At 44.9% G+C, this 144179-nt stretch overlaps 5 protein-coding genes and 1 non-coding gene across 8 annotated transcripts; 5 read left to right on the plus strand and 1 right to left on the minus strand.

Moving 5' to 3' along the window:
• Positions 1–38118: 38118 nt before the first annotated feature.
• LOC136494801 (MOB kinase activator-like 1A) lies at positions 38119–41630 on the plus strand. Of its 2 annotated transcripts, none has more exons than XM_066490983.1 (7): positions 38119–38266; positions 38377–38425; positions 39333–39441; positions 39683–39776; positions 39906–40039; positions 40159–40322; positions 41342–41630. In XM_066490983.1, exons 1-7 carry the CDS (start codon positions 38241–38243, stop codon positions 41414–41416), a joined length of 651 nt encoding a protein of 216 aa, XP_066347080.1. In that variant the 5' UTR covers positions 38119–38240; the 3' UTR covers positions 41417–41630. The 2 variants fall into 2 exon arrangements, with proteins under 2 accessions (XP_066347080.1, XP_066347082.1); XM_066490985.1 differs by having other exon boundaries at positions 39342–39441.
• Positions 41631–45647: 4017 nt separating this feature from the next.
• On the plus strand, positions 45648–50444 carry LOC136494816 (MOB kinase activator-like 1A). Its single transcript, XM_066490994.1, has 7 exons — positions 45648–45673; positions 45776–45827; positions 49181–49289; positions 49392–49485; positions 49609–49742; positions 49879–50042; positions 50370–50444. Exons 1-7 carry the CDS (start codon positions 45648–45650, stop codon positions 50442–50444), a joined length of 654 nt encoding a protein of 217 aa, XP_066347091.1.
• Positions 50445–56429: 5985 nt separating this feature from the next.
• LOC136542209 (uncharacterized) lies at positions 56430–58710 on the plus strand. Of its 2 annotated transcripts, none has more exons than XM_066534546.1 (2): positions 56430–56624; positions 57553–58710. In XM_066534546.1, the coding sequence occupies exon 2, from the start codon at positions 57620–57622 to the stop codon at positions 58535–58537; it is 918 nt and encodes a 305-aa protein (XP_066390643.1). In that variant the 5' UTR covers positions 56430–56624; positions 57553–57619; the 3' UTR covers positions 58538–58710. The 2 variants fall into 2 exon arrangements, with proteins under 2 accessions (XP_066390643.1, XP_066390639.1); XM_066534542.1 differs by having other exon boundaries at positions 56431–56624; positions 57573–58710.
• A 7115-nt stretch (positions 58711–65825) lies between these two features.
• Positions 65826–67683, plus strand: LOC136542200 (protein NODULATION SIGNALING PATHWAY 1-like). The gene has a single exon (XM_066534530.1). It carries the CDS (start codon positions 65826–65828, stop codon positions 67476–67478), a length of 1653 nt encoding a protein of 550 aa, XP_066390627.1. The 3' UTR covers positions 67479–67683.
• A 2501-nt stretch (positions 67684–70184) lies between these two features.
• On the minus strand, positions 70185–74188 carry LOC136494822 (transcription initiation factor TFIID subunit 9-like). Its single transcript, XM_066491002.1, has 2 exons — positions 73784–74188; positions 70185–70859 (listed from the first exon to the last, which is right to left on the minus strand). Exons 1-2 carry the CDS (start codon positions 74099–74101, stop codon positions 70500–70502), a joined length of 678 nt encoding a protein of 225 aa, XP_066347099.1. The 5' UTR covers positions 74102–74188; the 3' UTR covers positions 70185–70499.
• A 72-nt stretch (positions 74189–74260) lies between these two features.
• TRNAS-GCU (transfer RNA serine (anticodon GCU)) lies at positions 74261–74342 on the plus strand. The gene has a single exon. It is a non-coding gene; the product is annotated as a tRNA-Ser (tRNA).
• The last annotated feature ends 69837 nt before the right edge of the window (positions 74343–144179 follow it).

Raw genomic sequence — 144179 nt, forward strand, 5'->3', positions numbered from 1 at the left:
GCCAGAGCCATATGGCCCTCACAGCTATACTGTAAGTCCCGGATGATCGCTTACAGATAAGTCCTTAGGGAGAGGAATCTGAAGCATATAAACACTTCAGCCCCCTGTTTCCATGTTACTAAAAAGTCATGTTTTAATGTTTATTGCATATACCATTAGTCAAGTTATAAGATCATGGTTTTGATTAAGCACTAGCAAAAACTACCCAATGCAATATCCCAAAGGTTTTAAGGTGCAAGATATCAAATATCTAGGATATCCTTAATGGTAACAACAGAGACACATGCAATATGAATTTAGTGATTAAATATGAATAGGTAACAAGGATGGTCCCATGCTATATTTGCCTTAACTTGCTTTTCCCCCAAAGCAATACGCTGAAAAGCCTTTAGTATTCAATTTTCAATCTTCTGCTTCCAATTCTCAGCTTCTAGTCTTCAGAGAACAGCTTCTTAATCACCACGTAAACCTCACCGATTGACTGAACCATATTTCACCACACAAACATCTATACATGGCATACAAACAAGAATATTTGAGAACAGTACACCAACCAATAAAATAAGCAAAACGGCGTATCGCTACGAACACACAGACGCAAAAGACACGCTATATGCGATTCAACAAAAAAGCGACTATCGAAGGATTTTCGGTGCAACGAAAAATAAAACCTATCCATTTAACTTATTTTAACGGTAGAAACACAAGTAAATATTTTCATTAATCAGCTTGATTCATTGCTTAAAAAAGAGCGTAGTATAAAACCTATTTTGACTTTATATCCCAAAAACGGTGCAAGTGATAGTATTAATACAATTAACTTTTTAACTGCCAAAACATATTTGAGTAACATGAGAACCACTAACGCCACTGCGTAGAACACACTAAACAAAAGTAATGCGACAAGAATGGCTCGATGCTACAGTTATAAGAACGCAAGCGACACTAAGAAAGGAGCTACGGTTAAAAGAAAACCACTATCAAAAGATTTATATTATATCATAAAAGAAACAATTACGAGCTTGTTTTAGGTTAGCTAAGGAAACTATATGAGCAATATTGATTTAGATTAATCACAACATATTTAGTTTTAAAAGTCAAGTTAAAGCTAATCATGTATTATTTATAAATGTTATCACATAATTTATTAAACAAATTAAACTTTACCTTCGCAAAGGAATTAAGCATGTGATAGCATCTACTCGTACTTATCACATATGTATCTTGTTCAGCTAATCCAATTATATTCTAGAAACACTTTTAAGTTAACAATCAATCATACTAACTTTTAGGTATAAATTATCAAAGTTAAGCACCTATATTGCTTTTAATTCCAAACTAGTGTGCAAATATACTAATCAATTTAATATTTAGCTATATATGGAAAAACATGTGACATGAAAAACATTGCCCCTAACATATAGTTCACGTCAGCACGAACCAAACGTAACTTAAACGAGGCTAAACGGAATTAGAACTTAAATTGCTTTTAATTAAAAAGTTATTGAATAATCCTTAATCAAATTAATATTTAACTTATAAATTTCCAAGACGTGAGACATGTTAAACATCGCTGCTAACACATACCACACATTGCGATGACACTCGCGCAATCGAATCGAAATCGAAAACCTAAATCGACTTTAATTATTCAGCGATTAATTAATTATAGACACAATTAATATTTTAATAAAATAAATTCATAAACATGTGGTATGAAAACTAATAACTCTACTGCGTAGATCTCCACGATACGAAACTAACACAACTGAAACGAACTAAAACGGAGTTAAAATGAATAAACTACGATTATTTAACAACCGGTGGCAAACACGTAAATAACTCATCTTCTACCTTGGTTATCTTCTTCCTGTCTACGTAGGTGGCCATTCTTCCTGTATACGTACGTGGCCTTGGAAGCTTCTGCTCACATGGAGAGCTTGGGACGGCGGTGGTACGCGGCCGCGCGGTGGCCCAGGGAGACATGGGGCGGGGCAGGGCCCACTCGGCCGGTGGCCGTCGGCCATTGCTTCCTACGCACGGGAGCACGTGTCCAGAGGAGCTGGGGCCGGGGCGCGATCTGGCGGCGGCGCGCAGAGCCAGGGCACGGGGTGGGGCCCTATCGGGTGGCAGCGCACGGGGGCGGCTGCAGGCGCGGGATGGCCGGAGAACTCGAAGAAGAGGGCTGGCCATGGACGAGCTCGCTGGAAAATCGATTGGAAAAGGAAAACAAAGGGAAAACAGTCAAACGATGATGGATTCGCGAAAAAGATGGCAAGATGGTGTAGAGGACGACGAGATCTACCTTGTGGTGGTGGTGGTTGACGCCGGAACGCGACGGTTTGGCCGGAAAAGCTCGCCGAAGAGTTCGCCGGAAACCTAGCTGTGCCAAACTTCAGCGTCCGATCTGCGGGGCTACGAGTGGCGGCTCGAAAAACCGGCTGTACTTCTAGAATCCTCGCGTCGAGGGCTACGCCGACATATATATATACACAGGGTTTGTCAATTTTGGAAAGTCGAGATATTTTAGCAATTATTGATTTTCATAATTAAAATAATTATAGAAAATCAGAAATTACTATTTAGGCTCCGAAAAATATCTCTGAGCTCCGAAAAATTCCATAAAAATTCCTAGGGATAGATGGAAGGATAAGGAACACAACCAAAGTGGTCTTAGCTCCCGAAAAGACTTTTAGATTGATCGAGGAAAAAGACAAGGCTCCAAGAAATAGGAATTTAATCCCGAAAAATGTCGGAAAGATTCCCGGAAAGAGAGGCATCGTTCTAACGTGTCTTAAAATCTTTTCCAAGCCTTTAGATTTTGAAAACAAGCATCTTATCTAACTTTTGTTTTTGCAAGTTTTTAATTTCTTTTTAAACCACTACTTGAAAATAATATTTTGAAGATTGAGATTTGAATTTATTTTCCAAACCACTCATCACAAAAGTACTAATGCAACGGCATCCAAACCACTCATCACAAAAGTACCAATGCAACTGCTTGTATGTGCAAACATGTTGCTACCCTTATGTTGGATTTAATTTAAAGAAAGTTTTCTTTTACCTATGTTTTTATGATCACAAAACAATTAACAGAAATCATTTCTCCTTTTAGAAAGTAACTAATTTTAGGGTGTTACACTTGAAAATAATATTTTGAAGATTGAGATTTGAATTTATTTTCCAAACCACTCATCACAAAAGTACTAATACAACGGCATCCAAACCACTCATCACAAAAGTACCAATGCAACTGCATGTATGTGCAAACATGTTGCTACCCTTATGTTGGATTTAATTTAAAGAAAGTTTTCTTTTACCTATGTTTTTATGATCACAAAACAATTAACAGAAATCATTTCTCCCTTTAGAAAGTAACTAATTTTAGGGTGTTACAACAAGGTAGAGAAGATGATCCAAAGGCTCAATGTCAAGGGTGTGCCCATCTAAATTCAAGATTTCATCTTCACCAATCAAAGAAATAAGCAAAGAAAAAAAGGATGATATGGATGCAGCGAGTTGGGGCACTTTGTGGAAGTTTGTCCAAACATGACCACACCCAAGATAAAGAAGAAGGCATGCAAGGACAAAGCCCTCATATCAATAAGGTCATGGGATGATTCTTCAAGTGAAGAAGAAGACCATCAGAAGAGGCGAGGCCACAAGCACTCATCATCAAGCTCTTCTCGTGTGTGCCTTGTGGCATGAGGTAACGAAAGCTCATCCTCTAGTGAGAGTGATAGTGATGATGAAATGCCTTCTCTTAATGAACTTGTGCAAGAAAATCTTAAATATGCTAAGGCTTGCACTAGCCAATAAAAGAAGCAAAAAATATTGCAAGAAAAGCTAGATAGTTCACAAGAAGCATATAAAACCTTGCTTAAACAATATGAGACATTTGCTAATCTCAATATTGAACTATCTACTAAAATTGAGCAACTTGAGGCTAGTGCAACAACAAATGCATGCACAATCAATAATGAGCAACTTGTAAAGGAAAATGAAAAATTAAAAGAAAAGTTAGCTAGCTCACAAGATGCTTATAAAAGTTTGCTTGTTAAAATGGAAACCATGTGTAAACATTGTGATGAGCTAACTAATATAGTTGCAAATCTTGAAGCCATAGGTACAACCCCCACTGAGGCACCTAAAAAGAAAGGTTCAATTTTTGACATGCCTAAAAAGGATGCCTCTACTTCTTGTCATGATTTATGTTTAGACTTACCCTTGTGCAACCAAGTTTGTGTTGAGAAAGTTGTTGTAGAAATATGCACAAAAGAGGTCGCAATGGAGAATGAGCAACTCAAGAAAGAAGTGGCTCGCCTCACCAAGGACTTGACTCAAGTGAAAGGCAAGACGGAGCAAGCCCAACTTCATCAAGATAACACCGTCAAGAGAGTGAAGAAGCTTGATGAAGGATAAACTGTGGTTTGCTACGTATGCCACAAGGAAGGCCACAAGTCCTATGAGTGCAAGGTGAAGAATGGGGGAGGAGAAAAGAAGAAAGAGAAAAACAAAAAGCAAACAAGCAAGCTCACCAACACCTACACCAACAAGGTGGACAAAAAGGCCTCCACACCTTATCTCTTGAAGAAGAAGAAAAATGACAAGGTGGTGGCCATCAAGGTGAACAAGCAAGCCAATAATGGGGCCAAATGCATTTGGGTGCCAAAGGAGATCATTTCCAACATGAAAAGCATCAAGAAGGTTTGGATCCCGAAAGGGAACTGAGAAGTCTGATGGACTTCACGGAATTTAGAGACTTCGCAAAGTATTGATGCATTTCATGGGGTGCATCATTATGGACAAGGTAATTGCCAAGTGGGTTAGTGAATACTATGGACCCAAATTGCCCTTCCCATGTTAGGTAACTAGATTTAATTTCTTTCAATTTCAATTAGCATCTAGTTCCTTTTCATGCCTAGGTTTGCATTTGCATGTTTAATCTTTTGTCTTGCATACACTAGGTATATCTTATGGTAGGCTTGCTTGGTTTCACTCTTAACCCTTGGAGCAAACCTACATGGTTTAAATTGTTTAGGAGCACGACACATATCTTGTTTTACAATTGTTCATCTAATATGTGCCAAAGTCCAAATTGTAGATAATTTCTCCTGAATATCACCTTCAAAATGATTCTCACATCCAAAATAGTTATTATTTGCTTGTTTTGGTTGTGTTGTCATTAATCACCAAAAGGGGGAGATTGTAAGAAAAATGGACCCTAGGCCCATTTACTTTGGATTTTGGTGTTTGATGACCAACACAACCAAATCAGACTAATGAATTTACAAGTAATTATTTTATAGTTCAATAGGGTGCAAGACGTGACTTGGACGATGGCGACATGATGATCCCACGATCAACACCATAAGCAAGATCCTAGAAGCACAAGAGAAGACCCAAGACATCAAGTATAGTCCAAGCACGAAGATGGGAACCAAGCTGGACGCAAGATCCCAAAGAAACGAGCTCAGCAGAGGTGATCAGACGTGGCCCTATAAGGACCGAACATGTCTGATCAGTCGCTCGGCAACAACAGGCGTCAGCAGCTATGACCGGACGCTGACCGAAGTAGTGACTAGACGCACCGATGACACTATTCTTTGTCACGGCAATGCTTTTAGCATGACCGGACGCAACGGCACTAGACGACTGGATGCAGAAAGTACAACGTCCGATCGAGTCCAGAGAGGTTCCAAAGCAGCGCCAGCATGATCGGACACATCCAATCGAGTGAGACCAGACTCATCCTAGAGTCTGATCAACGCACGCACTCTAACGGTCGAGACGACCGGACACGTTCGGTCAGGACTACAGCAGCATTCGATCAGTAGCAGAAAGCTGAGTTTCATCCCCAATGGCTACTTTCTCCATGGGGCTTATAAATAGAACCCCCAACCAGCCATTTGAGATGTGGAGAGCTGAGGAAACATACCAAGGGTGTTGATACACCATTTTAGTGATCTCCACTTGCATAGTGCTTAGTGATTCATTAGGTGATTATCATAGGTGCTTTACGAAGTGCTTAGGTTGATTAGACCACCATTGATGCACTTGCTCTAGATTTAGGCCCAGTGTTTAGTGAGGTTTGCATACCTCTTATCACTCGGTGCTTGCGCGCACTATTGTTGTACATCGAAGGGGCTTATAGTCTTACAAGATCACACCAACCGCATTTGTGGTATGACCACCACCATGTACCGAAGGGAACAAGACCTATGACATTTTGGCTGGAAGCTTGATAGTGAAGACGGCTGGGAGCATCCGGGAGAGGCTTATCGGAAGGCATGTCGGAGACCCACTTGCAAGTGGGGAAGGACCGAGGCTATCCATGGAGTTACCCGACCAGGAGCTTAGCCCTTGTGAGGGATTCCTTGTGAGGGGCTCTAATGAGTTGTAGGGGGAAGCTTACGCGCTTCTCGATACCTCGGTAAAAAATACTAGAGTCATTGACGTGAGTTTGCATATCTCTATCTTACTCTTTAGCTTCCACATTTACATTGCAATCTTGCTGTGTGCTTTACTTTCCTAGCTTAGTGATAGGCTAGTTGATAGGTTTTGAACATAGGTTGCATAACTCCTTTTGTGGTAGAGATAACAACATACTAGCAAAACTGTAGTTGCACATTTAGATAGTTTATCATTTGCATAGGTTTTGCTAAGGGTAGAACAAGAGGCCATAGTTTAGAGTTAGAGTTTTAAGTTGACTAATTCACCCCGCCTCTTAGGCGTCATGGTCCCTTTCAAGGGGAGAAAGAACTAATTTGTTCAACCAAAATGAAAGAACAGACTTGTTCAAATGAAACAAAAGGGATGGAACTTGTTCGCTTATTACAAAAACGATTGCCCAACCTATTTAACTGACTAGCCCCTCCGAGGGAGAACTATGCCTTCTATCTTGTTCGCTAGGTCCTACGAAAGGGGAGCCACCACTATTTCCATCTTCTCCAACTCGTGGACTTCATAACCGGGCGCGTAGCCATGGCTCATTGCCTCCAGATCGATGCTGTCCCCATAATGAGAATGAGCAATCATGAAGGACTGATTAACCCTGGTGTGAAGGGCATTCCTCTTGAGCTGGCGTACCTGAGCTATGATCTCGAAGGCACGAGCCGCAAACGAGCTGGTCTCCTTCGACCGCACCACCTCAAGGTCATCGTAGACCACTTTAAGGGCGGTGCTTAGGATACCAAGCTCGTCAGTCTCCGCCTAAAGATTTCTCCTCACCTCAATGAGATCCATAGCCATCTCAGTAGAAACGCACTTGGCCTCTAGCTTCTGAGTCATCTCCCTTTTGAGCTTGGGCTGGATGGAGCCGACCTTCTGTTGCACGTTGTCATGCTCTTGGCAGGCTTGGTCATGCTCTCAAAAAGTCTGGTCGTGCTCCTCGCGAGCCACACCGCGTTCTGAGCAGAGCCTCTCCACGGTTTGGATCTACTCATCCCGCTCCTTGCGCTGCTAAGCGACCGCTGTGGCATCTAGGCTTGCCCTTTTCTCTAGGGCTGCGAGCTTCTCCTCGACCCCTAGCTTTAGATCCCTTTCTTTCTCAACCTCACCCAAAAGGTCGAGGATCCGCTGGTGGGTTTTGGCATCCTTCTGGAGCAACTCATCCCGCTCCTTCCTGACCCTGGCGGCTTCTTTGTCATCCTTCTGTGACCTCACTGATAGGGCCTCGAATGCCTTCTCGGCCTCATTAGCATCCCGATGGGCCTCGGCCACCCATGAACAAAGATTGGCCACCTCCTTGGTGAGAGGACTCAGCTCAACCACCCTCTGCTGGGTGGCAATGAGCTGAGATGTCACCTCCCCACGTAGTCGCGCCTCCTCGATGAGGTGGTACAAGGCTACCTTCTGTTCATGAAGGAACCAAGATTTCCCCTGACTACAAGCTATAAGGGACTGCATGGAGATGATGGTCAGGATACAAAAAGTATATAGAGTAAGAAAAGGCAAGAAGCAGGACCAAGCAATACCTGGACTGAGGGAACAACAATGTCGTGCAATGCACCCTTGGTGTGGTCCAGGGCCTCGAGCATGAACGTGATCCCTACGTCGAGGCTCTCCCGCTCCATGCTCTCTGTGGTGTCATCAAGGGTAAATGGAGCAGGGGCTTGCCTCGCGCGGGCGAGCCATTGCCCACTGACATTAGGGTCAGGGATTACTCCCCACCGGCCCCAAGCACCGTCGACCCCTCTCACCATGACGTCCCCACTAGGACACCCCTCTAGCGATGGAAGGGGTTAGTGGTGCGGACATGAACCTCTCTCCTAGCACCACAACTCCTAGGGAACCCTCAGTCGCACCCCCTCCGTCTGGCCCATGCTAAGCGCCATCGCTTAGGCTACCATTGGCACGGGTCGTGCCAATGCCTCAGGTGATGCTACGGTTGTGCCCGACTGTGACCCATCTGTCATGGCCACCACCACCTCCACCTATGTCGGTGGGGTCATGATCGACTGCGTCGCGCCCACCATGGTCGGTGCCACGAGCGCAGTCGGTAGCCCCGTTCGCCCTACCATCGGCAGTGGTATCATGGCCATCATCGGCTGCTCCGCAACCTTCTAAGGCACCCCTTGAACGCCCATGTCCGCCCATCCCACCGAGGGCATAGGCACCACCATTGGTGGCGCCTGACCTACCAGTGACGCGGTCACACTAGCGCCGCTCCTGCACGAAATGGGCGCGACACCAGCCGACAGCCGCCGCCCCGATTGGAGGGTGATGCTCTTCTTCGGTGCCAGCGCCAAAGGATTCCACTGCATGCCAATGCTACAAGGGATGAAAAACATAAGTCATGATGAAATCCAACTAAAATAAGAAAAAAATAGAGGAATTGATAACTCACCTCAGTGCCATCAGGCAACAGATGCATTTGGGGGATGAGCCCCCCAAAACTTGCTCCATCTTGTCGAAATAAGGCCATTTTGAGGCCCGCCCCCTACTCCTAGGCAGAGGGGCTTTCCCTGGGTAGCTCCTAGGGCACATTGGAGGAACGCCCCGCTCCCATTGGCTCTTAGGGAGCGACGGTGGAGCCGCCCGCCTCCGCTGGCACCTCGGGCACGACAGCAGAGCCGCCCACCTCTGTTGGCTCCTAGGGTAGGCTGACGGTACGTCCCGCCTCCATTGGTTCCTAGGGGCATCGTCGGAATGGCTCGCCTCCATGGAACGGAAAGGGTCCCGACGCCTGCAAGGACAAACCGATGCCTATCAGCGCATCCTCATTCTCTAGATTGTCCCACATGATATCGTCGGCTACCATTTCTTCTTCCTCCATCACCTTGTTGTCGTCACCATCATCATCGTCGTCATCATTGTTAGTGTCCTCCCCTCGTTCCCACGCCCATAGCTTCTGCTGCTTCTTCCTCTTCTTGGCCTCCTTCGCCTTTCTCAGCCGCTCGCCCTTGGCACGATTCGTCGCCCTCACGGCCAAATCCCTCAACAGCGATGTTGAGTGATCCATGAGGATGAGGTCCCTCAACTTGTCCCGCCCCTCTCAAAGTTAGTCTCACAGGGTTAGGAAATCAATTGAAGAGAAGGCAAGAGAAAGGGAAACTTACTAAGACAACGTAGCCTGGCTCCGGCTGCATCGGAGGATGCCTCGACGACGGGTAGACAAAGTCGAGGGTGGCACCCACATCATCCCGCAAAGGCTCCATCACCTCCTTGATGCATTGCATGATCTCAGAGTTGGGGAGCGTTCCCTCAGCGAGTGCCGTTCCGTTGAACGATGCCTCAGGCGCCATCAAATATAGCGAGAGCGCGCATGTCATCAATAGCGCCACCTTCCTCGCATGGTAAGCCGTGATGATGCCTGACCCTTTCAGGGCATTCTCCTTCAGGATGTCGATGGCGGCAATGTAGTCTTGGATCTTCTTCTTGTCCTTCTCTGGGATGCCCCACTTCCTCCACTGCTCTAGGACCTCTTCGATCAGGCGCCCGGTGAACTCTGGCAGAGGGGTGGCGGCGTCATTCTTGAGGTAGAACCACTACAAGTGCCACCCCTTGTTAGGTGTCGAGAGCCTCATGGACGGGTACTCACCGACCCGATTGTTCCGAAGTTGGATGCCGACGCACCCCATCAGCATATGCAGCTCCTGCCTGCCGCCCTTCTCCCTCTTCTTTTGGAGGTTAATGGCGAAGAAATACCTCCCCAAGTTGAAGTGGGGGCTGATCTCTAGGAATCCTTTGCACAGCGTGACGAACACCACCATGTGCTGGATCCCATTGGGATTGAGATGCAGTAGCTCAATCTTGTAGAAGTGCAGCAACCCTCGAAGGAATTTGTGGGCGAGGGTCACGAGCCCACGCTCATGGAAGTGGGTGAACAACACCACATAGCCGTCGGGCGGTGACGACAAATCCTTGCTATTGGGCAGCAACCACTCCTCGGCCAAGGTCCATGCGTGGAGAAGACCGTGATGGATGAGGCCCTCCATACACTAGAAGGTGATGTTGGAATAGCACCATGGATCCATTGGAGGTGGGGGCGGATGGATGCGAGCTCAACGGCGGCGGAGATGCGAAGGCAGGAAACCTAAGCATTGGTGGTGGCAGCGTGGCTGCGGAGGTAAGGATGTAGGCGTATGTATGAAACATGGATGGCAAACCCTTTGGTTTTATAGGGGCGACAGGTGCGAGGAAACCAACCGCTCGCCTAGATCTCTGTGCCTGCCACAACCTGTCAACACATCTCATCGCGGGGCGTGCGCACGCAACCTATGGCTATTCCCTCGAAAAATGTGCCAGACATTTCACCTCCCTGAACGGGCCACGACCTGTCGTAGGTAAGAGGGATACAGAGCTAAAAATGCTCCTACGGCCCATCTAGGCCTAGGAGTTCGAAGGTTGGCCCACCGATGGGTTCGACAACCGCTCTAGGCACCTTTAGAGTGAGGAGTGGAAGGGGATGGGCCCGCTAGCAGCCAGTACCCGGGTGCATGAGCACCGCGGGCATCTCGGCCCATGTTCAAGTCACAGCCGGATATGATTCATGGTTTTCCCTCAAAGAAAGGCAGGGAGCCCTCAGGACCAGTCAAATGGACCTAAGAACTATATTGATTAACCGCTGTGAATCTAGAGTCGGTCGCCAGCTGACCCAAGCCGAACCCCCGCAAATGGGAAGCCAGGGCCCCACTCGAACTAGCCTGTTAACAGCTCACTAAGCACCATGATTCGTCCATAAAGCAAAATCATGGCATGGCTCCGCCCATCCGTTTTTATCGGAAAAAGACGATTGAGGGAAGATGATCATAAAGACGAGCCGACCCTCGACTGGACCCCTACTACGGGCGGGGGCTCGAGAAAAGTTGGACTCGCAAGGAGACCAAACGCGTGGTCACAGAACGACAGACCCCCATAGGGGTCAGAATCAGGAAAGACCTTTTCTGACCCACCAAATCTTATGGCTATACCCTCGAGGGGTCCGATCACGACGAAAGGAAATCACCGTCCCTAGGACACGCCGTGGGTGACAAAAGAAGGCCAAGGCCCTCAGAGTCCCCCCATTCTAAAAAGCCTACGAAGTAGTATTCTACTCCTTCGCAGGCTTGGGGGCTACTATCGAGGACCAATACTAGGGTACTCGAAGAGGAGGAGCTAATGGTCATTAACATTGATTCATCCGAGTAGTCAAGAGCGTGACTACAACATGAACTAACCCCCAGGTGCATGGGCTCTGCCTCGCCCAACCTCTGGGGGCAGGCTCCGCCTCGCTTGACCTCTGGGTCGGGCCCCCCCGCCTTGCCCGACCTCTTGGGCGGGGGCTCCGCCTTGCCCGGCCTCTATGTCGTGGGCTCTGTCTCACCCGACCCCTCAGGCACGGCTCTTGATGGAAGCCCGTACAACCACCAACCACTATGGGCCAGAAAGTACAACCCAAGGTTAAACTCCTGGCATCGCGCAGGGAGCGGGCACATCTCAACATGACCCGTGCCCGCGACATGTCACTCCAGAAAACTCACATCACCAACATTGACAAACGCTGTACGGTCGCTGACCAGCGTGCTGGTTCGTCACGTCGCCCCTTGGGATGGAATGGGACATCATGACCCGCTGACAATGCCAGGGCGTGCCATCAGCGGTGAATAGGCGCCCGACGTGGAGCCCTCCCTATCACCATCTGCAGTGTCAGCGGGACCCGCACAAAGGAGAAGAAAGGCCTGACGGTCCTGGAAGCCTTCCTCTGCTTGGCTCTTCTCCCTCTTTCTCTCTGTGTAACGTGTTATTCTCCTTCATCTATAAAAGGGGAAGCAGGGTGCCCTATGAGAGAGGAGGGCGGTTCACCACTCTACACAGCTGCAGACATTAAAACACACGCCCTAACACGCCTTAGGAGCACACGCACATAAGAGACTTGGGACCTGTCCCTCTCTCGCTTGTTTATAACCCCTACTACAAACTTTCAGTGCTAGTAACACGAGCAGCAGCGATGAACTGGACGGAAGGGACTTTCTACCTGAACCAGTATAAACCTCGTGTCCTCTAAGCACACCATCCGAGCCAGATGCATAGTACTAGAAATTTACTAGTTGGTAACTCGAAACACCGACAGTAGTCAACCCACCTCTTGTAATGAATGCCCTCAAAGATATTCGGTTCCAGAATACCCGCAAAGCCAACTACCGAAAAATGCCAATCACGTTTTTGGATTGTTAGAATTTTAGGCGATTTTAGTAATAATTTAATTTAGAAAATAGCAATAATCAAAAGGTTTATGACATCATGTATGTGCTTGTGTGATATTATTGTGGCTAATATGTAGAACATACTAAGAAACGAGATTAAAGCCAAAAACTTTACAGAAAAGATTGGATTAACAGTAACATACCCAGCGGCAGAGCCGGATGTACTCGAAGACATAGTGCCTGTCGGTGTAGTCGTCCCGCTAGACGTAGTGCAGACGAGTAGCAGTGCCGATCACCGAAGATGGAGTTCCCCAGTAGCGAGTAGTCGTGCCACCAGCGACACTCTCGAAAAACGTGATTGTCGCCTTCCACCCGAGCAGGCGAACTCGTAGACGACATGCGTTTCGGAGGCCTACTCTCCTAGGACTCATGCACGAAAGCACTGGGACGAAGAAGCTTTGGGGCAGCTAAATATGTGGTTGTCTCGGAAGCGAAAAAGATGACCGACGGAGGAGCCGAGATTATAAACTCGTGGACAGGGAAGTGAACGGGCGTAGGAGGAGATCAGAAGACGGAGAAGACGTGCGAGCGCAGAAGGACGGAGACGGCAGTAACAGACGGAACTTCCGCCATGAAGCCACCACTAACACAAAAGGAAGTAACTCCCATAATTATATGATTTGATCGACAAAACCCGTCCCGTCCGTTCGCTCGCCACCTACCTCCCACGGCCCGGTGGCGGCGCGCGCGCGTTGGCACACCAATCATTCTTTTCTCAGCTTCTTAATATAGATAGAAAATGTCCAATCATATAAACTGAGTCAATGTCAAGTCAAAATCCTGTATGGTATTAAACCATTGATCGCGCATTAATTAATACGAATCATAGAATTTATTTAATTTATTAAATATTATATGGGTCAAGCCCATGATATATCCAACTTAGTCATCACTCCCTTATCCGATTTCGTTTGAATTATCGTTTCTATTTTCCGAGAAGATCATAAAAGATGTCTGAACAGAACGCAAGAAGAGAGTAGGAGTACGTAGGTGTGTTGTTTGACTTGCTAAATTAGCGGCCTGCTCTACGCACCCCATTTCACCCGCGGTACTCCCTCCGATCCCCAAGATAGTGTATTATTATAATTTCTAAATTTTATACTTGAAATAAAAAATAAGATATTTTATATGATGCTCATGTTTATACAGGACAAAATCTATTAAAAAAAGAAAATCATAGTTTAAAGAGAAACTTCTTAATTATGTTTGATTCATGAGTACATATGTTTTTTTAGTATTTCTTTAAATTGTCTTAAAATTTTTAGAATATATTGTATTATAGAGCATGCCACAATAACGGATCCAGCAGGACACGAGGTTAAGAAATACTATGGCAATTAATTTAGTTAACAAAAGAAAGAGTATGATCACAGGTATTGGTAACTTTTTATTTTTGCGTGGATAACAGCGACAGACAAATATACGGAAGTATCTATATAAGGACTACTCTCTCTGTTCTAAGTAAAGTTCAATTTGTCTTTGTTCTAAGTCAAGCTTTGCCAACTTTAACCAAATTTTCAAAAAGATATATTGACATATACAAGTTCAAATAAATGCATTATAAAAATATATTCATATGGAAAGTTTCATGAAACTAATTCAATGACCTAGTTGTCATTGTATTTTTATATAAGCTTGGTAAAAGTTTAAAGAAGCTTCATTTAGGATAAAACCAAAGTGAACTATGATTTGAACCGACGGGTTTATATTAGATATGAACATAATAGAGAGGGCAAAGATATGTAGTTTAAGTAGCAGTGGCCCAAATCCATCTATGAATCTCTAATACTTATATCTTTTAAAAGTATTAGCCAGTGCAAGAGTATATAGTCGTTAGACTAGTATTGTAGATGATTTTTTTAGCATTAGTATTGTAGATGATTGTGGATGTTTTGTAAGAAGACTCATGGGCGTTAATATACAGAGAGGTGAGGCACCAGAATAACTGTTTTCTTTAGAACCGATGTCTTAGTTATCTTGAAATGGACTAATTTCTCTGTTCGTGCTGTATCGGATCAGAGCTGAACCCGTATAGCTTCCAGTATAAAATTTCACGGTACAATGGCCAATGAGTGTTAGATTCTTTTCAGTTATTAATCGACAAACAGAGATCTCCGTGAGTTTGCTTTCAGATTAAATCATTGGGTCGTCGCTGCAGAGAAAGACGGACGATGATCGATATATCATCATTGTGGCGACAGCCTGGTGAAACCGGTTCCAATCATCAGAAAGCGCAAAATATATATAATTAATTAAAGATTATATATTAAACACACGGCTGCTGCTTCAGAAAGTATATTTGTTTATATATGACCCATCAATCAAGGAAAGCAATGGCCGTAGTGCCATGAGGAGACGTTGCCATCTACTCCGTTTCTGAATACTATTAGCTGATGGGTTCTGCTGCTGAAGTGGTTAGTACTGTAATGATAGATCATAATTTGACAAGACTGCGTCCATTTTGTATATTTTTCCTTTCTCTCTCTCTCTTTTTGAGTTTTGGGAAGACGTCTAAAGTTGTGCTGCAATGCAAGATGTTTAGGAGTCTTTCTTCGCCACGCCGCTGTTCCTTTGTCCACTCACAAGCTACAACGAAGCGACGAGCAGTTCCTGGTTGATGCAGCACCGCCAGAACCCCAATTCCCAACATGGAAAGAACGACACTGGTTCGATCTAAGCTGTCCGCGATACCAGTGCACCTCTCGACTGTGGTCTGCCTTTCGCCTTGGGCGACTTTTTTTTCGCAATAGGAGAATATAGCCCGTTTCTCATTAAGCAGGGAGAATTACACGACGTAGCTACGAGACAACCCTCGTAGCACATATTACAAACCACTAAACTAGTGGTGAGTGACCTGAAGTAGAAACTAAGAACAAGAAAAAAGGATATAAAAGATGACGACTGTCCACGGCACCTAAAACCTACGAACTGAGCCTGTAAGAAAAAATGATACAACATCGCAAAGGTCGCCTACACAGAAGACCGTCCAGCAGCAACGACGGCAAAGCATCCGCCAACGAACCAACCAGCGATAAAGCATCCGCCAACGAACCAACCAACGGCCAAGCATCCGCTAGGAAAGAAGCGAAGACACCCACTACGACAAAGCATCCGTAGCGGGGGAAGGCCCAGGTCACTCTCAGCAGCAAAGCATCTACCGGAGAGGAGGCCAATGACAACGGCGGCAAAGCATCCGCCAACAAACCACACGGCGGCAAATCATCCGCCAATGAACCAACCAGCGGCCAAGCATCCGCCAGGGGATAAGCAGTAGCGGCAAAGCATCCGCTACGGTATCCATGACAACAAACCGGGCAAGGTCAATAGCTGCAGGATAGACCAATGCGAGTGGAAATGAAGCACAACAGGCACACTGAGGGACTCCTCAAGGAACCGACGACAGGAACTAAGCCGATTCTTCAGCGACGCCTTCAGGAAGGGGAGGATGCCCATGGCAGTGACCTGGACGCCGTCGCCACTGGCCTTAGAGGCCTCTAAGGCAGGGCTTTCGCCCAGAATCCAGCGCTGGTGGCACAGGAGCATGGGGCTCAGATAACGACGCCTCTAGGGAGGTATGTGGCGCCGAAGACGTCACCATCGTCCGCTCGGCCACCACCGGACTGATCTTTCACCCAGAGCACCATGCATCTAGAGGCACCGCCTCCACGAGGGAGAGAAGCACCACATCATCATCCGCAAAGCAGTAGATCTAGGGCGGAGGAGGGCAGATCCGGCCATGGGAGGCCCGGATCCGCCCCGCCGACCAGTCGGTTCACTGGAGGAGGTAGGTGTCGGGGATAGGGGGCGGGCCGCACGGCAGCCAGCGGGTACGGCGCGGCATCTTGGCAACCACCCCCGTGCGCCACGAAGCCCGGGGGCAGCCACGCCGCAGCAAGGGGAGGAGGCCGCCACCAGCCGTGAGGGGCCAGATCCGGACCTAGGAAGGGCGGATCCAGCCCCGCCGGCCAGCCTACTCGGAGGAGGAAGCAGGTGGGGCGCTAGGAAGCAGTCCCACGTGTGCCCCTGCGCGCATGATGGCCGCCGGATCAGGAGGAGCAGCGCTGTAGGGTCGAGATGGCGGACAAGAGGGGGTGAATAGTCCTTCCTAAAATTAATCGCACCGGCTTACTGAAACAAGCGTGGAATTAAAATTATCGATCTAGCCAAGACTACACCTCTCTATCTAAGTTCATAAGCACCTTATAAAGATCCTAATTAGGCAACAAAGGTGTCGGGCTAGCTAGAGCTCACCTAACAAATTTTAGAACTAAGCTCACACAAACCTATGTCACTAGTACTTCGAGCAACGGGGGAGCTCCTACACATGCTAGTAAGCAAAAGCACAAAGCCACCTAAGCTCACTAGCAATGCTCAATAACAAGGCTACACAAGCTAAATTATAGAACACAAATTACTTAGCTACACAAACTAAGCAATGTGACTAACAAGGTTACTCAAACCAAATTAGTCATGCAAGGGAGCTATTTCTATGCTACACAAGCAAGAAGGTAACTAGCAAGCTACACAAGCTAACTAATTACAATAGCAACTACACAAGCACAATGTAAATGAAGTAAACATAAGCTTGTATAACGAGGATGCAAACCAATAGGAATACAAGGATGACATGGTGATTTTTATCCCGAGGTTCACGTGCTTGCCAACACGCTAGTCCCCGTTGAGACAAGCTCCAAGGTTGTCGCCGGTCCTCTTGCTAGTGGTGACCTGCAAGTCACACTCTCCCACGTGGAGTGCTTACCACAAGCTCTAGCACTTGACCAGGCCAGACCACTAGTCGTCCTTCGCATCTCACTCTACTAGAGTTGCTTTTCACGGCTCTCGCGGGGTGAGCACAATCCCCCTCACAATCACTTCTCCGAAGCACCGCACAATCTTCTTTGCGTGCTTCAACAGAGACCACCATCAAGCCGTCTAGGAGGTGGCAACCTCCAAGAGTAACAAGCACCACCGGCTTTCAACTCAATCACCTAGTGTCCTCGATGCAACCTCATGATGCAATCGCACTAGAATAGCTCACTCACTCAATCGGATGAACACTATCAAGCAAGAGTGAGTTAGAGGGATCCCAAGCACCACCACACAAGCCACCAAGTCTCTAGTGTGCTCAGCAACCGGCCAAAGGCCGACCACCACTTCTATTTATAGCCCCACGAGCTAAACTAGCCGTTACCCCTTCACTGGGGTTTCTGCGCATCGACCAGGTGCGCTGCTCGGCTTGACCTGATGCTGCCCCAAGCTACGTCCGATCGCTTCTAGTAACGGTCCAGAGAAGCTTTTACGCGACCGGATGCGTCCGCTCCTGCACGACCAGACGCAGACCAGCGTCCGATTAGCCCTGCGCCCGCGTGCTAATTCTAGCGCCGCCTACGTCACCATACGTCACTTGTGACCGGATGCAGGCCCTACATGTCCGGTCACTTTTACTATGCAGCATCTGGTCACTTGACCGAGACCGCGCCCAATTGCTGCCACTGACTGGACACACCGGTCCTGCCGAGGCCTGCGTCCGGTCACTCACAGTGACACCTTCTCGCCTCCGTTTCTTCACCGAGTTGATCCTCATCAACTCCAACTTTTTCTCCTTTGCAAATGTGCCAATATCACCAAGTGTACAACACCTTGTGCACGTGTGTTAGCTTTTCATAAACATTTTTAAGGAGTTAGCCACTCAACTTGCCATGCCACTCGATCCTAGCAATGATGCAAAGTTAGATCACTCGAGTGGCACTAGATGTCTGATATGCAAACAAGTTTGTCTCTCTTGATAGTACGACCATCTATCCTAAAACTGGTTATAAACTTCTCTACACACCTATGACCGGTGAAATAAAATACCCTAGGTTATACTTTTGCCTTGTGCATTCCATTCCAACTCCTTCGATGTTGATGCAACACATGAACCAACATGATCGACAATGATATGATCCACCCAATATCATCACGTGACCATATTGATTCATCGATCTTGATTTCACTTGCTCTTCACCGTTGCTTCGGTCCATCGGCGCCAAGTCATCACTCAACTTGCCCTTCACACTTGCAACCGATCCATCGAGCCAAGTCATGTCTTGATCTTCTCCACCTTGATCATATAACTCAATGTCATGTCTCATGTGCAATGAGCTCCTTTATCATCACATGTGTCAGCTTTGCAACATCTCCGAGCCATCTTCACCATCATGGCATATGTTGCTCACACATGTACTTGTGGACTAATCACCTGTGTATCTCACTCAAACACATATTAGTCCACCTAGGTTGTCACTCAATTACCAAAAATAAACAAGGACCTTTCAAGCGCCAAGGTGGGGAGGCCGCCAATCACCGTGTGAGGCCAGATCCATGACAAGGGGGGATCCGACCTTCCATGGCCGCCCTATTAGGATCGTTGTGAGTGTACCTCTGTGTGTAACCGTAGATCTAGGTAGACCTCTCCTTTAGGATTTCTCTACTCACCCTTGGACAGTAGCACCACAGCAGCGTAGGATGCCGGTACCATGGCGTTGTAGGCATCGTGGTGGTGATGCCGCGAAGTCCAGTGGCGACCATGGTGACCCTGTAGAGGTGACAACGGTGGTGGGGCATCCCGTCGCTGGCAGCACACTTTAGATCGGTTTAGGTTTACTATGGGTGGGATGGCGGCTGCTCCGTTGAACCTCGTCATGCGAGCCATGATCCCCACCTCTCTTTATATATGTGTTGTGCGACAGGGGCCCACCAACCATATTAGGGTTGAGCTCCCCCGATCAGGGAGCAGAGATAAGAGCCCAATAGGCCGTTGGGCCTATTAGTAGAGATCAACTAACATTCTCCCCCTTGATCTCACTACCATCTTTTAATTTCATTTACTTTTGTTCATTCCATTACAGATTAGCGCATAGAGTATGTCTCATCATCATGGTCTATTGCCGATAGACTTAACAGCTACAACACACTACTCTGTTCTGAAATAGATACTTATCTTTGGGTCTTCTTTTGTCCAGGAATTTTAGGCTTTCCCTTAAACCCATACTAGCTACATGTTCTCTGAACACCATGTTCTCTGAACATGTTGGGTGGTAAGCCTTTTGTAAGCGGATCCGCGAGCATCTTTTCTGTACTTATATGCTCAAGACTTATGACTTGATCCTAGACTTTATCTATCACAACATAATACTCTATGTCAATGTGTTTGGCAGCACCACTTGACTTATGTTGTGAGCATACTGTACTGCCAGATTATAATCACAGTATAACTTAAGTGGTCTATAGATGTCGTCAACCACCTTCAAACCGGGTATGAACTTTGTTGATGCAAAAGTGGATCTGCAAACACAAAGGGCTAATACCCGAATCGATATCCAAAGCGTGCCAGTCGATTTGACCTGTTAATCGACAAGGATGAAGATACGAGCACTTTGGTCCTGACAACAGCGATACGCCCGGAAGTCACGGCCAAGAGGTACTCACGCGGAACTCGAGAATCGCCGAAGGTCGCACTGAAGCGATGCAACTCGCTGAATCAATGAGAACTTGTAAAAAGGAAAAAATATGCAAATTGACGAAGTCGCCGAAAAGTAAGTAGATGCAAATAGGAGTAAAAAATTAGTTTTAATATTGATTGATTTATATTACATTGCCCCTCAATCTATATTTATACCCTGATCTAAAGAGACATAACCAAATACGACTAGGACACCAATTCCATATCTAAGGAAACACGTGACTCTTACATGAATCATACTCTAACAAATATAGAAAAGGAAATCAACTCCTATCTATTTCCCTGTCCGCCTCAATTACGATGGAATTCTCACCGACCTCCTTTCCATCGGCATACTTCCTGTTTCATCGACAGTAGTTTTCAAGCCTTCCTTCGTCGGCATCGACAATAACATCTCCAACCTTATCGGCAACGCCCGAGTCTAAATCAACCTTTCCATCGATCACCACCATTCATCGGCAACCATCTTTACAAGCTGATTTTCATCGACTGTCAGCGTATACAGTAACTTTCCTCCTACCGATTAGCCCACTCTGATTATTTTGACACGTGCAAAAAACGGTGTCAACACATGCCCCCCAATTTCGGAGTATAAAACCATTAATGCTCTGAAATTTACTCCAGATAACGTTTGCCTTCGCCCAATTACCGTAACTCATCCTCCAAGCCAAAACTTGATCTGTTATCAAATTTAATCAAATCTAGTCCTGATTCACGCACCTCAGTAAATATCGCACAATTTCCAACCACTCTTGCCCTGATTATGGTTAAGATACCGAAACAATAATCCATCGGCAAGATCCTAACATAATAATGCCGCCATTTTAGAATTAAAATATCCTATACCGAGATCTCTTCCAAGTCATGATTACTTGCCATCAAATCATCTGTACAATCCCTTGATTATCGTGCGAACAGTTACCATATCCATCTGAACCACCTCGACCCCCATGCGCGCGGTATAGAGATAAGTCCAGAATACCCCTACTCCAAGCGGCTTATAAATAGATTTCTCCAGAATGCTCGTCTTCTACCCTCAGATTCCAATCTTTGGCATTCTCTCTTTCCAGCGGCGACTCCGACGAACAACTGCGCGACCTCAACCAACAAGAACTTTTCTCCAGCGTCAACCTCGAGTCTCCAGCTCGTGCCCCCATTTACCTCAAGATAATGGCAATCAACTTCGATGTCCCTGCGGTTCATTCCACTTCCGTTACTTTTTACCTCGATTCCTCTGGTCTTTGCGAGTTCATACAGTTGGTAATTTTTTCTCTTTTTCTTTGTTCTTCAGATCCTCTAAACTTAGGAACTTCGCAATAAATTAGTTATTCCAACCGATCAGCCGCATTTCCAATGCCTAGGACCAATGGGCAACCTAGATCCAACTGATCTGATTAATGTAGAGGTTAACAGAATCCCTTTTAGAGCCCAAAATTTCTCTCTGAATTTATGGAAAGATACATTCCGATCTTGGCCCAAAACCACCAAAGGGTGGAAAGATTGGTACTTGAGGGTCAACAGGTCGATGTAAGTACACTAGGCAGAACGGAAGCTAGACCAATGCATTAGGCTATCCATTGTCGATATGCAAAAGAACGAGTCAATGATGATTGCAGCTGCTTACTTCTGGTCAGACACAACAAACACTTTTATGTTTGGACACGGCCCAGCTACTCCCACACTTGCCGATGTCTACATGCTCACTAGCTTGGACATTTCAACTGCCGATGAAGGCTCCATCTATGGCAGAAAATCTGAATATAGGGTGAATACCTGCAACATCGGCGGTTGGACGGGATATATTCAAGAACGCCAAAGGACCGGGACAGTTAACCAGACGGAACATGCCACATTCTTGAATATGTGGTTAGAAAAATTTATCTTCTGTGGTCGATCAGTAGGACCAACCAACGCCTTCCTCCCCGCGGCTGAACTCTTGGCCAATGGTGTAAGGTTCCCTCTTGGCCGATACCTTCTGAGCTCCACTTATCATCTTCTTCATCAAGTGTCTCAGAAACTTTTGCTTGGCGAACCCATCGGCAACTTAGGAGGCCCATGGTGGTTTATCAACATGTGGCTGAATGCCCATATGCATAAACGTTTGCAATGGGACTTCTTTGCCCAACAATTCCCACGAGAAATTGCTGAAGACCACGTGCTTGGGGATGAGGAATCGGCAACACGCTCACCCCTCAATTTTGGTGAAGCCATAATTGTCCTCCCTGGAATAGAGGCCAATGAAGACCAGATCGACAGATTCTTCCAAAGCTTCTACAATGGTCTTTCTCGTGATCATAGGGCCTGGGTACCTTATATTGACAAAGAAAACAGATTCCCCCTTCTTTTCAACTTTGCCGATGACACTCTGAATCAGGATAATGAACTCATGATGGCCATCATTACTCCCAGGGCAATCCCAGTAAACACATTCGGTAGCGGGAAAAACACCAATATCACGTATGAATTTTACAATCCATCGGCAGTATCCCATTAATTGGCTTTTGGGCAACTGCCAATTAAACTTTGTTTTGCCGATGTGATCAAACCTAGAGAAAAAATCACCTGCGGAACAGATTGGAGCAGGGTAGTGCGACTCTTCCCCGATGCCGATACTACAGATGTCGATCTATCCATCTGGACGCCAACATCTTTCATCCCCGAATCATATAAGCAATGGTGGCGAGAGTGGAGGGAACAACTATTTGCAACATCTGCTCACACATATCAGCACATGATCGACCCTGAATACGACATTCCCGATGACGCAGTAAGTTTCTTTTAACTCCCTTCTGCTTTTTCCTTTCATATATCGGTAACTAACTTTCTCGTGACAGGTTAACAATCCAGCACCATCTATGAGCAAAAGTGGGAAACCCTTTGATCTTCGGCCTGTTTCCCCAATATCACCGATCGGCTACAACGCCTCCACCTTAGCTGCTTTGACTCACCAGAAGACCCATGCCAAGACCATCACCTCCAAGTCCAAATTGACTACAGCTAGGGCCACTCCATTGGCTGCTGCTACAACCCTGATCAAGGCATTCAAGGTAACAACCCTGTTTATTTCTACTCATGCCGATCACAGACTGTATTAACATTAATCATCAGGGTGTAAGAGCCGCTGCTGGATCATCATCAGCAATTCCTCCGACATCAAGCACCACTACCTCTGACAAACCTTCAGAGGTATTCCTTCGATTTTACATTTTATCTGTTAAATATCATACCTTACACTTGTTTCGCAGCAACAAATGGGTACATCGGCAAGCGTATCAGATGTTCAAGCTCCACAACCAACAAGTGCCGATGCCCCCCAGCCAACCGTTGCTGAGGCCCAAACAAAGCGCAAAGCCTTAACATTTGCCGAGGCATAGCCAAAACGACAGAAGTCCATGCCGATCCCCACATCTGCCCCAACGTCTACAAGCCGGCAAGAATCAGTTGATGCAACTGAGCAAGCAGTTAATCCTCCTATACAGGACATACCATCGGTCATCATACCCCAAGGGCCAACCACCGATGAGGCCACAGAGGATATCCCATCGGCAAGCTCAGCTGATCCTCCACACGGCATACTCCAGGCTGCTTCCTCCAGCCAAGTACAGGAAATTGCCTTGAAACAGGTAAGCCGATTGACCTAGTCGATTTATAATATTCATACTTATCCTTAACTGACCTCTTTTTCTTTTTCTCAGGAACAAGACCCCCCAAACAACCTATTTTCCTTTGCCATTGACGTTTCTGATGATGATGGAGAGGAAGCAAGTTCTTCCCTTGCACTAGGAACAATATCGGCAGAAATTAAGTCCAAGTTGGAAGCTCTCTTGGACTTGTTACAGCAGGATACCGCCCAACTGGTAGATGACTCGGACCCCGCAAAGGCAATTTTCAAAACAATCCGTGGCCAGGTCCCTGCGATGTTGAAGAAGCACTCTTCCCAGCAGCCCATTTAGAAAGCCGCTAACTGCAATATCAACGGGCTGCTCAACGCATTGCCGATAGAGCAGCTCAGGCTCAACTCAAAGAAGAGATGCTACAACTAAAACAGATTGCCGATGAGAAGCACAAGGGCATCGGCAACTTGCAGACTTCGAGCGCTGAACTTAAGCAGAAAATCTTAGATTTATCGGCAAAGAGGATGGCTCTATTGGCTGAATTGAAAGAAGTCGAGGTAGCCTTAACTCATGCCCAACAAGAAGAAAGCCAGCTACCCGATGCCATCAAGGCCCTTCAGCAAGAAAGAGACATCCAGGCTCGCAAAGCCTTGGCCATGAAGAAAAAACTCAAGCCTGTGGAGGGTGCTGCCGATGAAGACATTAAAGAAATGAAGGAAGCCAACCAGATTCGCCTGCGTGCGATATTGGCTATCCAATCCTTGTTAAACTTGTAAATCTTGTCTATTGCATCAGCACTTTATGAGACATTGACATCCTTGTATAATTCTAGCCGATAGGACTGTTATCGGCACTTATACTTTTATGCATCCATCCAGATACTAGGGTAATATTTCTTTAAATATTTTCCATTTAATGCTCTGGGAAACACAACCCCTTCGAGGGTTTCTAGAATATATGCGTTACCAGGAACAGACTGATTTATCCGATATGGACCTTCCCAATTAGAAGATCATTTTCCAAACTTTGAACTTTTAGTCCCAATCGGTAAAATTAATTTCCAGACCAGATCTCCATCGGCAAACTCCTTTATCTTCACCTTCTTGTCATACCATCTGGCTACTCTTTTCTTATTTTCTTCGATGCTAACTAAAGCCCTTAACCGATGACCCACCACATCTTCCAACTCATCCTTCATAAGAGTATCATAATCATCGGCTGTCAGCTGATTTTGAGAACGTATTCGCCTAGAGCCAGTTTTAATTTCCCAAGGCAATACTGCATCGTGTCCATATACTAACTGATAAGACGTTACTTTGGTTGCACCATGACATGACATCCGATATAACCACAAGGCTTCATTTAATACTATATGCCACCTCTTAGGATTTTCTTTAATTTTGCGCTTAATGAGTTTGATGATCCCTTTGTTAGAAGCCTCAGCCTGACCATTAGCTTGAGCATAATATGGAGAAGAATTTAAAACTTTAATTCCCATACCTACAGTAAACTCATCAAATTCTCCCGATGTAAACATAGTACCCTGATCGGTAGTGATAGTTTGAGGAATACCAAATCGGTAAACAATATGCTCTTTCACAAAATCGATCATATTAGCCGATGTCACCTTTTTTAAATGAATTGCCTCAACCCATTTTGTGAAATAATCGGTAGCAACCAGAATAAATTTATGTCATTTGCTCGATGGCGGATAAATCTGACCGATGAGATTGATAGCCCATCCCCGGAACGGCGAAGGTTTAATTATAGGGTTCATAGCCGATGCAGGCGCTCTTTGAATATTACCAAACTTTTGACACCCCTGACATCCTTTAAAATATTTAAAACAATCTTTAAAAATAGTCGGCCAATAGTATCCATTCCTTCTAATCATCCACTTCATCTTGAAAGCCGATTGATGCGCTCCACACACTCCTTCATGAATTTCACCCATCAAGCTTTTTGATTCATCACTGCTAACACATCTGAGTAAAACTCCATCTATAGTTCGATAATATAATTCATTATCGAGGAGCACATACTTGGTAGCTTGGAACCTTATACGTCTTTCAACCTTTTTATATGGATCCTTTAAATAATCGACAATCTCCTTTCTCTAGTCATCGGTATCGATTGCCGATGTTAGCACTTCCTGAATAGGCTGATACCCTGAAGCATGCTGAGCTAGTCGATTAGCCTCTTCATTATGCAGTCGAGAAATATGTTCAAGACAAAAATCTCTAAACCCTTTCAATAATTGCATACATCTTTCATAATACGAAATTAAAACTTCACTTCGGCATTCATAAATCCCAGCCAATTAATTTATAACTAGCATAGAATCACCAAAGATTTCAACAGCATCGGCACGTATCTCCTTCAGTAATTCTAACCCTTTTATCAAGGTTTGGTATTCAGCCTGATTGTTTGTCGATGTAGCAACAATCGGCAATGAAAACTCATACTTCCTTCCTTGAGGTGAAATCAACACAATGCCGATACCTGCTCCTTCACCACATGTGGACCCATTGAAGAAAAGTGTCCAAGGAGCAACCTCCAGAGAGTCCACTGTATTACAATGCTGAGTGACAAAATCAGCCATAACCTGCCCCTTAACTGCCTTAGTCAATTCGTAACGTAGTTCAAATTTTGATAATGCTAAAATCCACTTGCCGATTCTACCACTTAATATCGGCATCGACAGCATATACTTGACTACGTCGTCTTTGCGTATGACCGTACATTCGGTAGATAACAAATAATGTCTTAATTTGACACAAGAAAAGTATAAACACAGACATAATTTTTTGATGGCCGAATACCTTGTCTCAGCATCCACTAATCTTCTGCTCAAATAATAAATAACACGTTCTTTCCCTTCAAATTCTTGAATAAGAGCTGAACCAATAACAGTATCATCAGTTGACAAATACAACCTGAAAGGTTTCCTGTGTTGAGGTGGAACTAGCACTGGAGGATTTGTTAAATATTTCTTAATTTCATCTAGGGCTAACTGCTGCTCAGCTCCCCATACAAATTCCTGATCGGCTTCCAATTTAAGTAATGGACTGAAAGCCTTGATCTTACCCGACAGATTAGATATGAATCTTCTAATGAAATTAATCTTACCAATCAAAGATTGCAATTCAGTTTTATTGGCAGGAGCAACCACCTTGTTAATTGCATCAATAGACTTCCTACTAATTTCGATGCCCCGCTGATACACCATAAAACCCAAGAATTGACCTGCCGATACACCAAATGCACATTTATTAGGATTCATCTTCAATCCATGCTTCCTTGTGCACTCTAGTATCTTTCGTAGATCGGCTAGATGTTTTGTGATATCTCCAAACTTAATCACTACATCATCAATGTAGATCTCCACTAATGTGCCGATGTATTCATGAAAAATAAAGTTCATAGCTCTTTGATAAGTAGCGCCGGCATTTTTCAAACCAAACGTCATGACTATCCACTCAAACAACCCTACATGACCTGGACATCTGAAAGTAGTCTTGGAAATATCTTCTTTAGCCATGAATATTTGATTGTAACCTGCATTACCATCCATGAAGCTGATAATTTGATGTCCGGCTGCAGCATCAATCAACAAATCAGCAATCGGCATTGGATAGTCATCCATCAGTGTGGCTTTGTTGAGATTCCTGAAATCAATACAAACACGAAGTTTTCTATTTTTCTTATAAACAGGAACCACATTAGAGATCCACTCTGCATATCGACACTGCCGAATAAACTTTGCCTCAATTAATTTAGTTATTTTGGCCTTAATGTCAGGAAGTATATTAGGGTTGCATCGGCGCGCTGGCTGCTGATGTGGCCGAAATCCAGATTTGATAGGTAACCGATGTTCAACTATCGATCGGTCTAATCCAGGCATCTCAGTATAATCCCAAGCAAAATAATCTTTATACTCTTTTAACAAATCAGTTATTTGCTGCTTACACTTGGAATCTAACTTAGCACTAATAAAAGTAGGTCTTGGCCAATTGCCATCACCAATATCTACTTCTACTAAATCATCTGCCGATGTGAACCCTTGACCTAATTTTCCATCATAGGCAAACCTATCCATTAAAACTCTTCTTCAGAACCGACTGCTTGGATCGGTGGAATTTCATAATCAGCAACTCTAAGGAACTCTTTTTCCCAAATTTCTCCTGATATACATTTAGTTCGCTCATAAGTATCTGATTCTGCCGATGCGATGATATAAGAAGAATCACCAGGGACAAACTCAATCTTATCCCCAATCCACTGTACGAGACATTGATGCATTGTAGAAGGAACACAACAATTAGCATGAATCTAATCCCTCCCTAGAAGCAGATTATATGCACCCTTGCCATTAATAACAAAGAACGTCGTCGGCAAGGTTTTGCTGCCGATGGTCAATTCAACACATACTGCCCCTTTAGCCGGTGACACATTGTCTTCAAAATCCTTCAGCATCATATCGGTTTTGGTCAAGTCTTAATCTCCCTTACCAAGTTTCCGATACATCACATAAGGCATAATATTAATCGCAGCCCCTCCGTCGATAAGTATCTTAGATACAGGCTGCCCATCAACTCTGCCTTTCACAAACAAAGCCTTAAGATTTGTCTCTCGTCATCGGTAGGTTTCTCAAAAACAGCCATCATTGGATCTAGTGTCAACTGAGCTACTTGATCAGAGAGAACAACTTCTTCCTCATTATCAGATAGTGCCAAAAACTCCATCGGCAACATGAATACCATATTAACATCTACCGATGGACTCTTATTTTTGTGTTTTACCTACCACTGCTGATGACTGGACCTCTCATTGGAGGAATTTTCCTCTCGGTATAAATCCTCCTGATGCTCACGTTGCATCCTCCTTTTCTATGTCTTTGTCAGACCCTCCGGGCACCATCGAGGAAACTTGGTTTTCCAAACCGGCTGATAACAGGTCCCAGTTGATTCTACACGGCGTATATTAGGGTCCCTATAGAATATTTCTTCATCAGGAACTCTTGCGTTTGCCATCTCCACAAGCTCCTCTTGATTCCTTGGAAAATATCCAGCGCGTTTACCAAGCCTTTCATGTACACTAAGTCTACCCCCTAGCCGATCATGCACTGATGCTCTGCCTCTGATTGGCTCATTGATAAATAAACCCTGATTGCCAGGTTGAAACCTCCTTTCTAACCGATTGACCCCATAATAACCATTGCACTCAGGGCAATTTTCAACAGTTGGCAATTTAATACCTTCTTCCCAGCAATGGATGAAAAACGGGCACCTCCAATGATCTTTATGCCGACACCATTCTTCCCGACGTCTCTCTTCTTGCTGTTGTCGATATCGGTCCTTACGCTGACGCCAACCCTCCTGCTGCCTTCGATGGGTAATCACAATGCCAGGTCGAGGAGGGTTTTTGGAACTACTGCTTTCTCCCAGCAAACCCTTACTTTTTGCATCATCGGTAGTTATCCGATGTTGGGGATCCACTGATGCGTTTTTCTCAGCAGCCTCTAACGTCAATACCTTGGTCTTCCCTTTGGCCTCCAACATATTTGCTGGAAAAGGGTGTTGATCAATTTTCATCGGCTTCTGGGCCTTGGAAGTACCAAACTTAATTCTCCCAGATTCAATAGCCGATTGTAACTGTTGCCTGAACACCTTGCACTCATTTGTACTGTGTGAAGTTGCATTGTGCCATTTGTAGTACAAGATCTTCTTCAACTCTTCTGCCGATGGGATCACATGATTAGGTGACAGCTTAATTTGGCCCTCTTGAAGCAGAAGATCAAATATCTTGTCGGCCTTGGTGATATCAAAGGTAAACTTTTCTGGCTCTTTCTAACCAAAGGGATAAGATATCGGCTTTTTATTCTTAACCCACTCAGCTAAGCCGATAACTGGTTCTTTATCAGAATCAGAATCTCCTACTTCTTCAACAAATGATACTTTTTTACTCCAATTCTTTTTAGGTTCAAAAACCCTAGTATCTTGATCAGAGATCCTTTGCACAAGATGACTGAGGCTTTCAAACTCCTGAGAAGCATATCTGTCTTTAAGATGTGGCAATAACCCTTGGAAAGCCAGATCAGCAAGCTATCGATCATCCAGCACCAGGCTATAGCACTTATTTTTTTACATCTCGTAGCCTTTGCACAAAGCTTTCTACCGATTCATCATTACGCTGTCTCAATTTTACTAAATCGGTAAGCTTCTTTTCATGGATTCCAGCAAAGAAATACTTATGAAATTGTTTTTCTAGATCAACCCAAGTAATAATAGAATTTGGTGGTAATGAAATAAACCATGTAAATGCCGATCCAGACAAAGATGATGAAAATAATCGAACTCTTAATTCATCTCTGCTAGCTACCTCTCCATATTGAATAATGAAGCGATTGACGTGTTCCATTGTTGATGTATCATCTTGCCCAGAGAATTTAGTGAAATCTGATACCTTGTACCAATTTGGAAGAGGAATTAAATCATATGCAGGAGGGTATGGAGTCCGATAAGAATAAGTATTGACCTTGGGCTTTATCCCAAACTGATCCTTCATAATTTCTGCTATCTTATCGGCCTAAAAAGCATCAGCCTCCTGCTGATGAACTGGCTGAATTTCTACAGGAGGTGCCTGCTGATATCCCTCCACATATCTTTGTGGCCCATGATCTCCAGCAATCGGCATATTTGCCATTACTTGTGGTCCATTAACCTATTGGAAAGGATTCATCGGCTGAGCTGCCGATGCTTGATTCTGGAAACCAGCTTGCATATGACCTTGTTGAATCCCTGCAACCTGCTGATTTTGTTAAACTGTATGTTAAACAGGTAATTGTCCTGACCAACCATTATTAGAACTCATCGGTACAACACTTACCAATGGCTGGTAATTTGCTGATATTGTTGGATAATTATAACCAGCTTGAGGCATGAACTGAACCCCAGTTTGACTCATAGCAGGGGCTTTTTGCTGCATCAGCAGTAAGCATGCCGATGGACTTGAATTGGGTGTTTGAACCAAAGGCATCTGGAAACCTCCTGGAGTTGGTTGCACAGTAGTTGCTGTGGCATATTGAGTCACTTGAGCCATCGGCGAAACAGCCGATGGTATAGGAGCTTTTCCTACTACATCAAACACTTAAGGTAACCCAGGATTGAAAGTAGATGACTCCAGAGGCATACCATATCCCCACCAATTAGCAGGAATCTGGCTATTCTGAGACACAGAGCCTGACATAGCTGATGCCGATAGATCTGTATTAAGCTAAACTCATCCTCCTAGTAGTACCGGATCTGATCGTATCGGTGTAGATTGAATATTAGGTAAGCCTGCCGATACTGGAGGAGAAGTAACTTTTGTACCCACAACGGCCGAGGGAGCCGATGGAGTATTGACAGATGCCGGCTCTGGTTGGTGATAGGCAGGCCCAACGTAATACGGTGACGCTTGTCCTTCTTTGAGAGTTCGAACCACAGCATTATGAACAGTATTGGACAACACATTGGAATGATTAATCAAAGCATGATTTACTGCAGAATTAACCATCTCTTGAAGTTTACCAGGATTGGAGTCAAAGGTAACCTACCGAGGCAACGGCAAATCTTGCTTCTGGATGACTTGTCCACTCTTGTTCAGGCTAAACGATTTCAGACAAAGCTACCTATATTCTTCTACAGCCTTTTCCATAGCCTGCCTCTGCTCTTCCTTAAGATCTTCTTCTAATACCGCGATAATGTTCCCTGAATCGATCTCGGGATTGAACATATTGATCGGATTGATTTGTCCCACCGAGCGTGCTAAAAGATGTGTTGATGCAAAAGTGGATCTGTAAACACAAAGGGCTAATATCCGAATCGATATCCAAAGCGTGCCAGTCGATTTAACCTGTTAATCGACAAGGATGAAGATACGAGCACTTTGGTCCTGACAACAGCGATACGCCCGGAAGTCACGGCCCAAGAGGTACTCACGCGGAACTCGAGAATCGCCGAAGGTCGCACTGAAGCGATGCAACTTGCCTAATCAATGAGAACTCGTAAAAAGGAAAAAATATGCAAATTGACGAAGTCGCCGAAAAGTAAGTAGATGCAAATAGGAGTAAAAACTAGTTTTGATATTGATTGATTTATATTACATTGCCCCTCAATCTATATTTATACCCTGATCTAAAGAGACATAACCAAATACGACTAGGACACCAAGTCCATATCTAAGGAAACACGTGACTCTTACATGAATCATACTCTAACAAATATAGAAAAGGAAATCAACTCCTATCTATTTCCCTGTCCGCCTCAATTACGATGGAATTCTCACCGACCTCCTTTCCATCGGCATACTTCCTATTTCATCGGCAGTAGTTTTCAAGCCTTCCTTCATTGGCATCGACAATAACATCTCCAACCTTATCGGCAACGTCCGAGTCTAAATCAACCTTTCCATCGATCACCACCATTTATTGGCAACCATCTTTATAAGCTGATTTTCATCGACTGTCAGCGTATACAGTAACTTTCCTCCTGTCGATTAGCCCACTCTAATCATTTTGACACGTGCAAAAAACGGTGTCAACAAACTTCTTTAGCCAGTTCACCTGCCCGTTGCCTCATAACACGCTACAAACTGTCATACATTGTGGACGCTGTAGTGACGGTTTGCTTTGAGCTTTTTTATGAAATAGCTCCCCTTTGCGAGAGTGGATACATATCCCGACGTGGATTTTATATCATCTCCCGCATAATCAGAATCTGAATATCCCACTATATGGAGTGAATCAGATCTTCTATACGTCATCATGAGGCCTTTCGTTCCTTGTAGATAATGCAAGACTTTCTTTACCAATTTCATTGTTCTATTCCAAAATTGCTCTGGAATCTGCCAAGTAACCCGGTAACAAATATCAAGTCAGGGTGCATGCATACTTGAGCATATTATAAGCTTCCGACAGCTAAAACAAATGGAACCACTTTCATTTGATTGAGCTCATATTGGTTTCTAGGGCATTGAAAATCCCCATATATGTCGTCCTTGACTATAGGAGCAGGTGAGGGACTATATTTGTGCATACTGAATTTCTTTAAGATTCTTTCTATGTATGCCTTTTGTGACAGTCCTAATACCCCTTTTCTTCTATCTCGGTGAATCTCGATCCCTAGAACGAACGAGACTTCACCAAGATCTTTCATATCAAGTTTTGAGGACAAAACTTCTTTGTCTCCTGTAGTAGACTGACATCACTACTAGCAAGTAAGATATCATCCACATACAGGACAAGGAAGATAAACTTCCCATTCTTAAACTTTGCATAGACACAATTATCCTCTACATTCTCTTTAAAATCCAAAATTCTTTATTGTTTGATCAAACTTCAAGTACCACTGTCTTGAAACTTGTTTTAAGCCATAAATGGATTTCTTTAGGCGCCATCCCATTCGTTCTTTTCCTTCCATGACAAAGCCTTTCGGTTGTGCCACATAAACATTTTCCTCCAAGTTTCCGTTGAGAAATATCGTCTTTACATCCATCTGATGTAATTCTAAATCGATCATCGCCAGCTACGCCAGAAACTCCCTGGTTGGTCGAACATCGCCGGCTACGCCGGGGACTCCTCGGTGCTCGGATCTTGTTACGTCTCGTCGGTGTGCTATCAAGCTGCTCCATGCTGTTCGGATCAGGATGCTGATCTTGGATAGCACGTCTGGAATCTTGATACGCACATGTCGGACGACGTCGGCAAGCTTTCAGACTTCTTTTTCTTTGACCCTGCTACAAGATTCATTCTTCATCTTCCAGCAGGCTCGGGGACTAAGTGGGCACACTTCATCTTGCGGTGAATGTGCTTGTTCTCATCTCGAGGCTACGCCCGGGGATTGGCTGCCTGCCCGGTTGCTCTTCTACTTTCTAACCCTGGCACCACGTGACTATGTCACCTACTGTCAGGCTCAGGGACTAGCTATGGGGGTATGGCCCCCAAGACATGGGCTACGCTCCCAGGGGTGGCCCGATCCACAAGGTTAAGGCGTGCACGGCGCTGCTCGGCGTGCACCGCAAGACATTGTATAGTACCAAATAGGCTATTTTACTTGTAACCCTACCTCCTCCAGAGTATATAAGGAGAGGTAGGGGTCCCCTAGTGGATATGATCTATCAGATCGGATCTACATACAGATCAATACAATACACCAAAGACACAGAACGTAGGGTATTACGTTGATCAGACGGCCCGAACCTGTCTAAATCGCTGTCTCTGCGCCTTGTGTCATCATCCGGTTCCTGATCATGCACACCCCCACCGACAAATCTACCATCGCGGGATACCTTTCGGTGAACTGCCGAGCATATTCTGTCGACAATCAGGTAATTCTCGGCTGTATGTTCAGCTGGGAAGTTTCGGCGACGATCCTGACGTGGCTCGAGTTGGCAGATTTGCTAAATGGTCAAAGAAGAGAACACGATCCGGTGGTGGTTGCACTCAAGAAAACGGGTCCCGGCCGGCCAGACGAGGCATGGCTTCGACTCCCTCATGATGTTAGTTAGCTCATCGCTGTGGAAAGAAAGGAATGCTAGAACCTTCCAGAGGAAGAGCTTCATGCCGGTTGCACTGACACAACAGATTCTTGAGGATGCCAATGAGTGGCTGCTAGCTGGGTACCAACACTCAGGCTAACTGAAATGAGAGGCTGCTTGGATTCCTAACTTCTAAAAGCTGGCTTATAGCACTGTATACAATAAAATTACCAAAATACCTTTTTGTTTTTTCCGTGTGTGAAGGGGAGAAACAGGGAGGAATAGATTCGTCTTTTAACATCTAGAAGCTGCGTTGGATCAGCTTGCCAGATTGTAGAATCTGGAAGCCTGTAGATTGTACAATCTGCTTACAAGCTGGTGCTATTTAGATGTCCTGGCAGCTTCTGAAAGCAGATTCCACAATTTGGAAGTATCCAAACATGCACTCAAGGTCCCTAATGGCTTTAGGCCATGGCCCCGTTCGCTTGTCTGAAAAAATAAGACAAAACACTATAGCGGCTGGTTGTGTGTGAGAAAAATACTATAGCGGCTGGAAGATGCACTGTAGCAATGTGAGGAGAAGCAGCCGGACCAGCCGGCTGGTCTGAAATTTTCAGACCAGCCGAACGCCGCCCATGTTTGGATACCCCCATAGATTGTGAAAGCTAACTTCTAAAAGCTAGATTGTTAGAAAGCTAAAGTTGGAGGTTGTTTGAATTCACAGATTGCATAAGCTGAGATAGATAACTTTTTAGAATAAAATTACCATACTATCCTCACTATTTTATTTTTTATGTTGTTGCTATGGAAGAGAGAGGGGCAGAATGGTCTTTTGACGTCTAGAAGCTGCAAGAACCTGGGTTCCCTCGGCTTACCGGATTATGGAATCTGGAGGTATGTAGATTCTACAAGCTAGAAGCTATGGTTGTTTGGATCCCTTCCTAGATTTTAGAAGCCAGCTTTTATAATCTCAGTGAATCCAAACAAGCCCTATAATAGCGCTCTACTATGCCGCATTTGGATACCTGCAGATCGTAAAATCCAGATAGTAAAAGCTGGATAGTTATAAGTTGGCTTTTAAAAGCTGTAATAAATGATCATTTGGATCCAAGATTGTAGATGGTACTGATGGACACAGCAGCATTGGCTATCAAGAGGATGAAGTGGCAGACAACCATGGCAGGAGGGAGCCCGGCACGATGACAAAGCAGCCATGCGGTGGTGGCGATGGCAAATGAAGGTAATATCTAGACAATGTGGGTGGTTTCGTCTTTTCTCTGTCTAGGAGCTGCTGAAAGCTAGGAGCGTGTTCGGCTGGTCAGCTTCGGCTGACTGGCTGGCCTTTTTTTTTCTAGCAGGAGCAGTGTTTTTCTCCTACCAAATTCCCTTATGAACAGTGTTTTTAAGATGCTACAGTAGAAAAATTAATGCCCGCCGGCCACTCTGTAGATTCTCTCAGCTTATGGGACTGTAGAAGTTGAGGTGGTTGGATTATGAAAGCTGCAAGTAAAAGCTGTACCGTTTGGATGCCAACCTAGATTGCAGAAGCTGGATTGTGCAATCGGTGGAATCCAAACAGGGCCTATGTTTTTGAGTGTGTTATTTTTGTTTGGCTTTGTCGTTTTCCTTTTATTTCTACTCTTCGGTAATCAGTGTTCACCGTTGATGGGCTTATGCTTTTTTTAACATCTATTCCCTTTTAATGAAATACATGCTATAGCATAGTTGCAAAAAAAAATTGTGCTTTAGAGAACAATTTACTCATGTATCACTTATGTACCAAGCAAGAATAATAGTATTTCAAAAGACGTGGACGTGTTAGACCCTATTTGGCACAGCTCGGTTTCACTAGTGAAGTTATTTTTTTTGGAAAACAACTTTATGAGCAACTTTCTAGGTAAAGCTGAGCTGTTTTGAAAAAACTGTTTAGCAAAACAGCCGATAGCTTCATGCATGGGTAAGAGAGAGCTAGGATAAGCTACTTTTTAGCTTCATACCAACTCATGTCTTCGTGAGAGAAAAAAACAGTTTCACCCATAAAGCTGTTTTAAAAATAAATGTTTAGCAAAAAAAATAGTTCACATGAACCTCTTGTGAGCTATGTCAAACATGCCCTTAGTATATACGTAATATATATTCCAAAATATCTTTGCAATTTTTTAATACATAATATATATTTCAAAATATCTTTAATTTGCATGTCATATATCTAAATATATAGAAAAATTATGTATTTAAAAGTAGGAAATCTAGAATGACTTATAATTTGGAACCCGCAAATATGGACAAATAGATATAAGCAGCTTGTTCGCTTGCTCGTATACGATTGTGGATTATAAGCTGGAACAGTATTTTTTCTCACACCAAACCAGCCAGCAGTAAATAATCCATTATCGTTTACGGCCTACCGAAAAGGCTGAAGAAATCTTATATCAGACAGTAAATTAACCTTTCGGTTGCGCCACGTCCCATGCATGGAAAACTTTGTCCCCACCATTAAATTGAGCATAGGATGTCTGTGTTAATCTATGAAGAACAGTATCGTTCGTTTGTGTGCATGATTGTGGAAATAAACAATGAGGCGTTCTAGACTTGGAAATCCTTAGAAATCCCTAAAAGCTAGCACGCATGGAATTCGTACGTAGATGGCGATCATAAATAAAACACACAATAATGAGAGGGACAGAAAGGGCGTACTACTGGCATGGACATCGAATTAAGTGGATGATAGCTGGACAGCCGATGAGAGATATTATCATTATTATTTATTGTTATATTATTATACTCCAAATGTAGGATTGTACTTGTAGCTGGCTGGAGAAACTGGATATATATCCATCCATAGCTGTTGGTGACGGGCATGAATTAAAGGGCATCCATCCAAATCCAGAAGGGGAAAAAGTTCTTTTGATCCCTCAATTTTTTCGGCCATTTGATTTTGTGTATGCCATAAAGACCAGTTTTTTTTGACGTCTTTAATTTAATCTAGTATAAAACCGGGGGTTTTTTTTGGTGGCTCCCTTTTATTCAGCAAGTATAGCACCACGTCAATCAACAATTAAAAAGGATAAATCGGCCACCATATATCGAAATAAAGTGCGCGGCTGGTGGATGAGCGGATAACAGCCCAGCCCAGGCGCCAGGCACGCGCGCGGGCGGTGCGGTGGAGGCGAAGCTTGGCAGGCACAGCCAGCACCCAGCAGGCGAGGGGTTGGCGCCCGCCCCGCACCCGTCGCTCTCCATCACCGCCAGCCTGGCCCTGCCGCGCGCTCTCTCTCTCTCTCTCCTCTAACTTCTCCCTCTCGCTCGCTGTCGATGATGATGACCATATCCGTGTACGTCACCCCCTTGCTTTGCTTATAGAACTGCTCTCCTGTTTATTCTATAGATATTTTGAGTTATGATAATTACCATATTAATTTACGAGATTATAGTAACTTCGTACTAAGTGGTTTACTATAACGTTAGCCTTGTTCCGCTGACCTTGAGGCCGGCTTGATCTGCTTCTTTTTTCATCCGAAACAGTATCTTTCTCTCACAAAATTCCAACATAAACAGTGTTTTTAGTCATGAACAGTTTTTTTTTCCAGCCAAACAAGGCCGTTATGGTAAATATCCTCATGTGTTATAGTAATCCAACTATCGTAAATATGTATTGACATTATCGTAAATTAGTATATAAAATTATCGTAAATGGAAATGCCTACATAATAACTTATTTTGCAGCTACAGCTATCTCTCTTTCGTGTGTGTGTATATATATACACACTCTCTCTCTCTGCCAGGGTTTGGGGGGGGCTCAGAAGAACCGTCAATTAACCCAACAGAGGGTTCGTCCTTCATCGTCGCCGACTCAGCTTCTGCTCACCAGCAGCTGTCGCCGCCGCCGCCGAGGAGATCGATCGGTCGGAGAAGAAGATGAGCTTCTTTGGCCGCGGCAGCAGGTCTCTTCCTCCGCGCGCGTCATCCTCGAATCGATTTCTGATCTCGGCTGGCTGATCAATTGCGTCGTCTGTCTGACTGACGCCGGATTTGTGCTGTGCCGTGCTTGCAGAAACCAGAGAACCTTCAGGCCAAAGAAGAGCGCGCCGTCCGGGAACAAGGTATGGGCCGCCGCGCGCGCATGTCACGCCGGACTTGCTAGTAGCCTTCTCGATTTCATCATTTGTCATGTCACCAATGCGGGCTTTATAATTTCCCGGATTCGTGCGCGCTCGCTTGGATAATTCTCGATTCTCATCTAAGGGTTTTGTTCATAACTATCCAGAGGAAGAACTGCATCCACCACATTTACATACGTGCGTGCTGCACTGCACATAATAATTCTGGTCATGTAGCAGCAGGACTGGCAGTTGTTCAATTTTGAATCCTCAGCTCTGCTATCTCCTTTTGATCACAACGGATTAAATGAATTACCCCCGCGAACATTGAGCACATCATGCCTCTCTTTGGTTTCTGTACCCTGTCCAGCTGCCTACTCAACTCCATCTAAATTCTAAACACTGTTGCTATCCTTTCCTCAGAAATTGGCCAGTTGGAGATGCGTTCCTTACGGCCTTCTGTGGTATTTTGTTCATTTGCTTGCCTCCAAGTCCAAACCAAATGACCTTTTTATTTACCAGCAACGGAAAACATGCACCTTTTCATTTTTCCCTTCTGTAGACTTGTTTCCTTGGAAGTTGTAGCGCATATAACTAGCTTTCTTGCACCGCCAAAACTCATTTTTGCAAAGCTGTTTACAGGGGCTCAAATTTAATTAATTTGGAGCCAGCTAACAAAAAGCAGGATTACTTGGGGTTGGGGGCCCAAATTGTAGGCTGTCAGTTATGAGAATTGAAGTATACTCCGCAACTTATTAGCTGCATCGCATCATATTTCATATCCTGCTGTTCTCTGTTTGCTCCTAGTACATGCGTTCCTAACTTCCTATGCATATCAGCATCTGTCTCCATCGTTCTCTATTCTGACGAAGCTGAAAATTTCGCAACTGTTTTGGCCACGTATGTGTAGGGGATGCAGCTGAAAAGGCACATCGATGCCACCCTCGGCAGCGGTAACTTGCGAGAGGCGGTCCGTCTGCCCATCGGGGAGGACCTCAACGAGTGGCTCGCTGTCAACAGTAATTAATCCCCCATCCTTAGTCTCAGTTGTTAATCTCCCGTGTTTAGACTTAGATCCCTGTTTGTGTTTCTTCACATTAAGACTAGTATTAGTATGAACAAGCCTTTGATGGCAATGTTTCTATGGCATTAGCAGTACTATGCTGGAGCTGGACTGTTCTCTTGTTCAGTGCTTTAGTCCAAGTGTTGAAGGCACTCCAGCCTGTAGTGCATTAACCTGTCGTGCTTCTGTGGTGGCAGCTGTTGACTTCTTCAACCAAGTGAACATTCTGTACGGCACCCTGATGGAATTCTGCACGCCAGCGACATGCCCGACCATGTCAGCCGGACCAAAGTAGGCTATCTTTCTTTGATGCCCACAAATTCAGTCAAGCAGATAATTAATCATATAAAAATCTGTCATGCTCATGCAAGGAAGTGTCACTTTGCAAACTGTCTGATGAAAAAGAAATTATCCCCGTAGTTACGAGTATAGGTGGGCTGATGGAGCCAAGATCAAGAGGCCAATCGAGGTGTCTGCACCAAAGTACGTGGAGTACCTGATGGACTGGATAGAAACCCAGCTCGATGAAGAAACCATATTCCCTCAAAAGCTCGGTAATTGGTTTGTTTGGTCGCAAAGGATAAGAGCACTGAAAAACTGCATTTTGATTATTTTGGGACTTTGTGGTCTGACGATCATGTGGTGTTTGGTTCGACATTGTGATGCTAAACAGGGGCGCCTTTCCCTCCCAACTTCCGTGACGTCGTCAAGACGATCTTCAAGCGCCTCTTCAGGGTGTACGCGCACATATACCACTCTCACTTTCAGATGATTGTAAAGCTCGAAGAAGAGGCACATCTCAACACTTGCTTCAAGCACTTCACGCTCTTCACATTGGTAATTCTCGATCCAATTGTTTGTTACATTTCCACAACCCCTTTGTCACATTTCCACCTTGGTAGTATAGTTTTTTTTTCTAAAAACAAAAAAAGATAAAACAAAATAGAAAGTCCCCTTTTATTCTTATATCGTCTTGCCAATAGTTGGCTCATAAGAGTTTTAGTGCTCCTTATTGGCAGAATTACCAATTTTACATCCCAATAGGTGATTATGTCATTATGTGTAGTATTTTAATTTGTAGCTGTTGGTAATCTGCTTTTGTTTTCTATGAAGAAGTTGTTCTTTTTTTTTGAAGGAAAAAGAAATTGTTCTTTTGACAGTCTTGTTTTGCTGATTGTACTAGCATTTAACTATATTTATCATGCATCCAGCTCAGTTTTCATAGCTAGCTAGCTTGGGTCTATATTCCAAATAGTATCTTAATTTCACCTGCTGACGTTCCTCTCATCAAAGCTAAAAGATTTTCAGTACTCCAGCTTGCCAGCAAACCAGGTTCGGTTCGGTATGGCTACCGGCACCACTGGAACACTATGTTGGAGTAGGAAGTAGGAACCCTCTTTCCATGTACGAAAGAAGAGGGTTGCCTTTGGTGCAATGATTCAAACGCCTTTGCCCCTGTTGTTTTAGCTGGTGGCTTTAGCAGTTGTGATGCATCATTAAGCACGCAAAGACTTGCTTGGGGCCATACATTCGTTCGATATAAAATCATATATATATATATATATATATATATATATATATATATATATATATATATATATATATATATATATAGAACTACTATCCTGTAGCTGGCTACAGAATAACTTATTCTGTAGCCACTTTGAGTTACGATGTTCTGTCCCATGCCATGCCTGCCTTATAATGACGATGTTCTGTCCAACACTAGGATGAACTGAGTGCTTGATAGCGCACAATAAGACTAGCCCTGATTAGCCGATATTGCTGTAATGGAATTATGCAATCGTGGAAATGTAGTTACTGCAAATTTAATCTCGTTTTTCTGTGGTGTGCAGGAATTCCGGCTGATCGACAGGTCAGAGCTGGCTCCCCTCAACGAGTTGATCGAGCCCATAATACTTGGTTATTAACCAGAGAGAGACTTTGATGAGGCCGACTGTGCCGAGAGATTTTCCCCCCTCTCCTTTTAATTTGATCATTTCGGATGGAACATCTCCATCTACATTTTGGAAGCATAGGCTAGTGGTTTCCCTACTCTGCCACGGATGTATGTGTTCCCGAGCACTAGCAGCCAGCTGTTGATCGCAACTTTTTTCAGTGAAAATGGAGTGTTGTTTGATCCGAGTCAGTTGGGTGCTTCCGTTCTGTTTATTTTCTTTAGTTTGACCTTTTCTTGGTAGTTCGATTTTTAAAACTGGACGTAGGATTACTCTTACCGTCGAAACCGGATAAACCACAAGTGACAACACGCAAGTCACCAAACTATATCGGCTATGTATTCAACCAAAAAAAAAGGGAAGAGAAGTCGGATTCGGATATGGGGACAGTTTTGATTTAGGTGGGACCCACCTGGTAGAGAACGCAGAGAGAGAGGGGGTGCGAGAGCTAGGCTAGTGTCCTGCAAAAGAGAACAGATCGTTGATCGGGTCGAGGAAGAAAGAGGGAGTGAACAGGGAAAGGGATAGATTGGCCTAAAGTTAACCTGCTAAGAAATAAGGCTGCGGGCTGAGAAGGAAAATAGAGAGAAGGAGATTTGGTGGGTTGGGTGATTGGGATTTCGCCCAAAACAATATAAGGAGATTTTAAGAACTTTTTAATTCTATAAACTCATTTTAAAGCTTCAATTCAAACATTTTTCGATCCTATTCGAGTTTAAACTCATTTCCACATAATAAAATTAATTCAAGCAAGATGAATGCAAAAAAGTATAATTTATGTAAAGATTTATTTAATTTATAAATCATTATTTTTCTTCAACTAAAGTTTGATGATTCATTAACTTAATTATAGCAAATTTTAGGAAAATTGAATTTTTCAAAAATTAGGGCGTTACATTCCCTTACGCACAAAATGCATTTGTTTAATGAAACTTTATTACCTTGCTATTGCCCCAATGCATAATCCTTTGAGTAACATTGGGTAAATCTCGTGGAGTACCATCGTGTACTCATGGTGCTACTTTGAGTTATTGCAAGTGAGATGGCCCCGCACATGACTACTTTTACGCACCTAGAATCTCTATCTATTGGGAGTAGTAAGTCCCCAAAGTATATATTGTAACTTAAATATTTTCACTTAAGTTAAAACCATTTACACAACTGATCCTATGTGTGCATAGTGGATAGCATAGAGGTGTGAGATGGCCCGGTTAGTTGTATTAAATCAAGTGAGGGCAAAGAATGGTAGCTTGATTTAGTATGATTAATTAGAGAGTTCTCGCAATTCCATTCTTGTAGCTCTTGCCACTAAGAGGCTAGCCATGAGATGGACTAGCGCCATGGGTTTCATCCTTTGTCGCATGTTCTAGCTTATATCAACTGGGGCTAGGACTAACAAAGGCTTTAAAGAAGTGAACCTGAACTAGATGGCCAAGGCACTGCAGGAGTTCAGTGGTAACAAAGTCATTGGAACACAGGTCTATAATCACGTGCGCAAGTGGAGGCAAAAGTGGATTAGAGTGACTAAGCTAAGGGCTACTCAATGACGCCCTGTGGGATGAGGACAATTGCATGAGGACAGTTGAAGAGGAGAACTACAAGGGTGCATCAAGGTTTGTACTACATCTCCGATCATCATTTTTACTAAATGTTGTTCTTGTCATCCTTTTTGTGCTCATACCAATTATCTAATTAGTGGACTAATGTATTGCAGGCTCACCCCAAAGGTGCTGACTTCTTGAACAAGCAGATCGAGAACTACAAGGAGATGAGTTTGATCTTTAGAAATGGTCTAGCAACTGGGAAGTATGCTATGGGCTCTAGTGAGGCTCTTGGTAGTCCATGTGACTTTATTGAGAGCTCCTTGAAGACTGAGATAGTTGATGATGGAAGGAGTGCTAAGAGTGCTGAAGAATTGGCTAAATTGTTTGGTGATGGACCTAAGAGGTCTGATGGAGGTGCTAGTAGCAAGAGAAAGAGGTTTATTCTATCTGAGGAGAATTGTATTGTCCTGACTAGCATGACAGATGCTGTGAACAATGTGACTGATGCAATTCATGATACGAAGGTTCCTATTATGGTGTTGTCTATGGTGTTTTCATGTACATTCTTGGCTTTAGTGAAGAGGCATTGATTGTTGCATTCAACCATCTTGGGGACAACAAGTCTTAGGGTACTACTGTTATGGGGATGACTAAGTCTCATCTTGTTCTTTGGCTTAGGACCTTCCTGTCCGAGAATTATTATCTGTGAGCCTTGGTCCATGCTGGTTGATCCATATATATTGCGCACAGGGGGTCCTCTCCTTGGTCTAACCTCTATTGCAACTGGTCTCTCCTAGTGGATGCTTCTTTTGTGTAGTCCCTACTCCATGGGTGGCTCCTTTTGTGTATAACTCCTTAGTGGACTATATGTTGTGCAGTGACGATATCCGGCTACATGTGCAGATGATCTATTCATGCAATCTTTTGTGCAGCTAACATGCAACTCCAACTAACTAACTATAGATCATAGCTAGTGACCATTTGGAGACCAATATGAGCAACTAACTAACTAATCTTATGACTCCAGGCTATTATCATTTTAGTTATTAAGTTATTGTGAACATCTATTACTAGTGTCTTGTACCCATTTCAACTCTAGTTTATATGTATGTGGTAACCATACCAGCATTAGTATGAGGTAACCAAACCCGTGTTGCATGTTGCCTACCAAAACAAACTCCACCTGCATCTAAATTTCAAATGTTCACATGCAACCAGGCAACCAAACAATGTTACTGCGCAGCCTGACTGAGTTAGCACAAGCAACCAAACATCCACCTCATGCATGCGTGTGCCTAGCCACGGAGGGCCTGACTCAGTGGTGCGAGCTAGGCTAGTTTGGTATAGGAAACCAAACATGCCCTTCAGCCCTTCACTACCACGTTTTGGAGCATGATCCCACGCCCATTTCCACCATCTTACAAATGCCACGATGGCACCAATTCCCATAACTGTATAAATAAATATAAGATCACAGTTAGAACCTTCATGATTGTTGCAATTTTAATACGCTATGACCTGGCAGCTGGGAGGCTGCTCATGATCAAGTAGTGGGATTCAGGAGTGCAGTGCATGCTGCAAGAATACAAGTTCAGTGATGAAGAGCTTTTGCTGCCTTTTATGGATCCACAAAAAAATAAGATGTGAAGCTTGCTGCACCACCATTGAAGCCCAAGGATCGTACATCTACGGTTAAGGATGCCATAATCTTAGTCTAAGCTATTATCATTATCATTTTAATTATTAAGTTGTTGTAATCATCCATCACTAGTGCCTTGTACTCAATTCAACTCTATTGTATCTGTATGTGGTGACGTTACAAGCGCTAGTACGAGGTAACAAGACCTGTACTGCATGCAGAATACCAAAACAAACTCCAGTTGCACCTGAATTTCAAATGTTCACATGCAACCGCGCAACTGAACACCGTTACTATACAGCTTAGCTCAGCTGGGTTACGTTAATATAAGCAACCAAACATCCACCTCATGCATACCTCGCGCCTGGCCACGAAGGGCCTTGTTCAGTGGTGGCGAGCCAGGCTAGTTTGGCCTAGGAAACCAAACACGCTCTTCGACGAGCCTTTACTACCACGTTTTTTTTTATTATGGAGCATAATCCCACGTCCATTTCTGACGTGTTACAAATGCCACAATGGCACCACTTCCCATAACTCCGTAAATATAAATAACTGTCATCACAGTTAGAACTTTATTATTAAGATCCCTACGAGGACGGAGAGATTATGAGTTGCCGAGATCAGGTTTAACGTTAGTTTGTTGAGTAGACGGGAAGGGATAGCTGTTGGTCATGACTCATGAGGGATGCAATGCACAGAGCGCGCGGGATCTCGGAAACCATCTAGCTAGGGCATGCATTCAGCGGGCGGCTGATGAGCGATGAAAAAAGCTGGCTGGCCCCGACGCAGCGCAGCACGCAAGAGCGGCGCCGGTGAAACTGAAACGCACACACACCGTGACCGTACACGCAGCTTGCCAGGCAAGGCCCAGCCAGCAGCGGACCACAGGTAGGGGTTGGCATATACATATATATTATATATATAAACACACAGTGATATGTGTGCAGTGTCGACGGCTACTCAGTGCTGCTCATCGTCAGGTTCTTCGTTCGTTCGTTCGTTCGTTTCGGAGACGAACAAGATGAGCTTCTTCTCCAGCGGCAGCAAGTACGCACGCAGATGTTAGTTTATTCTTCCTCTCTCTGAACCGGTTGTTCTGATGATGGTTTCTGTCGTCCCGGGCGGCGGCGGATCCGCATGCGCTTGCAGGAACCACCAGAGGACCTTCAGGCCAAAGAAGAGCTTGTCACCCGGGAACAAGGTAAGCTGTGCCTATTGGCGTGTCAGTCATGAGGTGTGGATATTCTCGTCATGTCTGCCATCAACTGAACTATTCCATTCTTAATGATGTTAGCATGCTCGTTTGTTGGTTTCAGCCAGGACTTATCAGCCAACCAACAGTGTTTTCCTCTCATGACAAACCAGCACCAGCTGGACTTATCAGCCTAGAAACCAACCAGCGAACACACTCGTAGCCTATCATGAGTTCGTCCAATGATTACTCCATCCTTTATTAGATTACGAGGGATGGGGTTGAGGTGATAGGCCAAGCTTCTCGCGGTTGTAGCCGTTAGAGGGTTGAACTCAGGGGGTCGTTGAAACCCCCGCCCAATTCGGATTCGAAGCACGGCACCCTCTTAATGTAACACCCTGGGGGAAATCTCCCCTGGTGGTCTCGTATTACTTTTGAGTTGAGGTGATAGTGTGTCAACCAATTTTACTTCACAAACTAAATAAAAAAAGGTTAAGGGGTTAGAAAGGTAGGGTGGTTTGGCCGGATTTTTCCCTTTTGGTTTTCCTGCTTTTAATTCTCGCTCTCTTTTAATAACGTTTCACAGCAAACTCCTCACATTATTTTTTAAAGAAAAGAAAAAATGATTTACATACGTGCTGCATCCTAATCTGGTCTCATGTTATAGTAGGACTTCAGTAGTTGCCGAATTTTGAGCCACGATCAATTGATGGAATACCTATTTTTTACCTATGGAGCGATGCTTGCATGATGATAATTGTTTCCCTTGAAATGATAATCTTTTGCATAGTGATAGCTCTAACTTTTTTTATGATACAAGAAGCTTTATCAATAATAAAGTTATGGCTATGTGTAACAAATAAACCAATACACGTTTCCTCAAAAAAAAAAAAACCCAATACACGCTGCAATCATGAGAAATCAGTTAGAGCTGCATCGCCTGTGATTTCACCTCGTAAATTATTGCTCGTTCCTTTGCTTCCAAGTTCCAAATGATCTCTTTAAGCAGAAACTGAAACCGTGCGCCTTTTCTTTCACTTTAATTTGTCCTGTCAGGCAGGGATTGATTCCTTGAAACGCATTTAGCTACGGTTCTTGCAACGCCAAAACTCTCAGAAAAGCTGTTTACAGGGTTAAATTGGAGCCAGCTAGCAAATATAGTAGGGATTACTTGGGGACAGCGTCCAAGGCCGCGTTTAGATCCAAATTTTTTGGGGTTTTGGCTACTGTAGCATTTTCGTTTGTATTTGGCAATTAGTGTCTAATTATGGACTAATTAGCTTCGAAAGTTTCGTCTCGCGATTTCTCACTCAACTGTGCAATTAGTTTTTTTTCATCTACATTTAGTACTTCATACATGTGCCGCAAAATTCGATGTGATGGCTACTGCGTAAAAATTTTTGGAAACTAAACAGGCCCCAAATTGTAGGCTGTCAGCTCTGAGCCTATGAAAAACAAGAGTTTACAGTACAACTTAGAGTTGTATCAGGAGAGGATCCAAATAAGGGCTTCCCTCATGCAAGCACCACCGTAGCGTGCTGCTCTAAATTCTATGTATGCATCCATCTTTGTCATACCTGTTAATGGAGATTTCATAGAGTTTTATGAACATTAAATATGTTGACATGACATTGTCTTGATAAAAAAAGAGAATATAAAAGTTTCATGGAAATAGAGAGAGTTTTATGGGCATAAAACTCTTCTACACTATTTTTAAAATATAGATATGTTGAAAACTGAGAGATAAAACCTCACTGAAACCGGTAGGTCAAGAGTCTCTTGCAGAGGTACTAGGAGTCTACCGGTTAGTGTCCTCGTGGCTATGTCATAGTCCCTTGCAGAGGTACCGCGAGCCTTGCCTGACAAAAATTTGAAGCACATGTCTGTATGCATGTTAAAGCAGTGAGGAGACACTGTGATGCATTAATATGGTGGGGCCAGCAAAATCCACCTCTCACTTGCGTAGAAAAAATATAAACGGAAAATAAAGTCATTTACTATTGGCAGAGCTGAGACGTAGCAGACTAGGAATCTACGTTACTGGATTTGAAGCATTCTAGGGGGTGTTTATTTTCCTGGACTAAATTTTAGTTCATGTCACATCGGACGTTTGGATGCTATTTAGGAGAACTAAATGTGAATTAATTATAAAACTAATTACATAGATGGAGGTTAATTTACGAGACAAATTTATTAAGCCTAATTAATCCGCCATTAGCACATATATTACTGTAGCACAACATTGTTAAATCATGGACTAATTAGACTTAAAAAATTCGCCTCGTAAATTAGCCACAATCTGTGCAATTAGTTAATTTTTTCGTCTATATTTAATACTTCATGCATGTGTCCAAACATCCGATGGGACAGGGACTAAAATTTTCCTGTAGGAACCAAACACCCCCTTATCATGTCTACATTTGTAGCTCAAGCTAGCAGACTAGAAATCTACGTTACAGGATTCGAAGCGCTTTATCATGCCTACATGTAGCTCAAGCTAGCATGCTGAGACCTAGCAGAGGCCCTGTTCGTCTAGCCAGAAAAAACGACTGATGTTGATGCTGATTTGTTGTGAAAGAAAAATACTATTATTTCATTAAAACAATACGGCTGATAAATTCAAGCGAACAGAGCCTAAGAATCTACGTTACAGGATTTGAATCCCTTTATCATGTGTACATGTATCCCAAGCTAGCATGCTGATCGAGATCTAGTTGATTGAAAATCTACGTTACAGGATTTGAAGCCCCGGTTTACTAATCGCCTTATTCGGCTAATGATTTATGCGGCTGATAAGTCGCTGATTTATTGTGAGAGAAGCAGTTCAAGCGAACATGACAATTATTCTATCTATATGTAACTCAAGCTATGGCACATGTGGGCCATGGACCATCCTGTGTTTGGCCCAAGGCCCATAACAAACCCCCCCCCCCCCCCCCCCCCCCCCCTCTTGATTTTAAGCTTTTATTAAAATGTAATCTGATATGATAACATTACTCATGACATGTGAAAAGACTATAATAGCTTCAAAGGCCTAATACTCTTGAAACAGAGGGGAAAAGTCTATGATTTGGTGTATTTTCTTCCCAAATTGGTATTATATTGCTTCTGTCACTAGCGTCAACCCATGTTGAAAGAGCGTTTATTTTCTACAACGACATTAGTGATTAGTCACGAGTAAATTTAGAAATATGATGACGTGAGATATTATTTTGGATGAAATAAGCATATAGCTAGTCACATTCGTTAAGCTTGCATCACGTTGTTTTTTCACTACTAGTATATACTCCGTATATGCTACGCCATCTATATCTTTATGCTCGATTCTTGTATGCTGAAAGTTAATTTGTGATTGTTTCCAGGGTACACAGTTGAGGAAGCACATCGACGCCACTCTCGGCAGCGGCAACCTGCGAGAGGCCGTCCGTCTGCCCATTGGGGAGGATCTCAACGAGTGGCTGGCTGTCAACAGTAAATTAAATCCTTCTTGGTCCTCAATTTCAGTTCTTAATTAGATCTCTAATGCTCAAATTCAGATCCCTATTTGTACTTAATGTCTTGTTCGCTTGGCAGCTGTTGACTTCTTCAACCACATCAACGTTCTGTACGGCACCCTGATGGAGTTTTGCACTCCATATACCTGCCCAGTCATGGCAGCTGGACCAAAGTACAGTGTCTTTCTCTTCTTCTCCTTGTTCTTCTTCATCATCTTCTTCTATGTACCCGCAAAACAAACATTGTCACACTGCAAATTTAAACTGTCTGATGAAATGAAATGAAATATCCACAGGTACGAGTATAGGTGGGCCGATGGAGTGAAGGTCAAGGCGCCCATCAAGGTGTCTGCACCAAAGTACGTGGACTACCTGATGGACTGGATAGAAATCCAGCTGGATGATGAAGCCATATTCCCACAACAGCTTGGTAATTTCTTTCTTTGTTCGTCGTAGAGTAGTGCAACACATTGCACACTGAAAAGTGTACTTGGGTTTGAGATTTTATTTTTGTTGTCTGACCAATGACCATGTGTGTTTCGGTTTGCAATGCTGACGCTATACAGGGGCGGCTTTCCCTCCCAACTTCCGTGACGTTGTCAAGACGATCTTCAAGCGCCTCTTCAGGGTGTACGCGCACATATACCACTCTCACTTTCAGATGATCGTCAAGCTCAAGGAAGAGGCGCATCTCAACACTTGCTTCAAGCACTTCGTGTTCTTCACACGGGTAATTTTCAATCCAATTGTTGTCACATTTAATTTTCAAGTCATTCGGTAATAGTATATGAAGCACTCTGGTTTTCTTTCAAGAAGATAACATACTATAAATGATTTAAATACTCCTTTTTATTCAAACAAGAATTTACTTCCCAATTAGTTATAAATGAGGAGAGTAGTACCCTTTTTAATTCAAATTGCTTGACTTATTGCATTTTTATGCTCTTGGTGGTCTGCCTTATTTTCTCTGAAGAAAATTTATCGTTTCAGCATTCCTGCTTTATTGATGGTGTCATTTACATATGTTTATTGATGTTATTACTATTTTGTCCTGCAGGAATTCCAGCTGATCGAGAGCGCAGAGCTGGCTCCTCTCAGGGAGCTGATCGAGCCCCTGACAGCTCAGTACTAAACCAGAGAGGCAGAGACAGACTTTGATTAGGCGGCCAAGTGCGGAGATAATTTCTCTTCTTTTATCAGTTTTGGCCGCTCCTGCCGTTCAGTTTAGTGTTCATTTGGTTTCGTATGGAACTCCTCCATTTAAACATTTGGTGTCAGCCGTTGGCAACTCAGAGGATTTCCGTATCAGTCAGTTTGATCCCTACTTGTTCTGTTATTTGATCTGTTTTTCTTAAAGAGTTTGATCCAAAGATGTGCCTCTCGGTTTAGTGCCATACCGTTGCTCATTGTAGTGGATGATTTTGGCCCAGACTGATGCTAACGTCAGTTTCGATTTTTTTTTATAAAGAGAGAGAGAGAGAGAGATCGCTATTTATTATTTAGAAGAAAAGTTAAAATTATTTCTAGCTTTCTAAACTTTTTTGTATAATAAAATCTCGTTTAGCACAGCTTCTCTAGTAGCTTCTGTTTGGAGCTGTTTTTTTCCCCAAACGAATATAGAGCTCCTTAAAACCCGATATCACAAGAGGTGGACGCCTGTGGAGTTGAAGCTTGTCTCGGCTCTCTCCCTCTCTCTCCCATACATACTATGAAAAGCTTTACCAATTGTTTTCTGAAACATCTTCAGCTCGATCCAAAGCAAAAAAAAAAAAAAAAAAAAAAGGACAAGAAATTGTTTCGTCAGTGAAATAAAGATATACCAAACAGAGCTATATAAATTGTACGAGCAAGCTTTCGCCCAAGAGCCCTACATTAGAATGAGAAGTGTCGAGCGATAAAACATGGCATAGAATGTCTATTTTCTAAAATTATTTTAATATGGATCTGGCAGACACCTTAACATGCCCACCTCCGTTAATAGTCTTAAGAAAACCCCAAAAAACAAATCTAACATACCCGCCTCCTCTAAAACAAAAAGATTTGTGACTTCAAGTAATCAAACCCGCAACCTGCCTCTTAGCATCGGCATTTCTCTACCACTACACCACACAACATTTCATAATCTTATATTGGATATTTTGGCTACTAAATGAACTCAAAAGAAAATACTTTTAGCTACAAAGTTTTAAATCTTGTCAAGAACTACAACTTTGGTATATGATGTCTCTCCATCCGATATTGTTTGAAAAATTTAAAATTTTGAATATCAAAATATATAAATTTAAAACAAATATTTAAGGCTCTAAACGACTTCAAATAAAAAACTTATTAGCAGCAAACATGTAGCTCATGTCGGCCACTAAACTTTGGTACCAACTTTGTAAATATTCGAGGTCGTTTAAGAATTCTAAATTTTGAATTTTAAAATCTATCAACTAACACATATTTAGAACTCTAAATGACTTCAAATAAAAAACTTTTAACTACAAAGTTATAGATTGTATTGAGAACTATAACTTTCCACAGGCGTACAGATACCGATGTATCTTTCCATGGAGAACGCGAAGTGAACTAGCAAAGAATCAAGAATGTCCAATGATAGGAAAGATGAAATGTTTTTGGTGGGTAGAGAGGGATTTTCTAAGGTTTCCCAAGATAACTAGATAATCAAGGAGCAGGCTTGCTTAACTTCCTTACTTCGGAGCATTAGTTCCTCTCTGACCCTCGAGAGGGCTGAGAAAACGGTGCTCAGGCTATTGTTGGCGGTCCTTAACGACCAAATTCGACCGCTAACTAAGACATAAAAATAGGAGAAACTAGCAATCTTATACACATATGTCATTACTACTAACATAATTCCACATGTATTTGGAAGATCAATATTTTGCAGGACATATACATAAATGTAGTGAAAAATAAAACCAAAAGGTGCAATTAAGCAAAGCATAATGCAAATACAAGCCAAAGATCAAGAAGAAGGCCCACATACCTGGATAATCTGGGCGCCAAACCACCGAAGAAGCAGCCTAGGCCCAGCCACCAGCCCACCTGGCAAAGACGATGGCCAGGCAAGCCAGCCTGGGTGCGCACGCACCCCTTGTGCAGCCTCTCGGGCCCAGCTTTGCCAGGGCGGTGCAATTAATGCCCCTAAGGGCGGTTTGCTGTGGATCTCTATGGAATATGCTATCCAAACCACCCTTAGACTAGTATAAGAGGAGGGGGAGAACCCTCTCTCAAAACACACAATATTTGGGCTACACCTCGCTACCACTTGTACCTTTTCCTTTAGTAGTCTTTTGGAGCTAGGCAAGCTACCTTGGAGAGCTTGACTCCTTAAAGAGGAATATTGGTATGAATAATATGAAGCTTTTCTCAAAAGTCTTGTTCTCTACTTATCAATATAGTTATGCTTATAAAATAGAGTATAGTTCTTATGTTATGATCTTAGCATATGAACTAGCATATAGTTCTTATGTTATGAACTTAGCATATAGAACATTGAGCTTAATCATTCATACAACTTATATGATTAGAATTAGAGCTAAGTTGAGGTGGCGGTTTGTCGTTCTTTCGGGTTTGCCCATGTTCTATGCTTGTCGATCCGTAGGGTCGGAGTCCCGGGGGGATCGGGTAGTTTCTTTATACACGGGCGTGGTGCTCGGGTATGCGAGAACCTTCGAATGTGACGGTGCTCCACGGTTGAGGGGTAGGCAGCAGGTGGTGACAGCCTTATCTATCCCTTGTAATCCCCCACGTTCGGGTATTCGTATAGGAGTTCATAAATGCCTCCCATGCTTGTTGGCAGACCAGTGCCCGGAGGTCTCCCCGTCCATCTTACACTTAGGTCTAGGTCTAACCATGTATTTGTATGATCACTCACTATTCTTTGCATGACTGTATTAGGATAAGCCTGCTCCACTTAGAAAACATTCTTTTATTCTTTCTTTTTTCATTTATTCATTGAGGTTGGCCTAGTGTCACACTATCTTTAAATCATCATGGCGTACCCTTGTATTGAGTATTGGTCTAGTATACATTCACATCATCTTGTCCATGTCCCCGCTAGAATCTTTTACACTATGCATTCCTTTGGGAAAATATAAATAACGATACCCTAAATATACTTTTAGGTGAAATGCTACAACGAAAAATCTTTGCGCTTGCGGATCCTTTCCGTAATCGTTAAGAACTATTGTCAAGGTATTTCTTGGTGGTGTTGCTAGGAAACACAAAATCTTAGTAACGACGTTAAGAAATGCCAACAAGCATTTCTAACGCCGTTACCGGGGATGGATTCTATCTCTATTCTTGGTAACGTCGTTAGAAATGCCAACAACTATGGGTGACGAATGCTCTACGAGAACACCAATCTGAATGTGGTGGATTACAAAGACCTAAAATAGTTGTCATCTCTGGGGCTACAACAACTATCCGTGGCATTGGACGCAAACTCAGGTAAACACTTGCCTAGACACCACGTCTATGTTAACGCTTACTACACTCTAATTCAAAGTTAAAACTAGAGCACTCGATGCGAGCGGAGATCTCATAAGTAAAGTAATTAATGTAAATGCTGAATTTAATTAAATAGAAAAGCCAGAGCTACCAGAGTAATATTCTAGATATTGCTTGAAGACCAGCCACACCGCTGAGGTACAATGTCAAAGAGGATCTGACAGGCCCGGGTCCTCCCAGCTCTCTCCTCACCTCTCTCCCTATTTCTAGATACTACAATTGGATGAGAGAAATTCAAAGGGACACTACTACTACAAGTATGACGAAGAGAGCGGAGCTCCAAGTGTGTGTATTACAAGTGAGCCAACACCCCCTATTTATAATGTATAGAAGTAGGGGCATATTTGTAGTTGAGTAGGGTTGATGGAGCTGACATGGTGGGGTCAGACGACCTCCTTGAGGGTCGGCCGAGCCTCCATTCCACCAACTTGCCATCCAACGGCTGAGGGGGCTTCCTGGAGTCAGTTGGAAGGAGCCCAAGGTAGCTTGGTGGGCTTCCTAGGTCGGGCGACCAAGGTGGGATCGTCCAACACCACCCTGGCACATCTGCCATCAATCTTGAGACAATGCATTGGTCCTTGGTTCTCCTTTGCTTGGGTATAAAGTGTGGTCGCGTTGGAATTTGTTTCCTTCGATTGGTGGGCCCATGGATACGTGGGAGAGGCCACATGGATCCATTTCATCCCTTGATGTGAACCGTCGTTGAATCAATGTTCGGGATGCCTCCTGAGTGTGTTTCTTCATCGATGGAGAGGATTAGTGACGTGGATGAGCCTGGGTTGGGTTGGCTGACCATGGCTTGGGTCACCCGACACCCCATTTGGGCCTCTGGTGTGACCAATGCTTTCCTTGGGCTTTCTTGTTGAGTGGAGAGGCTATGGACCAAGTTTGATGGTCATTAGACATAGATCTAGGTCGTCCGACCTCCCTCTATGTCCAATTCTAGCCTGGCCCCGTGTTGCAATCTTCCAGAAGGCGTAACTTTATCGTTCGGATTCCGAATTGGGTGAACCAAAGCCCGATTTCGTGTATCTTGGTGAGCTATTCGGCATGATGTAGTCAAAACGGGCATTTGATGAAGTGTTTTTACCATGTCCATAGTCACCTTATTCCTACACTCACATAGCCATCAAAACTTGTGAAAATGGTTAGAAGTAAGCCCTATGACTATGATTTATATCATTTATATTACCAATTAATTAAAGCATAAGTTGATGGTATGGAACGTGGTGTTAGTGACCATCAATAGTGATGAAACTTGTCTTTTCCTCTTCTTCTTGTTTCATCTAGATTTGATGGTATTCGAAGGTATTCGAAGAAACAATGGAGAAGGGAAAGCATTTCGCAACCCGCAGCCGTATCCACGAGGTTGTCGATTCTAGGCAGTGGAAGTTGTCCTTCGGGCATGCCATGTTTAGGCAGGTGAAGTCCACACACGTTCACCACATTTTGTTTTTACTTTTTGATGAGGACCACGTTGGAGAGCCATGAGAGTACTTCATCGGGCGAATGATCCCCGCATCTAGCAGCCGCTGGACTTCTTGTGACATTTTGCGAAGCGTTTGCTTGATGGGGGGGGGTGTGAGCTAGGTTGATGTCGAGGCAGTGCTCGATCAGAGACCTGTCGACGCCACAGATGTGGTCTGCTTTCCAAGTGAAGATATCATTGTTTTATTTTAAGAAGGCAGCAAGGTTGCCCTCGGCTGTGGGGTCAAGGTACTTGGAGATTATGACTTGCTTATCGGGGTTTCCCTAGAACAACGGGATCTTCTGGGTCCCTTCGACCGATTCGGCCCTTTCGCTGGCTTTATCTTCTTTTGGTAAAGTTTATTGTGCTTTGTTTTGGTCCTTTTGAAGGTTGTGGACATTCCGTTGCCCTGGCACTGTCTTGTCCCCGAATTGTTAGTCTATATGGCCAACAAGGAATGAATTTGTGTTTGATAAATGTCGACAAAAAAACTCTTTCTGTAGGTCCTATTCAGAGGAACACACTGGCTTTATTTCTGGACCCACTTACAGCGGCATGAGGAACAGAAGGAGTTGGTGTTGGAGACATGCAACAAGTTAGTGAATGTGGTTATGTGTTTCTTCGTGTTCTTTGGATGACTATTTATTTTAAGAACTGAGTTATGAGTCGGATTTTTATGTAAATGTGGTTCGGTCGTTGTTGTGGTTAACTTGTAATAATTTGGTTTGATTTCTCACTTTAGAGAATGCAGCTAGATATTTTTCTCCGTTATTAAAGAAACACCAACGCAAAGGAGGCAAAAGCGCTCCCCTCCTTGCGCTTTTTGATCCTGGTGAAGATATTTAGCGTAGATATTTGGAGCAGGGTAGTTGTCCGGACCTCCAGAGCACCCTGGTTTGCTTACGCCGACGTTTTGCGCTGCCGCTAAAGAAAGCGACAAGCCGTTAACCCATCCTATTCCTATTCCTATCATACTACTCGGAGCCTTGGAGGCGTGGATTGGATTGAAGCGAGCACAGGAGTACGGACGGGACCACCGCCAGCGACTGCTGTCCGGTCCTTGCTTGCAATCGGAGCGTTTGGGATGTATAAGTGCGAGCCTTTATCTATCCGTCTATAAATTATATTATCATCGGAGGAATCGGATCGTCCTCTGCTCTTATCCATTCGCCTACCTTCAACCTTCCTCTCTCTCTCCGCCCACCTCCCCTCCCTGCTCCGTGCTCTCTCCACTCTTCGTCCATCGCCCCCCTCCCTGCTGCCGTTCTGAGTGCTGCGAACCCGGCAACGACCTGGACCCTCATCGCCATCCGTCCGACGACCACCAAGGTAACAACCCGTACCCCTTTCCCTCCACCACCCGTTTCCTTCCTTCCTGTCCGGCGTGCTTCCGCCGTGTCCCCGGCAAACCTTTGTTCTACAACAAAGCCACGACCCAAGATCCGATCCGCGCGCCTAGTTGTCCTGCATCTGCTTTTGTTTCTGTCGCGACTCCTTCGGCATAGCTGATTTTTACTTCCCATAAATAATACGTGATAAAGAAAAAAAATGGTTTTCCTCTAATTATGCACTGCATACAACCGTCCCTGCCATGTCCATGAATCGGGCCCTTCGATTCCTCTTGACCCGACAACCAACGCCCCATGTCAGTATGTGAAGTCTCGGAGCTGCTACTCGGTTAATACAAACACACACTCGGCACGGCAGCGGCACTGGACGACTCCTTATCCAATCCAACCACACCTAACTCAAATGTTTCCGCCTGCTTCACTTGCAAGCTAGTACGCTCACTTCAGGAGGACTAGCGGCAGTTTTCATCTATTTATTTATTATATTTTGTTATAGGATGATAAGCACAACAGTCACTTCTCTTTTATTTTTTATTCCTTCTTCTTTCTTCTTTCTTTCCCGCAATCGGTATCGGTACAGGCTTTCCAACAACTCTGAAAAGTGAAAACTTCCATCTCTGCAACTCAAACAAACCTGCTACAATCATCATAGATACATGTTTCATGGTTTCCCTGTAATCCGACATTGGATTATGTTCCCCAATCTGTACGCAAAGGGTAATCCTTTTGTTGCTAAATCTTTTTACTGAATATATACTACTAGTACTAGATATGTGTCTCTTCTTCATCAGTTGTCTGGTTTGGTTATAGAAAAAAAAGTTGTGAATTGTCTTTTGTGAGTTGTCCTTTTAATTTTACTACTTGATTGTGTAAGATTGTTGCCTGAAAATTCTGCCACCTGAATATAGCAACTCTTTGTTTTGTGCAGAGTTGATCAGGCTACTCTTACTCTGAAAGTGAAGCAAACACATATACATGGCCCTGAGGACCCTGCACCTTCCATCCAAATTGACAAGGCCAAACAGCCACAGCTTCAGTCCATCGTCGTCGCCTCCTCACCAGCCAAAGCTTCCTCCAAGACCCGACCCACCACAAACAAGAGTTGCCATTGCCACGACCACGGAGAAGCAGCAGCTCCATAAGAGGAGTACATCGTTGCTGAAATGCGGAGCCAATCTGCACGGCTGCATGGACGAGGTTGTTCAGACCCCGAAAGACCAGACCGCCGAGATCCCCCTCGTCATGTACCCATCAGTCGTCTTCCCCGGCGCCACGCTCCAGCTGCAGGCGTTCGAGTTCAGGCACCGCATCATGATGCACACCCTGCTCCAGCAGGGCCTCAGGTTTGGGGTCATCTGCTCGGCTTGCAAGAACGGGAGTAGGATGGCGGACGTGGGGTGCGTTGTCCATGTCGTGGAGTGCGAGAGGCTCACCGACGACCGATTCTTCCTCACCTGCGTGGGCAAAGACCGCTTCCGGGTCATCGACATCGTCAGGACAAAGCCCTATGTGGTTGCAAGGATCCAGGTGCTGAGTGACCGCCACCAAGGCTCTGACGATTCTGTGCCACAGGGTGACTTGGGTAGCCTGATGCAGCAGGTGGAACAGCACCTGAAGAATGTGGCCATGCTCTCGGACAAGCTGAACCAGAAACCACTGCCGTATCATCAGGGCGATCAGCTCCACAGGCTGCATACCGCCGCTTCGCTCTCATTCCTCGTCGCAAGCTTGTTCATCGATGACCGCTTGGAGCAGCAGACGCTGCTGCAGATGGATGACACCGGGCAGCGGTTGGTGCGGGAGGGGATGTACCTGGAGCGCAGGAGCAAGCACCTAGCGGCCATAGCAGCGATCAAGGACGCCTTTCAGCACTTGTCCTGCAATGAGAAGTAGAACCGACCTGTATGTACATTTTGAAGGTGTAGAACTACTGCAGTACTGCTAGATAAGAAGAGCAATAAGCAATCAGGCTATGTCATGGTTATAGGGTTCCTTTTGGTATTGCTTCAGCTATCAGCTTCTGCTGCTGCTGCTGTGTGTTTTGTATAATAGTGTACATTCTTGCATGGCCTCTGTGCTGCCACTTTTGCTGCTATTTCTGAAAGTAATGTACTCACTCAGTCACTCGTGTATATATGCAGAATGGGCGGCCACACTTTTGCTGCTATTTCTAGATGGATGCTTTAGAGTTTTTTTTTCTTGATAAGGGAAGATTTTAAAATTCAAGACAGTTACATTGAATTGATACAGCACTCTTGAAAGCAATCCCAACCTCTGCATATCAGTATACACAGACTACTAATTTTAACACAAAAGCACATAACATTCTGATAGTAATCAATTCAAAGATTAGGGGTAGGAGCTGGGTGTTTCCTGTTTTTCTATGTGTGCCCGGTGGGGCTAGCCGGACTTTTGGGCTTTCCTGTACATATAATTTCTTTCCTTCCTTAATTGAGAGGTAGATCTGTTTTTGAAAAAAAAAGATTAGACTAACACCCTATGCCTGGGAAAAACACGAGATTTAAATTTTATTTACAAGACAAGCATTGCTGGTTTAGCAAGAACTTAAGATATAATGATCTATATGGGCTATATGGCATGCCATTACGTCAGTAGCATGACTAGTGACATGAACTGCCTGTGCCTGTAACAGTCAATGCAACCGTTCTGGTGCTCTTGCTCTTCATACTTTCCTTGGAAAATCTTGTTGACCCATGGGCCTCTCGGCTTTCTGGTGCATCTTTCTCTACTGTTATAGCGGCCTGTTCCCAGCGCCAGATCAGCAGAAGTTCACTAGTAAGCCTTTCATTGAAATTTCTTCTTGTTTTTTTTTTTTTGAACCATACCAGCTCTAGCATTACATTTCTTATCCAGCATCGTACCAGTTCGCAAATGAACCATATGAAAGCAGTCCGCGGTCAGCTGTTAGCGAAAGTTGCGATAAACAGGGGAAACTAATGCAGCCAGAAGGCAGCTTCAGACCTTCACTAACCTTTTGCTATGGTATTTTCTCATGTCTGTGGAAATGCTCATGTCAACCGAAGCATAGGGTTTTCTTCTGACTTCTTCTAAAGGATCGTCTTAGGATAAGAAATTTGTTGAAAAGGAGGAATATGGAGTTGCAGTCTTACGCTTGCGTTCTTTGCTACTGATCATGAAGAGTCTCTGGACCAGCTCTTTCTTCAATGCCCTTTTGCTCTTGCCTGCTGGAACTTTGTTAATATCCACTTTGGCGGTAATATTCAATTCTTCATTCAGTTATACATGTTTTTTTGAGAAAAATTCAGTCATACATGTGCTCACAACCTTTAAACACCAGTTGAGTTCCTTTCTTCGTGGAGATTATTATACTTCTCTGCTGGAGTATTTGGTTAGTTTGTAACGATGCCATCTTCCAAAGAGTTGCGCCCACGGTGGAGCAAAGTGTGTCTTTAGGAATGAGATGCCATGGTTATGCTTTTACCTGTCCTGTTTGCCTAAAAAAACATGAAAACCCCGTACGAACATATATCTAGAAGTTTCAAATTTCTCAAATGATGCATATCCACAGTGCATCTATAGATGTAGAATATTGCAAAAGTTGAGATGCAGACTCATTTTGCCTGCCAAAGTATACAGAGTAATTTTGTGCTATCACCAAGGAGCTGGGCAAAGAAGTAAATAAATTAACAAAAGAAGAGGAGGCCATCTGTAAAATCACAAGAAGCTAGAGAGGCATGGGGCAGCTTACTTCGTGTTTCCATTCCACTGGCCGGGTGGCTTGATTTCTTATGCAGTCATGCAAACTTGATTATAAGCTATTCAGAGCTCTTCAATTTGCTTAGGACAATGAATGGGGGAAGATGCCTCTCCGACAGCGACATCTCTGCATGCTATTTATGCTTATGATGTTGCATCAGTGCTGACTCACGTGGCAACATCACAAGGATGGTTCAAGAAACATGCATGATAGATTCAGGCAAGCTTACCTGCTTACCTCATATGCTGTTCTGTTCACTACGTGGTCAATAGGGCTTCAGCGAATCATTGATTGCCCGCTCTCTCACTCAACGTTCAGAAGAGATTAACTTTGCTTTCACCCATCCAAGATTGGTCTGACCTTCTTCACTGGTCTGTCATCAGCACTCATTGCTTATGGTTTCTGTCGATTTCATGGGCAGGGCAGGGCAGCCGACCTCAGCTAACCCTAACCCTGTGATGTCAACCGATGTTTCTGATCGAGAATACAACCAGCCTCTGCAGGTTGGTGTGTGAGCACTGAGAGAAGGGAGAAAAACATATCTAATTTCAGAAGGCAATGTATACAGTGTATTATTGACTGAAACACAATTGTGTTTCAGTCAATAATATACGTGCAGTGCTTTCTAAGGACAGCTACTTGCCACAAGATGGTGTCACTCATTGCTCATGCTGAATTGTTCCAAGAAACATATATAATGTCAAAGGAAAATATTAAACTGCATCTGTTAGCTGTCTACCTTACAGACTTTTTCACTGAACGTGCTTCTGATTTTGTTCTGGTTTCATCAGTAGTCAGTACAAGCCTCTTGTGATTCAGCTTCTGTACTTGCTGCAAGGTTGTACTACACTTGCCTTAACCACACCACAAATGACAAAACGGTGCAATTTGCAGGTTTTTAAATCCAGATCAATCGATGAGGGAAGGAAAGTACTATCTCTTTGTTCGTTTCAGAAAAAAAGAAAGAAAGTACTATCTCTTTCCTCTTTCAGGTACTTCCAGAATACGCCCTATAAACAATGGGCACATCCACATTGCCAACGTCAAGATATAAGATTTCTGCTCTGAAACCAAATTTCATTTTTATTATGAAGGCACAAGGGATTTGATAGGGGTATATTCCTGCCCCGCTACGTCACCACAAGAATCTTGAATAATTTAGTCTGTAGCTTACACTGAGGTGATGAGGTCTTGTGTGCCAACCTTGCATTTGCCCAACGCAAGATGGAGACTATTATATCAAAATTGTTTGTATGGTTTTCATAGATGTGGTCCTGGGTTTCAAGTGGACAGGAGCTCCCTTGCTGCCAAGGCTCCAGTGACATGGATGATTGTGAGTGGAAGAAAAATGCGAGGCGGTTACTGTCTGTGGTCTAATTTAATTGTGTGATGTTGTCTCAATGCTTAGGATATGGACAAGGACATGTTTTGTTTAATCGCAGTACCATTATTGCGTCTAAGTTCGACGAATCATTGCACTGGATTGTGTTCTTACTACAGCTCCAAAATTTCCCCCTTGAATTTGGATAGCATGAAGACTGAGTTCAGTCTGAAGTCTGAACATGTGGAGCTGAGGTAGACAACAGGTTTCATAGAAACAGGAGATGATAAATTCAGATCAACGTAAAGTGCAGTGCAAGTTAATGCAAAGCATTCACGCCGAAAGATTCAATAAGTAACCTGCATGAAGGTGCATAGTTTAGCAGGCACTGAAATGATCAAGACTGAAGAGTCAAAGATATCACTGTCACTTGGTTCTTTTTAACTGCATACAAGTTGCGAAGTATCCCTACTTTGGGATTGGCAATATAAGAACAGGCAACTAGTCCGAAAGTTTAAAGCTTACGCCAAATGTGCTGAGATTGCATACAATTTGTCAGAATCTAAATTAGATCTACGCAACCTCCTGCAAATCATACATAGGAAAGCATTGTTTATATACAATTTGTCAGAATCTAAATTAGATCTACGTAACCTCCTGCAGATCATAAAAAGGAAAGCATCGTTTATTTGTCAACTACTTACACCAAAGAATTAGTTAAAACACAAGCAAATAACATATTTTGCACTGATATCTAGAAGAGGACACTCGAAATAAAACAGGTCAATTGCTAGCATGTTACAGTGGCTTATTTATCATATCACAAGGAAAAGAGTACTGATAGGTCAACAACCTCCAAGTGGAATTATACAAGAGGTGGAGCCACTGAAAGCTGCGAAAATATTTATCAATTTTTTTGTGCAATGATCTCGAATGATTATTATCAGAATTTGTATAATTACATGCAATTTCCCTACTAGTCACCAATCAATAGACATGACTGTCTTCCATATTTTTGGACTATTAAATTACATGCACCGACCAATTCAATCCAAAAGGTTAACTTAATGGAGAACATGACCAATTCACTTTATATTTCAATGCTCCCTTCACATGGGGCTTCCTCAAATCTCCAATGTCGAATATGAACGAGCAACAGTTGATATCATATTGAGTTGTATGCACCGGCCAATTCAATCGAAAACCTTAAGCTGATGGAGAAGATGGCTACTTCACTTCATATTTCAACATGGACGAGATCACCGATGCAGTTTGCTTTGCTTGCTTTGGTTGTCTTATCTTTGTCCCGGTTTGCTGTGCTGCTGCAGCCTCGGCTGTAAATTGTATTTTATCTAAAAGCTATGTTTCCTGTCTTAATTGAAAGAGAGAGCTCCTGGTATTTTACTTCAAAAAGACAGAACTCAATGACAAATTTGAGAAGACGATAAGAAGGGAATTGGAGTTAGGCATATGGAAAAAATTGCTGGTTTAGAGTGATAACTACCATTGCATCCATCACAATACAACAAAGGAATTGCTATCTTAGTACAGTATCCAGTGTGTCCAAGACACAGGACTGATGGATTTGGAGTAAGATATGTGATATGTCTGGGACGGAGCAATATAAAAGACATACTGCCGTCTGAATAGTACTGCACTACTGCTTGTGTGCATCTTCCATGACAATTTTACCATCACCATCCACACAGTTTCACAATTGAATAAGTAAATTAGTGGAGTTGTAAGCATTCCAGAAAGCAAAAAATTGTCCAGCTTGCTGAATTTGTGCTTATGACAGGAACCAATCAGCCTGCAGTTACCTTTTGCAAACACTGAAAGAGTCCAGCTGTGTGGCCTTTCATGGAAAACAAGAGTTGTTTGAAAACTTCAAACGCACACATTCGCGTTTGCCACGCGCACTTGCACAGTTGCATTTGCATAGCAACTAGAAGCATAATGCTATTTTTCTTCGAGATGTCCAATGCGCGCTCTTGTGTCTCCAAAATTATTCAGAAGAAAGCAGAAAATTTGAAGCTTGCAAGTCACACCTCTGAATAGTGCATTGTATTTTAATTTAAATTCTGGGGTCTGCACATACCAATAATCAGCAAGAATACATAGAGAATCAACTAAAATACGCATCACAGTTTTCAGGATGAACATCTGTCGACCGCTGATAGATCGAAGTGAGCTCATCCGACCTGTCAGCAAGAACTAAACAAAGAGCAATCGCTGAAGGCAGCAGCAGTATAAGCATTTGCAGTGCAGGGCAGGGATGGGTGTCCCCACATCAGGCTACATGCACCTGTGATGGTGTCATTTGGATCCCAATCATTTGAGATTTAGTATGGATCCAAGCAACAAGTAACATAGGCGTACCAACTAACGAGTAGTGGCCGTTCCTGTCGCCCTCCAACCAAACTCTTAATCCCTGTACCGAAATGCTGTGACAGCCGCCCTTCTCCGGCTCCCATCCAATAGGGGCGGCAATTCCACCATTAAACTGCTTCGGCATTACTGTCGCAATGTTTCCCAGCAACCGTGATGTCTCAAAGAGAGATGTAAATATACAATTGTCACCAAACCAAGAAGGGTTGAATGAACCGAGTCATATCGCAATGCTCCATATTATAAGAAAGAAGGGAGTTCAAAGCTTGAGATTCCGTTACAAAATAGATAGGTTGAGTATCAGAACATTCGTAGTAAAATTGGAACTGAATCATTACGGGAACTGAATCATAATGAGAACACTCAGGAAATTCCAGCAACGATTTAATTTTGCCTGTGAAAAATGCCTTTTTTTCACTAGATTCTTGTAAGACCCTATTTGGATCATTAGCTCCTAATAGTTAGCTAGCTAATAGGTTACAACTAATATTAGCTGCTATTAGCTAGTTTAGTCAACCAGTGAAATAGTTGTTAGTTAGATATTCAGCTAACAATTATTAGCTAAACTATTAGTTAGACCTATTTGGATCCAAAAGGAGCTAATAATTAGCAGCTAGCTTTTTTTTTAAGGAAACAGAAGAGGTAACCCCTACTTATTAATATTATTAATTAAAAGAAGACAAAGATGTGTCCAAGCACAAAATTCAAGAAAAAAGGACAAAAAGAATATAAAGAAGATCACAATTGGCGCTCTAGCCATTCTTCTATAAGAGAGAAATATTTTTTCTTCGCTCTATGGATAACCAGATATAACTCTTTTTTGAAAAAGGCCCGGCAATTTGATATGGATGGCAGAATTCCTTGAAGATATTGTCATTCCTTGAGACCCAAATGCTCCAGCTCATTAGTATGATGATTTCCATGTAGAAGTGGACTCCCAACTGTTGTTTGAAGTGTTCCAGAGTAATAAAGAGTTCATCATCGGTGTCAATGCGAAGATTAAGATTGAACCAGCAAGCTTGCCCGAAGTCACACTTGAAGAATAGGTGTTCTAGGGTTACCTCTGTAGGTTGGGTGCAGGGGAGATCCATGTTCTTCCTTCGGAGAAGTTCTCTTTGTGCCGAGTTGGTCCTTTAAGAGTAGCCATAAGAAGACTTTATGTTTGTATTGACATGATGACCTCCACATCCATTTGAATGCGGGGTGTACCTGTGTGTGACCAATTAGAACTTTGTAAGCCTTTGTCGATTTATACATGCGAGAGTTCCAAATATGTTTCATACTATTAGCTCCTTGGATCCAAACATGGCCTAAGTAACACTATGTTTCATACTCTGCTTCAGAATGGTTTATCTAGTCATCTAAAACAACAGACAAGAAGTTGGAGCTGAACATTCAAATTCAGCCAATCAAGCTTGCCTTATGTTAAGAGAACTTTCCCGAGGTCCTTTTGTTAATTGCAACGGGTGCAGAATCTCGAGAGATATGCTTTGGTGTACTTCACAGAGCCATATGCCACCAAAATGTAGGGAATATGTCAGTTCCACGAGGGTAGAACCCTAAAATAACCCACCAATGCATAAACAAGGCCACTGATCCCTGCTCCGTCCTCATTAACCTCCAATCAATTCATGAAACCCTAGATTAAGCTCCACAAATCAAAGCAAGGCCTAACTAAGACGCAAACGCCAAGCGGATCCACTCCCACCTGTTGTTATTGCCTTTGCACGTCCATGCACATCTCCTCATCTTGTTGCAAGATTGCATGCATGAAGCCCATGAGCTGTCACGAGCAGGAGCACCCGGAGCTCGCCGCCACAACGACCAACAGCGGCTTCGACTGGCTTGAGGATTCCATCTCCTTCCTCACCGCGGATGTTGACATCACCGACGGCGGCGGCTACGGGTGGTGGTCCAATCCCACGGCGGCGCAGCAAGATGATATTGGCAGCGTCGTGGCGCAGACGCTCTCGCCCCCGGCGCCGCTGCTGACGACGGCCAGTCCGCCCCTGGCGCACACCTCATCAAGCATTGCGTCACCGGCCGTGTCGTCGCCGTCGGAGCCTTCGTCCAAGAAGCGCAAGTCCCCGGCGCACAGGGCGTCCGCCCACAGTGGCAGCAACCAGCGTCGCCGCGCTGACAAGGACAGGCCAGCAGGTGCCGGTGGCGGCAGCGGCAGCAAGAAGGGCGGCTCCAAGGGCGGGGGAGCGGGATCCGACCGCGACACGAGGTGGGCGGAGCAGCTTCTGAACCCGTGCGCGGCCGCCGTCGAGGCCGGCAACCTGTCACGCGTGCAGCACCTGTTCTACGTGCTCGGCGAGCTCGCCTCCTTCTCCGGCGACGCCAACCACCGGCTGGCCGCGCACGGGCTGCACGCGCTCGCCCGTAGGCTCCCCGCCGCCGTCGGGCCGGCGGCCGCAGCGACCGTGCGGGTGCCGCCATGCGAGTGCCCCACGCCGGCGTTCGCGGGCGCGGAGCCGCGGCTGTTCCGCGCGTCGCTCATCAGGTTCCACGAGGTGAGCCCGTGGTTCGCGCTCCCGAACGCGCTGGCCAACGCCGCCATCGCGCAGGCCGCGTCGCGCGGCGGCCCCGCGGAGCCCCGGGCGCTGCACGTTGTCGACCTCGGCGTCTCGCACGGCGTGCAGTGGCCGACGCTGCTGGAGTCGCTGACCCGGCTGCCCGGCGGCCGCGCGCCGCCCTCCGTCCGCCTCACCGTGGCGGGCCCCGCGGCCACCCCGCCGGCGCCCTTCTCGGCGTCGCCTCCGGGGTACGACTTCTCGCCGCACCTCCTCCGGTACGCCAAGTCCATCAACTTGCAGCTCGCCATCAGCCGCGCGGCCTCCCTGGACTCCGTGCAACATGGGTTCACCTCCCCATCGGGCGGTGGCGAGGCCCTCGTCGTGTGTCTCCAGTTCCGGCTCGGCCACGCCGGCGCCGACGAGCGGACAGAGATCCTAAGGAAGGTCCGAGGCCTCAACCCGGAGCTGGTGGTGGTCTCGGAGCTCGACGGCGGCGGCGACGGCACCGCGGCGGGCGAGTTCACGGCGAGGCTGGAGCTGCTGTGGCGGTTCCTGGAGTCGACGTCCGCGGCGTTCAAGGGGAGGGACGGGGAGGAGAGGCGCCTGCTGGAGGCCGAGGCCGGCACGTCCGTCGCGTCGGAGGCGGCGGGAGCAGGGAGGGAGGCGTGGCGTGAGCGCATGGCGGCCGCCGGGTTCGAGGAGGCGGCGTTCGGAGACGAGGCGGTGGAGTCGGCCAAGTCGCTGCTGAGGAAGTACGACGGCGGCTGGGAGATGTCGGCGTCGGGGGCGGCCGGCGCGGTGGCGCTGCGGTGGAAGGGGCAGCCGGTGTCGTTCTGCTCGCTGTGGCGGCCGGCGTGCAGTGGCTGAGCCCGTGGAGCCGGTCCACGCGTCCGTCCATGATCATGGCGGATGATCTGGGCCGTGCACTGCGAGTCGATGGAAAATTGAATTGACAGGTGATGCACCCCAGGTGGCCAAGGTCCCAGGAGCTAGCCGACGCATCTTGGACACGCCTTGCCGCCGGTGCAGGGAAGTGTGTAGCCTTTTTCCCCCTCCCTCTTGTTTTCGAAGAAGAAAGCTACTGCAGTTGTCAGTGGCCATTTTTGTACAGATCGATCGATACGATTCCTTTGTTGAGTTCTCTGCCCCATGCATGCATGCTTGCTTGATTTTAATTTCCAAGTATCAGCAGCCTACCAACATGCATGTACGCTCCAAGTAAACAAACGTGCTAAGCAGGTACCATGTACCCCAAATCAAGAGCATGTACTAGCGTTGCTTCGTGTGATCAGGGAGAATCGAATCAATTGGCAGCTCAATAGGTGGTTAGTTAATACAGCCTGTTCGGGAGGCCATATCGTATCGTTGATTATTTACTGCTGGCTGGTTTGGTGTGAGAGAAAAACACTGTTCCCGGCTAGAAATTTACGATTGTTTACGAGCAAGCGAACATGCTTTATACGGAACATCTAACTGCAGTGCCACAGTCAGGAATCTCACGTGTTATACGTGGAGATGAAAATACTTGCATTGGGTAGCGACTAGTGAGATTCAACATCGTTCAGATAAAATTTGATTTGTTTGGAATATTCAAAATCTGCCAACTTGACATATACTACCTCGGTCCCCAAAAGATGTAATTCTAGGTTTGATTCAAGTCAAATTATCTTAAATTTAATCAAATTTAAAGAAAATAGTATCAGCATTTAGAGCTCTGAATAACTGTACTGTGAAAATTTATTTCATAACTTAAGATGGCTTGACTTAACACTGTCTACAATTTCATATTTTTTTTGGAGAAAACTCTAATATGATCCCCGTATACCACTTAGGCAGTGTTTGGTTCGCTCTACAGTAACGCAAACGGAAAATAATATTAGTTCAAATCGAATGGCTTGCGGTAACATCCGTAGCTTTTAATCCATTAAATTTGCGTTACCAACGCTTCGACCAAATAGCACGTTAAAACATGATGAGTAGAGGGTATGTTAATGCATACTGCATCTGACATAAAATGGTAAGCATATTTTGTACCTAAGTAACTATTATTCAAATTACACGCAAGTCTAGGATATAAAACTTGCATTCCAAATGTCTCTACGATGATATTGTTTCTTTAGAAAATGACAACATATTATAAGAAAAATTAAGAGCTAAATATTCATGAGTTTCCCTGATCAAAACATGTTTATCATTTCAGGATGAGGGAACTCAATATTCGACTGCAGGTGCAAAGTAGCTGAAGTTTCCACTGCAATGTACATGTCCTAGTACTCTAGTAATCTAATAGGAGTACTTGGGTCATATTTAGACCCTCCGAGCTAATAGTTACTAGCTGCTAAAATTAGCTCTAATGAACGCAAACACCCTAGCCAATAACCAAATTAATAGCTCAAAATGATCTCTTTAGCTAATAAAAAAATCATTAGCTAGCTCTTAATTGCAAATTATTACTAATTATTAGCTGGAGGATCCAAACAAGTTTCAGCTAATAGCCTAGCTAGTAAAAGGTGATTAGCTGGCTTCTTTTAGCTAGCAACTAACAATAGCTGCTAGTAAAAAGTAATTAGCTAGCTTCTTTTAGCAATTACTCTCTCCGTCCCCAAATAAATCAATTCCTAAAATCTGTGCCGGTCAAACTTTTAAAGTTTTACTAACTTTATAGAAAAGAGTAACATCTATGTCATAAAATGAGCATCTTATGAAAATATATTATATGGTAAATCTAATGATACTAATTTGATACCATAAATCTAAACGCTTTTTTTAAGAAATTCGGTCAAAGTTTAAAAAGTTTGACTTAAAACAACTCTAGGAATTTATTTATTTAGGGACAGAGGGAGTAACTGCTAGTAAAAAGTAATTAAATGGCTTATTTTAGCTAGCAACTAACAATTAGCTGCTAGTAAAAAGTAATTATTAGCTGGCTTCATTTAGCTAGCAGCTAACAATTAGTTGCTAATAAAAAATAATTAGCTGGCTTATTTTAGCTAGCAGCTAACAAGTAGTTGCTAGGAAAAAGTAATTATTAGGTACCTTCTTTTAGATACTCCCTCCGTCTAAAAAATGCAATTCTAGCTTTAGGTTCAAAGCTAGGATTGTGTTTTTTTAATGGAGGGAGTAGCAGCTAACAATTGGCTACTAGTAAAAAGTAATTAGCTAGTTTCTTTTAGCTAGCAGCTAACAATTAGCTGCCTGGATCTAACAGGCTCTTGATAGGTCTATTAGAGGACGTCTTTTTTTTCAATCTCGGTCCGGCAGAGGACGTTGGGTAGACGTGAGCATCGACTCCATGCCTCACCTCACGGCCACTCGCCAGGGTGATATAGGGAACAAAAGCTATGAAGGGGTGGAAGAGTCGGCACTATGTTTTTCATGTTCTTTTTAGTTCAATGTTTTAATTGTTTCAATCCTGCTTGTGGATAAAAATCTTGGTGCCATCATAACTAATACTAAAAATTATATGACGTTTCGGCTTTTCTCGACATATAGTTTTTACTATGCACTTAGATACATAGCATAACCAATATATCTAGAAAAGCCAAAACGTCTTATAATTTGGAACGGAGGAAGTAACTTGCAATACTGATAAAACAATTTTTGCCCTCTTGAGATGAATGCTAATTTTACTAAGAACATGCAGACCCAGATACCATTGTAGCAGTGAGCAAGAACAAAATACACTACTAGCACAGTTGCTTTCCTTCCCTATAGCAACGTTCTTGCAGGCAGAAACTTATGCTGCTGCTGTACTGCACATCTCGTGGTTAAATAGGTGGGTGGGAGTCAATAAGATCATACCAATACAACACTAATCTCTTCAAAACATGATTCTCCAGACTAGTGGATGTGGAAAAGGATACTAGTCTAACCAACGACGATGAATGGTTAGCCCATGTTCAGCTGATCAATGGTCATCCGAGGACGCTTTGCAGCAGCAGCTGCCACAGCATTGAGTTGGAATGAAACCCTCTGACCATGCTGGGGAGTGTGCTGTTGCTCGTTATTTCTCTGATCCTGCGAGAAGGTTGGATTAGAATTTGCTGGGTTTGGCGTCAGACTTGGGTTTGATTCTTCATTCTCATCCTCTGTTTCCTCAAATTGAGGTGGCGGCTTCAACGGAGGTAGGAGTTGGTAGTTCTGGGCCAACAGTGTATCCTGCTCAGGTGGGAGGGGAATTGAGCCAGGAGGAGCAATTGATTTGGGCAGAGGTATTCTGTTCCGGCTCCGGGCCAGCTCAAGGAGAACCTACCAAGAAGAGGAAATAACTTGTTAAGCCTAAAACACTGCTATGCACTCGTTCTCTACAGAGAAGATTAGATCAACTTTTCAAGAATCCAATGAAATAACAAGAGCTTCCTACTAACCTCTAGATTCAAAATGTTAAGTAGCCCATAACCAGAGAAGACACACCAAAACATGAGTTCCAGTGTTTCACCACAACTCTCATACACTTTTAGTTGTGCTAAGAAGACAACATCCAACAACTATATTTATAAATGGCTTTCTTTGCAGTAGGGAGTCTAGGAACATAAAAAGGCAATATGAGATCCCTGTAGACTAAGCATGATCTATCAGCATCACATCTTCTTATTTCAAGGTGAATGCACATACTTAATACCATAACATGCTTGTACAACTAACATACTGTGGCATTGGGATTCTCATCTCAAGACAAAGAGGTAATGAATGACTTGTGAATTGTGGTAGCCCACATGGAAAATCTGAAGATCAACCATCGTGCTCCGGATTTTCTAGTCGGATGATTTGAAGATGCCTAACAATGACTTGATTTTCTAGTCCGAGTAGAAGTTCTTTATAAAAATATAAAAGTTCTGTAGTCATGTTGGTTAAATTTGATGGCAAAAAGATGGTTTTGGTTGCTGGGTTCAGCTGTTGGTTGATGTTTTCTACTTTTCTTTCTTTGCATCTGACGAGAACTCTTCCAAATATAGAGACTATTCCCTAAAGGTCAAAGTTGTCTCTAACAGAAAGAGTCTTGCAATCCACCATGAATAAAAGAGCAAATTTAGAGATTGTTCACTAAAAGGTCAAGTTGTCACTGTATAATCCATCACAAGAAAAAGTGATATTGCAGATCAATATGATCTACTAATGAAACACAAGCGAAGAGTATTATCTGTTGTATTATATTAAATAACCTCAGCAAATTATAATAAAAAAAATAAAATGTTTTTTGAAACAAAGCTTCACAAGCCAAATCTAAATATACAGCCAAAAAATTAAATTGTTGGCTACAAACGTCCCGAAACAGTGCTTTGTGACTGGAAAGATTATTCATTATGAGCTAAGCAAGAAAGATATAAATTTACTCTTTTCAAATGTTAATTGGCACTTCCCAAGCTTCCTTAGGTAAGCGATGTATTATTTTCTGGGCGAGCAAGTACATATTATAATTTTTTTGTGCAGAGTCCAAGGGATCAACTGAGATCATGTTACTTGTATTTAGTAATACCACATTTAAAGAAACCTCTTATCAACATATTAAGGATGTCTCTCATAAGGCAACAAATATCCTTAGTGATGCCGCTGATGCCTCATAACAAGAAAGGAGAAATCAATTGTGTTGGAAAATTGTAATCTTCCAGAAATGCATCTTAAAACTCAGTGCTAGGTGTAGTCGGAAGCACCCAAACACTTTTTTCATATCCATAACACCACTTTATCACTGAATGGTCAGATGGAACACTTGATTATGTGGTTCTGCTCAAAGGTCGGTCCGTACTTCGTATGAACTTGTCAACAGATCAAATATTATAGCAGATCTAATAGGAATTGGTGAGTCAGTGTGTTTTCATCAAAGAATCTGGACAAAAAGTACCAATAGCCTTGTCATAGGTAGATGCATACAATGAAGATTTTGACACACAAGAAACAAATACGATGCAGAAGTACAAATGCAACCAAAGGAGAAAGCAAATTAGTCCAGTGCAGTTCTAGTATTCTGTCAAGTACTAGTCTTTGATGGCGTTTAAGAATGTGGAGGAATCATTAAAAGATAGATGATTTAAATTTAGCTATAAATTATGGTCTTCCTGTATCAAGGTACAATGCAACAACCATAGTGTTATGCTACAGAGAGTTCACCTTTGATTAAGAACAGAGGGAAATATGAAATAAAAACAAAACACAATACCCTAATGCAACAGAGAATTCAATCCTACAAGTATCAATCGGGCATCATCTACATATAATCATCTATAACTTCAAAATGCAACTGGGTGGGTACCTTCAAAATTTATTAGGCATAGGCAATCCATCTTAAGCTGAACCATTTAAAGCTTATGTAGCAAGGGATGCAATAGCTGTAATTTTCCCATTTGAAAGGCAGTTACATTTCGAACGGGGCAATCTTCGCCCTATATCTGTACTTTGTCGGTGATGCAATGAGATTTTCAACTTTCCAAAAAAAAGAAAAGAAAAAGAAAGGTAGTTCCTAGACATTATGATCCTAGTGTAAGGCCAAAGTTTTATTAATAGTTAAAATTGATAATAGGCATGTAGTAGGAAGTAAAAAGATCACCATATTCTGCAAGGCAGCACAGGGATGACAAATACCATTTTAGAATAGATGAAGATGCAGCTTTAGAAACTTCATTACCTCATTTGTAGAAGAATTTATTACAACACATGAATTTTTGTACTAGTAGTTTAGAATTCTGAATCGTCTCTTACCGGTTATGTTTTGGATTATGATGTTATCGTCTCCGATCTATGTGGCTTTTAGGATTGAACCTATTTCTGAACATATCTGAACCTATGCTGTAAGTCGACATTTCCATATCTCTTTCAATGGAATTGAGCGGGGACGAGTTAACAAATTTAAAAGACATAATTTCACCGAGACTACATAGAATAGATACTACTTCAAGACTAGAGAGATGCCAGGAAAACTCTTATGAGTATTATTAAGAAACAATGGAAGAAATCCCAAGTTCTCGGCCAACAAATCCAGCAAAACCAAAACTAATTCAAAATCAAGTTTCAACTACACGGGCAACACAATAACTAGGGTTGGTGGATTCGACCGTGTAACACCAGCCGACGGAGAAAACAACGATGTTGGCGGGATATAAGAAAGTAATTCTAGAAGCCAACTGATTTGCCGAAATTGAAGAACAAAAAGGTAGGATTTTGGGTGGGATTGGTACCTCGCGCGGCGGCGGCTGGGAGAAGGAGAAATTGACCTTGGCCTGGATGGCGAGGCGGACGTCGTCGGCGTCGATCTGGGCCTTCCCGGCGTGGTCGGCGTAGACCTGGGCGTCCCCGAGCACGTCTCCGACGTATCGGTAGGCCAGGTCCAGGAACTGGTGCACTACGCGGGGCTCGTACTCGGCCTCGCCGAGACCCATCGAGCGCAGGAGCTCCCGCACCACCAGCGCGTCCCGGGGCTCGTCCGCGGCGGAGGCCCCCGCGGCTGCGGCAGCGGCGGCCGAAGGTGCCGATGGACGCGCGCCGCCGGCGTCCATGGTTGGAGCGCGGTTGTGCGTGGTGGCCTGGTGGGATTTCGCCGTTTCCTTTCGGGAGTGTGGCGTCACCGTGTCAGGGGCTCAGGGCAACCTGGTTCTGGATTCGGACATGGTTTGAAAATAGCTAAGTTAGAAATCTTACTGTCGTCGTCACCAATCGACGCTTTGGCCGAATGGTTAAGGCGTGTGCCTGCTAAGTATATGGGGTTTCCCCTCGAGAGTTCGAATCTCTCAGGCATCGCAATATTTTTATAATTTCGTATGCTAATTTAGCACTCCCATTTTTCTTTCCTTTTCTTTTTTTTTATTTTATCTGCTAATTCAGAACTTCCATTTACCTTTTGTTTTTATCATATTTCTTCTGGATTTTGTGAATTAGTTGAATCACCATCGTTCTAAAAGCCATCTGTTATGATTTGTACACGACTCCTCCGATCAGTTAGGTGCCATTTGCTGTTGGTTCGTGTGCGCGTGCGTTCATGGATGTCGTATTTTTATTATTTCATATTCTAATTTATCACTCCTATTTTCTCTTTTCCTTTTTATTGATTTATCTAGTACTCTAGAACTTCCATTTACCTTTTGTTTTTTTATCTTATTTCTTTTAGATTGATAATCAATTGAATCACCATCGTTCTAAAGCCATTTTTATGATTTGTACACAACTCCTCCGATTCGTTGGGGAGGCATCTGCTGCTGGTTATATTGTGTGTGTGATAGAAGTAAGTATACGCTTATGTTTATGAGCGTATGTGTCTATACTGGGTCTCGTAAAAAAAAAAAGACAAACAATCTTTGTTTGGGATAGGCACAACTTAAAGCAAGAAGACGCTTGCCTTCGTTTTGGGGACCAGGAGGGACACACCAAATTCATTTTAGATCTTCAATAGAATGATTCTACCTCTAATTTTTGTTGAAGGGATGAGATCATTATTGTTCTGTGTTTGGCAAGAGGGGCTAGGACAGAGAGATTCATCACCGCTTGGGATCCGTTAGAGAATGTCATCCTGATGAGGACATCACTCCTTAGGATGTACCCGCTAATCCTCCAACTGTTATGCAAGGACCAATGATTAGAGCTCGAATACAATGATTAAATCTAGATGTGAGCTCGTTCTTAAGCTATCCTTTTCAATTTTGAGAACAAATTGCTACCTAATGATGTTATCATTCTTAGGAACATTGTAGAGGATCACGAAATACTTGGAGAGAGGTGTGGAGGCAGAGGAGACCAACAAGGACGTCCAAGTCAAACAGGAGGCCAGTCCAACTCGAGTTCGAGTTTGCCTCAGCCTCCAGGAGCAGCTTGCAATAAAACGGACGCCAAAGATGCATGCAGAGTCCGTTTTGAGGATCCACCTATGCATGGAAAGATAATTTCATAAATTAACCAACGGTGTTGGTTTGACATCAAAATTACATCGGAGTCAACGGAAATCGTCGAAACAAGCCATCATCCAGAATTTGTCAGGGTGTTGTGTCACCGTCTTTTGGCTGCTGCGCCACCGTCTTTTAATCTACTTGGGCATGTATCGTCTTAGAGCCCATTAGGAGACGCATACAAGAGGTATGCATACCCCCAAAAACTTTATATTGAGTTTTCATGGCCAAACACTTCCATCAATCAATAAATCTAAGTGTATAAAAATTTTCATATATCTTAAAAAACTAGTACTTGATTAAGTCTATTTTGCCCCTCAACTCTTTGCTTTTGTCTAACTTTGGCACCTCAACTATCAAAATCGTTCAATTTCAACACTGAGACGGTTTTGAGTGGTTTTCATATGGCTCTGGGGTCAAAATTAAACAGTTTTGGTAGTTGAGGTGCCAAAGTTAGATGGTTTTGTAGTTGAGCGTAAAAATTAGAAAAAACAAGAGTTGAGGGGCTAAAAATAGACTTAATCCTATTATGGTTCGTGTGCGCGTGCGTTCATGGATGTCGTATTTTTATTATTTCATATTCTAATTTATCACTCCTATTTTCTCTTTTCCTTTTTATTGATTTATCTAGTACTCTAGAACTTCCATTTACCTTTTGTTTTTTATATTATTTCTTTTAGATTGATAATCAATTGAATCACCATCGTTCTAAAGCCATGTTTATGATTTGTACACGACTCCTCCGATTCGTTGGGGAGGCATCTGCTGCTGGTTATATTGTGTGTGTGATAGAAGTAAGTATACGCTTATGTTTATAAGCGTATGTGTCTATACTGGGTCTCACAAAAAAAAGACAAACAATCTTTGTTTGGGATAGGCACAACTTAAAGCAAGAAGACGCTTGCCTTTGTTTTGGGGACCAGGAGGGACACACCAAATTCGTTTTAGATCTTCAATAGAATGATTCTACCTCTAATTTTTGTTGAAGGGATGAGATCATTCTTGTTCTGTGTTTGACAAGAGGGGCTAGGACAGAGAGATTCATCACCGCTTGGGATCCGTTAGAGAATGTCATCCTGATGAGGACATCACTCCTTAGGATGTACCCGCTAATCCTCCAACTGTTATGCAAGGACCAATGATTAGAGCTCAAATACAATGATTAAATCTAGAGGTGAGCTCGTTCTTAAGCTATCCTTTTCAATTTTGAGAACAAATTGCTACCTAATGATGTTATCATTCTTAGGAACATTATAGAGGATCACGAAATACTTGGAGAGAGGTGTGGAGGCAGAGGAGACCAACAAGGACATCCAAGTCAAACAGGAGGCCAGTCCAACTCGAGTTCGAGTTTGCCTCAGCCTCCAGGAGCAGCTTGCAGTAAAACGGACGCCAAAGATGCATGCAGAGTCCGTTTTGAGGATCCACCTATGCATGGAAAGATAATTTCATAAATTAACCAATGGTGTTGGTTTGACATCAAAATTACATCAGAGTCAACGGAAATCGTTGAAACAAGCCATCATCTAGAATTTGTCAGGGTGTTGTGTCACCGTCTTTTGGCTGTTGCGCCACCGTCTTTTAATCTACTTGGGCATGTATCGTCTTAGAGCCCATTGGGAGACGCATCCAAGAGGTATACATACCCCCAAAAACTTTATATTGAGTTTTCATGGCCAAACACTTCCATCAATCAATAAATCTAAGTGTATAAAAATTTTCATATATCTTAAAAAACTAGTACTTGATTAAGTCTATTTTGCCCCTCAACTCTTTGCTTTTGTCTAACTTTGGCACCTCAACTATCAAAATCGTTCAATTTCAACACTGAGACGGTTTTGAGTGGTTTTCATATGGCTCTGGGGGTCAAAATTAAACAATTTTGGTAGTTGAGGTGCCAAAGTTAGATGGTTTTGTAGTTGAGCGTAAAAATTAGAAAAAACAAGAGTTGAGGGGCTAAAAATGGACTTAATCCTATTATGGAATTCCATACAACTTTGGTGTAGACCTTTCCATGAGATTCAGTACATAAGATATCATCATAAAATTGAATGCTTCTAAAACCGTCTATGAATTTAACAACACAACTGCATCATCAAACAACCTCCATATCTCCGAAACCATATGGCTATAAAGGTGATCTTTATGTCAAAAGAAAGGTACTAAAGTTTACTACTAAAATGTAGGTTTTATATAATTTTACATACATAAAAATAGCCTTAAATAGCATATAAACAATGACTGCAAGATCCAAAAAACATGACTTAATTAAGTGATTATAATCTAAACCTATTTACTAATGCATCAAATTAGGTAAACCCTAATATTGATTCTCTTAAAAAAAGCAGGGGAAGGTGAGATCTTACCGCAAACAATGAGTATGACGAAGAGCCGCAACGATTGATCTCTTATTATCCTTCTCTCTCATGACAATCCTAGTCGTACACTTCCTGCCATCTTGATCTTTGCCCAATGTAATGTCACTGTCACGGACAATAATGGAAGCATGGAATAGAGGGCAAATAAAAGTGGAGAAGATTCTAACCCATTTCGAAAGAGGAACGAACACGACGACAAACAAACAATGAAGCCCTTATTTCTCTCCTCCTCTCTTCTCTGTTCTCGGCCCTCTTTTGTTTTCTCCTATGCGTTTAAGGGGTGGTGACTCAAGGGGTGAAGGGAATTAGGTTTTGTGAGAGGGGGTGAGAAGGACATGCCAAAAGAAACAAACAAAACACGGAGATGGTTACTGTAGCACAACTACCACGTTACTTTACCCCCTTTTCTCTATTAAATTTTGTGAATTTTATATCTTCATCATCCCAACTCCAAACAATATGTATGATAGTCAAATAGAATGTGTTCTATGAGTTTTTACGCATCTATGATATCTAATCATCCATCTGAGCATCGGTTAAAAGGTCATTTTTGCCACTCATTAAAACTCTCGTTGAACCTTTTAGCACTTTGTGCTTCCTAATACATAAAACATTTTTTGGGTGTTACACCATGTCCTCTCTCGGCTATATAAGGTGGGATGGTAGAATCCCCTTAAGAGAGTGAACAACGACACAATAGGGCAAAAATCACACAACAATTGTGTACCCCCTACTGAAACTCCCAAGCACTTGGGACATAGCACTACGAGAACCACCCATCCATTGGATGTAGGAAGAGTGCAGAACCAACATAAACTTCTAAGTCATGTGTGGTACCCCATCGAAGCCTAATCCTCCACAGTAAATTCTAATAGTCGGTGGTGCAAAACACTGACTAGTAGTATTTTGCAGTATAGGATAGAGTTGGAGTTAGATTCTTGTAACCATTTCTCCTCATAAATATTGTGGAGGGTTGTTGTTGTTGTAACTATGATGATGACATGTTTGTGAGAGGAAGGTGGCGCCTTGCTAGGACCCTAGAGCTGCCAGTGTTGTGGTATTAGGAGGGAGCGCCTATAGTCATGTCCTTCGGATGTAAGTTATGACTAAACCTTGTCGACAAATACCATGCCTCTAGTGTCATCTCTGATCTTGCATGTTTATTTTGGTAGATTCAGTTGATGCTTCCATGTGTGGAGATTGGTAGATAGGTTGCCATTGTGTAGGAAAATTTCTAACAATGACGAACAAAGGCCACATGGCAAAGGGAACCAAACAATACCCCAATTCCTTCCCTAGCCCAACTGGGCTAGGCAAACTTTGGCTAGCCTAGGCTAGAGAAGAAACCAAGCAGTCCCTAAGCTAACCAAGTTTACACTTGGTGCTTTTTGAGAGGGACAATGTTCATATTTATTATGTTCAAGTAGATAAATTCTACAAGCACAAAGAATATTGTTATAGCATTTCACCTACGAGTATTTAAAGGTATCATAATTTTATCCTTAGGGAAAGCTATGGCTATGAGAATTATTAAATATTGTTTCTTTATTGTATCATAATCAACTACTAAAGTTTAGTGGGGGTAAATGATAATATTGAGTAGTGCAACAATAGAAGGATGCAAATCATGGTTGATTAAAACCCACTCTACTCTCCTCCCACCAGAGAATTTGAGACATTGGTGGCTCATCTATGTGCTAACACGTGCCGTGACCTGGTTTGCAAAACGACCCTTCGATTTCTCAGAATCAACCCGCGGTCCACCTGCTCCATCCCATAGCCCTAGCCCGGTTTGCTTCATGCTCTCTCCTTTCTCTCCTCCCTAGCCACCACCACCATCGCACCTCCAGCCCTCCCTAGCCCTGCCCTCTCCTCCCCGCATAGCCTCCATACTACCGTTGCTCAAGCATGGAAGCTGCGTGTCCTCTACGGCATGGTGGAGCATGTTGAGTGACACGAGATCTGGTGGCGCAGATCGAACGGACCTCACCTACTCCCACGAATGGCATGGTCTATGGAAGAGGAGGTGCTAGCCCTTTCCCATTTAGCCTCCATGCCAACAAGAGCATCATCATCGCTCGAGCAAGGGAAGCCATGTGGCCTCGGCAGCATGGGGGAGCATGTGGAGCCATGTGAGATTCGACAGCGCATAGATCTAGCGGAACCAGTTGGCAAGTTCTAGGAGGCCTCCTATGATTCGATGTAAGCTTTCCTCCTCATATTTCTTGTGGCTAAATTGGAGGGGCTAGCCAGATCCCTGTTCACTTTGTAGCGAGGATGCCTTATCTATGCGGATCCCCACGTCGGCGTGTGGGTTCAAGTCAGTGAGGGGTGGGGCGTCCATCTCGAGCCGAAGGCATCCTTTATCTTCCTGCTCTCCTACGATGTTGGTGCTACATCCCCTCCCCCATGCTTTGGTTCTGCTATCCGTAGTGAGGCTTGTTTCTGCCCTTTTCCCTTTGCTATCTCTAAGAGCCACACAGAACAATTCAGTTCTATCCAGGAGCCTTATGGATTTCTATGTGCATTGTGTCGGTGCGAAAAGTGACCAACACGTAAATATTTGTAGTTTTGCCATACGTTGTGATCGGATGTGGCCTAGCACTCAATAACATAGGGTTTATACTGGTTTAGGTAACATGCCCTACGTCTAGTTTGAGTAAGTCAGTGACTTTATTCCTGAACCTAGGTGCTCAAAGTTTGCTATGGGGTTACAAACGAGTGGGAATAAGATAGGGGTTTTAGAGGTCCGGTCGGACTCTGGACTGAAGGGCCGAGAGTGATGGGAGCTCCTACATGTGCTAAGTATTGGAATGTATGCTCTATGTAGCTTTAGAGTTCTAGAGCCTTGAAGCTGTTCGAGTGCTTAGAATGCCTAAAGCTAGCAGAGAGAGTCAGAATGATCCCCCTTGTTGGGAGAGAGCGCATCCCCTTTTATAGATGAAGGGGCAGCCTTACAAGTTTGAGAGAGAGAGAGAGAGAGAGTGTGTGTGCCCTAGTCTTGTTGCCCATGCCGTCGGGTATAAGATAGTTTGTCGACGCCCACAATACTGTTGATGCCTAGATGCATGTGGCAGGCTCCATCGTGTTCTTCTGGTATGGCAAATGTCGGTGCCTACCATACTGTAGGATAAATGTCGGCGCCTATAACACTATTTATGTTCTGACATGTCTAGAAGGTTGCAAAGTACCCTTCTGGCATGGCCTAACAGTACTGTCCTGTAGGTGTGTAGGGTATGGTCCTCGGTATTGCGGTTGACTTGAGTGCCTTACCTTATCTGCTCCGCCTAATTTCTTGGGTCCTCACCGAGCGGGCGTCCTCAGCCGATCATTCCCAGATGGCTTCGACCACGCTGGTTGGAGAAGAGCCATAAGCAGAGGTTCAGTGTATTCCTGGCCGGAGAAGCGGGTAGGAGTCAGAAGCGAGCATCGTCCCCTCCTTGGCTAGGCCTTCTAGTCATAGAAGCGGGTTGGAGTCAGAAGCGAGCGTTGTCCCCTCCTTGGCTAGGCCTTTCGGTCGGAGACTAGATCGCTCTTCTGGCCTATCGTTAGGTATCTGGGCCAGCCCAGGAGTTGTGCATCATTTGTAATGTCGTGTGCTAGGTCGAGCTTTTGCTGGGAAGCGCACCCATTAGGGACCCCAAGTTTATGAACCCGACAGGAGCCCCTGAGCCCCCGGGCGATTCGGGTAGAATCATCTGGGGGATTTTTTGTTTTACCGGTGGGTGCGCGCGAGCGCACCCGGTGGGTGTAGCCCCTGAGCCCTCGGGCGATTTGGGTAGAATCATCTAGGGGATTTTTTGACTTGCCAGCAGGTGCACGTGAGCGTACCCGGTGGGTGTAGCCCCTAAGCCTACGTTCGACTGGTGAGTCGGTTGGAGGCTGAGTATCTTGGTACACTTTCCTAGGGCCGTAGACTCCTGTGTTTCTACCATTCGGGGTGTTTGCCCATGTTTGTCCTACCTATGACCTATGCGGTCGGTTGATTTCCTAAGTTAGCATCGGGCGACCTGAGCCCCTAAGCCCCGTTGGGTTCGGTAGGGGTTGGCCTAGTTCTATGCATTACCCCATCGGTGGTTTCCGCAACCCGAGGGGCTGAGCTAATGTCGCTTGCCTCGATGGCTCGATTGACATGCTCAGTGAGCTCACTAACGGGTGCATTCGAGCAGAATCTGGGTCCGTCGTTCATAACGAGGTCAGCATAGCCCTTATGTGGCATTCCACTGCTCCTTAACCCGCCTCCCAGTAGATGCCCAGGTTGTTCTGGAGACCGACTCAGGTGGCCCGCTGGCCTCCCCTCAATGGAGATTCTATGGGCATGGCTTGAGGTTAGGATCGAACGAGAAGGTCAAGATGACCCTGTCTGCTTCTGAGCATACCGGGCGAGGGCCGCTGGGGCTCATCTATGTTTTCTCCCCTAGCTCTATTTGACGCAAGGTGGCCTCGAGCCCTTCGTAGGCCAGCCTTCAAACCCTAGTCAATCATTGCTCATGTTGAATGAGGCAACTACCGCTTGATGACGCAACACGAAGCGTTGTGATGCATTAATTGCATATGCGATGCTTTGGATGTATGGGATGAGTGAATGATTGCATGAATGAATGTGCGAATGCATGTGTGTGAAAGGATGAATGAATGATCATGCATCAAAAAATAAAGTAAGAAGGTTTCGTAAAGTTACCTCAATGACTTAAGTGACGGGTTTGAGGAGCTCTTATCGGATATGTCCGAATGGGATCCATGTCCGTTGTTTATGATGGAGTTGGCATAGCCTGCATGGGGCATCCCATTGCCCCTTACCTATCTCTTGGTAGTCGCCTAAGCCGTCTGATTGACTCAGGTAGCCCATTGGTCTCTCCTCGATGGAGATCCTATCGGTGAGCCCATCCAAACCTTGCCTAGGAAGGCAGAGGGTCGTTTGCATGTGATTGCGCCTTGTTTCCTACGCTAGGGTTGTGGTAGTGGTGGGCCCAACCTAGGCCACGTCTTGCTTTAACCGGGTGATGTTTCATTGGGCAGGGTGCATCCCATCAGTCAGGACGCATCCCATCGTATGCCTATTCGCATTTAAATAGGGCAAGGGAGAGGGTTTTTGTCCCATTCCTTTGCCATTCTCCATCTGCCACCTCTCCTCCTTCCTTCCTTCTTGCCAAGCGCATTTGGGCACCATGACGGTTTCTAAGAGATGGTAAAGCGAGGGAGAGGAGAACTCACAGATCTGTTTGTGAGTCTAGAGCACGATGTCGAACTAGAGGCCATCCAACATAGATGAGGCGGTGCTGGCTGCCTTCGCTGAGAAGGGGCTGCTTCCGCCAAAGGAGGTGGCGCACTAGAGGGCTCCTATGCTAGGTGAAGCCATTCCATGACCTTGGGCTGATGAGGTTGTCTCCTTCCTCACCTTCCACGAGCGTAGGCTAGGATATACTGCGCACTGGTTCTTGCGTTGGCTCCTCAACGAGTGGGGCCTAGAGCTGCAGCACCTCAATCCGACTGGGGTGCTGCATGCCACTGGTTTCATCATCATCTACGAGGCCTTCCTCGGGATAGAGTCGCACATGGATCTATTCCGGCGGATCTTCACCGGGCAAGCCCTATCGGAGGGGAAGCCACCCAGGACCACGCCGGTTGGGGGCTTCACCTTACAGAAGAACCCAAGGCCATCGGGCTCGTACCCCATGTACTCCCCCTATGACTCCAATCAGGGGTGGCATGGGGAGTGGTTCTATATCAGGAACCCAGCGGAGGCGCCATTCCTGTCATTCACCAAAAGAAGGCCAGAGAGGTGGGAGAGCTAGTCATGGGGGCCCTCTAGTCGGTAGAATAAGCTGGAGGTCATTGAGGCGGAGCTCCAGAAGCTGGTGCAGCATGGCCTCGATGGGCTGTGGGTGTTCCACACCTTCTTCCAACATTGAGTCACCCCGCTGACGGAGAGGAGGTGGCCAATGTGAAACTACTTGGGCCCAACAGATCTTGACCGCGCGTCGCTGAAGGAGTTGGTGAAAGACGAGGTCTAGAGCCGACTCAATCGGGTGCTATAGTTGAGGGATAAGGAGTCCCTCGAAGGAAAGCCCAGACCTCTCCACACCATGAAGCTATCCACTCTAGTACGCTCCCCTCTCCTTATTCCATGACCTTTTTCCTCTTGCTCTCCTTTGTTTTGACTTTGAGTTGTCCATTTCGTAGGGACTCTCCAGTTACAAATCCCGGCCACATCTTCCAAGGGGGCCCAGAGGGCGTAGCTCGGCAAGCCGCTCTGAAAGTGGCAGCGGTTGCCCAAAAGAAGAAGAGAGCTAAGAAGGCCTAGAGGAGGCATGAGAAGGAGAAGGAGATCACCCAGCGGGTGTGGTCCAGTGAAAACCAGAGCGATGTGGAGGTAGAGCTTGAGTCGGAGGAGCCTAAGGAGATGGGTGCTGACGTGAGCACCTCCGAGGATGATGAAGACCGGGCATCATTGCGACCTCGGTGGTGCATTGTGTGCCTTTGGCCACGTCTGCTAGTGGTGGGCAGGATATGGAGGGGCACGGTGATGTTCCCGCATCAAGGAAGCGCGCCGTGAGCTCGGACACCGCCGTAGAGCGAGAGGTGAAGCAGACGTGATCGCCGTGCCCTTTGGAGGCGTCATTGGCTTTGCCCCCCACTGCTCCAAGCGTGGCGGGACATGCTAGCTAGTCAGAGGAGCACTCTTATACCCCCGCATCTTTTGGGTTGGTGTGTGCGCGTGACCCACAATGGGAAGATGCCCCATCAGTTGCCCCGGTGGGTGCGCCATAAGCCGGCGGTCGTGGCGACTCATGGGTCAATTGGGAATCGGTCGGGTCGGCTCCTCCCTCGGTCGATGTGAGGGGGCACGGGTCATGATCCATGAGTGGTCCTCGTCTAGAGGGCTTGTTGCCAGTGGGTCAGGGCTTCAGGGCCCTGCCCCTTTCATCTATGTATGTACCTATGTTACTTTTGATCTCACAGTTGAGTTTTTTGAGTACGATTGACCTATACTTATTTGACTGTGGCCAGGGACTGATGGGTCTAGGCATCGCCCTACCTCCCATGTGGGAGTAGTGGAGGCCTAGCCTACAGTGAGTCGTGTCGAGCGGCAGGGAAACTAGACTGGTGGTGGTGTGACCTTCCCTTCTAGGGGTTGCGTCCTCCTGGCCGGTCGCAAGTACGGCAGTGGAAACGGTGATGGCGGCGATCCTCGTGGTGATGGCAGAGGTGGGTCAGAGGTGACCCTTGTGACCCCTCCCCCAATAGTCACGGGGGAAGAGAGGAGGGAGACCGGGCTCCTTGCCTCGCCCGGTGGAGGAACACACGGCTCGCCCTCTTGATCAAAGCTGGAGGGGTCAGGAGGAGACACGGCCAGGCCAGAGGCAGAACATATGCCGATAGGCCATGGAGTCGAGGTAGTGGAGATCCCCTGCTCCAGTGAGGCAGGCGCGAGGGTGGAGCTACCGGCCATCCTGCCATCGCAGGAGCTGGCGGTGGTCCGATCATCGCACAATGTTGCGGTGGCTGGATCTTCTAGCAGGTTGAGGGTGACCCATGAGCTGGTGTGGCCCTACCCCAATGACCCAATGAAGGCTCAATTCATCCTGCACGATGGGGTTGAGGTGGTGCTCTGGCACTTCCTACAGGAGAGAGGACTGTCCATGGAGTCCAATCTCGCCCAAACCAAAGCAAAGCTCAAGGAGGCCTTGGAGCGGGTTGAGCTCATCCATCAGGCGGTCTCAGTCGACCTACCACATGTTGCCGAGGTAAGCCTTCTATGTTTTTGGTGTTTGTCCTTAACTCCTTGGTCTTCTGCTGGTTGTGTCAGCGTGTTTGCTTCTAGCTTTACAGGAGTTAGAGGTGACGTCGATCCATAAGTCCTGTTTCCTTTGGGAGGAGCATGGTCGGATGTAGTGGGAGGCCATGATGTCATGGCGGGTCAATGAGCTTGAGTGCAAACTAGAGTCCACCCGCCACGAGTCCCAAGACCGGGTGGCCAAGGTGATGGGAGCGTGGGCGGCAAAACTGCTCGTGGTGGAACAGGCAACTACTACCGAGCGGGGACTCAACGCAGCAAAGGTCCACCTTACAAAGAGTGAGGCAGCACTCTAGAAGTCCTTGGAGACTCTAGAGATGGAGCAGAAGACCCGGTTGGAGGCTGATCGAGAAGCGCTAGCGCTCCAGGGGCAGGTGCTTCGGGTGAAGGAGTCGAACGCCCGACTGCTCGAGAAGGTCACCTAGCAAGAGGAAGAGCTCTCCATCCTCAAAGGCACCGCCTCGGTATGTGTATGTTCTATCTTTGGTTGATGTCTTGGTTTTTCCTTTCCTTTGCTTCTGGGCTTGTCATCCTTTTTCCAGAACTAGGCAAAAAAATTGGTTCTCTGGAGTGGGAGCTAGAGACAGCCAAGGCGGCGATCAGTTGGAGTGCAGAGGCACTAGCCAAGTCCCTCGAAGAGCGATGTGCTCTTGAGGGAGAGCTCGACTAGATCTGCAACGTCGCCTAGGTGGTCATTTCTAAGGTGTTCGGGTCGGTGCTGTGCACCAGTACGTCCGCCGTCCAACTGGCGGATGTCCCGAATGAGGTTTGATCGCTCATATCCGATGGGATGTTCTATGGGACGTCGAGGGTGCTAACCTCGGTGGTGATGCACCACCCAGACCTAGACTTCACCGCCATCTGCCGAGGGTATGCTGATGGCTGAAGCATGGATGCCATCCATGTGCTCGAGGACAGCTTGGTGCCATATGCACAGATGGTTGCCGAGCAAGTCTCCACGCAGTGGGTGATGGAGGCTCACTGTGCGAGCGTGGCTAAAGGTGTGCGCTAGGAAGACATCATCTAGCCTATGGATGGGTGGAGAATGGGTCAGAAACGAGCATCATCCCGCCTCTAACCGAGCCGAATGTCGTCCCATCGGTGAGCGAGCTGCCCTTATCCTTGTCGACCACGCCATCAGCCGATGTCGCCGGGTGGCTACAATAGTTTATAGAGTAGAAACAGTTAGTAAATATAAATGATAAGTTCATGGGGGAGCCCCGTGTGAACATTTTTTTGTATTGATGAATACTTCTATTTCATTTTGTGATGAAATCACTCATAAGGGAAGCAAGTCCCATCCATTCTTTGTTTTTACCCTAGCATAGCTTTGTTTTTTATCCTTTCTTTTTCACTCCTGCCCGTTTGACCCATAAACTGCAACCTTAAGAACCCGAGCGTGGCCCACGAGGCTCAGCTGCTCGTAACCATAGGTTGTGGCGGGGTGTGATAGGTCGGGAGTTTAAAACAAAGTTACGTAGGGTAATTAAAGGAACGAACTACCCTTTCATTCGGGTGAAAAGTATTTACTATATGATAGTAGAAAGAAGAGAGGTGGTATCACACCCTCGTGGAGCCCCCGAGCAACCTAGGCTAAGAGTGCTCGGGCTAGGGTGCCTGTAGGAGCAAATGTTGAATGAAAGAAAGCGGTAAGACCGGATTTTTAGGGGAAGAAATAGCGTAACTGTTCAATGTTCCAAGTGTTGGTGAGAACATTACCGTTGTCATCCTTCAGTCGGTAGGCGCCCGGTTGGATCACCTCAGTCACTGTATAGGGTCCTTCCCTAGGTGGAGAGAGTTTGTGTTTCTCCTTGGTTGATTGGGTTCTTTGGGCATGCCTCTTTGATGAATCCAACTACCAGGAGTTTGGCGACCTCCTCGCCTATGGCCCTACGCCTCTCATCGTCAAAGTGACATAGGCGTTGCTTGGTGGGCTTTGAGGTTGGGATGAGGCGTCATGCATGCTCGGTGACCTCCTATGGTATGCCTGGCAAGTCTAAAGGTTTCCATGTGAAGACATCACGATTGGCGCATAGAAAGTTGGCGAGCTCGCATTCCTATTTGGCCGGAGCTAGGCCCTGATTCGGACCATCTTGGTTGGGTTGGTAGGGTTGATCCCCATCGCCTTAGTTTCCTTGAGTGGGTGGAAGGCAGTCGAGGAGGTTGGCTTGTTACAGTCTAGGACTACTGTGGTCATTAATTCTCCAAGCCGAGGGAGCTCGGCTGAGTTGTTGACGGTAGTGGCGAGCTCATAATGCTCGTGGTCGCACATGTAGGCATGCGGAAAGGTGCTACCCATAGTGATGACGCCATTTGGTCCTAGCATCTTCAACTTGAGGTAGGTGTAGTTTGGGATTGCCATGAACTTGGCATAGCATGGCCGCCCCAAGACGGCATGGTAGGACCCTGGGAAGTCCACCACCTCGAAGGTAAGGACCTTTGAGCAGAAGTTGGATCGGTCACCAAATGTGATAGGCAGATTGATCTACCTGAGTAGGTATGCCTGCATTCTCGAGATCACACCATGGAAGGGAGAGCTCACTGGGCGGAGCTCCAATCGGGGGATGTGCATGGCGTTGAGGGTGTCGACGTAGAGGATGTTGAGGCTGCTGCCTCTGTCCATCAGCACCTTGGTGAGGCACTTCTTGTAGACAATGGGGTAGACGATGAGTGGGTAGCGACCCAGTCTGGAGACATGGGAAGGATGGTCCCTCTGATCAAAAGTGATCGAAGATTCTAACCAGCTAAGGAAGGAGGGGACAGCCATTTCGGTGATGCATGCCTCTCCGTAGCGCACTTTGTGCTGGCGCTTGGAGTAGATGGCATTAGATCCCCCAAAGATCATGTGGCATTCCTCAGGATTGGGAAAGCCATCCCCATCCTTGCTCGCCACACCTCCTCTCTTGGCCACTGCCTTCTTGCCCTTTCCTTCTTTCGGTCCGCTGGCCTGTCGCATAAAGCGCTTGAGGAGTTCGCAGTCCTTGTAGAGGTGCTTGATGGGGTAGGCGTGGTTGGTGCAAGGACTCTCCATGAGCTTGTCGAAATGGTTGGGCTGGCCCTGCTGGGGTTGCTTGCCCATGCGAACGGCCGTGATGACCAAAGTGGAGTTGGCCGATCGGTGCCGATCCTTCTTGTTCTTTTTGCTCCTTTGCATAGAGGGGCCCTCATCTTGGTCCTTGCTCTTGCCCTTGCCCTTGTCCTAACCTCCACTAAAGACTGCTCCAACCGCCTCCTCACTAGAGGCATGGTTCATGGTGACATCGAGCAGGTCACGGGTGGTACGGGGCTTCAGACAGCCGAGCTTGTGGATCAAGGACTCATAGGTTGTCCCGAAGAGGAACATGCTGATGATGTCCGTGTCAATGACATTAGGAAGGGAGTTGCATTGTTTTGAAAACCTATGGATGTAATCCCATAGGGACTCATTGGGCCCCTGCTGATAGCTCTTGAGGTCCCAGGAATTCCTAGGGCGGACATACGTCCCCTAGAAATTCTCGATGAAGATCCTCTTGAGATCCGCCTAGTCACAGATGCTGTCAGGTGGGAGGAATTCAAGCCATGCTCGAAATGCTCCCCCACATAGATGGAGAGGTATTGAATGATGAAGTGATCATCATCCACCCCTCCTGCTTGGTAGGCGAGCCAGAAGTCTTCGAGCCATATACCGGGATCCATTTCCCTAGTGTATTTGGCGATGTTGGTAGGTGGGTGGAAGCGCTTTGGGAAAGGTGCTCTCTAGATGCGATAGCCAAAGGCCCATGGTCCCAGGCCATCTGGACTAGGACTCCGGTCATCTGGTCGATGACCATGCCTGAGGTGCGTTTCCCTACTCCCCTTGATGGTCCAATCGAGGCCCGTGCCGCCTACTCTCACCGCCCCTTGATGGACGTCATCATCATGCTGGGCTTGACACCGATTGTTGATGACACTGCAAGTGTCTTGGTTCGGCCTGAGGCATTCACGCATAGGTGGTCGGTGTGGAGCGGGCATCGGGTGAGGCCATGGTGCAGCTGCGGCCTCCTATTCCACGCGGTGAGCGGATGGAGTGGTTTGACTGGTGCGCCCCTATTCCCCCAGTGGGGAGAGAGGCCATGAGTTGGTGTCGTGACATGGAGCTCTCTGCCTATTGAATAGCGGTGGTTTCCACTAGTGCCTAGAGATTTCGGTGGATCGCCTGCTCCTAGGGGTCGACACGCTCTGGAAGGCCGCGCAAAAGCATTGCTGCAGCGGCGATGTTCTAGCTAGCCCAAGCAAACTATGGGGGATCATTCCCCCCATCCATGATGTTGCGATGGACCTAGCGAGCATGACCCCGGGCGCCGCTCGCTGGGTTATGCGCGCATGGCATAGCATGCTACGTCGAGTGTGCCGGCGCAGGTGGCGGCTAGCTCTACTACCTTTGTCATAGCTCCTCACCGTGTGCCTACGCATGCACGAGGGCCTCCACATGAGGGTCTAGAGGGGTGTGAGTCTGTAGAGACTCCACTACCATCAGTGGCTGTATCGAAGCATCCGCCATAGCGCACTCCTAGGATAGAGGGTGGCTAGGTGCCACGACGTCACCGATGCTGGAGCCATCACTTTCAACCTTGTCATCCATGAGGTCGTGGAAAGAGGCGGGAGCGTAGCCCGCCATCCGTCCCCCTGAATTTGGATGTGAGAGGGGGCCACATCAGCATCCTTTCAGAGCCCCCGCACATACACGTCCGTGGGGGATGTGAGGCCGTTAGGGAACCGGTCGCATGGCAGTTGCGGTGGGGACAATAGGGTCCCTCCGGAGAGTCAGCGGAAGATATTAAATAGCGAGTAAAGAACAATATGTATGTTACTCATAGTGGGGTTTGAGCCCAGCGTGGGCTTAGAGCGAAGCACATGTGTCTCGTTGTTGAGGTCACCGGGTGGCCCGGAGCTGACGGAGGGCACTCCTCCTTTGACCAGCGTGGGGGCAAGTGCCTCCTCGCAAAGGCAAAGCATGCCAAGCTAGTCGGTGATGAAGTCCAGGCTTCCAAAGAGGATGGTCTGGGATGACTCAAAGATGGGAGGAACCCATATCCCAATAGGTGGGAGCGTGGGAAACTCTAGCGAGCCGAAGTGAATCGTATCGCTTGAGCCCATCATGATGAAAATGGTGGAAAGGTGGGCCATCCGATGACCAAAAGCATGAACGTATGGCGTCTTCCCCATAGATGGCGCCAACTATCGGTATGAAAAGTGACCAACACGTAAATATTTGTAGTTTTGCCGTACGTTGTGGTCGGATGTGGCCTAGCACTCAATGACATAGGGTTTATACTGGCTCAGGCAACATGCCCTATGTCCAGTTTAAGTCGGTCGGTGACTTTATTCCTAAGCCCAAGTGCTCGAAGTTTGCTGTGGGGTTACAAACGAGTGGGAATAAGATGGGAGGTGTTAGAGGTCTAGTTGGACTCTGGACTGAAGGGCCAAGAGTGATGGGAGCTCCTACGTGCGCCAAGTATTGGAACACATGCTCTATGTGGCTTTCGAGTTCTAGAAGCTTGAAGCTGTTTGAGTGCTCAGAATGTCTAAAGCTAGTAGAGAGAGAGAGTCAGAATGATCCCCCTTGTTGGGAGAGAGTGCATCTGTGGTAGAACCTCCTAAATTATAGGGCCCACATGCACCTGTCACTGTCCAACGACCTCTGACAACTATGCATATGTTCCCGGTAACTTAAGAAGACTGTCGGGTGTCCCCAGGGAAACCCGAATCATCCATGATTTCTGAGCAGGATCCCATTATAGAGTCATTGCAGTATTACAACATTTATTCAAATATCTACATCAGAGTAAAATAGCGAAAGTCTTATAATAACTTAATTTACAAAACAATTGTTTCACAAACTAAGTACGATTATTATTACAAACCCTAGTAGTGGAGTGGCATAATTAACATATAATATAACACACAAAGGAAATACCCTGCTCAAGGGTCACACATTTACTTATCATCATCGACCTAAACAACAGTCATGCAGCATGGTCCAAGACAGACCTACCCATGAGGCTCACCTGCAACAAGGGTTAACGAACCCTGAGTACAAAAGTACTCAACAAGACTTAACCGAAATATAAATGGAGTATAACTCAGGTATGCAGGCTTAGGGATTCAAGGTAGGGCTGTAGCAAGAAACAAGGTTCTTTTGCGTAAAAGCTCTTTAAAAAGATTCTGTCTCTCAACAATTAATTCTTCATAAAGACCATATATGAATCTACCATGATCTATAATGAGATCATGAACTTCATATCAAAATTCTTTCTCAAATCTTCCTCAAGTTTCATTTATTAACTACGATGATGAACAGTGAGTTGAGTCTCCATAACCGAGGAGCAACGACGATTCGAACCGATTATAACCCAGCTGGGGATTACCAACCACACGACATATGTAGGTCCCCGACCTACATATACCAACCTACCCTCAGATCCTCTAAAACAAGAACGGGTCCGCGCCACCCGAGAATATAGTACTCCACCATTCTAGTGCATTGCCACGTGGGTACACACTACTCTCGCCATCTCTCTACTCCTAGTGCGTGAGTAGCCATTCTCGTAATAGAATAGCCAAGTTAAGGCTTACCGAAGTATGTGATCGGTACTACAAAGTCTCACCTCATGCAATTCAACAACGGACGTGTCTTAATCGACATAGGCGGAAAGAACCCGCTCACAAGACCTCCATGTCTTGTGGCTCCCATACACCGAGTCCACCCGGTCTAGATTTATTACTCCACATGCTCATATCTCATGATCATGTAAATAACCAGTCGTATCCAAGAAACCATTTATATCTCACAGGTGACCGGTGATCACCCGACTTGTACCGTTCTAAGCATGGCTAAGCATAAATAAGTATTCTCGAATTGAAACAGGTATCAAAGTTGATATTGAAAAACAAGGTTGGTAATGCACCAATTAGGTTTTCACTCAACTCCTAACCACTTAATGCAGTATTGAAAAGCAAAAGCGATAAAAACTTGTAAAATACAAGGTAGGTTTAAATGCATCTGGGGCTTGCCTTGGTTGTCGGAAAAGTCAGGTTCCAGGGATGTTCCATAGTTATCAAATCCGACCTCAATAGACGGATTAACTTCTTCAACAACTTGATTGACTACCATGTTCTTGCTTTCGTTCACTACATGTAGTAACAATGCCATGTTTAATATGATGCGAGATATAAAACATGATGCTTGACGATGGATGCAAAAGTTAATAGCTTGAATACAACTTTCCTTCGCGGTACAGTTGCAAACCAACAACTACTAAACATTTCCAAAATTCAAACACTTATTTTAAGTATCAAGTATTATCTTATACTAATGACCCAAGGTCATCACTCAATCCAAAATTCAAACAAAACCTAAATTATTAAGGTTTACTATTTGCTTTTATGAATTAATTATTTAATTAAAAGATATGAAATAAATCAACTTGCTCCAAATGAGCCCAAAATTTTTATGAAGACTTATTCCATGATAACTAAGTGGCAAAACAATTTTCATAATTTTGGATTTATAAAAAAGCCTAGAAAAATCATGGAAGCTTATTTATTAATTAATTAGAGCAATTTTTATCACATGCAAAATATACTGAAAATCAACATTTAATATTTTTCCTAAATAGTTTATATCACAGAGAGGTCACACAAAAATTTTCATAATTTTTGGAGCTCTAAATAATTCTATACAAAAATAACAAATCATAGTACTATTCATTAAATTCTGCAAAATATAAAAAATCCATTTTCAAACACAGAGTCACTGACAACGGGGTCCTACATGTCAGCGTCTTCCTCCAGCGTTCAACAGCGACGATCGTGGTTTGACCGCCGGTAACTTGCCGCCAGTGAGGTCTCCTGCCATGGCCAATGCACTACCACGTTCCCCACATCACAGCACGTCGATTAGTGGCACTAACTAGACTAATCACGGCAAGGTTCGAGCTTAACGCCGGCCATGACGGCCACGACGGCGCGGCTGCGCTACGCCGGCGAAACAAGGCCGGTAGCGGTTAAATAAAAGGCCTAGGAAGCACCAGGAGCTCACCCCGAACGCGTTGGAGTCGATGGCCGAGCCGGAGGAGCAACAGAAAGGCGGGTCGGCGAGCAGAGCAGACACGGCGGAGCAGGCTATCGTCGACGGTGATGTTCTGGTGGCTGCGGTGGACGAAATGATCAAGCAACGAGGCACAAAGCACCATGGCAACATGGTGAAGCAGGAACTACGCTGAGCAAGAGCCAAGACGCACCGTGGATTGCTGGCCACGGCGACGCGCACACGTGTAACACCCTAAAAATGACATTCTTTTAAAATAGCTAAATATGATTTATTTATGCAAATTGTGAGCATTAAAAGATAGGGAAATAATAAATTTTGTGGAATTAAAATTTAAAAATAAGGTTAGAAATTTTTTTTGATGCATACATGCTGCTGCATATCATTTTGTGAATGTTAGGAATTTATTAAATATTTCAAAAAGAATTGAAATTTGAATTTAAAAAGGGATTTGGAAAATAGTAGAAAAAGAAAAGAAAAGAATCATTTTTCCTCCCTTCTTGATTTTTGGCCCGTGGCCCAGCTCCTTCGGCCTGCTGGCCCATTCCTCCATGCCGGCCCAGCTGCGCTGTTTCCTCCCTCCGCCCGCGCCCAGCCTCGCGCGGCCCGCAAGGCGTCGGCCTAGCACCGCAGCCAGCCCAGCCGCCGTGCCTTCCTCGCGCCCATAGCCGCTGACCGCCTGGCCCCACTTGTCGGCGCAGTCCCCTTCCCCGCGCGGCTCGGCAACCGTCCGCGCCCGGCGCTGCAGCAACCGCCGCCCACGACGGGCGTCGTGGGAGCGTCCCCCCCGCTCCTCGGCCCTGTTAAATAGCAGCCGAGCCTCCCCCTCGCGCGCCCCTGCTGTGCCCCGCTCTCTCTCACGCTCACCGTGCTCAGGAACCACCGCCGCAGCAGCACCGAGGTCCACCGACCACACCTTCGCACGGACCGCCGCCGCCGAGCTTCCCCGTCCTCCTTCTTCCCCGCGGTGAGAATCCCCTGGCCACCCTCTATCTCCCGGTACCGCTTGTTTCATTTTTCTTGGCTTCTAGATGCCCTGGCCGCGAGCTCCGCAAGCCTTGGCCGTCGGCCATGGCGGCCACCGCGCTACCCGCTGTTCCCGGCCGTCGTATAGGCATGGCCGAGACCCCCTTCTTCACCCGCATACCCCGGTGCGCTCGGTTTTTCATTTGGTGAACCCTAGCCCCCTAACCGCGCACGTCCGAGACCTCCACGCCGCCGGCAATGGTGCCTCACCGCCGGCGTCACTGTTCCGGCCGGCCACCTTCATCTCTCCCTCCTCTGATCAAATCCGATCCGTTCATTTTAAATCCAACGGCCGAGAACATTCGATACCCCTTCGCGTGGCTGATTTGCAAAAGAGACCCTGGACTTTTCTAAGTCCTAACCCGCAGTCCAAGGCGTAGTTCCCCGAATGCGCATTTTCGTTTGGAAAACGTAAACTTCACGGCTTAAGTCAAAAATACGTTTTCAGTATTTACAGAAATGCCATTTGAACTGTTTCGCTTATAAAATTGTCGTTTTAGCTCCGAATTGATCCATTCAAATCGCGTTAGCTTCGTAATTTCATAAGCTACATGTTGGAACTACTGTTAGTCAAGTTTGGAACTTTTTAATTTCATGATTAGATTTAATTAAATATATGGCTATAGGAAAACCCGTTTAAATCATAACTTTCGCATTTTAGCTCCATTTTTCGTGAACTTCGCGTTGACGTGATCGTAGCGAGACGTAGATTATTTTTACAAACATTTTATCTTGTTTTCAATACTATTGGTGTACTGTTCTAATGATAGGAATGTTTGCTTTGCATGAATGCTTTTGGAATGTTGTATGTTGCCGTGTTGGTCGTGTTTAGACAGTGAGGAAAACGTTGGAGACCAAGAACTCTTCGACGACCAGCAGGACCAGCATGAGTTTGTGAACCAAGGCAAGTATAGCATGGGCCTTCCTTGATATCCTATTTCACTTTAATCAATTACTCATTTGCATGTGTCTAATTTTGATACCCGTAAGGACATCCTAGTGATTGTTTATCTTGTTCCTTGTCTCCTATGGGTTAAATGCATATGGGTAGATTGCTAGTGCTCTAACTGAACTTGATATTCATGATGATGAATGATACTATGGAACTAAAAGTTTAACATGATTCGTAACAACTGTTCCATAGGGCGAAGGTGCAAATGACCTTTGTTCATGTTGCTCCCAGCTCTCCATAAGGACTTATCTGTCGGCAAAAGCTGGGACTGACAGTGCAACCGGGAGAGTCATATGGCTTTGACTTTAGCTCAGTAATAGGATCTTTTCTAGCTAGTTAGAGGTTATCTTTTTGGCGCAAATGGGGCTTGCCACGTTGGGTATAGGGCTGCCTCTGTTCCTATGAGTATAGCCACGATGGATATGTGCCATAGGAAAGGGGGGTTCCTACATCTGCCTGCCAAGGAAACCTAGTGGCCCTAACTTGTTAGGGAAACCTTTGAAATGGCTTCATAGTGTACCCTGCCCGCTCACCTTGGTAGTGACATGGGAGTAATTAATCCGGGCATATAGGGATCACGACTCGCGATGAATGTGCACCACCTCTGCAGAGGGTAATAAACTGTTATAACAGCCGTGCTCACGGTCACGAGCGGCCCGGAAAACTCACAGAATAACTGTATACTTGATGATGTTCATTTAAGATGTTCTATGATGGTATACGATACACTTTACACTGATATTTGTTCTTATGGGATTAAATGGGAGCTTAAGCATAACTTGATAATACCTGAGAATAAAAGCTTGACTTACTAAAAATGCTAACTGCAGTAAACCTGTGTCAACCTTTTTGAGCTTCATAACCCCATGTTAGCTTGTTAAGTACGAGATGTACTTACACTTGTTTTTTTTCTTTATTTAGATAAAAATCCCGGATGGGTAACAGATGACAATGGGTATGAGGAATTCCCGGAGGATTTTTAGGCTTGTGGTCAACCAGTTGACCTTCCCTGTGATGAAGCCCACGAGAGTTTATTATCTTTTATTTTCCGTTGTGTGATGTAAGACTAAGTTGTATTTATGGATGTGATGTAAGGGACACCATGATGATACTTTTTATAATTTGTCGACTTGTGTGTGTGACTGTTTCCTAGGCACACATGAGTATTGCGCATTCAATTTTATCCTTAAATTGGGTGTGACAAATTGGTATCAGAGCCGTGTTGACTGTAGGACGCAAGCCTAGTTAGAAAACTGATGTTTTAGCATCTTTGCTCCTCTGGTTTCTTGCTTACTATCTTATTCTTGTTATTTTATTAAAACATTTATGATTTTCATACCCTAATCTATTATTTAAAATTGTTGATTCAAATTCTATCTCACTTTAAATCTATAGATATCTCATAATCCGAAGACTGCTCGCCTCAGCACCGCCGGCTATCGTGCCATGTTCACCCCGTGTGCCCCACAGGCGGAGAGGGAGATTGTGATCATCTCCGATGACGAGGAGATGGCTACCCCGACGCCTACTCCTGCTCCTACACCAGTCGCTGTGCCAGTCTATCCTGTTGTAGCTACACCTGAGGAGTCGACGGCTACTTCCCCTACACCTGCACCATCCCCAGCTGTTCCCGTGGTGGAGGAGGAGATTGGCTGGAAGTGCAAGTACTACTTCAAGCCAGCCTCAGAGACAGCCTACTACCACACCCTCCTCACTCACGTGCTGGATGACTACTACCCCGACTTGCACGCCTCCATCAGCTACCACTGTGCCGAGTACCAGCATCCCTTAGAGGCTACCTTCTGGAAGGTAGAACTGGTGGTCACCGCTTAGAACGATATCAAGAATGGACATGAGGTGGAGACTGTCCACTGTGCCCCTTCCAGGAGAGCCCATGCTTTGGATGGCATGGAGGATGCAACACAGAATGCCTACATCCACTACCACAGTCATCGCTTTGAGGCCATGAGGGAGGATCGCTTTAGGTTCCTTCCTCGAAATGATCATGAGGGTGTTTGGCAGGTTTTGGCTCCACCAAAGAATGACCCAACTCTGGAAGCAACGGTGTAGCATGTCCACGCTATGCAGGGAGTGGATGAGGAAGTCAAAGAAGAACTGCGTGCATCTCAGAGGGCGCAGAGACGTCTTCAGAAGCAAGTGGATGAACTTCGAGCACAACTTGGATAGCCTTCCATCTGCAAAAAGAAGCGCCGGTCCTTCACCATGATTGACACCGCTCCATAGGTGTCTTGATCTAGACTACCACGTCGTTAGATAGTGTTACTTATTTAGTCTTGTTTGGTCTTGTGAACTTGGATGATTAAATGTTTAATTTGTGAACTTGGTTGATTTGGTATTTGCTTGATTGTTAGAAGTTTGTGGGCATGTCCACAACTTCCTTAGATTGGAACTTTAAGTTTAGAATAAAATCTTAATGCAGATGTTTCGCTTTATCCTATCTTTGCTGTGCTGATTTCTAGAGCAGCCTGTGTTCTTATTCTGGTATCTCGAAATCGGGGATGTTAAAAATTCTGAAATTTTTGTGGAGATAACTAGACCTCTGTATCTTTCAAATGTCTCTGGAATCATGTCAATAGCTGTTCAGGTTTGTGAGATCTAGCTGTCACAAGTTGATGTTCCTGCGCTGTCTGGAACTCAGAACAGTTTCGGTTTAGCTCTACTTTTGACCATGTGCGTGTCGAATCTGTAAAAGTGATCTAAATGAAAGTTGTAGATGATGTCCTAAGATTTCTAATGAATCTTGGTGCACCTCTGTTGGATCTCTGAACCTCGAGTTATAACAGTTTTACTAAACTGCTGAATTTGAATCTTGTCCAGAAAATTCTCAGCATTGTTTCTTATCTTTTGTAAGCACTCTATAATTGGAAAAATCTCTAAATTTTGTACATTTGTTGGAAAATAGATGGCCGCAAGAGGAGGAAGAGGCAGAGGCCGTGGTCGTGGGCGTGATGCTCTCATAAATCCACCACCACCGCCACCTGTGACCATGGAACATATATTGGGAATGCAAGCGCAGTTGATGCAAGCTATGATGCAGCACTTGGACAATGAACCTGCAAGAGGACCACCGCCTATTCAGGTTAGAGATAAACGTGGAGAGTTTATGAAAGGTCGACCACTGGTGTTCACCCATGCCTTAGACCCTATGGAGGCAGATGATTGGTTGCGTGCTGTGGAGAAACAACTGAACATAGCACAATGCAACGACCTTGAGAAGGTGTTGTACGCTTCTGGGCAACTCCAAGGAGCTGCTCAGGATTGGTGGGAATCATTCTAGTTTGGACATCCCAACAATGCTCCTGCTATCACTTGGCAGGAATTCAAGGATAATTTCCGGTCATACCATATTCCTGATGGACTAGTGGAACTAAAGCAGGAAGAATTCAGATCTCTCAAGCAAGGATCAATGACTGTGGCGGAGTATCGGGACAAGTTCGCACAACTATCATGCTACGCTCCTAATGATGTAGCGGATGACAAGGATAAGCAACGCCATTTCCTCAAGGGACTCTATGATGGACTGCAGCTCCAGCTGATGTCTAATACATACCCTAACTTCCAGTCTTTGGTGAATCGCGCAATCGTGATTGACGATAAGCGCAAGGAGATGGAAGCTAAGAAGAGAAGGCTCCAAGGGCAAGCTTCTAGAAGCAACACTCACCCACGTGCTTATCCCCAGCAAGGTTTCCAGCAGAGGAATCAAGGACCAACTCACCAAGGAAACCATGGTCAGTATCCTCAGCAAAACCAATTCCAGCAACGCCCTCAGTATCAGCAACAGTTTGGAAATCAGCGTACCCCACAATAGACCAGTAATCCTGCAACATGCCAGGGAGTGCCCAACAATGCTCCTGTGAAGAGTGGTGCACCCAATAATCCCAATGCCTGCTACCGATGTGGAGAAGTAGGTCACTATGCTCATCAGTGTCCTAAGAAGCAGAACCAACAAGCACCTCAGAACCAGACCAGCAATCAGAAGTTCAACGCCCGACCACCTCACACTATGAAGGTGAACTATGTGTCATCTGATGCAGCTCAGGAGACGCCTGAGGTCATGCTGGGTACGTTCAACGTCAACTCTATTTTTGCTACTATACTTTTTGATTCTGGTGCTTCGCATTCTTTTATCTCCAAGCTTTTGTTAGAATGCATAGCATACCTTTGTGTGCCATGAAAAACCCCATACTAGTAAATTCCCCGGGAGGTAGTATGCCAGCTTCTTATTGGAGCCCCTCAACTAGCATTTCCTTAAGGGGGGTAGACTTCAAAGTGAAGCCTATTGTGTTGAGAACAGCAGGAATTGATCTTATCCTGGGAATGGATTGGATGAAACAACACCGGGTAGTGATTCAGTGTTAGGAGAAATCTGTGGTTATGACATCACTCAATGGGGATAGAATCTATGTAGAAGTGGTAGTGCAAGCTCAGCCTACAGCCACAGTGAACCAGCTAGATGGTGAAGTCAATGAACAAGATTGTGTCATGGAGGAGTTCCCGGATGTCTTCCCCGATGACTTGCCAGGTATGCCACCTGACCGAGACATTGAATTCATTATTGAATTATTACTTGGAACTACACCAATAGCTAAACGTCCATATAGAATGGGAGTTAATGAATTAGAAGAGCTTAAGAAACAACTAAAAGAGTTGCAAGAAAAAGGTTTCATACGCCCTAGTTCTTCCCCGTGGGGGGCACCTATGATCTTTGTGGATAAGAAGGATGGTAGTCAATGGATGTGTGTGGATTACCGCTCACTTAATGTGGTTACCATCAAGAATAAATACCCTTTGCCTAGGATTGATGATTTGTTTGATCAGTTGAGAGGAGCTCATGTGTTCTCCAAGATTGATCTCCGATCTGGTTATCATCAGCTTAAGATTCGAAACTCGGACATACCCAAGACAACATTCACTACATGGTATGGATTATATGAGTACACCGTTATGTCTTTTGGATTGACCAATGCACCTGCATACTTCATGTATCTGATGAATAAGGTGTTCATGGAGTTTCTGGATAAATTTGTGGTAGTATTCATAGATGACATACTAATATTCTCCAAGACTGAAGAAGAACATGCGGAACACATAAGGTTGGTCTTGCAAAAGCTTAGAGAACATAAGTTGTACGCTAAGCGGAGCAAGTGTGAGTTTTGGTTAAAGGAAGTCTCTTTTCTGGGTCATGTAGTCTCCAATGGTGGAATAGCAGTGGATCCAGGCAAAGTGCAAGATGTACTAAATTGGAAACCACCAACAACTGTAAGTGAGATTCGTAGCTTTTTGGGATTAGCTGGATATTACTGAAGGTTCATTGAAGGCTTTTCCAAGCTAGCCAAGCCCATGACAGCTTTGTTGGAAAAGAATGCTAAGTATGTATGGTCGGATAAATGCTAGGCAAACTTTGAAGAGCTAAAGAGGAGATTGACTACATCTCCAGTATTAATCTTGCCCGATTTAAGCAAGAACTTCTCTATATATTGTGATGCATCCCGTTTGGGTCTTGGATGTGTGCTTATGCAAGAAGGAAGAGTGGTGGCATATGCATCTAGACAATTGAGGAAGCATGAGTTGAATTATCCTACTCATGACTTGGAATTGGCAGCTGTGGTTCATGCTTTGAAGATCTGGAGACATTATCTGATTGGACATAAGAGTGATATCTATACTGATCATAAGAGTTTGAAGTATATCTTTACCCAATCAGATCTGAATCTGAGACAACGTCGTTGGTTGGAATTGATCAAAGACTATGATTTGGATGTGCATTATCACCTGGGAAAGGCAAACGTTGTAGCTGATGCACTTAGCAGAAAGAGCTATGCCAATGGACTTCAGATAACATCTATGTCAGCACAGTTGTGTGCTAAAATGGAGTATCTCAACTTGAGCCTGGTCACTAATGCAATGGAATTGGTGATAGAGCCTACTTTGGAAAAAGAGATACGCAAAGGTCAATTGGAGGATGAAAAACTTAAAGAGATAGCAGAGAATGTAGTGCTTGGAAAGGCACCCGGATTCAGAATGGATGAGAATGGTACTCTTTAGTTCAGGAAAAGGATATGTGTACCTAAAGTGAAAGCTATCCGAGATGCAATTCTGCAAGAGGCCCATGAGTCTGCTTACTCTATACATCTCGGAAGTACCAAGATGTACTTGGATCTCAAGGAGAAGTATTGGTGGTATGGTTTGAAGAGAGATGTGGCAGAATATGTGGCTTTGTGTGATACTTGTCAAAGAGTGAAAGCTGAGCATCAAAGACCTGCAGGGTTACTACAACCAATGAAGATTCCTGAATGGAAATGGGAAGAAGTTGGTATGGACTTTATCGTAGGATTACCCCGCACTCAAAGAGGTTATGATTCAATATGGGTAATAGTGGATCGACTCACCAAGGTTGCTCACTTTTTACCACTCAAGACTACCCATAATGGTGCAAGATTAGCAGAGTTGTACATGGAAAGAATAGTGTGCTTACATGGTGTTCCCACGAAAATTGTGTCGGATAGAGGCACCCAATTTACATCGCAATTCTGGCATAAAGTACATAGATCTTTGGGAACAAAGTTAAATTTCAGTTCTGCTTACCACCCGCAAACTGATGGACAGACTGAAAGGATCAACTAGATTTTGGAAGATATGTTGAGAGCTTGTGCACTTTAGTATGGTGATAGTTGGGATAAGAGTCTGCCTTACGCAGAATTCACATACAACAACAGTTATCAGAAGAGTCTCAAGATGGCACCCTTTGAGGCATTGTATGGGCGTAAGTGTAGAACGCCTTTGTTCTAGAATTAGACTGGAGAAACTCAAGTGTTTGGACCCGATGTCCTTAGAGACGCGGAAGAACAAGTGAGAATGATTAGAGACAATTTAAGAGTAGCTCAGTCCCGACAGAAGAGTTACGCTGATACTCGCAGAAGAGAGCTGATTTTCGAGATTGGTGATTATGTGTACTTGAAGGTGTCACCAATGAGAAGTGTGAGAAGATTCAATATGAAGGGAAAATTAGTACCAAGGTATATAGGACCTTTTAAGATCCTAGAGAGACGTGGAGAAGTAGCTTATCAGTTGGAACTACCTGAGAGTTTGTCAGGTGTGCACGACGTGTTCCATGTTTCCCAATTGAAAAAGTGTTTGAGAGTACCAGAAGAGCAGATTCCTTTGGAAGAACTTGCTGTCAAGGAAGATCTTACTTATGAAGAGTATCCGATAAAGATCTTGGAAACTACCGAAAGAGTTACAAGAAGCCGAACTATAAAGATGTGCAAGGTGCAGTGGAATCGATATACAGAGGATGAGGCTACTTGGGAAAGAGAAGAGGATCTGAGAAAGACGTATCCCCAACTGTTTGAGTAAGCAATCACCTGAATCTCGAGGACGAGATTCATCTTAAGGGGGGTAGAATTATAACACCCTAAAAATGACATTCTTTTAAAATAGCTAAATATGATTTATTTATGCAAATTGTGAGCATTAAAAGATAGGGAAATAATAAATTTTGTGGAATTAAAATTTAAAAATAAGGTTAGAATTTTTTTTTGATGCATACATGCTGCTGCATATCATTTTGTGAATATTAGGAATTTATTAAATATTTCAAAAAGAATTGAAATTTGAATTTAAAAAGGGATTTGGAAAATAGTAGAAAAAGAAAAGAAAAGAATCATTTTTCCTCCCTTCTTGATTTTTGGCCCGTGGCCCAGCTCCTTCGGCCTCCTGGCCCATTCCACCGCGCCGGCCTAGCTGCGCTGTTTCCTCCCTCCGCCCGCGCCCAGCCTCGCGCGGCCCACAAGGCGTCGGCCCAGCACCGCAGCCAGCCCAGCCGCCGCGCCTTCCTCGCGCCCGTAGCCGCTGACCGCCTAGCGCCACTTGTCGGCGTCGTCCCCTTCCCCGCGTGGCTCGGCAACCGTCCGCGCCCGGCGCTGCAGCAACCGCCGCCCACGACGGGCATCGTGGGAGCGTCCCCCCCCGCTCCTCGGCCCTATTAAATAGCAGCCGAGCCTCCCCCTCGCGTGCCCCTGCTGTGCCCCACTCTCTCTCGCGCTCGCCATGCTCGGGAACCACCGCAGCAGCAGTACCGAGGTCCGCCGACCACACCTTCGCACGGACCGCCACCGCCGAGCTTCCCCGTCCTCCTTATTCCCCGCGGTGAGAATCCCCTGGCCTCCCTCTATCTCCTGGTACCGCTTGTTTCATTTTTCTTGGCTTCTAGATGCCCTGGCCGTGAGCTCCGCAAGCCTTGGCCGCCGGCCATGGTGGCCACCGCGCTACCCGCTGTTCCCGGCCGCCATATAGGCATGGCCGAGACCCCCTTCTTCCCCCGCATACCCCGGTGCGCTTAGTTTTTCATTTGGTGAAACCTAGCCCCCTAACCGCGCGCATCCGAGACCTCCACGCCACCGGCAATGGTGCCTCACCGCCGGCGTCACTGTTCTGGCCGGCCACCTTCATCTCTCCCTCCTCTGATCAAATCCGATCCGTTCATTTTAAATCCAACGGCCGAGAACATCCGATACCCCTTCGCGTGGCTGATTTGCAAAAGAGACCCTGGACTTTTCTAAGTCCTAACCCGCAGTCCAAGGCGTAGTTCCCCGAATGCGCATTTTCGTTTGGAAAACGTAAACTTCACGGCTTAAGTCAAAAATACGTTTTCAGTATTTACAGAAATGCCATTTGAACTGTTTCGCTTATAAAATTGTCGTTTTAGCTCCGAATTGATCCATTCAAATCGCGTTAGCTTCATAATTTCATAAGCTACATGTTGGAACTACTGTTAGTCAAGTTTGGAACTTTTTAATTTCATGATTAGATTTAATTAAATATATGGCTATAGGAAAACCAGTTTAAATCATAACTTTCGCATTTTAGCTCCGTTTTTCGTGAACTTCGCGTTGACGTGATCGTAGCGAGACGTAGATTATTTTTACAAACATTTTATCTTGTTTTCAATACTATTGGTGTACTGTTCTAATGATAGGAATGTTTGCTTTGCATGAATGCTTTTGGAATGTTGTATGTTGCCGTGTTGGTCGTGTTCAGACAGTGAGGAAAACGTTGGAGACCAAGAACTCTTCGACGACCAGCAGGACCAGCACGAGTTTGTGAACCAAGGCAAGTATAGCATGTGCCTTCATTGATATCCTATTTCACTTTAATCAATTACTCATTTGCATGTGTCTAATTTTGATACCCGTAAGGACATCCTAGTAATTGTTTATCTTGTTCCTTGTCTCCTATGGGTTAAATGCATATGGGTAGATTGCTAGTGCTCTAACTGAACTTGATATACATGATGATGAATGATACTATGGAACTAAGAGTTTAACATGATTCGTAACAACTGTTCCATAGGGCGAAGGTGCAAATGACCTTTGTTCATGTTGCTCCCAGCTCTCCATAAGGACTTATCTGTCGGCAAAAGCTGGGACTGACAGTGCAACCGGGAGAGTCATATGGCTCTGACTTTAGCTCAGTAATAGGATCTTTTCTAGCTAGTTAGAGGTTACCTTTTTGGCATAAATGGGGCTTGCCACGTTGGGTATAGGGCTGCCTCTGTTCCTATGAGTATAGCCGCGATGGATATGTGCCATAGGAAAGGGGGGTTCCTACATCTGCCTGCTAAAGAAACCTAGCGGCCCTAACTTGTTAGGGAAACCTATGAAATGGCTTCATAGTGTACCCTGCCCGCTCACCTTGGTAGTGACATGGGAGTAATTAACCCGGGCATATGGGGATCACGACTCGCGGTGAATGTGCACCACCTCTGCAGAGGGTAATAAACTGTTATAACAGCCGTGCTCACGGTCACGAGCGGCCTAGAAAACTCACAGAATAACTGGATACTTGATGATGTTCATTTAAGATGTTCTATGATGGTATACGATACACTTTACACTGATATTTGTTCTTATGGGATTAAATGGGAGCTTAAGCATAACTTGATAATACATGAGAATAAAAGCTTGACTTACTAAAAATGCTAACTGCAGTAAACCTGTGTCACCCTTTTTGAGCTTCATAACCCCATGTTAGCTTGTTAAGTATGGGATGTACTTACACTTGTTTATTTTCTTTATTTGGATAAAAATCCCGGATGGATAACAGATGACAACGGGTATGAGGAATTCCTAGAGGATTTTTAGGCTTGTGGTCAACCAGTTGACCTTCCCTGTGATGAAGCCCACGAGAGTTTATTATCTTTTATTTTCCGCTGTGTGATGTAAGACTAAGTTATATTTATGGATGTGATGTAAGGGACACCGTGATGATACTTTTTATGATTTGTCGACTTGTGTGTGTGACTATTTCCTGGGCACACATGAGTATTGCGCATTCAATTTTATCCTTAAAATTGGGTGTGACAACACGACGATGGTGCTGCCGGCCACGAGGAAGAAAGGCGTGCACTATAGTTTTCCGACGGAGTCAAGCTTCAAGAGCTGGTCGGTTGGGTGCGCAAGGAGCAAGCAGAGCTATGACAGGCTTTGTTGTGACTGGTTGGTGCTACGGCGACGACGCAAGCTCGATGGAGCAACGACGACGGCGTCGGGAAAAACAGGGGAGAAGAAAAGAGAAGAACGGCGACGGTGCGAGCTTTATAGAGCGGCCAGGAAGCAAGGAGAAGCCACGCAACAGCCTTGTCATGCTAGTGCGACGCCGAAGATGGCCACGGGCGTGACTGGAAGCCATCGGAAGGTCACCGACGGTGAGGTGCCGTCCGCGGTTACTGTTCTAGGTAATTACCGAATTGCCACTCAATTTAAATCACAAATTACTCCCAAATTTGTATAGTAACTCAAAAATCTCCAAAAAATAAAAGTTGTTCCAAATTCAAAGTTCTACAACTTTGCTTTAATAACCATACCCAAATTATGTATATATTTTTAAATGCAAGTTTAAAATCAAAAGGGGACACTTTAAGTACATTTTGCCTTTTCAAATTACTTCAAAATTTATATAACAACTTTGAAAACTCCAAAAACAAACTTTGTACAACCTGACAAGCTCTACACTTTTGCTTTTAGGCTCAACCCCAAAATGTTCTTAGATTTTGAATTAGGTTTTCAGGGTAGAATTTAAACACTAAAAATCAGGGTTTTCAAAAATTTCAAAGCAATACAAAGATTTTGAACTTGATTCAAACCATACAAGTCAACACATATCCACAAATGTAAACTTGTTTTAATGTATGCATATCAAAAATTTTACTAACACTAAAATGAGGTGTAATACATATGATGACATGGCAGGTTTTAGTATTTAAACACCCGAGGTGTTACAACATCCCCTTTTATAGATGAAGGGGATGGCCTTACAAGTTCAAGAGAGAGTGTGTGTGTGCCCTAGTCTTGTTGCCCACGCCATCGGGTACAAGACAGTTTATCAGCGCCTACAATACTATTGATGCCCAGATGTTTGTGGTAGGCTCTATCGTGTTCTTCATATATGGTATATGTCGGCGTCTACCATACTGTTGGACAAATGTCGGCGCCTACAACACTGTTTGTGTTCTGACATGTGAAAGCTCTAGTTTGGTTTTTGTGAATTGATGAAACCCTAAGTGCTAATCTAGTTTATCAAGTGACCATGAGATAGGTACCACATTTCAAGTGGTGAAGCAAATGAAGATCATGACATGAAGATGGCGATGCCATGGTGATGATCTAGCGCTTGGACTTGAAAAGAAGAAAGAGAAAAACAAAAGGCTCAAGGCAAAGGTATAAATTGCAGGAGCCATTTTGTTTTAGTGATCGAGACACTTAGTGAGTGTGATCACATTTAGGATCGATAGCCATACTATTAAGAGGGGTGAAACTCGTATCGAAATGCGGTTGTCAAAGTGCCACTAGATGCTCTAACTCATTGCATATACATTTAGGATCTAGTGGAGTGCTAACACCCTTGAAAATGTTTGTGAAAATATGCTAACACATGTGCACAAGGTGATACACTTGGTGGTTGGCACATTTGAGCAAGGGTGAAGAAGATAGAGTTGAAAATGAGTTAGTCACGCTGGTCACACAATGACCGAATGCTGGTCTCAGTGGGACCGGTGCGTCTGGTCAATGATACAGCAAAGACACTAGCGTCGGTCTTCGATCGGACGCTGGGTCACTTAGTGATCGGACGCTAACAGGGTGCATCTAGCCTGGCTGATGTGGCAGTGCATAGCGGAGACGCCGAGTGACCAAATGCTGGGTGAGTCCAGTCGAGCGTGACCGAACGCGTCCGGTCCTAAAAAATCATTTCTGGATGCTTACTAGAAATGACCAGACGCTGAGGTCTAGCGTCCAGTCACTTCACAGCAGCGCGTATGATCATCACTTGACCATTGGGATCTGGCTCTCAGTATTTGAAGAGAGGGGACACATGGCGTGCATCGTGCGATCGGATGCTAAGGTCCAGTGTCCGGTCAATCTGACCGACACATCCGGTCAGCTCGTGTTTAGTGCAGTGAGGAGCCCAACGACTCTATTTGTGGGGGCTCTCTATTTAAGCCCCATGGCTGGCTCAAGCTCACTCTCTTGGCCATTTGCATTGACATAGCAACCTTGTGAGCTTAGCCAAACCCCTCCCACTCATCTCCATCATTGATTCATCATCTTTGTGAGATTGGGAGAGAATCCAAGTGCATTGCTTGAGTGATTGCATCTAGAGGCACTTGTTGTTCGTGTTTCGCTGTGGGATTCGATTGTTACTCTTGGTGGTTGCCGCCACCTAGACGGCTTGGAGCAGCAAGGATCATCGAGCGGAGGGTGGTGATTGTCTCCGGCTCTGATCATGGTGATTGTGAGGTGTTCTTGACCTTTCCTCGGCGGAGAGCCAAAAGGTACTCTAGTGGATTGCTCATGGCTTGTGTGATCCTCATCTTGTGTTGGTTGTGTGGCACCCTATTGAGGGTTTGGTGTGTGATGCCAATTAGCGTGTGAACCTCCAAGTGAGTGAATCGCCACAACGAGGAGTAGCTTGCTGGCAAGCAAGTGAACCTCGATAAAAAATCATTATGTCATCATTTGATTCTGAGGTGATTGGTCTTCATTGTTATTCATTCTTGTGATTGATTGGCTCCTTCCTTGACACGGCGGTATAACCTTCTTGCTCACTCTCTTTACTTTACTGCAAACTAGTTGTCAAGCTCTTTAGTGTAGCTAGTTGTGAGAGCTTGTTAGTTTGATTAGTGTGGCTCTTTAGTTAGCTTTTGAGAGCACTCTAACTTAGTGTAGTGTCATAGCTATTGTGTGGATAGAAACTATATAAACTAGAATTGTGGTAGGTTGCTTGCTTTTTAGTAGGCTAGCGCAACACTTGCTTCGCCTCATAATTGTCTAACCAGTTTGTTAAGTGTTGTTGTAGAAATTTTTAATAGGCTATTCACCCCCCTCTAGCCATTAGGACCTTTCAGGTGGTATCAGAGCCAAGGTCACCGTGATTTGAGGCTTAACAACCTTCGGTGTAAAAATGGCTCAAATCAACAACACAAAGAAGCCACCCCAATTTGATGGCATAAATTATCCATATTGGAAGTCAAAGATGACCACACATATCAAGTTAATCAATAGAAAGGTGTGGAAGGTGGTAGAAACCAAAATTGAGATTGATGATCTAGAGAATCCCACCGTGGTCGAAGAAGTGCTTCTCCAAAATAATAACATTGCTCTAACTGTCATTCATGATGCAATTGATGAGAGAACATTTGAGCAAATCAAGAATATTGAGATGGCTCATGAGGCTTGGAAGAAGTTGGAAGAATCATTTGAGGGCACTCAAGCCATGAGGGGTGCAAAGGCATACATTCTCAAAGAGAAGTTTGCAAGCTTCAAGATGAAGGAGGAGGAGAGTGTGCCGGAGATGTTCCATAGGCTTCAAGTGCTTGTCAATGATCTCAAAGCACTTGGAGAAGAGGTGAAGGACAAGGACTTCTCCCACAAGTTCTTGAGATGCTTGCCTTCAAGAATTGGCACATTGGTCACTATTCTAGTGAGAAGTGGTCTGGACACCATGACACCAAATCAAGTGTTGGGAGATATAATGACCGATGATACATATAGAGATGATGATGAGAAGGAAGAAAAGAAGGAGAAGAAAGATGAGAAGAAGAAGAGTGTGGCATTCAAGGCCACATCATCCAAGGGCAAGGCAAAGCAAGAAACATCAAGTGAAGATGATGGTTCATGGGATGATGATGATGATGAGAAGATGGCTCTCTTTGTCAAGAAATTTGGCAAATTCATGATGAAGAAAGGGTACCATGCTAGAAGAAAGAAATCTTCATCCAAGAACAAGGAAGAGTCAAGAAGGTGCTTCAAATGTGGAAGCAAAGATCATCTTGTTGCTCAATGTCCATACAATAGCGACAATGATGATGACAACAAGAAGTACAAGAAGAAGGACAAGAAGGAAAAGAAAGAGAAGAAGGATAAGATGACCTTCAAGAAGAAGAAGGGTGGTTCATATGTGGTCACTTGGGATAGTGATGCTTCTTCAAGTGATGATGATGATAGTGATGATGACAAGACCACCAAGAAGAAGGCACTTGCAAGCATTGCAATCAATGAGAAGCCTTCTCTCTTCGACACTCCATCATGCTTCATGGCTAAGGCTACTAAGGTACAAAATTGTGATGATGGAAGTGATGAGGAACATGATAATGAAAATGAAAATGAAAGTGATAGTGATGATGATGAACCTACTTAGGATGAACTATTTGACATGCTAGAAGATGCTAGAGAACACTTTGACATCAAGAGAAGGGAATGCAAAAGCTTGCGTAAGGAACTAAAAGCCCTTAAGCAAGCCTGTGATGAGCTCAATGCATCTCATGAGAGGCTAGAGGAAGCCCATGAGAAGCTTGGCAAGGCTCACAAAAAGCTTGAAAAGGCTCATTCTTCTTTGCTTGATGAGCAAAATAAAAAGAAGCATGTTGAAACTTGCAATATAGGCTTAACTTGTGATATAATTGATGAATCATTATCTATGACTATCATTGTTGCTCCCACTAACCCTTCCTGTAGTACTTCTACTTCCACCTCATCTAGTAGTGATGGTTTCACTTGTGATACCTCACTAATGGTTGAGAATGAGAACCTCAAGAAGGAGGTCAATAAGCTCACTCACACCTTGGCTAAGACTTATGGTGGTGAGGACCGCTTGCTTATGTGCTTGGGTAGCCAAAGAGCTTCTCTCTACAAAGAGGGATTGGGCTATACCCCCAAGAAAGGTAAGGCGGCCTTTGCTCCTCACCAGACTAGTTTTGTGAAGAACAATAGTCGGTTTTGCACTAGTTGCAAGCAAGTTGGTCATATAGAGCAAAAGTGCATGAACAAAAAGTCACAAGCTAATGTATCCTCCATTAAGCTTGATTCTTTCTATGTGCTTACTGTTGGGTTCATAAACCCAGGGTCCCTCGGGGGCTGGCTTCCACGCTAGGGCTCGGCCCAGGAAAATAGCCTTTCTTTCTTTTGGACCAGCCCAAAAGTCTAAAACCAACAGACCGGAGCACTCGCTTCAGGCCTAGGCCACCTTTGGCTCATCTCTCCGACTGGAGCACTAGCTTAGGCTCAGGCCAGCTCTGAACGGCCTCTTCGATCAGAGCGCTAGCGTCAAGCCCCGGCTACCCCCGCATGGCCTCCACTTGGAAAGCCTGACCCAAGGACCGCCTCCGACTCTGACCTCATGTCTCCGACTAGGATTCATAGAAAAACACCGCCATCACTATTCTCCGACTGGCGCGCCAGAACCGACTAGGGACCATCCGACCGGGGACGCCCACTCGGAAAGAACTAGAAGGCATGCGGAGAAAGGCAAGGCATGGCTCACAAGTCAACACCACTATACCAGGGACCATACCCTGCATGAAGTAGTGCTCTGCAGCCACCCTGACACAAAGTATTGTAGGGGCCGCTAGAAACTCCCATATGGTAAGCCCTTCGTGTGTCTCTGGACACTGATTGTGGTATGGGCTCTAGGATTTTCCATACCGGGTGAATATAGCATAGCTCCTCACATGCCACTAGGCATCTAGAAGTATTCTGCAGGTACCAGCGTCCATCCTTCCTGAAGAAGATATCTCGACCCCCCGTGCACATCTGACATCCTACAGCAACATCGACAGTATTGGGAGGCTTCAACCATTATCCAGTTTTCATCACCGTAGGCAGCAAGGCTTAGAAATATTTATACTCTCTCCCTCTCACCTATAAAGAGCCATCCCCTTCTTCAAGCTCAGACTCACGAGATCGACTTCATCAAGCTTAGACTCACGACATCGACTTCTTCAAGCCCAGACTCACTAGAACGACATCAGCCCCTTACAACCGTAGGACCACCAAGTTCCGACCACAACCCTTCCGGTCGGAGCCATCCAAACTTCTTGTATACCGCCAAGTTCCGACCATGACCCTTCCAGTCAAAGCCGACCAAACCTCTTGTACACCCCCTTCTTCCTCCTTGTTTGTACCCCCACTACAGACTTTGAGCACCTAGGCTTAGGAATAAAGTCGCCGACCGACCCCGACTGGACGTAGCGCATGTTGCCTAAACCAGTATAAATCCTGTGTCATTGAGTGCTAGGCTACCTTCGATCACAACGTACATCAAAACTATAAATATTTACTAGTTGGTCACTTTCTGCACCAACAGTTGGCGTCGTCCATGGGGAAGACATTGTACGTTCAACACTCTTTTGGTCATCGGATGGCCCATTTTTCCACCACCCCCGTCGTGGAGGGCTCGGGTGATATGATTTGCTTCGGCTCGCTAGAGTTCCCCGCACTCTTGCCCTCCGAGATGCGGGTTCCACCCATCTTCGAGCCATTCTAGGTCTTCTGCTTCGGGAGCCTAGACTTCATCGCTGACCGGCTCAGCGTACTCCACCTCCGTGAGGAGGCTTGTGACCCAGCACCCATCGGAGGGACATCCTCCATCGACTCTAGGACGCGCAACTTCGACGGCGTGGCATCTGCGCTTCATTCCGAGCAAACTCTCTACTCAAACCCTGCTGTGAGTAATATACATGCTGTTATTTACTTACTGCGCTCTATTTTCCGCCAAATACCTAGTGGGTTACTGTTGTCCCCATCGCAGCTGCCATACGGCCGGTTCCCCTATGGCCTTGTGTCTTCTATGGACGCATACGCCCGGGGACTCCAAAAGGTGCTAACACCGCACCCCCTCACGTCTGAGTTTGTGGGGATGGCGAGCTATGCTCCCACCTATTTCCTCGACATCATGGACGACGATGTCGGGAGTGACGGCTCCAGCATCGGCGACATGGCACCTAGCCACCGTCAGTCCTGGGAGTATGCTATGGCAGATGCCCTGGAACAGCCGCTAGGGGTGACGGAGTCCTTCTAGACCCACGCCCTGCCAGGCCCCCACGCGGGGACCCCCGAGCTCACACGTGAGCACGGGGAGGATCTACGACGATAGTGGCCGCATCAGCCACCAACTGCACCAATGCACTCGGTGCACCACACTGCGCCCCAAGCGCATAGACCAGCGAGCGATGCTCGGGGTCACCTGTCAGCCCTAGCGCAACGCCCCGGTTCGAGGGACCAATCCCCCGCAGTTTGCTCGGGCTAGTCAGAACGTTGCCGCCGTGGCAATGCTCTTGCATGACCTGCCCGAGCCAAAGAACCCTCATGGATGGGCAATCCACTAGAACCTTTGGGCACTGTTGGAGACCGCCGCCATTCAGCAAGCGGAGTGCTCCATATCGCAACGCCGACCCACGACCTTGCTCCCCATCCGGGGAACAGGGATGCAGTAGATGGGACACTACACCCTGTCATCGCCACAACCACTGATTGTAGCATAAGAATGTGGTAGAACCTCCTAAATTATAGGGCCCACATGCACCTGTCACTGTCCAACGACCTTTGACATCTATGCATATGTTTCTGATAACTTAAGAAGACTGTCGGGTGTCCTCAGGGAACCCCGAATCATCCACGATTTCCGAGCAGGATCACATTACAGAGTCATTGTAGTATTACAATATTTATTCAAATATATACATCAGAGTAAAAACAGCGAAAGTCTTACAATAACTTAGTTTACAAACTAGTGGTTTCAAACCTTACAAACGAAGTTCGATAGTTAATACAAAACGTAGTAGTGGAGTGGCATTATACATAATACAAAACACACAATAGAACTGCCCTGCCCAAGGGCCACACATTTACTTCTCATCATCAGATCGAACAATAGTCATGCAGCACGATCCAAAATAGATCTGCTCATGAGGCTCACCTACAACAAGGGTCAACGAACCCTGAGTATAAAAGTACTCAACAAGACTTAACCAAAATAAAATTGAGAAGACTTAGGAATGCAGGCTCAGGGATTCAAGGTATAGCTTTAACAATAATCAAAGTTCTTTTGCGTAAAAGCTCTTTAACAAAATTCTTTATATAGAAAACTTCATAAAATCATATACAAAGCTGACACGATCCGTGTTGAGATCGTGAAACTTCATAGCCAACACCTTCACAAGCCTTATTCGAGTTCCAGTTATTAGTACTACGATGATGAACAGAGAAGTGAGTCTCCATAACCGAGGAGCAACGACGATTCGAACCGATTATAACCTAGCCGAGGATTCCAGACCACACGACATATGCAGATCCCCGACCTACATATACCAACCTATTCTCGGATCCTCTAAAATAAGAATGGGTCCACGCCACCCGAGAATACAGTACTCCACCAATCCAGCCCATTGCCACATGGGTACACGCTATTCCCACCATCTCTCCACTCCCAGTGCGCGAGTAGCCATTCTTGTAATAGAATAGCCAAGTTAAGGCTTACCGGAGTATGTGGTTAGTACTACAAAGTCTCACCGCACACAATTCAACAACGGACGGGCCTTAACCGACACAGGCAGAAAGAATCCGCTCACAAGACATGTCTTGTGGCTCACACACACCGAGTCCGCCCAGTCTAGATTTATTACTTCACATGCTCATATTTCATGATAACATAAGTAACCAAAGATCCATTTAAAACTCATAGGTGACAGGTAATCACCCGACTAAGCATGACTAAGCATAACTAGTCATTTACGAATAAAACAGGTAATCAAGGTAGATATGGAAAAACAAGGCTGGTAATGCACCAATTAGGTTTCCACTTGACTTCTAATCACTTAATGTAGTACAGGAAAGCAAAAGCGAAATTAATTTATAAAACACAAGGTAGGGTTGTATGCATTCGGGGCTTGCCTTCGTTGACGGAAAAGTTAGATTCCTGCGACGTTCCATAAATATCTGATCCGACCTCAACAGACGGATTAACCTCCTCAACCACTTGATTAACTACCACGTGTTCACCTTCGTTCACTACACATAGTAACAATGCCATGTTTAACATGATGCGAGATATAAAACATGATGCTCGATGATGGATGCAAAAGTTAATAACTTGAATACAACTTTCCTTCGCGGTATAGTTACAAACCATTATCATAAAGCATTTTTAATCGTTATTCTAACAAGTCAAAGGTTCACTTATCATACCTGCTTACCAACTAAAGCTTTATCATGAAAAGACATGTATAAACAATATACAAGGAAATGTATAACTTTTACTTTTTACCCAAGAGGTTGCATCTAAGAAGCAATCAAGTTTATTAACATGCATTTACTAATGAAATTCTTAATTAAGTCATTTAGAATTATTAACTAAAGGGCGAACATAAGCATATCAAGAAGGTAATCACTTGGCCATGACACAGCAGGGGTGGGGTGTTTCATGATCTATAATCAACTCCAAAAACCAATCAGGACATCTTATGATCTATGTTTATCATTTTGACAATTATTAACTAATAATTAAGGCATATAAATAAGAGTATAATTAAACATCATCAAATTAATTCCAAACTTTTTATGGAGGTAGGCTTTAATAATAAACAAATACAATAAAAGTTTCATGGTCACTGGATATTTATTTTGTCCTAGAAAAATTATGGAAACTCATTTATTAATTAATTTGAGCAATTTTTATCACATTCAAAAAGTACTGAAAAATCAATAGTTCATATTTTTATTAAATAGTATACATCACAGAGAGGTTACACAAAAAATTTCATAATTTTTGGAGTTCTATTTAATTCTACACAAAAATAACAAATCACAGCACTATTTAAAATAATCACTGACTTTTTCATACCACACCCACAACAGTGCCATCGTCTTCCTTCGTGAGCCGAACGGCGCAAGGAACACGGCAGCGATGCTGCTGGCTGATCAAGGCAGTAAAAATGGTGGTGAGGTGGTGCAAGATCATCGCAAGACTTGGCCGCACCGATAGGTGGACTTGGCGTGGCCTGGGATGACCCCGACCGGCCTGCCCACGGCAACCAGCGGCGCACACGGCTGACCACGACGGCGCAACGCTGGAATGGCGACTATGGCACAAAACTGATCAAGATGGAGCTGGATTAGGCATGAAGAGACTCACTAAGACTTGAGCGGCTAACTAGATGAAGCCGAGACGTGCTGGAGCTCCCTGTCGACGACGGCGGCGTTCATGGCAGTCCGCACCGACGTCGCGACGGTGTTCCGGCAAACAAGGCGATTCTGGCCGGTAGCAGTAGCTAGGCTAGGCTCAATCGAGGCGCAAGGGCAAGGCGAAGCTGTGACAAGCTTTGCAGTGGCTGGAGTGCGCTAAAGTGACGGTGAGAGCTCGCCGGAGTTATGGCAGTGGCGACGGCAAAAGCAGAGGAGAAGAAAGAGCGACGGCGACGGCGTCTCGGCCTTAAAGAGCGGCTCAGAAGCTCAAGGAAGCCACGACGGAACCATTTTCCATGCCAGCATGATGCCACAGATGGCCACGACGCGCCTGGAAGCAAACCGAAGGTCGCCGGCGATGAGTTGGCTTCCGCGGTTGCTGTTCATCGAAATTATAGAATTGCCACTCGCTTAATTTCCCAATTTACTCCAAATTTTATATGGTAACTCAAAAATCTCCAAAAATAAAAGTTGTTCAAAATTCAAAGTTCTACAACTTTGCTTTTATGACCAACCCCTAATTCAGCTTACATTTTGAAATGAACTTTTTAATTCAAATAGGGGATATTTAACGAATTACGCCTTTTCGAATTACTTCAAATTTTTCATAACAACTTTAAAAACTCCAAAAACAAACTTTGTATAACTTGACAAGCTCTACACTTTTGCTTTTGGGCTCAACCCCAAAATATGCTTAGATTTTGAAATAAGTTTTTAGGGTAGAATTTAAATGCTAAAAATCCAGGTTGTCTCGAAAATTCCAAATCCAAACCAAAATTTTGAACTTGATTCAAACAATTCAATTCAACACTCATAACATAAATGTAAACTTGTTTTAGTGAATGCATATCAAAGTTTGCAATATGACCAATGCCTTACAATGCATATGATGACATGTCCTGTTTTTAATATTTAAACACCCGAGGTGTTACAAAGAAGCCACAACCGCTCCTCATCTTGACTTGATGACCGCCCCATACCGACTGCCTATCTACGCGTGGCTCGGGCTAAACCAAGATGCGCGCAGCGTCGACCGGAGTTCCAGCCCTAACAGCCTAGAACCACGGACCTTTGTCCAATGCCCCCAGCAAGCGCCTTTTCTACCGCGCTTCAACGAGGGCCACGACAAAGGTAAGGCCAAGCACCAGGATCAAGACGAGGGCCCCTCCACATGGAGGGGAAAGAAGAACAGAAAGGATCGCCATCGACCGACCAACTCCGCGTTGGCCACCGCGGCAGATTACGCAGGCACTCAGCCCCAGCAAGACCCTCCGGGCCACTTCCACGATCTCATGGAGAACCTGTGCACCAACCACAACTATCCCGTCAACCATCTCTACAAGGACTGCCAGCTCCTCAGGCGCCTACTGAGGTAGGCCGGCAGGCCAAAGGAAGAAAAAGGCAAGGAGGCAGCGACCGAAGAAGGGGACACAGTGGACAATGATCCAGATGACTGGAGCATGAAGGGATCCGACCGAAAGCCTATCAACTAAAGGACAATGACGATGACGCTCTCTCTGATGACCTTGGAACGGCTATGTCTCTTCTTCTCTTCCTAAGTTTTAGTCTTACCTTTACTTAGCGAACGCTCCCGTAAGAGCACCCCGACCCGAACATTTTCGGCTCGGGGCACTCAGGGGGCTCCACTAGGGGGCTCTACTACCCCTTTGTTTTTGTTTTCACCTTAAGAACTCTTTTGGTTTTGTATGAAGAAACTCCTTCCTACCTGAACAAAAGGGTAGTTCGTTCCTTTGTTTTACCTTACGTAACTTTGCTTTAGAACATTCCGACTGATCGCACCCCGCCTTTTCCTACGGCTACGACCAGCCGAGCCTCACGGGCCACACCCTAGGCTCGCAAAGTTTTGACCTACGGAACAAACGAGCAGGTACGAGATAGAAAGAAATTTAAAACAAAATTATGCTAAGGGAAAACTAAGGAACGAAAGGGAACAAGCTTCCCCGAATGGAGCGACTCCATCACAAGAACAAAAACCAATTATAGTCATTAAAACACACCACGAAACGTCTTACACAGGGGCTTCCCCATGGACTTAAAACTTCCTACATTTGCTAACTACTATTATATTTTTACATGCTATTGGGCCGACCCGATGACATCTGACGACGGTGCAACCGACGAAGGCTTGAGCTGCTCACTTCCCGATGATGTGGCATCCGGCTCAGCCAAGATCGGGGCGACATTCACCTCCAATCTGACATCACGCTCTGGGTTTGCAAAAGGATCCGTAAGTCCTCCCCCTCGCTCACTCTTCCTCTCACTAAGGAACCGCCGTAGCGTACAGGCACTCTCGGTGAGAAAGAAGAAGGAAGGAAGAGCGAGGAATCTCTGCTAGAAGAGACCACCAGACCTCCCTGAGTTGATCGAGTCACCTAGGAGAGATCAACCGGCCTCCTGAGTCAATCGATTCACTCAAGATAAGCACCTGAGATACAGGTAGGAAGCGAAGGGGTGCCCCATGCGGGCCATGCCGACTCCATCTTGAATGACGAGCATGGGTCCTGGTCGGACATTTCCGACTAAAGCTCTCTGAACCCCGTCTCTCAGGTCATCGAGGTAAGCATGTGTTCATTAAATACAAAACTATTCACACGAGAGCTAACCCACGATTGACAAGCGTAGGTCTCAGACGGGCGCTTCTAACTGGAGCTCTTCGAACCCCGTCGCTCCAGTATTCAAGGTAAAACACCATCAAAGCCCCTCTATTTCATTATAAATCATTCATACATCCATACACGCATTCATCTCATATGCCTAAACCCCTTGGACGGTTAGGGCATGAACCGCCCGGGGGCTCAGGAACTAAGCATCGCACGTGCAGTGAAATGCACCAAAATGCTCTGTGTTGTGCCACAAAGCGATGGCTTGGCTCATTCGACATGAGCAACCAAACAGAGCCAGGGGAGAAAACCATAGATGAGCATCATGCGGCCTTCACCCGGTCTAGCAAACTGGGTCATCTCAACCTTCTCATTTGATCCTAAACCCACCAAGCCCACAGAATCTCCATCGAGGGGAGGCCGTCAGGCCACATGGGTCGGTCTATGGAATGACCTAGGCATCTGCCGGGCTATAGGTAAAGGAGTAGTGGAATGTCACAAGAGGGCTATGCCGACCCCGTCACGAAACACGGACCTGGATTCCACTTGATCACACCCGTTAGCGAGCTCACCGAGCTAGTCTTCGTGCCTGAGCGATCAGGATAGGCGACAAAACTCAGCCCCTCCGATTGTGAGGAACTAGATGGGGTAGCGCAAAAACGACTCACAGCCCCCACAAAGGCCCGACAAGGCTCGGGGGTTTAAACGCCATGGGACCGTGACTCCAAATTCGCGTCGACGGGATAGGCAACATCCGGCTATGGCTTGGGACCATGACTCCTTAACTCGCGTCGACGGGATATGTGACATCCGGCTATGGCTTGGGACCGCGACTCCTTAACTCGCGTCGACGGGATAGGCGACATCCGGCTATGGCTTGGGTCCGCGACTCCTTAATTCATGTCGATGGGATAGGCGACATCCGGCTATGGCTGGGGACCACGACACCTTAACTCACGTAATGGCTTCAGACAGCTTCACTAACTAAAACAAACTCTTTTGATCCATGGCGAGCATGGACGCCTGGGTCTACTCATGACTCCACCTTACCCGATCCCACGGCGCGCACCGACGCCATAGATCGAACTCCGTTGCATCCGAAACTAAGTTATTTCCATTCACGGCGCGCACCGATGCCAGGGCTTATTTCAAAAACTAAAAACTTCCTCGTCCGATCCCCGGCGTGCACCGACGCCAGGATCATTAAGTTATGTCTCAATCCAATCCCCGCGCTTAAAAACACCTCGGCTGCGCAACGACGTCATGGTTAAACAAAATTCCGTCTCAAACTAAAAAACATGCATACACGCCTGCTGAGACAACACCCCAACCAATTCAGCCCGAACCACCTGGGGCTCGGGGGCTACACCCGCAGGTGCGCTCACGCGCACCCGCCGGCATGACAAAAATCCCCCAAACGATTCTGCCCGAATCGCCCGAGGGCTTAGGGGCTCCTATCGGGTTCGTAAACCCGGGGTCCCTCGGGGACCAACTTCCACGCCAGGGCTTGGCCCAGGAAAACGGCCTTTCTTTCTTCTAGACCGGCCCAAAAGTCTAAAACCAATAGACCGGAGCACTCGCTTTAGGCCCAGGCCGCCTTCGGCTCATCTCTCCAACCGGAGCACTAGCTCAGGCTCAGGCTAGCTCCGAACGGCCTCTCCGATTGGAGCGCTAGCTTTAGGCCCCGGCTACCCCTGCACGGCCTCCACTTGGAAAGCCTAACCCGAGGACCACCTCCGACTCTGACCCGGTGTCTCCAACCAGGATTCATAGAAAAACACCGCCATCACTATTCTCTGACTGGCGTGCCAAAACCGACTAGGGACCATCCGACCAGGGACGCCCACTTGGAAAGAACCAGAAGGCATGCGGAGAAAGGCAAGGCATGGCTCACAAGTCAACACCACTGTACCAAGGACCATACCCTGCATGAAGCAGTGCTCTACAGCCACCCTGACACAAAGTATTGTAGGGGCCACTAGAAACTCCCACATGGTAAGCCCTCCGCGTGTCTCTGGACACCGATTACGGTATGGGCTCCAGGATTTGCCATATCGGGTGAACATAGCATAGCTCCTCACATGCCACTAGGCATCCAGAAGTATTCTGCAGGTACCGGCGTCCATCCTTCCTAAAGAAGATATCTCGACCCCCCGTGCACATCTGACATCCTACAGTGACATCGACAGTATTGGGAGGCTTCAACCATTATCCAGTTTTCATCACCGTAGGCAGCAAGGCTTAGAAATATCTGTACTCTCTCCCTCTCACCTATAAAGAGCCATCCCCTTCATCTATAAAAGGGGATGTGCTCCCTCCCCCAAAGGGGAGATCTACTTCTTCAAGCTTAGACTCACGAGATCGACTTCTTCAAGCTCAGACTCACGAGATTGACTTCTTCAAGCCCAGACTCACTAGAACGACATCAGCCCCTTACAACCGCAGGACCACCAAGTTCCGACCGCAACCCTTCTGGTCTGAGCCATCCGAACTTCTTGTATACTGCCAAGTTCCGACCGTGACCCTTCCGGTCGGAGCAGACTGAACCTCTTGTACACCCCCTTCTTCCTCCTTCTCGTTTGTACCCCCACTATAGACTTTGAGCACCTGGGCTCAGGAATAAAGTCGCCGACCGACCTCGATTGGATGTAGGGCACGTTGCCTGAACCAGTATAAATCCTATGTCATTGAGTGCTAGGCCACCTCTGATCACAACGTACAGCAAAACTACAAATATTTACTAGTTGGTCACTTTCTGCACCAACACCTACCAAGGGTGCAAATGGTGTAAAGGCTAAGTTCATTGGTAAACCATGGATGGGCTCAAAGAAGAAAGCCATTTGGGTACCAAAGAGCTTAGTGACTAACCTTCAAGGACCCAAGCAAGTTTGGGTACCTAAAAAGAATTGATCTTTTTTTGTAGGTCAATTACAAAGCCAGAGGAAGGCATTGGGTTCTTGATAGTGGGTGCACTCAACACATGACCGGTGATGCAAGAATGTTCAACTCAATCAACACCAATGGCAATGATGGTTATGATAGTATCACATTTGGTGATAATGGCAAAGGCAAGGTCAAAGGGCTTGGTAAGATTACAATATCCAATGACATGAGCATATCCAATGTATTGCTAGTAGAGAGCTTGAACTTCAATTTGCTATCCATGGCTCAATTGTGTGATCTTGGATTCAAATGCATATTTGGGGTAGATGATGTAGAGATCATAAGTGTAGATGGCTCTAATTTGACCTTCAAAGGTTTTAGATATGAGAATCTATACTTGGTTGATTTCAATGCTAATGAAGCTAAATTATCTACATGCTTGTTCACTAAGTCTAGCATGGGTTGGTTATGGCATAGAAGGCTTGGTCATGTTGGAATGAAACAATTGAATAGATTGGTTAAGCATGACTTGGTTAGAGACTTGAAAGATGTTGTGTTTGAGAAGGATAAGCTTTGTAGCTCTTGTCAAGCCAGAAAACAAGTTGGAAACACCCATCCTAAGAAAAGCATGATGAGCACTAGTAAAGCATTTGAGTTATTGCACATGAACTTGTTTGGGACAACACAATATACTAGCATTGGTGGTAACAAATATGGCTTTGTGATAGTGGATGATTACACTAGATACACTTGGGTATTCTTTTTAGTGGACAAGAGTGATGTGTTTGCAACATTCAAATCATTTGTCAAGGGAATTCACAATGAGTTTGAAACGACCATCAAGAGAGTTAGAAGTGACAATGGTAGTGAGTTCAAGAACACTAGAATTGATGAGTTATGTGATGAATTTGGTATTAGACATCAATTCTTGGCCAAGTACACTCCACAATCAAATGACCTTGTTAAGAGGAAGAATAGAACACTCATTGATATGGCAAGGTCTATGCTTAGTGAGTACAATGTGAGTCAATCTTTTTGGGCCAAAGCTATCAACATGGCTTGCTATTGTAGCAACTGCCTCTATTGTCACCCATTGAAAGAGAAGACACCATATGAGCTCTTGAATGGTAGAAAGCCCAGCATTGCATATTTTTGGGTCTTTGGATGCAAATGTTATATCTTGAAGATAGGCACTAGATTGGTCAAGTTTGATAAGAAATGTGATGAAGGATTCCTACTTGGTTATTCCACTACGAGCAAAGCATATAGAGTTTGGAATTTGGATAGTGGTACTCTTGAGGAAGTTCATGATGTTGAATTTGATGAAACCAAGGGTTCACAAGAAGATAATGAGAATTTGGAAGATGTTAGAGGCATTCAACTTTCAAATGCCATGAAGAACATGGATGTTGGTGAATTGAGGCCTAGGCAAGTGAATGATGATGAAGATGTTCAAGTGCAAGTGCTCTCTAACTTAAATGTGCAAGATGACACAAATCAAGTTAGCACAAGTGGCTCTCATGTTAATGAACAAGATCAAGTGGCTAGTACATCATCTCAACCCAATGATCAAGCAAGTGCAAGCAATCAAGTTTCAATACTCCAACCAACCAATATTGCAAGGGATCATCCATTGGACACTATCATTGGTGATATCTCAAGAGGTGTGCAAACTAGATCAAGATTGGCATCATTTTGTGAGCATTTCTCATTGGTGTCATCCATTGAACCAAAGAAGATAGATGAAGCATTGAAGGATGTTGATTGGGTGAATGCTTGGCATGAAGAATTGAATAACTTCATAAGAAATCAAGTATGGGAATTAGTAGAGAGACCAAAGGGACACAATGTGATTAGAACCAAATGGGTCTTTAGAAACAAGCAAGATTAAGATGGGATAGTAGTAAGGAACAAAGCAAGATTGGTAGCACAAGGATATACATAAGTTGAAGGTCTTGACTTTGGAGAAACATATGCCCCGGTTGCTAGATTGAAAGCAATTAGAATCTTGCTAGCCTATGCTTGTGCCCACAACATCAAACTCTATCAAATGGATGTTAAGAGTGCATTTCTCAATGGTTACATCAATGAAGAAGTATATGTTGAGCAACCTCCTGGTTTTGAAGATGACGAGAAGCCCAACCATGTGTACAAATTGAAGAAGGCATTGTATGGCTTGAAGCAAGCACCTAGAGCATGGTATGAGAGATTGAGGGACTTCCTACTCTCTAAAGGGTTCATGATGGGCAAGTTGACACCACTCTTTTCATCAAGAAGATTAGAAAAGATTTGTTTGTGTTGCAAATCTATGTTGATGACATCATATTTGGATCAACCAATCAAGACTTTTGTGATGAGTTTGGAAAGATGATGGCTAATGAGTTTGAGATGTCCATGATTGGAGAATTAAGTTACTTCCTTAGTCTTCAAATCAAGCAATTGAAGAATGGTACATTTGTGAGTCAAGGCAAGTATATCAAGGACATGATCAAGAAGTTTGGCATGAGTGATAGCAAAGCTATTAGCACACCAATGGGAACAAATGGCAACTTGGATAGTGATGCAAGTGGCAATATGGTGGATCAAAAATTATATCGGTCTATGATTGGAAGCCTACTCTATGTGACCGCATCAAGGCCGGATGTCATGTTTAGTGTATGCATTTGTGCAAGATTTCAAGCCTCACCAAGAGAAAGTCATTTAAAGGCTACAAAGAGAATATTGAGGTACTTGAAGCATACACAAAATATTGGTTTGTGGTATCCCAAAGGAGCAAAGTTTGAGCTAGTTGGTTACTCCGACTCGGATTATGCGGGATGCAAAGTTGAAAGAAAGAGCACCTTGGGCAAGTGTTAATTGTTGGGAAGATCACTTGTTTCATGGTCATCAAAGAAGCAAAATAGTGTTACATTATCAACCGCCGAAGCCGAATACATATCCGCCTATAGTTGTTGTGCACCAATACTTTGGATGAAGGCCACTTTGAGTGACTTTGGAATCAAGTTCAAGAAAGTGCCATTGCTATGTGACAATGAGAGTGCAATCAAGTTGACCAACAATCTGGTTCAACATGCAAGAACAAAGCACATTGATGTGCGCCACCATTTCATAAGAGATCACCAACAAAAAGGGGACATTTACATTGAGAGTGTGGGAACCGAAGATCAACTTGCCAATATATTCACCAAGCCATTGGATGAGAAAAGGTTTTGCAAGCTAAGGAATGAGTTGAACATATTGAATTTCTCAAATATGTGTTGATGCACCCCCTACTTATATGACATGCCTCTCCTTTGAGCAATCTAAAGTAAAAGTTGATTGGCATGGCTGTCGATGTTTTACCACCGATAGCCTGCCATGGGGGTACCTGGGGCAGTATGTTCAGGCTTTGGCATATGCTGAACTCGATGGTTAACGCAAGAGACAGTCGATTTATCCTGGTTCAGGCCCTCGATCGCTGATTGAGAACAACCCTACGTCCAGTCGGTGTTGGCCTTTGCGTTGGATTGATTATGAAGTGTTGTGTCATACAATTGCTCTGTTGAACTCCCGATCCAAGGTGCCCTGCCCTCCTTTATATAGTCAGGAGGCCAGAATCCTAGTCGGTTTACAATAAGAGTTCCTAGTAGGATTATAGAGTAATACTACTACTAAGATTACAGGAGGAGAATCCTAATTGGACTAGGTCTTCTTCCTTCCTTGCGGGGTATCCTGTGGGTCCCGTACCGACAAGCCCCCGAGCACTTCATGGTTGAGTTCTGGAAGCCTCGTCTTGTTCCTGCAGGTCTTGTCGGGTAGGAACAAGCGTCGTCCGAGTGCTTTCTTGAGTGAAATCATGTAGCGCTTCTTGAGATCTTCGAGTGGTGTGTGCTTTTTGAAGAAAAAGTACATCCATCTGGGTGTAGCCCCCGAGCCTCTTGCTGTTTGGAACAAGGAGCTGGAAGGTCTGGTTTTGAAGAAATCTTCTTGGTGACGTGCACTTTTGGACAAAAGTGCACTCACTGAGTGTAGCCCCCGAGCCTCTTGCTTGTTGGGACAAGAAGCCAAAGGGTCCCTTTAGTCTTCTTGGTTGCTCCGAGTTCTTTTTCGGTGGGTGCAATTTTTCGTAAAAAAGTGCACTCACTGAGTGTAGCCCCCGAGCCTCTTGCTATTTGGAACAAGGAGCTAGAGGGTCTTGTCTTTGAGAAGTCTTCTTGGTGACGTGCGCTTTTTTGAAAAAAGTGCACTCACTGAGTGTAGCCCCCGAGCCTCTTGCTATTTGGAACAAGGAGCTGGAGGGTCTTGAATCTGAGTTGTTTGATAGAACCGTGTACCTCTCCTTTTTGCAGCCCCTGAGCATGTATCCAGTTTGTTTTGTTCAGGAAGAACTCGGAAGCAGGGTTTTGGCATATTCTCTGGTAGTCTGCTGTTGTCAGATGTAGTTGTATGGTGGTGGTTGAGTTTGAATGCCTTTTGTTCATGGGTTGTACTGTGTTGGTATATTCTTCCGAATATGCTTGTCTTCGAGTACTGTTCCCTCTCGCCTGAGTCTTCCATTATTGAGTCCTATCTTTTCACTATGTCCTTTGTTAGTCTTATTTTGTTGGTACTCCTAGTCCATGTGCACCGCTCCTTTGGTCTATAAATACCCTTCCGGAGTGCTTGCTTTCATCCATTGAACATTCTGTTGAAACCTTTGTGATCACTAACATGGTAGTTTGTGAAGTAGAGCAGCCCCCGAGCGTGTTTCGTAGTTCCTATGCATCTTGTCATAGTTGGAGGAAGTCTTGTGATAGGGATTAGAGGTTGGCTAATCCCGCGATAGCAATGTACTAGGATGTACGTGGCGGTAGTTGGAGGAAGTCTTGTGATGTGGACTTCGTTCCTTCATCTGGTAGTTCTGGGTTGATCCTCATCGCCTATCTTGAGACTGTCCGGTACAGATCAACACCATATCCAACATCACATTGGTCTTGGGTAGACAGATGCCTGCCAGCCTTCTCTGCTCCATGTTGTCCTACTGTGCTGCTGATTTCCACCTTGGAAGCACTGCGTCCGTCCTTTGAAGAAAACAGTGTAGCCAATGGCGGTTTGTCCTTCCGAGTAGCAATTTGGGACACGTAGTCGTTCCAGAGCCCAGCCGTGTCCGTGTTCTTCTTTGCTACTTTGCTTTTTGTGGTACCGAGTACATTGGGTCTTGTAAGATTTGTAATCTTCTATTTTTGAAGTCGCTTGTAATGGAAAGAATCTTTGTCCTCTGAGTTGTTATTTACTCTTCTGCTGTAGTTCCGGTTGCTCATGATATTCCCGAGTTCTTTTCGTAAGAACTGAGTTCTTGTGTTCCTTGTGAAGTTGCCTTTCTTTTCTTCTTTGTTGATGGGTTGTTCTTGCAGTTATCTAATAGCTCCATAGTAGTGCTGGACGGATAAGTCTGAAATCTGCCTGTTGAATTGTACCGTTGTGTGGATTTGTGCCCTCCGTCATTTTAGCTGTGTCGGTAAATGGACTATTGCGTTCTCACATGGTGCTTTAACGGGCCTGGTGGGCCATTTTAACGCTGTAAAATCTATTTAAAGACCCTTCATCTTCTTTTTCTTTACTGCCTTTCTCTTGCCTTCAAACCCTAGCCTTCAGTCATCCGCTGTCGCCATTGCCGCCGTCGTCTTTAGCGCCGCCATCTAGGCTTTCTTTTCCCCAATTACTTTTCACCTCCGTTAGTACATGGGTAAGAAGAAAACCGCAAGCAAGTCCCAATCTTCCTTCTTGGACGAGGAATCTTCACTCCTCGTGATTGAAAATCAGGAGTTTGTTGCCATGAGGGCCGCTCAGAAGTCTTGGCCGACTCTGATGACCACCGAGGAGCAGCTCCGTGAGCTCATCAGCGATGGTTTGATCTAGAGTAAGGCCATTGCTGAATGGAGGGTTCCAGGCGAGCATCGGGTCCCTGCCCCAGGTCCTGGTGAGATTGTCCTTTTTGTCTCTTTCATTCATGCTGGACTCTGCCTTCCTGCCTCTGCTTTTCTTCATCAGTTTCTCAGCTATTTTGGGATTTGCTTGACCCATCTTGCTCCTAATGCAGTCCTTCACCTTTCTGTCTTTGTTCATCTTTGTGAAGCTTTCCTTGGAATTCCCCCTTCTCTTTCTCTATTTTGTTATTTCTTTCATCTGAAACCCCAACCCTGCCGCGAAGAAACCAACGTTCTTGGTGGTTATGGGATTCAATTTCGCCAGGGTCTTAAGAGCAAGTTCTTTGATTATGACCTGGTTGATTCTGTAAGAGATTGGCATGCTGACTGGTTTTATGCCGCCAATCTGATCCTTTCTCTCACTGTCCACTCTGGATCTGGTCCTGTGGTTAATGATCGCTGGGATAAGAATCCTGTTTCGTCTGCTGAGGTTCAGGCAATCCAGCCATTCCATGATAGGATTAGTATGCTACAACAGCAGGGTTTAACCAGCTTCGGCATTGTTTCGAGTTTTCTTCGTCGCCGAGTTCAGCCTTTGAAGGAGTGAGAGCACCTTGGCTTCGAGTACTCGGGGGTTGAGGATTCTTCACGCATGGTCCTAGCTCTTGAGCTGACCAATGAGGAGGTACTCGAGCGTCTCTAGAAGATGCTGAAAGGAGCGAGCATTGTCCCGCCCACCATCTCTGAGTTCTCTGCCAACAACCCGCCTCCAGCTGTAAGTTGTTTTCCCCTCATTCGTGTACTTTATGTATTCTTGCTGTATCTTTCTTTGTTTAATTTTTCCTTGTCTTGTTGTCTTATTCTTTTTTGTAGGAACTTGGGCACAACTTTGTTGACTCGATCCCTTCTCTTGCTGTTCCCCCTATCGTGGTGAAAACTGGGAAGGAACTCGCTGTAGCTTCTGCAACCAGTAAGTCCCCAATCTCCATAGCGTTTCCTAGAGTTTCTTCTGGATTTATTGATGTATATGAAGAATATGTTCCTCATTTAGTCCCCTGTGGTCCTCGTAGTGTCTCGAAGAGGGGGCGAACGGATGGGTCTTCATCTGGCATGCCTGCTTCCAAGAAGTCTCGCAAGCCAAGTACTCCTCTAGGTACTCCAGTTGTAGCTAGCATGCTCTTAGGTGAGCATATTTATACTCTTTGTCCCTTTGTTTTCTTGTTTTTGTCCTGAACCGAGTGCTTTTATTCTTTTTTTAGCGGGTGCCTTGGTGGCCTTGGTCGAGACCGAGGGGGAAGAGGATGATGAAGTGCCCCTCATCATGCAGCGGTGAGTTGTTTTCATATTCCTCTTCCATTGAATTTTTCCTCTTTGTCTTGACTTTTAGTCTTGATCTTTTTTGAAGTAACCGGACATCGGGTACGAGTTCTTCTGAGGTTCCCGCGTCGGCTTCTTCTGAAGCTCTGGTGTAGAGTTCCTTGGTACCAAGCTCTTCTGCACCTCCGTTGCCGAGTTCTTCTGCGGCTCCAGCCCCGGCTTCTTCCGGGGCTCCGGTATCGGCTATACCGCTCCTGTCGCCAAGTGGTGGGGACATTTTTGCCACCGTGGTCCCCCCTGCAAGGTCTTCTTTTGGCTTCGCGAGGAAGAAGGTGGCCGGGTGAGTAGATTCTGGCTTCATCCTTTTGCTTCTATTCTCCTTTTTCCTGGTTCTCATCTATGATTTCCTTTATCAATTTTCAGTCGTTCGTCTTCTCTCGCTTCTTCGTCAACTTCTTCTTAGCCCTCTGCCATGCCACCGAGTACCGAGCCTTAGGACTCACAGCATACTGTTGGTGAAGTGGCTGCGGGGGCTACAAAGCTCTCTGGCGATGGCGCCGCTACAGACTTGGCCGCCCCGGAGGTGACTGTGGCCATTGCATCGGGTCCTTCTGAGGGATTGGCCTCGGCTTCCCGAGAGATCGCTCTGGTCGTTCCTTCTTCACCTCAGCCGGGCTCTCCTTCTCCTTCTCTTGCTTCCAGCGGTCCTCCTTTTGCCGATGATGTGGTGCAGTAGTTCGATGCCACTCATCGGCTATCGGAATTAACTGCTGCCTGGGGAGACTTGTCATCCCTTGCGACTTCTTTTGGAGAAAAGCTCCAGGTAAGCTTTTTCATCGTTCCTTCTTTGGATGTTTGCTTTTCTTTGGTCCTCATTCTTTGTTTTTCTTTGTATCTTTTTGCTCAGTCCTTCTCTCATGATCACACCGGCTTCTTTTTCTTGTCTGAAAATGAGAAAAAGTTGTCTTCAGAAGTGAGCACCCTGAAAGCTGATCTTGATCTCCTCCGAGCTGAGCTAGAGGCTGAGCATCAAACGCATCAGGATGAAGAAAAATCTCTTCGTGCCCGGGCTATTGAAATCGAGAAGTAGAGGGATGCCGCTCTTCAGGAGGCCCGAAAGAACTCGGCGGCCGTGAAGGACTTGGAGGCCATGAAGAAGGAGTGCAACGATATTGAGAGTTATTTTTGTTTCTTTTTGTAATGAAGCTTTCCTTTCCGCTGACTTGTTGTCTGCTGCTTCGTCCAGCTCTCTAGGTTGAAAAGCAGAAACTCTCGGAGGGCATTGAAGAAATGAAGACTCTTGTTCATACAAGTCATAACAAGGCTAAGGAGGTAATTACTTGTGCTGAAGAGGAACTTGCGCTTGCTAAGTTGATTAGGCATGGAGCTGATAGAGATCTTGTGCAGGCCCAGAAAACCATTGAAGACTTGTCTGGCAGGTTGGCGACGGCTACTGAAAACTAGAAGGTTTTGTGGAAATCCTTTCGTTCAGTAGCCGACATTCTTTGAACTCTAGTTGATGACGGGCAATCTTGGGCTTAGTTGATTCCTCGAATTCCGACTCATTTCCAAGAGTTTGTGAAGAGGTGCGCTCAACTGTGTACCAAGAATGTTCTGGCCCAAGTCCGGGTTCTTGCTCCAGCGGTTCCTTTGTCCAAGATAGCAGAGGAATTTGATAGTCAAGAATATATCTATGCTGTTGAGAGGACGGAGCCTGAAGTTGAAGACTTAGCTAGTAGGATAGTAGATAATCTTAATATCGTCCTCCCTTCTCCTGATGATGAGGCTTGATGTATTTGACTTTTATGCCCGTGCCTTGTAATATGACATTATACTTCTTTTTTGAATGAAAGTCCTTTTTGTTGATGTCTTCTTTGCCTGGATGCCCTGCTTATTGTTCAGACGATTTGTCGAGTACTTTTTTGTTTAAGTAAACAACTCGTGTTGATGACCTCTCTTGATCTGTCGAGTACTTGTCTGGCCTTCTCTTGTGCCCTGTAAACAACTCGTTGTATGTAGATCTTTGTGTTGATGACCTTTCTTGATCCGTCGCGTTGTAAACAACTTCGTTATAGATTTGTCGAGTACTTTTCTATTTAAGTAAACAACTTGTGTTGATGACCTTTCTTGATCTGTCGAGTGCTTGTCTGGCCTTCTCTTGTGCCCTATAAACAACTCGTTGTATGTAGATCTTTGTGTTGACAACCTTTCTTGGGTATCTTCCAGTGTAGCCCCCGAGCCTCTTGCTATTTCGTACAAGTAGCTGGAGGGTCCTGATTTTGATATTGCTCTGGTCTATGCCCAGGCTTAGTTTTAGTCGTTTTGATTTTGTTTCGGGTGTTAGCTTGTTAGCTACCCTCATCGGCGGGCTCAAGTGTCTTTTCAACTATTTTGCTCTCGGCTGGGATGCTCAGGCGTCTTTTCAGCCATTTTGCATTTTATTTCGGGTATTGGATTGTTAGCTACCCTCATCGGCGGGCTCAAGTGTCTTTTCAACTATTTTGCTCTCGGCTGGGATGCTCAGGCGTCTTTTCAGCCATTTTGCATTTTATTTCGGGTATTGGCTTGTTAGCTACCCTCATCGGCGGGCTCAAGTGTCTTTTCAACTATTTTGCTCTCGGCCGGGATGCTTAGGTGTATTTTTAGCCATTTTGCATTTTATTTCGGGTGTCAGCTTGTTAGCTACCCTCATCGGCGGGCTCAAGCGTCTTTTCAGCTATTTTGCTCTCGGCCGAGATGCTCAGGCGTATTTTCAGCCATTTTGCATTTTATTTTGGGTGTCAGCTTGTTAGCTACCCTCATCGGCGGGCTCAAGCGTCTTTTCAGCTATTTTGCTCTCGGTCGGGATGCTCAGGCGTATTTTCAGCCATTTTGCATTTTATTTCGGGTGTCAGCTTGTTAGCTACCCTCATCGACAGGCTCAAGCGTCTTTTTAGCTATTTTGCTCTCGGCCGGGATGCTCAGGCGTATTTTCAGCCATTTTGCATTTTAGAGACAACTCGGATAGAGCCATAAGATATATGTTTGTCGAGAAATAATCATCTTTATTGATCATGAATATTGATGTGTTACAATGGTACACTGCGGTATCTTTGTTGATCGTGAACGTTGATCTCTTGTGTCTTGTATACATATTCTCCCTTGAGTTGTTTTTATGCGTAGAATCTTCGTAGCTGACTGATGTGCCATGTATTGTTGACTTCTTTCCGTCTTCAGTTTTGAGCTTGTATGTGCCTGGTCCGATGAGTTTTGCGACGATAAAAGGACCTTCCCATGGACTGAGTAGTTTGTGGCGTCCGTTGGTTTTTTGTATTCTTCTTAGTGCTAAGTCTCCGACTTGTAATGATCGAGACTGAGTACTCTTGTTGTAGTGGTGCCTTAGTCCTTGGAGGTATTTTGCTGATTGCAGGGTAGCATTTACTCTGACTTCTTCTGTGCTGTCGAGTTCTAATCTTCGGGTGTGTTCTGCTTCTCCTTCGTCGTATTGTTCTATCCTTGGTGACGTCCAGATCAGGTCTGCGGGTAGTACGGCTTCTAATCCGTATACCAGGAAGAAAGGTAAGTATTCGGTGGCTCTGCTTATTTGAGTCCTTAGCCCCCATACAACTTTGGGTAATTCTTCGATCCATTTTGATCCATAGTCTACTAGTTCTTCATACAATCTTGGTTTTAATCTGGCTAGTATGAGTCCATTGGCCCTTTCTACCTGTCCATTGGCTTCTGGATGTGCGACTGATGCGTAATCTATACTGAAGCCACAATCCTGTGCCCAACTTTTGAATTCTGTAGCTGTGAAGGGAGAACCCAAATCTATGATGATTCGATTTGGCATGCTGAAGCGGTGCATAATATCTTGGATGAACTCGACCGCTTTGGCTACGCTGTATTATGCGAGTGGTTTGTATTCGATCCACTTGGTGAACTTGTCGATTGCTACAAAGATGTACTCGAAACCGCCCTTTGCTTTCTTGAGAGGTCCCACTTGATCCAGCCCCCAGCAGGAGAAAGGCCAAGCTGGTGGAATGTAGATGAGGTTGTGGGCTGGCACATGAGCTTGTCTTGCGAACATCTGACAACTTTTGCATCTTTTGACGAGTTCTTCTGCGTCTTTTAAAGCGGTTGGCCAGTAGAAACCCGTGCGGAATGCTTTGCCGACTAGTGTTCTTGAAGCCGCGTGATTTCCACAGCAGCCTGAGTGTATTTCTTCTAGGATTTGTTTGCCTTCTTCAAATGAGACGCATTTTAGGAGTACTTCTGATGATGCGGCTCTTCTATATAGCTTGTCTCCTACTAGGACGTAATTCTTGCTTCTGCGGATGACTTATGTAGCTTGCTGTTTTTCCGCTGGCAACTTATTCTCTTTGATGTAATCAATAAAAACCTGTGTCCATGATGTGTTGATCACCAAAATCTGGTTGCCTTTGGCTGTGAGTTCTGTGGTTGTCTCACCAGGTTGTTTGATAGAAGGAGCTGGTAACTTCTCTATGAATACGTCGGGTGGGACTTCTGCCCTGTCGGATCCAAGCTTGGCAAGAACATCTGCAGCAATGTTGGAGTCCCGCAGGACATGTAGAATTTCTAGTCCTTGGAAGTGTTTTTTGAGTTTTCGGATTTCAGCATAGTTGGCACCCATGTTCTCTTTGGTGCAATCCCAATCTTTGTTGACTTGGTTGATGACTACTACCGAATCGCTGTATACGAGTAGTCGCTTGATTCCGAGTGTAATAGCCACTTTTAGCCCGTGTATGAGAGCTTTGTATTCTGCTTCATTGTTGGTGGCTTGCCATAATATCTGAAGGACATACTTTAGTTGTCTTCCATCTGGTGAAATTAGGAGAACGCCTGCGCCCGCTCTGCCTAGCTTAAGTGATCCATCAAAGTACATCTTCCAATGGTCAAGGATGGCGCTTGATACTGGTTGTTGAATTTTTGTCCATTCAGCAACAAAGTCATCAAGGGCTTGAGATTTAATTGCTTTCCGCGGGGTGAAATCGATGTTGAGAGCACCGAGTTCAACCGCCCACTTGGATATGCGTCCTGTTGCATCTTTGTTGCGTAAGATGTCTCCTAGTGGGAAATCTGTCACCACAGTAATCTTGTGGCTCTCAAAGTAGTGACGAAGCTTGCGTGAAGTAATCAGTAGGGCGTAGAGTAGTTTTTGCACATGCGGATACTGAATTTTTGATTCTGATAGCACTTCGCTGATATAGTATACTGGGTATTGTACTTTATACATTCGCCCTTCTTCTTCTCTTTCCACTACTATTGCTGTGCTGACTACAGTAGTAGTTGCTATAATGTATAGCATCATGTGTTCGTCTTTCTTTGGAGGTGTGAGTACTAGTGAGGAGGTGAGGTATGCCTTAAGTTTCTTGAAAGCTTCATTGGCTTCTTCTGTCCACTCGAACTTATCTGTCTTCTTTAGTAGTTTGAAGAAAGGCAACCCTTTTTTGCTGAGTCTTGATATGAAACGGTTGAGTGCCGCCATGCAGCCTGTTAGTTTTTGTACTTCTTTGATGTTTTAGGGAGGGCCCATCTCTGTTATTGCTCGAATCTGCTTGGTGCTTGCTTCTATTCCACGATGACTGACCAAGAATCCGAGTAGTTGTCCTGAGGGAACTCTGAATACGCACTTGTTTGGGTTTAATTTCCACCTCCACCTCTTCAGGTTCTCGAAGGTTTGTTTTAAGTCTTCAATCAGTGTATCCAGGTTCTTTGTTTTTACAACCACGTCGTCCACGTATGCTTCTACGTTTTCGCCGATCTGATCACTGAGTAATGTTTGGATGGCTCTTTGGTAAGTGGCTCCAGCATTCTTGAGCCCAAATGACATTGTCCTGTAGCAGTAGGCGCCGAATGGAGTGATCAAAGATGTCTTGCTTTGGTCTTTTTCCTTTAATGCGATCTGGTGATACCCGAAATAGCAATCGAGAAAAGATAGTAGGGCAGATCCTGCTGTTGAATCAACTATCTGATCAATGCGTGGTAGCCCGAAGGGATCTTTTAAGCAGTGTTTGTTGAGATCTGTGTAGTCAACACACATGCGCCACTCGTCTATGTTCTTTTTCTGTACTAGAACTAGATTTGCTAGCCAATCTGGATGGAGAATTTCCCTGATGAATCCAGCTGCCATTAGTTTTGTAATTTCCTTTTTAATTGCTGCCTTCTTGTCTGGAGAGAATCATCGTAGTCATTGCTTTACAGGCTTGGAGCCTTCATTGATATCAATTCCGTGCTCAGCCAACTCTCTTGGGACCCCTGGCATGTCGGCCGGTTTCCAAGGGAAAATGTCCTTGTTGTCCCGAAGAAAGTTGGTGAGCGCGAGTTCCTATTTTGCCGATAGGTGGGCACTGATGGTTGCTGTTTTCGTAGGATCACCGGTGCCTAGGTCGATTTGCCTCACGTTGGCTTCTTTTGGTGGTGCTAGGATGCTTGGTCTCTTAGCTAGTATCTCTAGTTCCTCTTGGCTTGTTTCTGCGGCGACAGTGGCTATTTCTTTTCTCCCATCGTTTGCCTGTGCCTTTGCTGCAATTTGGATCACCTGTACGTCGCAGTCAACTGCGCGCTTTAAATCACTCCGAAGAGAAAGAACTCCGTTAGGCCCTGGCATTTTAAGCAACAGGTACGGATAATGCGGTATTGCCATGAATTTTGCTAGTGCTGGGCGCCCAAGAATTGCATGATATGAGGAATCAAAATCTGCGACTTCAAATTTGATGAACTCTGTGCGGTAATTTGAGGCAATCCCAAAGGTAACCGGTAGAGTGATTTGTCCAAGTGGCATTGCTGCTTTGCTGGGTACTATGCCGTAAAAAGGTGTACTTGTTGGTGTGATCATCCCGGTGAGTTGTAGTCCCATCTTCCTTAGAGTTTCTGAAAAGATGATGTTGAGTCCTGCTCCTCTGTCAATTAGTACTTTTGTGATAGTCATGCCGGCAATGGTCGGATCTAGAACCAATGGGTAATGGCCTGCGTTTCCCACGCTGGTCCACTGGTCTTCTCTTGAGAATTGGATTGGGTACTCTGACCAGTTGAGATATCTTGGTGTAGCGAGTTCTGCGGCCATAATTGTTTGTAGCGCTAACTTTTCTTGATGTTTGCTTCTAGAGTTTGGAATCCCGGCAAAGATTACTGCTACTGTCCCTCTGGATTTTTGGAATCCCTTATCATCATGGCTGTCTCCTTTTTTCTGATTGTCTTCTTTATTGTTTCCCTTACTATCTTTTCTAGTGTACCTTTCATTGAAGGTGTAGCAATTTCCGATGGTGTGCCTCCCATTGGGGTGCAAAGGGCAACGCATGTTCTCAATGTCGTCATATCTTCTGGGCTTGGTGAATTTCTTTGATTTGTCAGCCATTGCTACCGTGTTGTCTGGACCTCACTTTCTCTCCTGATGTCTGTTGTTTCAAGGATTTTGCCTGTCTGGGTTGTCTCTGTTGTTCCTTTCCGAGAATCTCTCTTTCGTTTTTTCTTCCGCCGTAATCATCTTTTCTACTGTTCTTCTGAATTCTTCGTTATTTCTTGGGTTTTCTTTGCAGAAGTCTTGGAATTGCCACCTAGCCACGATTCCGTGAGAGAAAGCTTCGATTACTTCTCATTGTGTGATGTCATGTACTTGAGCTCGTAGTTCGCCAAATCATCGATAGTAATTTCTGAGACTTTCACCTCCTTTCTGCTTGAGTCCTTTTAATTCTGCGTGGGTGATTAGATGTGTAATAATTCCCATGAAATTTTTGTAGAAGGCTCTTTGTAAGTCTTCCTAATTTCTGATTGATCTAGGATTTAATTTGTCAAACCATTGAAGCGGCATGGTCTCTAGGGCCATGGGAAAGAACAAGGTTTTGATGTCATCGTCTCCTCTGGCTAGTTCAATCGATTGAGAGTAGATCCTGAGCCATTGCTTTGGTTCAGTCTTGCCGTTGTATTTGGAGTGGTTGGACGGCTTGAACTTGTGAGGCAGTCGAATCGATGCAAGTCTGTTTGCAAAACAGGGAAATCTATCGTGTGTTCTGGCTTCTGTATATTCTGACTCTGCACCCCCTTCTTGCCAGCTATCGTCTTGGTAAGAGTAGTTTTGTGTGACCATCCGAGTAGGTGCTCTGCTCCTGTCCTTTCTTGGTTGCTCAACTCAGTTATTTTGACTGTGATTTCTATGGCTTCCTCCGTAGTGACTTCCACTTGGTCCTAGTCTTTCGAAAGCGGACTTCCTTTGATTTTGGTCTTCTTGTTCATGAGATGTTGCCTTTTCGTCGTTCATTTTAAAGATTGTTGATCGGAGGAAATCTCGAAGCTGTTCTTGTTTCTCATTGGGGTGTGAGGTCGCCCTGAGTTCTTCTAGTGCCTCCCGGATCTTGTCGTAGGGAGTATTCGTTGCTCGTCCTTCTTCGATCTCCCGCTCTAATTTTCTTTTATTGTACTCTGCCAGGTCTAATTCGTATTTGATCCATGTGTCTTTCCGCTGCTTCGCACGGCGTTGCCGTCCTTGTTTCAATTTGTTCTTTCTTTCTCTTGCTTGCCTCTGGCTCTCAGTCTCACCATCGTATCCCTGGATGAATGGTGATATATTGGACTCGGATTCGTCTGAAGATCTTACGTCAGGTGCTTCTAGGGGGATCAATGGTGATTGGGGACGGCAAATCATGAGTATTTCTCTAGCGTGAGTTGTTCTATCATTGTTGTTGATTTCTGTTCTGGCAGGGCTATTGATGACCTCAGTAGAGGTCTCAAAGTCATAGATGGAATCTCCTTCTTGGTAAGGTAGAATTGCTATTGTCGTGTCATCGATTAGTTGGGCATCGTCATTCTCAGGAACGGTATCTAGCGAGTGAATGATGTAGTCTTGAGATGTTATGGTTAAAACGAGGCCTTCCTGGGCTCCTTTTAGTGGCATTCTAAGCCTGGGATAAGTGGATCCTTCGTGCCATGTCTGATAGGATGTTGCCATGTTGTAGAGTCTGAACGGTAAAAGATCTGACTTCTTTGAAGTATTCTGGGTGTATTCCGAGTAGTATTCTTGACAGGTTGACGTCATGTCCCGGAGCTTTGTCAGAAAAGAATTCGGTCTCCCGAAAGAACTCGAAAAAGATTTTGTTTCGGAAGCAGAACTTGAGTTTGAATCGGATACGTGATCTTGCAAGAACTGAGTTGGATTGAGCTGTGCGAATCTTCCAGCAAGCTGATCTATCGTTATCGTCGAAATAGGATGATCCTGGTGATGATCTGATTCTTCAAGGAGACGGCCTTGGAGCTTGCCGTCGTTGCCTGCCTTGTAGATCCATGAACCAAAGATGAAGGTTGATCCCTTAGAGAAGATCATGTTGTCGAGGTCCATCAAGCTCTCGGATGCAAAGTCACCGAAAGCCCCTACCTGGCGCGCCAGCTGTCGATGTTTTACCACCAATAGCCTGCCACGGGGGTACCCGGGTAGTATGTTCGGGCTTCAGCGTATGCTAAACTCGATGGTTAACGCAAGAGACAGTCGATTTATCCTGGTTCAGGCCCTCGATCGCTGATCGAGTAACAACCCCACGTCCAGTCGGTGTTGGCCTTTGCGTTGGATTGATTATGAAGTGTTGTGTCATACAATTGCTCTGTTGAACTCCCAATCCAAGGTGCCCTGCCCTCCTTTATATAGTTAGGAGGCCAGAATCCTAGTCGGTTTACAATGAGAGTTCCTAGTAGGATTACAGAGTAATACTACTACTAAGATTATAGGAGGAGAATCCTAATTGGACTAGGTCTTCTTCCTTCCTTGCGGGGTATCCTGTGGGTCCCGTACCGATAATGGCATACATCCTTACTAAGGACATGTTTAGTGCATCTAGACATCTTTCACATTTAATAGGCTCATTCATGAAAATCAAATGAATTTGATGATTGTATGGTATCACTATTGCTTCTATGCTTATTTTAATCTAGTGGTAGCATATGACATGTTTGTGGGCTTGTAAACCTAGTGTTTAATCTAGAAAATGAGCTCTAAGTGTTTAACTCAACATGGTACAAGATAACCCTTATTTGGAGGTGTGAAGAAGCTTGTCCTTGGATCAAACTGAGTTAAATATCTTTGGGAAGTATTCTAGATTGGACCAAATTTGGGAAAATGATCCTCACCCCATTGATTGACATTGATAATCTCAACCTATCTACATTTTGAACCTTTGTGGTCATTAATGACAAAGGAGGAGAAAAACAAAGATATTAGTGATATTAGTACATGGGGAGAAAAACAAAGATATTAGTGTACTAAGATAATGAAAAGACAACAAAGGGGGAGAACTTGACGTAGGGGGGAACTTGACGTAGGGGGAGATATGACAAGGAAAGGGATAATTAAAATTTTGATCACACATGTAGGGGGAGCAAGCTTATGAACTTGTATGGTGCATTTGAATGTGCATTTCATATGTTTGCTTGCATGGCACAAGTTTTAAATTTCAATATCCATGCTTATGTGGTGTATGCTAGTTGTAGGTTTGAATGATGAAATGAAAATCTAGCATGCATAAGTTTATCTAGTGATTTCATTTCCAAGTGTTTCTAAGTGGTATCGAGTTAATCATGGTGCTAAGGATGGTATATTGGTGCACTCTGATTGGTATCACTTAAAAGTCCATCTTTTATACCTTAGCATCATTTGGTAGACATTGTCTCCTATATTTCCTATCTAAGCATATGTGCAAGCTACAATCCTAACTCTTAGAACATATGTAGGGGGAACAATTGCTACCATATGGAGTTCATGAAACTTGTCCATATCCTTTTACACATAGTAAATATGCTTGGACAAGCAACATGGATTCAATTGAATTTCAATTCATATCTTTGTGAAAGAGTTGTCATCAATTACCAAAAAGGGGGAGATTGAAAGCTCTAGTTTGGTTTTGGTGAATTGATGAAACCCTAAGTGCTAACCTAGTTATCAAGTGCTCATGAGATAGGTAGCAACATTTCCAAGTGGTGAAGGCAAATGAAGACCTGATTGACATGATGATGGTGATGCCTCTGGTGATGATCAAGCGCTTGGACTTGAAAAGAAAAAGAGAAAACCCAAAGTCTTCAAGGCAAAGGTATAACTGGCTAGGAGCCATTTTCGTTTTTAGTGATCGAGACACTTCGGAAGTTGATCACATTTAGGACTATAGCCGTACTATTAAGAGGGTGAAACTCGTATCGAATGCGGTTATCAAGTGCCACTAGATGCTCTAACTCATGCATATGCATTAGGATCTAGTGAGTTGCTAACGCACCCCTACGAGAATGTTTGTGAAAATATGCTAACACGATGTGCACAAGGTGATACACTTGGTGGTTGGCACATTTGAGCAAAGATGAAGAAGATAGAGTTGAAAAGGAGTTAGTCACGCCTAGGTCATGTAAGTGTAGCTGACGCTGGTCTCAGTGGGACCGGTGCGTCCGATCAATGATATAGCAAAGACGCTGGCGTCGGTCTTCGATTAGACGCTGGGTCACTTGGTGACCAGACACTGACAGGGTGCGTCCGGTCCGGCTGACGTGGCAGTGCACAGAGGAGACGCTGAGTGACCGGACGCTGGGTGAGTCCGGTCGAGGTCCGGTCATGAAAAATTTCTGATGCTTACTGGAAACGACCGGACGCTGAGGTCCTAGTGTCCGTCACTTCGTAGTAGCGTGTGGTCATCACTTGACCATTGGGATCAGGCGCTCAGTATTTGAAAGAGGGGACATGTGGCGTGCATTGCACAACCGGACGCTAAGGTCCAGCGTCCGTCGGCCGTTGTTTAGTGCAGTGAGGAACCCAATAGCTCTATTCGTGGGGGCTCTCTATTTAAGCCCCATGGCCGGCTCAAGCTCACTCTCTTGGCCATTTGCATTGGCATAGCAACCTTAGAGCTTAGCCAAACCCTCCCACTCATCTCCATCATTGATTCATCATCTTTGTGAGATTGGGAGAGAATCCAAGTGTATTGCTTGAGTGATTGCATCTAGAGGCACTTGGTGTTCATGTTTCACTGCGGGATTCGCTTGTTACTCTTGGTGGTTGCCGCCACCTAGATGGCTTGGAGCAACGAGGATCGTCGAGCGGAGGGTGGTGATTGTCCTGGCTGATCGTGGTGATTGTGAGGGGTTCTTGACGTTCCTCGACGGAGAGCCAAAAGGTACTCTAGTGGATTGCTCGTGGCTTGTGTGATCCTCATCTTGTGTTGGTTGTGCGGCACCCTATTGAGGGTTTGGCGTGTGTGATGCCAATTAGCGCGTGAACCTCCAAGTGAGTGAATCACCATAATGAGGAGTAGCTTGCCAGCAAGCAAGTGAACCTCGGTAAAAAAATCATTTGATTCCGAGTGATTGGTCCTCATTGTTATTCATTCTTGTGATTGATTGGCTCCTTCCTCGACACGGCGGTATAACCTTCTTGCTCACTCTCTTTACTTTACGCAACTAGTTGTCAAGCTCTTTAGTGTAGCTAGTTGTGAGAGCTTGTTAGTTTGGTTAGTGTGGCTCTTTAGTTAGCTTTTGAGAGCACTCTAACTTAGTGTAGTGTCATAGCTATTGTGTGGATAGAAACTATATAAACTAGAATTGTGGTAGGTGGCTGCTTTTTAGTAGGCTAGCGCAACACTTGCTTCGCCTCATAATTGCCTAACCGGTTTGTTAAGTGTTGTTGTAGAAATTTTTAATAGGCTATTCACCCCCTCTAGCCATTAGGACCTTTCAACATGTCTGGAAGGCTGCAAAGTACCCTTCTAGCATGGCCTAACAGTACTGTCCTGCAGGTGTGCAGGGTGGTCCTCGGTATTGTGGTTGACTTGAGCGCCTTACCTTATCTGCTCTGCCTGATTTCTTGGGTCCTCACCGAGCGGGCGTCCCCGGCCGGTCATTCCCAGTTGGCTCCGACTGCGCCGGTCGGAGAAGAGCACGTAAGCAGAAGTTTGGTGTATTCCCGGTCGGAGAAGCGGGTCGGAGTCGGAAGTGAGCGTCGTCTCCTCCTTGGCCAGGCCTTCCGGTCGGAGAAGCGGGTCGGAGTCGGAAGCGAGCGTCGTCCCTCCTTGGCCAGGCCTTCCGGTCAGAGAAACGGGTCGGAGTCGGAAGCGAGCGTCATCCCCTCCTTGGCCAGGCCTTCGGTCGGAGACTGGATCGCTCTTCCGGCTTGTCGTTAGGTATCTGGGCCGACCTAGGAGTTGCGCGTCGTTCGTAATGTCGTCTGCTGGGCCGAGCTTTTGCTGGGAAACGGGCCCATTAGGGACCCCGGGTTTATGACCCGACACATTGCGTTCTTCTAGGAGCATTGGTGTTATTTATTGGCAGTAATGGTTGAAGATGTTTTTGCGCCTGTATTGTTTACCGGGTGAGGCCATACTCTTAGATTATTGTCGAGCATGTCCATCTAAGTCATTAGTAAGAAATGGGTCTGCAGTTTGCTTCATGAGAAGCTACTGTGTGTAGTTACTGATGATATATGTCTGCTAGCTAATTTTTCCTTTCACAATGCCACCTTTTATTCAGTGAAATATTATTGTAGTTTACTCTACTACTATGGATAACAAGTTACATACTTACATTCCTCACTGATGATTGATAGGTTGTCTGCATGGTTGAGAGAACAAGATCACTATGAGTATCGGACAGGCAAATGATAAGACTTACACTTGATCTAATTTGATGAATTTTAGTTCAGAGTGTATCTGAGTTCTGATCAGACAATATATGTACCTTCATCACCTATGTTACCCGAAAGATCATTTTTAAGGATGTTCAGTTATGACATGCTGTTTTTTTTCTAAATTTATTGTGATCACCTATATCATTTTATATTGTTCACAGATTTTGGTTCATATAGTCACTAAAAAATAATGTGATGAGCACAGTGATTAAAGGACTGCACACTCAGCATTGTATGCTTTGATTTTACATGATTAACCAAACCAAGTCGTGACCTCAAATACTCTTATTTCAGTATCCCTTTCCATCCATTTAGATAAGTAGAGGTGATCACATCTTTTCCGCATGCCCATTGAATTTGTCAAAGATGGAAATGAATTCCTTATTTATTTATGCCTTCTGAATTCATGTGCATGTCCTGCTCTTACAGTTAAATACATCCATTTCCTGAAGTGTCTTTAAGCAATTCTATACTATTTACACCGATGGTATTACATGATAATTGTCATTAGTGCTGTGGAGAGATGTTTGACATGATGCACTGGTCATATTATTTCCAAAAACTGAAAAGTTTGCTTTTTAGAGCAGTATATTGCATTGCTGCATTGACTTGGGCATTGTAGCCAGTTTGGCGTGAACAAGTGATTTATCCAGGTTTTATATATATTCTTCCACAAGTGACACAATCCTTTGCACCAAGCATTTAACATAGAATCTCCAGTGATGTTTTTTTCCTAGGTCCTTATAGACGTGGATATCAACTTTTTGCTTATCCACTCCTTAAATCTGGTTGGCACATTTTTGTCTGAACTAGAACCTGATTCTTCTTAATCTTATTCTTGGTGGTAAGTTAAGGCATGCAGCACGAAGGAGAAATGAAAATTGTAAGCAGATAGACATTTTTGGTGATCAACCACTAAGACTTCGGATGAACACTATGTAATGTAATTGTCAAAATTCATTTTATGAGCACTTTAGAATAATTTCCAAGTGGGTGTTTGCACAACCAAGGAGCTCTAGATGATCTGGACGTTTTCCCAAGTCATTGATGCATGATGCCAGATGCAGGATTCATAGTTATTACATGTTTTAGGTGAATGTGGATTTCAGCCACATTTCTACGCGTGGTATCCTTGTGAACACAGTAAGAGCATGAAATAAATGCATTTGAATCCTGTAATCTTAATTGATACCAAGTATGGTGGCTAGCTTGATTTGTATACGTTGGCAATTTTTAAATGTTTGTGTTGAGGTTCCTGCTGTTTTGTATTAGCTCCGGTTCAGCGCTGTGCTTGAGCTACTTGTGCTTATTTTGAGATCTTAAATTCTTAATTTGCTATCGGATGGTTGGGCTCTCTGTATAATTTGCTATGCTGATTTTAAATCTTGATAATGAAATAGGACGGATTTTATCTATGCCCTGTTCGCTTGGCTATAAGCCATGCTGAAAGTACTGTTGGCTGATTTGTTGTGAGAGAAAAATATGTCGTTGGCTGAAAAAGTACGGCTTACTATCAGCATTCATGTGTCCGTTTTTAGATATGGAAATATGATGAGCTCTTAACTATACCAGTTCATTCATGTGTCTGTTTTTA

Source organism: Miscanthus floridulus, chromosome 1, assembly GCF_019320115.1.
Source record: "Miscanthus floridulus cultivar M001 chromosome 1, ASM1932011v1, whole genome shotgun sequence".
NCBI lineage: Eukaryota > Viridiplantae > Streptophyta > Magnoliopsida > Poales > Poaceae > Miscanthus > Miscanthus floridulus.

What these genes read in the sequence shown, in the direction of transcription:
- LOC136494801 (XM_066490983.1), top strand. Translation starts at nt 38,241, where the DNA reads ATGAGCTTCTTTGGCCGCGGCAGCAG. An exon ending in TTCTTTGGCCGCGGCAGCAG is followed by an intron (nt 38,267 to 38,376) that starts GTCTCTTCCTCC and finishes CCGTGCTTGCAG; the next exon opens with AAACCAGAGAACCTTCAGGC. An exon ending in GCGCGCCGTCCGGGAACAAG is followed by an intron (nt 38,426 to 39,332) that starts GTATGGGCCGCC and finishes ACGTATGTGTAG; the next exon opens with GGGATGCAGCTGAAAAGGCA.
- LOC136494816 (XM_066490994.1), top strand. Translation starts at nt 45,648, where the DNA reads ATGAGCTTCTTCTCCAGCGGCAGCAA. An exon ending in TTCTTCTCCAGCGGCAGCAA is followed by an intron (nt 45,674 to 45,775) that starts GTACGCACGCAG and finishes ATGCGCTTGCAG; the next exon opens with GAACCACCAGAGGACCTTCA. An exon ending in CATATTCCCACAACAGCTTG is followed by an intron (nt 49,743 to 49,878) that starts GTAATTTCTTTC and finishes GACGCTATACAG; the next exon opens with GGGCGGCTTTCCCTCCCAAC.
- LOC136542209 (XM_066534546.1), top strand. Translation starts at nt 57,620, where the DNA reads ATGGCCCTGAGGACCCTGCACCTTCCATCCAAATTGACAAGGCCAAAC.
- LOC136542200 (XM_066534530.1), top strand. Translation starts at nt 65,826, where the DNA reads ATGCACATCTCCTCATCTTGTTGCAAGATTGCATGCATGAAGCCCATG.
- LOC136494822 (XM_066491002.1), bottom strand. Translation starts at nt 74,101, where the DNA reads ATGGACGCCGGCGGCGCGCGTCCATCGGCACCTTCGGCCGCCGCTGCC. An exon ending in CCCAGCCGCCGCCGCGCGAG is followed by an intron (nt 70,860 to 73,783) that starts GTACCAATCCCA and finishes TCTTCTTGGTAG; the next exon opens with GTTCTCCTTGAGCTGGCCCG.